We start from the raw sequence: 144179 nt of genomic DNA, 5'->3' as shown, positions 1-144179 counted from the left end.
GATTTTGTTAAAATTTCCTAAGGTCAACGTCAAAGTGAAATAAAAACCATCTCAGGCTCAAACTCCATCTATATTGAAAATTTGATCGACACAGGCCGGGTGGTTCAAGAGTTTTTAAGTCACAAACGCAGCCAATTTAATTTTCATGTATTTCCATATGTTTCCCCTTTTCCCTCCGCCTTCCCGTCAAAGTCAAATGATATAACCGCCACCAGGTTATAGAAATATATTTTGTTCACGCTCTGTATATTTCGTAAAGACAATGATTATGTTTTCGATTTATACTTTATTCTGCGACTCAAATAAATTCTTTTTTCGGTGGGAATTGTTTCCTTCCCACGCAACTGGACAAAGAAGTCACTAATTGTTTTTTCATATACGAGTGTATATTTAAAACACTGCTTTTTGGTGAGAACATTTCAGTGAGTGACGAATATTCTCAATGTTTCTCCCTGACTTCTTAATATGCACAGTATATATTCTGCAGTTATTTGGAACTGAATTAAGTGCTTTCTTTAATCGTTTATTAAATATTGCAGTAGATTAGAGCAGACTAGACCCGAACAGGTGTTCAAGTGACCGAATGGCACCAGCCTCATCGCTTTTGCAGTTCCTTATCTGTACTTTCACCGAGTTATCGCAATGTCTCGTGCATGGCCAGTGGACTAAAATTATCATAAACTTTTTCCGTATTATGTTTCCATGTGCACATAGGTGATTTAACTGAGTGGTTTTTAGAATGAACTGCCAACACTCTTCAGTCACCACTGCAGCTCGTATCTATAACTTTTGCGCTCAGGGATTTGGCTCCGGAATTGTGTGCAGCCACCACGCATATCGCGTCGGGACTCAAGTATGACTTGGTGTTAAGGGGCACAACCTATTAGCCACCGAAGGACGTTTTCTTACGGCTAGGCTCAACTAGTGAGGTCCCAGGTTCATATACCTTGTGCGTACCAGTCAGTTACAAACGCGCCCTGCAACATTAGCATTCTATTTTGAGACTTTTTGTTAATTTGCTGAAGATTCATCTTAATGCTTCAGGATTGTTTGGAGCAGCAAATGGGTTTCTAAGTGGGATTATCCTGGCAACTTTTCCCTCAGTGCTGATCCCCCAAGTGCATCAATGGTGTGAGAAAAGTATTTATAGTGTAATCTCATATATATATATATATATATATATATATATATATATATATATATATATATATATATATATATATATATATACATATATATATATATATAAATCAAAGTGCTAAAAATGGTTACATTGCATTAAAAAGGCAAAGCGTGATTTTAGTAATGAAGATTATTATACATATTCTGTGTTAAGTGTTGTGTTCATTTCACTTCGTTATTTTTTATATAATAGTATTCTAATAAATAAGTATAGTGTTATTTAATCCAGTGTATTTTCGTTGTTTGTGTGCGTTATGGTCTGGATGACCGTCTGATCGTCCGTGAGGCTTTCGAGACGATCTATACGAACCTCTCAGCGCCTAATGCTCATCTCATCGTTGAAAGAGACGAGCGATTTGGAATCAATTTGTAATTTCTTCTTGGAGAAGTCCTTCATCATCTTATCCAGGTAAGTTCAGGTCTCAGGAGAATACTTATTGGCAGGCCCACGGAGGATAGAACCACGAATAGCGACCCGACACCCGGTCGGTTACAAATAAATGACGCCCGAACTACCGACCGGTAATTAGACTCCGAGTAGTGGGTCAAACGGTAATTCATTGAGTTGCACATTCACGGTTTATAAATTTGGCTAACTGATCACTAAAATAGAAAATGTATCGTTTTCTTATCATATTTGCACGATAGGAAATATTTTCCTTTAGTATCATAAAACTGTACCATTAGAGGTTTTATATTTAAATATGATTATGATCGTGCAAAAAATAGTTTTACCTTTTTTAAGACTAATTAATGTTATTTCATAACATAATCAAGGTAGTGAACACAAGGGTTGAGTACAACTGATAACATCCCTAACAGTAATGTTCCTAACAAACCTTTCGTTCTTAAAATTTGTTGAGAATAGTTACGAAAAATTTTACAGAGTGTGACAAATGGTCTTCCCAGCCTCGAAAAATATAATTAAGTTAGTGTCAGGAAAGGGAAGACTAGAAACAGGAACTTCTTTGATATCACCCCTACAAAGAAATCACTACAATCCAATGGTCTTTCATGTACGTATAATAATTTTAAGTATAAAATCACTATTTTTATGACGAAAGGCTACATCCTATTTATTTTATTGCCGAATAATTTTATAAAGCTTACGGAAAAATGTCTCTTCTGATGTCAAAAGACTACTGTAAAAGTAATAAACATATATTGGGATCTTACGTCTGACATGAATATCAAGGTAGAATTATGTCATATTGAACTTGAAGATAATAGTAAAAATAAAAACATCCGTTACATGTATAAGGGAATCAACGAATTTAAGAAAGGCTATCAACCTCGTGCTTATATATTAAAGAAATCTGACGGTACAGTTCTCACTGACACGGATAGCATCTTAAATAGATGGAAAGATTTCTTTGACGACTTTCTTAACACGCAACCAAAAACTAGTGTGCATGGAGAAAAGGAGATACACACCGCAGAATCCTATATTCCAGAACCCAACCGAATAGAAGTAGAAACCGCTATAAAGAAATTAAAGAAACACAAATCTCCGGGTGTAGATGAAATTCCGGCTGAGTTAATTTTAGCTGGAGGCGAAAAATTGTGGAACAAGATGCACAAACTCATCCTCCTCATCTGGAACAAGGAAGAATTGCCACAATAATGGAAAGAGTCAATCATTGTTCCAATTCACAAGAAAGACGACAAAACTGACTGTAATAATTATCGAGGCATTTCTCCTCTGTCAACATCCTATAAAATCATTTCAAATTTTCTATTAGCAAGACTGATCCCATACGCAGAAGAAGTTATTGGAGATTATCAGTGCGGATTTAGACGAAATCGATAAACTATTGACTAAATATTTACCATTCGCCAAATACTCGAAAAAAGAATGGAAATACAATACCGCGGTGCATCAACTATTTATTGATTTTAGAAAGGCGTACGACTCGGTTAGAAGAGAAACTTAACAACGTTCTTACAGAACTTGGAATACCGAGAAAGCTAATTAGATTAATTAAGATATGTTTAAATGAATCCCAAAGTAAAGTCCGGGTAGGAAAATTTTTGTCCACGAGCTTTCACATCGAAAATGGCCTGAAACAAGGAGATGCGTTGTCGCCATTATTATTTAACTTTGTTCTGGAATACACTATAAGGAAAATCAAAGATAGCGTCCAGGACCTAGAGACGGTATTCACCAGGTTATGGCATATGCTGATGATGTAAATTTAATAGGGGATGATAGGAGAACAATAGAGAGAAATGCAGAGATCTTATTAAACGCTTGCAGGGACATGGGTTTAGAAGTAAATGCAGAGAAAACTAAATACATGGAAGTGCGTCGGAACCGTAATACAGCGAATTATATATGCGTTAAAATATTAAATAATACTTTTGATAAAGTGGATAGTTTCAAATATCTAGAATCAATATTAACAGAGGAAAATCATATCCACGAAGAAATTAAATGTCGATTAAAAGCAGGGTATTCATGTTACAATTCGGTTCAAAATCTCCTGTCGTCGCGAATTCTGTCGAGGAATTTGAAGCTTAAAATATACAAAACGATAATCATGCCTGTTGTTTTCTATGGCTGCGAAACATGGTCACTTATTCTGAGGGAAGAACATAGACTGAAAGTATTTGAGAACAAGATCCTGAGACGAATATTCGGACCCAAGAGGAACGGGAATGTGGAATGGCAGAAACTTCATAACGAGGAAAGTAGGGTGGGGACACTTGGCGCAGTTTTTTTCCTACTGCGCATGCGCAAACCCTTGACGCTGATTGGCTGGCGCAGGTCACGTGACCCCGCCACGCCCCTTCACGCTGATTTGCCGGCCACGCCCCTTCACGCTGATTGGTCGGTGAAGGCCACGCCCCCAGCCACGCCCCTTGACGCTCTTTTACGACCTCCTATCTACTGCCTTGACTGGCTGGCAGCGGACCCCCGCCGATTGGCTGGCGTCGGACCTCACCACCTTGACGCTGATTGGCCGGCCACGCGCACGGTCCGCGCAGATCGGCCGGAGCCGGATCACCGTCCACGCACATGTCACATAAGACTCGTTCCCTTTTATGTCCACTTTTAACATAGCAGATATTACACAGAGACTACGAACACATAACGCAGCACATATTGCATAAGACTCGTTCCCTTTTATGAGCACTCTTTTAAACAGCAAAGACTCGTTCCCTTTTATGTACACTTTACAATCACATAGCAGAGCTAATAAAAGAGTATGGCATATTTTCCAACCCCAATTTAAACATAACAGAATTAATAAAAGAGTATGGCTTATTTTCCAGCCCCTATAATAAGGGAGTGTATTCATTCAACATGAGAACAGAAAGTGGTGGAACCCCTTGAAAACTTGTTCTTTAAGCCGTGTCAAAAATTGCGATTTTCGAAAAAAGTTGAAAATTGCGTGATGTTTACCAAACGTGGGCGGATGATACATTTGATGATCCTAAATCGAATGCCGTTAAAATTTTATTTCTATCTCTCACCGTTTTCCAGATATAACGATTCGAATTTTTCAAAATTTCGACCCATTTGGTTTCTGAGTTTTTGAAACTCTGTATATGTGCACTCCACTGGAAAGACTGGTCAAAAATGTGGCTCTATCTCTTACCGCTTTCGAGATATGACGGTCTAGAGGCAAAAAATTTCGATTTTCGAAAAAGTTGAAAGTTGGGCCAAGTTTGTTTACCAAACTTGGGTAGATTATACATTTGATGATCCTAAATCGAATGCCGTTAAAATTTTATTTCTATCTCTCACCGTTCTCGAGATATGACGATCCGAAGTTTTTTTTGGCAACTTGGCCCACCCTTGTCGTACAAGTTTGAAACATGGTTCAATGGGTTCTTCATGTGTAAAATCGGCAAGGGGTCTTATAAAGGGGAGATTTTTTCGATTATTTTTTTATATTTTTGATCGTTTTCGAGATATGAGCCATTTTATGATTTTTGGACACCCAAAAATGGACTTAGGCGATTTGTATGGAGTATTTCTTGCAATGACGCCATGAAAGCTGAGAAACAGCACTTCAATGTGTTATGTTTGCTCTATCTCTTACAGTTTTCAAGAGAAGTTTTTTTTCGGGCCGCCGTGGCCCCCCCACCCTTGTCGTACAAGATTGAAACATGGTTCCATGGGTTCTTCATGTCTAAAAACGGCATGGGGTGAGGTACGGGGAGATTTTTTCGATTATTTTTTTGATATTTTTGACCGTTTTCGAGATAAGGTCCATTTTATGAATTTTGGATACCCAAAATGAACTTAGAAGATTTTTACCATGAAAGACGAGAAACAGCACTTCAATGTGTTATGTTTGCTCTATCTCTTACAGTTTTCAAGAGAAGTTTTTTTTCGGGCCACCGTGGCCCCCCACCCTTGTCGTACAAGATTGAAACATGGTTCCATGGGTTCTTCATGTCTAAAAACGGCAAGGGGTGAGGTACGGGGGGATTTTTTCGATTATTTTTTTATATTTTTGACCGTTTTCGAGATATGGGCCATTTTACGAATTTTGGATACCCAAAAATGAACTTAGAAAATATTTAGCACATATCTTAGTCGTTTTTGTTTGGAGCCAATAGTAAATAGTTTTATTTTAGCCAAAGAGATACTTGACTTGTAGATTTTGCTCCAATGAAAAAGAGTTTTATTTTAGCCAATCAGAGGAAAGCAGAACAACTATATAAGGGGTGAGGTTCGAATCAATTCTCAGTCAGTTATTCGTCGGATTGCAAAAAGATAACATCGTGTGCAGTGTGTGAGAACAGTGAAGTGAATTTTGTGTGAATTAATGGTAAGTATTTTTTGAACTTTGTCAAAATTTTCGGTGCGGATTTTTAAGTGTTCCTCATAACCCAAGACCGATTATTTTTTGAAGAATACGTTGTGTTGAATACGATCGTGAAAACCACGCGTCACAGCGTCCAAAAATAAGCCGAATATAGATTTTTTTAAAAATAAGCATTTTTTGAACTTTGTCAAAATTTTCGGTGCGGATTTTTAAGTGTTCCTCATAACCTCACCCATGATAGATTATTTTTTAAAGAATACGTTGTGTTGAATACGATCGTGAAAACCCGGTGTCACAGCGGCCAAAAATAAGCCGAATATAGATTTTTTTTAAAAATAAGCATTTTTTTAACTCAAAATTTTCGGTGCGGATTTTTAAGTGTTCCTCATAACCCCACCCAAGACCGATTATTTTTTGAAGAATACGTTGTGTTGAATACGATCGTGAAAACCCGGTGTCACAGCGGCCAAAAATAAGCCGAATATAGATTTTTTTAAAAAAATAAGCATTTTTTTAACTTTGTCAAAATTTTCGGTGCAGATTTTGCAAAGTAAAATTCCGTTTTTTTCTATTTACAGGTTTAGAAAGAATACGTTATTGGGAAAAACACTAATTGGTGTTCTATAGTTGGAACAGCCCCAATTACTTTTTTCTTGCAAATACCTGATTTTTCCGAGAAGAATTTTGCAAAAAAAATATAGCGTTACAGTGAATAATTGTTGATCGTTAAGAATAATAGGTTATTAGAAAAAACACTAATTGGTGTTCTATAGTTGGAACAGTCCCAATTACTTTTTCATGCAAACAGCTGATTTTCCGAGAAAAGAATTCTATAAGCATTGTTTTACAGTGAATAATTGTTGAACGTTAAGAATAATAGGTTATTAGAAAAAACACTAATTGGTGTTCTATAGTTGGAAGACAGCAATTAAGATAAAACAGCAAGCATTAACGATTTTACAATATTCTAAAAGTTAGATAAACAGCAAAATAATGGAGCGATTTAATATAATATCCGAATCTCAGCAATATTATAGACAGTTTAAAGATAATGGGAATTTACTGACAATTGAATTAACTCCTTCCCCAGAGGGAGAAAACCCCCTTGAATGGGTAGAAAACGGTACTAATGATCTGGTACGGTATGTAATGAGAGGTGTGCTCCCTCATCATCGTGTAGGGTTGACTTTTATAAACCAAAATCACCCAGATAAACCATTCTATTTGTCTTTTCGAACTGCTAATAATATGACTGCTGAAAATGTGTGGGGTGCGTTAGAAAAAGTAATTCAATCCAATACTTCATTCTTATATCAAGATCGCTTTATTCTCTATTTTCACCACGTCGAATTACCTATTGGTATGGGACGGGTGAAACAGAATTTTTCTGACATAAACGAGTACATAAAACATAACAGAGCTATTATAGTCATTAAAAACCCTGAATACTATTGTTTGGGTCAAGCTCTGGTGGTGGCTATAGGACTTATTGAACATAAAAACGATAAAAAAGAAAGAGATAGATATTACCATCAATGCCCAAAAAATGTTTCAAAAGGTATCCGAGTTAGGTGAAAAGGCTGGTGTTAGCCTAGAGAATGGCGGGGGGATACCGGAATTAAAAAAATTTCAGACATATTTAGTGGACTATAAAATCACAGTGTATGATGGGTTATCGGGGGAAAAATATTTTTTGAGGGTCACGGTCATGGCAAACAGATTAACTTGTTATATATTAACAATCATTATAACGTGATCACTAGCCAGACAGCAGTTTTTTCATGCGGATACTTCTGCGAAGAATGCCACAAAAAATTTCAGACTAAAGACAGGCACGTGGGGAAGTGTAAAGCTTTATGCAATAAATGCCGAAACAGACCACCATGCACAATTACGAAAAGTGTAGTATACTGCCGGGAATGCAATAGATGCTTTTATGGGGCTCAGTGCCTCAAAAACTATAAGGCTTCATTATGCGCTATTCTGAAAGTGTGCCCTCAATGTCGTAAAGCCTACGTGGTGAAAAAAGGGCGGAATCCACATGTGTGTGGGGAGGTATTCTGCACAGGGTGTAATAATATGATGCCGTCAGGGCATTTATGTTATATACAACCATGCCGAACACGTACCCCACAGAAATGGCTATTAGTGTTTTACGATATTGAGTGCCGCCAAGATAAAGAAGAAGCCGGTGGTATTTTTGAGCATGAGCCCAACCTGTTAGTCAGCCAACAGGTTTGCTACTGTTGTAAAAACAGTGAGACTGAACGGTGTGGTGTATGCGGCGATAGAACACATGTATTTTACGGAGACAAATGCATTGGCGAATTTTTAGACTATTTAGCGCAAAGGCGTTCTGAAATAAATAAAATAGTCGTTCTAGCTCATAACGCAAAGGGCTACGACGCCCATTTTATTTTACGCGCAATGATGCTTCATAAAGAGTGGACGCCGCGAATAATTATGCGGGGGTGCAAAATTTTATCGATGGAGTATTTATATTTAAAATTTATTGATAGTCTAAATTTCTTGCCGATGCCTTTGTCAAAATTAGGCGACGCGTTCGATTTGCCCGTCTCGAAGGGTCATTTCCCTCATTTATTCAACACAAAAGCTAATCAGGAGTATAGGGGTGCTTTACCGGGTATCGAGTATTACGATGTGGGGGTTTGAAAAAGAAACAGAAAGAGAAGTTTTTGCGTTGGTATAATGAGGAAAAGGAAACACTTGGAGAGACGGGTTTCATTTTAAAAGAACAGCTTATAAAATACTGTGTGAACGATGTGAACGTGCTGCGCAATGCTTGCGTAAAATTTATGAACGAGTTTGAGGCTATATCCGGCGTCAACCCGTTCCTCGAGAGTATAAGCATTGCCAGCGCGTGCAACTTAATGTATCGAAAAAAATTCCTGCGAACAGACACCATTGGTATTATCCCACATAGTGGGTACAGGTGGCGTGATAACCAATCTGTCGGCGCCGTTCAGTGGCTCGTGTACGAAACCAACAGATTAAAAACACGAATCCAGCATTCTGGTAACGGACGAGAGGTTGTGGTGAGAGGTGGGTATAAAGTGGATGGATATGCGCACTATAACGGTGCAGAACATGTTTGGGAGTACCAAGGGTGTCTATTCCACGGATGCCGGGAGTGTTACCCCACAGGCCGTATATAATGACGCGTAAACTACTTTTAATATGCGTTATGAGAGTAGTGTAAACAAAATTAATCGTTTAAAAGAGCTGGGGTATATAGTTCATGAAATGTGGGAATGCCGGTGGCGCGAGTTCTTAAAAGAACACCCACCGGTGAGTATATTTCTAAAAAAACACATCATGGCTAAGAAATCCCCAATTCATCCGCGGGATGCACTGTATGGCGGTAGAGTCGACAACGTGAAACTCTACAGAAAGACGAAAGAGGGAGAACGTATCATGTATACCGATATAATCTCCCTCTATCCTTACTGTTGTAAGGTGAAAAAATATCCTGTGGGTCATCCGAAAGTTTATGTGGGTGATGACGAGTGTCCCGATATTTCGGGGTTTGAGGGAATAATAAAGTGCACGGTTTTACCCCCAGCCGATCTCTACCACCCGGTGCTGCCCTATCGGAGTGGTGGAAAATTATTATTCCCCTTATGCCGAACGTGCGTGGACACTCTGAATGAAGAAGAAGAATGCACGCATTCGGAAGGGGAAAGAGCTTTGACTGGAGTGTGGGTTGTAGACGAAGTGCGGGTAGCTGTCGAGAAAGGATATAGAGTGCTAGAAAAACACGAGGTATGGAGCTATGAGGTTCTAATGTATGACGCTGAAAAGAAAGAGGGCGGTCTTTTCACGGAATACATTAACCTGTTTATGAAGATCAAGACTGAGTGTAACGGTTGGCCTGCAGGATGCGTCACCGAACAACAAAAAGACCAGTTCATACAGGAGTATTATGAGAAAGAGGGTATCCGATTAGACCGGGAAAAGATTATGCGCAACAAACCTAAGAAACGAATTTCAAAGCTAGGAGTAAACAGCCTGTGGGGTAAGTTCGCACAAAGAGAAAACATTGAGCAAATCGCTATCATTAAAACTCCCGAGGAGTATTTCGATAAATTAACAAATCCGAATATTGAGGTTAATTCGTGTATTCCAATCGGCGACAAATTCCGTGTGCTCAACTGGAGTGTTAATGAGAGCGTTTTTGCTCCTGCTAAAAACATTAACGTGATAATCGCGGCATACACCACAACACACGCTCGCCTCGAGTTATTTCGTTATTTGGATTTACTTGGCGAGCGTGTGTTATATTATGATACCGATAGTATTATTTACACTCAATCGCCTGGTGAGCCACAGTTAAAAATAGGAGTGCATTTAGGGGAATGGAAGAATGAGTTGGCAGAATATGGTCCGGATGCATATATCGAAGAATTTTGTGCTGGTGGTCCTAAATGTTACATCTATTTCGTTGTTAACACTCTTAATGGTAAAACAAAGACAATATGTAAAATCAAGGGAATCACACTGAATAATAAAACATTAAAATATGTTAACTTTGAACAAATGAAAGATATGATTTTAAATAATTCACCTTCTATTAGCGTTCCTCTCGGTCGACAAATTGTACGTACTAAAGATTATAAATTGATTACTAAGCCGGAGGCGCATAAAATCTATCAGGTTACTGCTAGTAAAAGGAAACGAATAGAAAATTTTCATACACTTCCCTACGGGTATAAAAGAAAACGAATAGGTTAATTAAGTAGAGAGAGAGAGACAGAGTAAAAAAATGGATAATCAAATTTTAAATCGATGTGTTGGTCTACCATAAGATGATGAGGGAGGTATATTTTAACGTTGTTACAAATTATAAAATATCATTGTCAGATGATGATAGTAATGGTCAGGTAAATTTCTGTGTCTGTACATGGCGAAAACTCCAGCTTCATTTGCCGTGCATTCAATTATGTAAAGATATAAACATGTCTGAAAGTATTCACATTTTGAATTGTAATAATAATAATAATATGCTATTATATTCATAATTATTTGTGGTGTATTAGAATATGGAGTTTCAACATCCATTTACTTGTATTATAGCTGGCCCCACTGGGTGTGGTAAATCATATTTTGTTAAAACATTTCTTGACCATTATAGCAAGTTATTTAAAAATATTGTATGGTGTTATGGTGAATGGCAACCGTTGTATGATACTCTTTCAAACTGTACGTTTAAAGAAGGTTTACCTCAAAATAATGAATTTCAAGCACACGAAGGTCCACATCTTGTCATTATAGATGATTTAATGCGTGAGTGTGACCATCGGATTGTAGATATATTTACTAAGGGTAGCCATCATAGAAATATAAGTGTAATATTTATCACAAGGAATATTTTTCATCAACAAAAAGGAATGCGGGATATTTCGTTAAATTGTCATTATATAATGTTTTAAAAACCCCAGAGACCAGGCTCAAATTAATTATCTAGCACGCCAATTATATCCTGGTAGCATAAAATTTGTACAGGAAGCCTATCAGGACGCAACACGAGATCCTCATAGTTATTTGGTTTTTGATTTAAAACAAGACACTCCCGACGAACATCGTGTTCGAACAAAAATTTTCCCCTCAGATTCTTACAATTATGTTTATGTACCAGTAAAAAAATAATCTCAATAACTGATATGTTTTAATACTCAATTTTAATATAATAGCTACAAAAAAAATGATTAGCAGAGAGAGTGCACATTTACTAAAACTTTTAGCAAAGGCAAAACCAAAAGTACGCCAAGCAATTTTACAAAATGCTGATCCCGAATTAATTCGCTCTATTTGTGAATGTTCCTATAACTTATTACAAGGAAATGTTCCGTTAAATAAAAAAGAGAAAAATAGATTAAAAAGATATAGAAAGGAATTGAGGTATTTAACGAAAAAAGGTCCATCATTAAAACGAAAGAAAAAACGAATAATTGTACAAAAAGGTGGGTTTCTTACTGCTTTGCTTCCACCTATTATTGGAGGTATACTATCTACTTTAATTAAATAATTATGCAGCATGCACTAAAGCTTGTTTTAATTGCACCAGAAAAATTGAACCAATATCAAACTATATCTAATTTAGATGATGAGATGAAAAATATTTTAAATAATAAAAATATGAGTGTTGAAGAAAAATGGATACGCTATAAAGAGGTGTTACAAAAATATTTACACATTGTGCAAAAACCTACTGCAACAACATCAACTAGTGTTGGAACTAAGAAGGAGGAGGAGGATGAGGACGGGGAGGACGATGAAATACTATCTACTCTCCTCGAAAATTGTCTGCGTAAAGCAAGACCTTTATTACGTAAATTAAAACAAAATTCCAACATTCATTGGGGTGACAATGGTAATGTTAATATTTATAATAAATTAATTCCTGGAGCTAATATAGTAGATCTAATAGCAGATTTTGTCAGGTATCGCAAGAAAAATATTCCCACTTCAGGTTGGGAACCCTTTGCTGTACTGTTAGCAAAATCCAATATACCTTTAGAGTATATAGGCAACCCACAGCGTATAGAATATATTCGTAACCTGACATCATCATCATCATCTGCCGCTGCCGCTGATCCGAAACAAGAAGAAGAAGAGGAGGAGGAGCCGCCACGTAAACGTAAAGTTGTCAATAGATGGTGTGATTATAAAATATGAAGAAGCTGGCCGACATTTATTATAACCCTTCACACTCTCCTTCGTTTTCAACTGCTACGTCATTATGGAGAGCTGTGAAGAAATCTATTCCTTTACACAAAGTGCAACAGTGGGTAAAAGAACAGTCGACTTATACTCTGCATAAGCCAGTACGTAAAAAGTTTCCACGTAATCCCTATTTAGTGTTCAATATTGACGATCAGTGGCAAGCTGATTTAAACGATATGCACAGTCTGCAGAAGTATAATGATGGCAATAGGTATATTTTAACAGTGATTGATTTGTTTAGTCGTTATGCATGGGCTGTGCCTGTACGTACAAAAACTGGTGAAAACATTATAAAAGCATTTAAGCAAATATTTGCATCTACACGTCGTAGACCCTTACGTCTACAAACAGATAAAGGTACAGAGTTTGTTAATAGACCATTTCAGTTATACTTAAAAAAGCAAAATATTAAATTCTTCACAACACAAAACTCCGATATTAAGGCAAGTGTGGTGGAACGTTTTAATCGAACTCTTAAAGAACGAATGTGGAAATATTTTACAGCAAAGAAGACTTACCGATACATAGATGTGCTATCGAAACTTGTTCAGGCATATAATTCTAGACCACATAGAGCTCATCAATTACCACCCGCCAGTGTGAACCAGGACACTTTTCAACAAGTTTGGAATAAATTAATAAAACCGATGCCACATACTAACATTGCAAAATATAAAAAAGGTGATACTGTGCGCATTACTAAAGCAAAACGGCATTTTGAAAAAGGGTACAAGGAAAAGTGGACTGTAGAAATATTTAAAATAAAACAGGTGATACATAAGAAAAAGAAAGTGGTTTATGTGTTGGAGGACTTAAATGGTGAAGTAATTGATGGTACATTTTACGAGGAGGAATTATAAGGAGTGCCTCTGCCTAAAGTTTATGAAATAGACGAAATTTTAGAAGTTAAAGGTAAACGTGTACTTGTTCGTTGGCGGGGATATCCCCCTTCCTTTAACTCATGGATTGCTGTGTCACATTTAAAAAACATTTAGCTACAATACAATATTATAAACGACTGTTATATCTGTGTATATAGGAAAAAATAATAATAATGAACGATCCATACTTTAAATACTATACTCACCAAGCAGGAGGTGGTTATAACGTGTATAGAGGTGCACCATATCAAGAAGGTTATGGTATTGGAAGTTTTTTAGGTGGTTTATTTCGAAGTGTATTTCCGTTAATTAAACAAGGAACAAAAGCAAAAACTGTTGGTAAAGAATTGTTACGTACAGGAATTAATGTAGCTGGAGATGTATTAGGTGATAATAGACCTATTGACGAAGCTTTAACATCACGTTGGCAAGAAGATAAAAATAATTTAAAAACTAAAGCTCAAAATAAAATAAATCAAGTGTTGGAAGGATCTGGAAGAAGAAAACGGAGAAAGGTTCATTTTGCAAAGACTGGTGGTAAAAAGAAAAGGAAGAGTGATATTTTTGATTAATATGGAACAGAGTACTACTAGCTTTTATCTTACATTACCGAGTAACAGTTCTATGGAGTATTTTCCACAAAATACTTTGTCATGTTATACTACCAAATTATATCATCCATTGGTGCTAGAGAAAGGTGAGTGGGAGACGGCAGTTGTTGAAGTACATTATACAAATTCATTTCAGAATGTTTCCAAATATACTAATAATATTTATTACCGTCTCATGAATACAAAAAGCTGGAACATAACTAAAAATCTTACCAGGACACTATTATAATGTTGATGATATTCTATCTCAAATTAATCATAAAAGTGATATATTAAATTTACAATTAAAAGTTAAAGCAACAGTAAAACGAATCGAAGTCAGTAGAGTAATAAAAGATCAAGAGAGGCGTATAGAAGTACGTCTATCTCCTGAGCTAGCCAGAATACTAGCCAGAATACTAGATCACATACAACAAGAAGATATTGCAGTTGTGCATCATGCTCGTTATCCACCTGATTTACAAAAATCGCTACCTACACTTATGTATATTTACAGTGATATTGTAGAACCACAAATGGTGGGTGACACCGTAGCTCCGTTGTTACGTATTATAAATACAAATATTACAGAGTATGGTATTAATAATGTACATATTTTTGACAATCCTCACTATGTCCCCGTGCAACGTAAACAATTTGATCAAATTATTATTGATTTAAGAGATAGTACAGGTAATCCACTTCCTTTCCAACATGGCAGTGTATGTGTAAAATTACATTTTCGCAAACGTAATACGGTATTATAAATTTTACCATGTGTGAATATTAATAGTAAGAAAAGAGAGAAAAATGCAGTGTGAGTGTATGAAATCAGAATTAGATTTATTTGCTGGTTTACCCACTCAAACCAGTATTATAGGTAATAAAATAGTTCCATATAAGCCTGTGGCTTCGATAGCTGATAATGCACCAATAGAATTTGTTGTCCCCGGTCATGGGGATGACTATATTGACTTACCGCACACAATGTTTTATATTAAAGGTAAAATTACTAAATCAGATGGTTCTAATTTAACTTCTGCCGATAAGAAAATCGGCCCTGTAAATGATTTTCTCAATGCAATGTTCAGTGAATTGCAATTATATTTAAATAATCAACTTATTTCCTACTCTTCACATACATATCCATATCGATCGTATATTGAAAAACTACTAAATTATAATGCTGAAGCTAAATCAACGCATCTTCAAACATCAATGTGGTTTAAAGATACTGCAGGGCATATGGACAGTGTGGCCGATAGTAATGTAGGATTTAAACAACGTTTTCTTCTCACTACTTTAAGTCAGTCATTTGAACTATTGGGCTATATTCATGCTGATATATTTAATCAGGAGAAATTTTTACTGAATGGAGTACAACTGCGTATTAAACTAATTCCAGCTAAAACTACATTTTGTCTAATGGGTGACGCAGATGCTGATGGAAGAGTTGTAATTACAGATGCAACATTGCTTGTGAAAAAGGTTGATGTGTCACCGGCCGTTAAAATTGCACAAAATAAAGTATTACAAAATCCTAAATTTAGAGTAAAATATCCTATAACAAAAGTGCAAGTGAAGACTGAAACGCTGCCACAAGGAATTATGGATAGTACACTTCCAGATCTATTTTCAGGCCTAGTGCCTAAACGTATTATTATTGGTTTTGTTAGTAATACTGCTTTTAATGGTACTTATCAGACAAATCCGTTCAATTTTCAGCATTTTAATATGTCATTTTTTACACTGTATGTTGATGAAACGCCTGTGCCTTCCAAACCACTACAACCTGATTTTGATAATAAGCTATATATACAAGCATATTCCACGTTATTTACAGGTTCAGGTATTTATTATTCTAATCAAGGTAATAATATTTCACTCGCCGAATATCCTAATGGTTATACTCTACTGGTGTTTGATTTAACTCCCGATTCTAGTGCCAGTGCTGGATTTCATACTAGTCCACAACGGCAAGGAAGTGTACGCCTAGAGGTTCATTTTAAAGAAGCACTGCCATCTCCTGTAACAACAATTATTTATGGTGAATTCTCTTCAGAATTAGAAATTGATTTCCAGAGAAAAATATATATTAATGAAAGAAAATGTTAAACACAATTGAGCTTTATGAAGCATTACAACAAAATTTGCCTAAAGATCATTTTATTGGTGTGTATGCTGCTGATGAGTTACCTCTGTTTATTCATACATTTCCAGCTGCCATAATTATAAACACTGATTCTAGTGATAAGCCTGGTGAACATTGGGTTGCTGTTTATATATCTAATATGTGTGTGGGAGAGTATTTCGATAGCTATGGTATACCTCCCTATATACAACATCATATAAGGTTTTTAAAACGAAACTGTCTGTATTATACATGGAATTCAAGGTGATTTATCTCAATTTTGTGGACATTACTGTTTTCTATATCTAGCATGTCGTGCATCTGGTTATTCACTGCATGATTTCTTAAACAAATTCTCACTCACCACTATTGATGCTAATGATATTATGTTTTATTCATTTATGAGAGTATGATGGTATTATTTTTTTAAACTCCGCCATTGCCGGTCCCAAGCCCTGGATGAGAAAGGAGGAGGGTTGGGGGTGTTGCTAACCCCGTAAAAGAAAATAAGCCATACTCTGCTATGTACTATGTTAAATAGGTGGATGGAGAATGTGTTATCGGCTCTGCTATGTGTTCGTAAAGTGCTCATAAAAGGGAACGGATCTTATGTGACATGTGCGTGGACGGTGATCCGGCGCCGGCCGATCTGCGCGGACCGTGCGCGTGGCCGGCCAATCAGCGTCAAGGGGGTGAGGTCCGACGCCAGCCAATCGGCGGGGGTCCGCTGCCAGCCAGTCACCGCAGGAGATAGGAGGTCGTAAAAGAGCGTGGCCAATCAGCGTCAAGGGGCGTGGCCTGCACCGACCAATCAGCGTGAAGGGGCGTGGCCGGCCAATCAGCGTCAAGGGGCGTGGCGGGGTCACGTGACCTGCGCCAGCCAATCAGCTCAAGGGTTTGCGCATGCGCAGTAGGAAAAAAAACTGCGCCAAGTGTCCCCACCCTACTGAGGAACTACATAATTTATACGGTTTACCTAACATTGTTAGAGTCGTCAAGTCTAGGAGGCTTAGGTGGGCGGGTCATGTAGCTAGAATGGACGAAAGTAGAAACGCTTTCAAAGTCTTGACTGGAAGACCAATCGGAAAACGACCATTAGGAAGACCTAGGCGCAGATGGGAGGACAATATTAAGATGGATCTCGCAGAGATTGGAATACAAACCAGAAACTGGATGCAGTTAGCTAAGGATAGAAGTCAGTGGAGAACATTTGTGAACGCGGCATTGAACCGGGTTCCATAGGCCATAGAGTTAGTTAGTTAGTTATTATGTCATACAAAATATGGCTAACCACGCACTAGCCCAATAGGAATCCGTGATAAGTACTAACTAAAGATGATATTCAAAGTAATAATGTGCAACCATGCGAGTGTTTCAAAGCTGTCCAACAAAAAACATATTTTTTTAATATCATATGAAGTTTTTTTCTCCATTATCCTGGTTTATGCTCATACCCACCGTCATTGACGCGCTACTCTCTACGGATGCACCTCTGCGTTTCCGCGCGGCTCCCTTCTGAGCTACTGTACTGACTCGATTAGCTAGCATTCTCTCTTTTCAGTGGTCTCTTAGCAGAAGTTAGTTAATGATTTTTCCACTGTAGCTGTTATGTAATATGTCCCGATATGTATTTATCTCCCTAACTCTTAAGTCTCCCTAAAGTGAATCTGCACCCATAAATATATTTTCGCCCCTAAGGAAAAATTACTAAAGTAGTGTGATTTCATTTCGAGTTGAAAAAAGCGCAAATGTAATGAACTTTTACAGTGTTACGTCCCAGGAATAAGCTGTGTTCACTAAAGGACATGGTGATGATGAGAATGATTGAAATTGAGAAATGATGAAATTGAGAGAAAGTTTAAGAACTCCGAGTAAACCCATACACACAATGTTTGTCCATCACAAAGTTCACTTGATATTAGCTGAAATTGAACCAAAAATCCCATGCACCAAATGTAAACGCTCTACTTCTGAGCCACAGCAACACTTCTCGAAAAAGGACAACGGATAATCAATTTTATTTTGTACGTCCATAAAATAGGATAGCACGTACCGAAAATATGTAACAATATCCGTTTTGAGAGGAGTCTCAACCCTCTTCACACCTCATTGGTTTTATAGACATTTGAAAATGCAGTAAAATGATCTCGTCTTTCAGTTTAATAAGCACTTCCATATTTCGCATGTTGGACGAACAGTGCTTTTTGTACAATTTGGAATAAGCGTCTGAAAAGATTAAAAAAAAAAAAAGAAATTGCTCTTATATATGTTTAAGGCAAGTCCTAAGTTATTTTGTCATAAAAATTGATTGTCGAGTAAGTGTACTTAATATATTTTATGTTAATATAGTACATTAATATAATTTATATATTTTGGTGTGAATAGTCATTATAAATTGCAACACATAGTCTTAAAACAAGTATAGTGCTATATACATGTTTCGATTCTATAATAAACACAGTTTTTTCTACGACTAAGCACAAAGGGTTCATTATGATTATTATGAATTTTGATGAATTTGCATTATTAGAAAGTGAGAATTGCTTGTTAAAATATTTATACTATATTAGTTAGTGTAGCTGATGTCCTAATGCACTTTAAAGATTTATTGTTTTAGCGCATATCTCATAATTGCTAACACTGTCTGCAATTATAACAGAAAACTTGCAAACTTATTTGCCATAAAAATAATTACTTATGCGAAAAGTACAAACCAGTCTGTGCAATGTGGTGACTACATGCTAGATTTATATCAATCTCAAGCATATCTTCAATACCTTGTTCACATCATAAGATCAATTTCAATGGTAACGGAAAAAAAATTTGGGATAATTTTGGAACTGGGGTCCAAAATCAGGCAAAAAAGCGCCATATCTACGGGAAAAGTTAGTTGATGTTATGTAAGGGTAATTACTAAGCACCAACCTAATTAATATATTACGACGCTATTGTGATACTTCCCGAGTAGGTAGAAGCGCACTTTCTGCTTTATTTTATGTAGCTATGTTGTCGATTTAATATGGGTGGTAACGAAGATTGCAGATTACCTATAAGTAGCTTTAAATTTAATTTAAAAATTACAAAAGATGTTGCATAATAAAATTTGACGGCTGGAAGCCATGTTGATTGTTTACATTGTAGTGGGTGTGTGCGTGTGTATGTAGCGGAAGTTATATTTTTGGAGTGTGGCGGAACACTTAAACAGGTAAGTAGTAACAGAAAATGATAATTCATTGATTATTTTTTCGTTGATTTTTTAAAATATTAAATGGTACTGCGTGTTGTGAAGTATGAGATCCTTATTTCATTAAAATTATTTTTAAAGTGTAATTGCATTCAATGCTTGAGATTGCCTTGTTATATGTATATATGTCCACTGATCGAGCTTATCAGTGTATTAACCCAAAGTGTGTTAAGTAGGAAACAACATTCGAGAACTATTTACTGTGACGAGTAGGCGTGGAAAATTCAGATCGAAAATTTCATGCGGGATTCTTATGCGTATTCCAGTTTGTGACGAGTGCGAAATCAGTGAGTATAGCCTTTTGGAGGTCGGTAGACTATACCCACATACAATGTGAGGTAAGGTAAGCATTGTAATGCTTAGTGTAGGGTAAGCTTGTTTTAGTGAAAGTAGTAGTAGTAGTAGTAGGAAGGAGTTAGAAGCCCCCCAGGGGTTGGTTGGATTCTGTTCTCAACATAAGTAGTAGAAGTAGTAATAGCAGTAGTAGTAGTAGTAGTAGTAGCAATAGCAGTAGTAGTAGTAGTAGTAGTAGTAGGAACGGGTTAGAAGCCCCCAGGGATTGGTTGGGTTCTGTTCTCCACAAAAGTATAAGTAGTAGTAGTAATAGTAATAATATTAGTAGTAGCAGTAATAGTAGTAGTAGTAGTGGTAGTAGTAATAGTAGTAGTAGTAGCAGTAGCAGTATTAGTATTAGTAGTAGTAGTAGTAGTCAAGGGCGCCCATGTTGTGGTTTCCAAGGGAGGGCAAGTATAAGCGACTTTTGAAAAATAGTTTCAAATTTTGCTGTAACTAATGTAAAAATTCTATTGGATTTTCGATATTCTGAAAGTAGTAGTGGTAGTATCAGCAACAGTAGTAGTAGTAGTAGTAATAATAGTAGTAGTAGGAGGAGGAGGAGGAACGGGTTAGAAGCCCCGCAAGGTTTGGTTGGGTTCTGTTCTCGACATAAGTATAAGTAGCAGTTTTAGTAGTAGTAGTAGCAGTAGTAGCAGTAGTAGTAGTAGTGGTAGTAGTAGCAGTAGTAGTAGTAGTAGCAACAGTAGTAGTAGTGGTAGTAATAGTAGTAGTAGTAATAGTAATTGTAGTAGTAGTAACAGTAGCTGTAGTAGTAGTAGTAATAGTAGTAGTAATAGCAGTAGTAGTAGTAGTGTAGTAGTAGCAGTAGTAGTAATGCTATTAGTAATAGTGGTAGTAGTAGTAATAGTAGTAGTAGTATTAATAGTAGTATGATGACTATGATTATGATGATTTGTGTATGGAGATTCCATATCACTGTGCTATTTGTATTCTTGGTTCCTTATTTTGTGGGAGGGGGTAACTTAGTACATTGTTGATTACCAACATGTCATGTTACCACTTTTTCATAATAAGGTACCGGTAATACATATATCACAACGATATGGGATCTTCACATATACTATAATAGCCACACCAGCGTTGTAAAGTATTACCCCTGAATTAATCTAACCTAAACCATCAGACACAGAAAATATGTGAATGAAATACTGATTTAAGCAGACTTCTGCCCCTAGGGTTGCCATATTTCAAAAATGAAGATCCGGGACGCTACTAAATTATGAGAATCATTGAAATGTTTAATATAAAAAGAAATGTTATATACTAATTTACTTTCTTCCATTAGGTGAAGTTGTTCAAGCAGGGAAATTTCGTCTGGTATCGGACACCTTAGCTGCTTTTAGTTTTTCAGGCTGAAAAATAGCTATATCAAATTACTTAATGCACAAAATGATACCTTGGTACCTTATACAGAAAATGTTAAAGGTGATTTTGCAGGTAAAATCTAATAATATATATTTTTATAAAAAATCAAAGGTAACACAAATTAGCGTTCTTAAAAAGTGGAGGGTGGTATCGGACAAACATAAAACTACAGACAATTGATCTTTTGAGGTAATTTAATAACAGAAAAAAAAATACAAATATTAGTTGTTTGCTTAGTTGTTTAGAGGTTCTTACACACAAAATACAGTTTTATTACTGTTAGTAATACAGCCTAAAATAAAAGTAAAAATAGATCTTAAAATTCTTAGTCTCATCAAGAGTTGTTATTTTTTATTCTGACATAAATCACAATGATAAAACTGTCTGCCTTCTAAATTTTCACATTGATCATGGACCAAATCCTTACATCTATTGCGCTGTATCCAATCATCAAAATACTCCCCGCAGATTATAATGTTAATTTTTCAGCAAATTTTGTAAACTAGTTTTAAAAATTCTGTTATTCTTAGTGGCATTAGACTAGTTAACTATACAAAGCCTTTACACGATTGTATAGTATTTCTTCTTGGTCACGTTCTACTAAATGTGCCTTTGTTATCCGAGCAGCGAGGCTTAGCTGTTGTCTCCTTCCCTTCCGACAGTTTTTCGACACCATCTCTAAGTACACTAAGGAACACCATATCTATCACTGGCCGCACGTGCTTCTTTGGAAATAAGTTTGCCCATGACCAATTTCGTATTTTCTTCATCCAAATTTACACCTATTTTCCTCGTGGTTTCTTGAGAAACCAGAAACCGTTAAAAAACGTCAAGTTTACTTATCAGTGTTTTGTCCGATGCCACTCGATTCCATTTTGCCCGATACCAGCCGGAAGACTTGCAACTTATGAATGGCTGGCTACCGGCTTGTAACAACAGAAATGCAACTATACGCCTTAATTATAATATATGCACCCTAATAAATGCTGTGATAGCAATAATATATCAATACATTTACTTTGTGACAAGTTGCAGCCACACAAATCTATCTTCATGCACCTGATTACTCGCAAAAATACAAAAAGCTTGAAGCACGAGATACACCGTTCATCGGACAAATCCACTATGGCGTGGGTTTGGCTAACTCATTCCAATCAACTCAATGTATGCTTGACAGGTGCCGCCTTAAGCAGGAAATAACGAAAACTGCTTTTGTCCGATACCACCCGCTGTCCGATACCAGACGACTTTCCCCTATTACGTAACCACATTTTTAGTCATTTTAGTAGACCTTCTTTTTCCTAGTTAAACAAATTTAAGCAGATGATTTACCCTCTCCCCTTGGTAAGCATTGTTTTAAAATATCTCAGGATCTGTGACATTTCGTGGATTTCAGAGTCTGTTTTAGCTAATTCAAGATATGATCTTTCCTTCCAGACGTTTTGTCTGTTTGTGTTGTGTTTTTTTTTCTTTAGAAGGTTTCCCTCATAATACGTTTTCCCCATCTCATAAGCTCGTATTAAGAAATACTCCAGTATTTTCCCATTGTCGTCTGTTCAGTTTTATTAATTAAAACAATGTTTTTTTCTTCTTGAGTGGTCAGCGGAAAATTATCAAAAATATCGGTCAGGGATTATTGACTAAAATATTTCACAAGCAAGATGCAAATTGAAACAGACTACCAAAGATAACAATACGATTGAGCACTAAAATCTTTTGTCACTGCACAATGAAACGAATACATCGTTCAATGTCGAAATAGTTAAATCATGAACTTATCCATGTTTTATGTATTGTTCCTTTTTCAACTTCTGAATTGCCATACTCAGAAATTTAAGAGAATAGTTATATACATAATCCTGTGAAAAAAGCAAACTTTAATATTCCCTTCCTTTCTTTTTCGCTGAAATTCGAGACATTTAAGCGTCCCGTGAATTATTCTCGGGACGCCGGGACGTAGATATCGATTCCGTGATGGTACCTGGTTTTCCGGGATGAATGGTAATCCTATGCCCCCAAAACCCAAAATCCTAATCTAACCTAACCTAACCTAACCTAAACCATCAAAAATACAAAAAAAACATAGCAATAAAATACGAATGTTAGGCAAAATATTCTGTACCCCCAATTCCAAAAATATGCCAAAATTTTTAATGATGTGTTTATGTTATGTTATAGTTTGTAGGTTAAATAAATTAGTTTTCCGAAACATTTTTCATCCTTTGTGAATTAGCATATTTTATGGGCAAAGTTTCCATAAAGTTGCCCCAATATGCTTCATCTGAACCATAAAGATGAAGTGAAAGTGTGTAGTTTAATCTATAACTTTTTTTCATTTGAAACATCTGTTGTTTCTATAAGCAAAATCACATCTGACTTTGCAATTTGTACGTCATGAAGAAGTTTTCCTCTGGAATTTATTGCTGTTGGTCACTAAGTGTTTTTAAATCTCCATACCATTTCCATGCTCGTAAGTTCATTCAAGTTTGATTTAGCAGAGTCGAGTTCAACTTACAAAATGTAATGAAGACAGGCAAATTATTGAGTATCAATATAATATTCAATTCCAGTGGAAGTCTTCCAATAAAGTAATTTACTCTAGGAGTAAGGCATACTTTCAACAAAATGAGATTATTTTATGTTTGTAAATACTATAATACATTATTTATTATGATAAATATTACATTTTATGGTGATTTGCAAATAGTATTGCTTATCACATACTTACTACATCAAATCGACCAGTTCCGTGTTAAAAAAAATACCTAAAGCCCGAAATTAATGGCAAAATTAGAAGCACAAATGGCTAGTAAATTGTGAAATAAAACACACAAGGCAAAATAAAACCAACAAGGGCTTTTCAAAGAATATGTATTAAAACTAGTGTTGGACACAAAAACAGGTTTTTCGGTTTTTCAACGGATCCAGTTTCGGTTTTCTTCAAAACCAGTTCCGGTTTTTTTCTCCAAAGTTTGTTCTATTTCTGACCAGAATAGTGTTTCGTTATTCTCCAGAAACCGAATCTATTTCCACAGAAATACTTTTATGTATTTTCCAAAAGTTTTCACGGAAACCAGTTTCGGTAAAACAAAAACGAACTGGTTTTGAAGAAAACCGAAACCGGTTTCGTTAAAAAAACAAACCGGATTTAGAGAAAACTGATACCGGTTTCGGCGAAAAACAGAACCGATTTTGGAGAAAACCGATTTCGGTGAAAAACCGAATCGGTTTCTGGAGAAAACCAAAACCGGTTTCTGTGAAAAACCAGACCGGTTTTGGAGAAAACCGAAATGTCGGTTTTACGGATTTCGGTTTTTCTAGAAACCGGTTTTGCCTATCCCTAATTAAAATATTGAGAACCTATAACAACCTATTATTGGTTTACTATTCGAGTAAAAAAAAAATATATGCACCCTACGAAATAAAAGTTTCATTTTACAGCTAGTACTCACAATTTAACTTCTTGGAAATTCGTAAATGAAACCCGAAAAGGACGGCATCTAACAATCTATTCATCATTATTCAGTAGTATGAATCACTGGCGCAAATCCCGTGGGATGAGGAGGACATGTCCCCTCCAATCTAGGAACTGAGGGACTGTGCCCCCAATGATCCGGTTTGAAATGTGATTTTTGGAAAGAAATGTGATGATTTGTGTCCGATTGCCACACAGTAAAGTCAGATAAAATTGATATCTCCCAGAATAAGCATCAAATCTGGCCGAGTCAACTCTGGTTGGAGACAACTCTGCTCCCTGATCCTCCACGGCATTGTTTTTCAAGTTCATAAATATTTTGACCATTGATTAAAAGAAATTGTGGGAACAATATTACCCGTCCACTCCAATGTTGAAGACAAATTTGCGCCTTTGGTAACAATGAAAAAGATTATAAACCCAAACTCACTATCAAACTTCATTCATACATAATTCCGTTGCCTGTTTATACAAAATTCACAGCACAAGAAATGCTAAAATGAAGTTGGTTTATAGTACCCTAATATTTTATTTTCCCTTAAAAACATTCGTTCTCTTAAGTTATCAACAACTTCGTAAGATTTTAAAAACAAAAGATTTTGTCTTCTACCAGAAAGAATTCGTTTTAAATGTGAAAATGATCTTTAAACATCTACAGATATCACTGGAGTACAATTTGGAAAAGATTCGTGTCATTGTCAACAGTTACATCAGAATGATCTTCCATAACTCTAAGAACATTCTTCAATTTTTCAGAACTAACAATACGATGACACTTTCGTCGCATGCAGGCGTCCTTGACACCAGGTACGACACTTATACCATTGACAATGTCATTGAAGGATGTCAGAGAATTAGAAAAAGTCTGTTCTTTTTCAAGCTTGGTAATAACGTCTGGCAACTTTCAAAATGTGTTGGAATTAAAAGTAGGTCCTTTTTCAAGGAATTATTGTTAGACAAACTCTGACCAGTTTTAACTAAGTATTATTCTTATCAAAAGTGTCAATGATTCTTATGATGGATTCATAGTTCTTACCGTAATGGAGAGCAGATGTAATCCATGTTATGTATCCCATCTCGTTAAACAGGCTGTAGTGGGAACTGGCGAGGTATTGGTATTCTAAGGTATTGGTTCGAGAGGGAGCCTGTAGAAATACCATTTCCACATTTGACATCAGATCAATGTCGGGAAAACAAAAGCGTATTTCTTCTCCAATTCAATGTGGGAAACATACTATACAGGTGGTATGCAGCAGAGGCGGAGTTGGGGTACAAGGGTCCACCCGGAAAATGATACCTAAGGGTCTTGGTGAATACCGACTTTGTCTGGAGTCTGGACTGCCCTTTTAGGAATGAACTCTTAGCTGGAGACTTGGATAGCTAAACCTCCGCCCCCACAAAATGCAAGTTGTGTATGCGTATCCATAAGCAACTATTATTTCGCTTTCTTTCTTTACTACAGTTTGAAAGTCTTTGCCATGAATCGTACATTGCAGCGACTGTTTATATTGAAAGAGATCTGAATATGATACAATTTCATCTTTTGTGGTTGACTAACTTACAGACAGTATAATAAGGAAACTTACTTTTGTGTTTAAAAAGCATTGAGCATATGACATGAACATTCTTTTGGCCCGATTTCTTGGGCTTCGGCTCCAGGCCAGATTTACCACATCGCCGGTGTGCTCAGGGAAAGCCAACCCTTTCCAATGCAACCATCCACGTTCAAAATCTCCACGCTTCAACGGTAAATAGAAGAGAAACCAGTCCCACACTTTCAAGGCCCAATATTTGTGGACATCAGGTCTCTGGCTCGATTTGTGGCATCACCGCTGTGCTTAGGGGACCACGACCTTTCCATTGTCACCTCCCACTTCCAAAAACTACTTATTTCATTGGTGAATAGAATGGACCTAAACTTGAAACTTCGGGCCCGATTTCTGGGGCTTCGGGATAGTTTTCTGACATCGCTGTGGTCAGGAACCATTATTTATCGCCACAACTCGCGTCCGACTGCTTCGTATTTAACATATTTTCCTTATCATAGGAGAATCAGTTCCATGCTCTTTATACGTGTATGTTATCGTTTGCACATCAGATTATTGAATACATAAATAATAGACGAGATTACATTTTCGAGTTATGTATTTTTGAGATTTTTTATTGTCTTATTGATTTTTCAATAAACAAGACTGCGTGTTGGACAAGGACCCTCTTTCTCTAGTGCCCTCTCCTTTTCACTAGCACTGCGGGTCCGTTAGTTACCCCAGCGGTTACTATGGACGAGAACGGAGTTTTGAATTAGTTATAACTAATCGAGCAATACCATAAGTGATTTTGCTGAGCGCAGGGTCCATCCGGAAATTTCCTGGTATCCGGGCGGCTCAGTCCGCCTCTGGTATGCAACATATTTCAAAATAGAACCTCAAGGACGTGTTGCTCCGTTTTTTTATTTATTTATGCAGCAGAGTTCTTCTATTCTGTGACAAAAAGAAGAAATCTATCGTGTTTTACGCATTCGGTCACAGAATAGTCAGCGATTTTGTAAAAAGCTGTGGAACTGTCTTATCATTTAGTTTTTTCAATACTTCTGATACAACCAAATATGTTGTTTGCCTTTGCCCCCATTTCAAAGTTCCAATTACAATATTAGCAATAAAATGGCCTAAAATATTGTATATTTCATCAATTGAAATCCCTATAATTTTGTCACCAACACTTTTACAACTTTATATTTCTTGGGAAAGCCTCTTAAGAGAAACATTTTCTAATTTACATAAAGGAATGTCCTTCACTTACAACATTTCAATTGCATATTATCGTTCTGACGTTCAGGAAAGCTATACTGAAGTAATTCAGTTACTTTCTAAATACAACAGTAAAATGAGTCCTCATTTTTACAGCAAGAAGCTGGAACATCAAACAAAATTTAGAATGATATTATTGAATGTGTTGGTGACGCAATTCTGGATAAGATTAATTCAGAAATGAACGTAACATTTTTACAGCAATAATGTTGGACGAAACCACGGACATTGCAAAGCTCTCTCTACTTTCAGTATAGTAATCGCACTATTGATTGCTTTAAGCGATCATGTTTTCCAAGCTCACTCTTACTTCAATTGTAGGAAGAAGTTTGTAACACAAGGCTATGAGGGTGGCCCCGTGTAGCGTAGTCGCTAACGCTCTCGCCTTCGGTGCGAGCGGTCCCAGGTTCGATTCCTGGTATAACGCTTTTTAAGGGCAGCCACCCTGAATGAAGTTTCCCTGGGTTTTCCTCATTCACACCAGGTGGTACGTAACTTATAGGAGGTTTTTCTGGGTCCTAAGCCGCTTCCTTCCTTCCCCACTCCTTTTTTCCTTCCCTTTCAGCGGATGGTATGCTCGCCGAGGGACGTCATATTTTAAACGTGACGGGCTAAATGGCCATAGATGCTGAAAGCCATGAAATCTAAATCCTAACAAGGCTATGATGGTACTGTCACGTTTTCTGAACATTTAAATAACTTACAATCTCTTGTGAAAAAGAGTTGAGTTGATTTTGAAGTTAACGCCCCTTTCAGCAGCGAAACTCTATGAGACGGGTCCTACTGATTAACGTGGAATCCGAACCACATGACCTCCCGCCGAGTCTAGTCTAAAAGAGGTACCAGTGCAATCTTCATATACTGCTATGCTTACAGACTCTATCTCGTTCTTTCACAGTCTGTTATCACAGAAAGGAATGTAAGATATTTCTCAAAAATTGAGTAGCATTCTAAAATTCTCTTCGCATGCATCAAAATACGTTAACGTGTTTCCTGAATCGGAAGTAACTAAACAATTTCCAACGGTTGCAAATACAAGATAAATTTACAATCCCAGAGTTGTGAATGCAGTGTATGAAAATCAAACACAGTTCTTACGATTTTTTGAGGACACTGCAGAAGATTAAGATAATTTGGACATCGAAGCTTCCATGACTGAAAAAGGCTATGAGTCATCATTGAAGGGCTTTCATTTTATATTTCAACCAAATGTTTTCAGGCATATTTTTTCTCTTACAAACACACTATTTAACCTTCTACAAGATAAAACCTTTGATATGAAATACTGCATCGAAAAAGTGAAACAGACGACATCTCTCCATAGAGATACAAGAAATGATTTTGAAGAGTCTATTAGTCTAGGCATCAACTTGACAAAAGTGTATTCCTTTTCGAGTTTAAGGGCAAATCAGATAACAACTTGGCAGCCTATATTTTCTGAATATATACCCATCACTGATCACAAAAGTGCTACATGCCAAAAAAAAAAAAAAATACCTCGCAGAAGGGGAAAGCCGAAATTTTATCCGTTTCTATTATTCACTATATCTCCGTAACTATTGGAGCTAGAGCAGGCCTGTCCATGAATTGGCTCCCGGAGCCGAAGCGCGAGCGAGCACGAGCGTAGAAAAGAGCAGGTGAACACAGATGGTGGTAGCTTCGCCCCTTCCACTGCATCCGATAAGTGTTGCCACCAACCACACATGATGGCAAAAAACCTACGGCCAAGCCTGGTCAGAAATTCGCACGATGTTGAAGCATTGAGCAGACGCAAGCGTGAAATGTGCAAGTGTGCTCTCCCCCTCCCCCTCCCCATTTCGAAAGCAGTGATGCGAAAACACTGCAGGAAATAAAATTGGTACGTTTTTTGGTCGAGGAAGACGCATGATAGAGGTTACAGTTGGCGTTGAAGTAACTAACAAATGAACAAGAAAGAAAGAAACTAATATTAAAAATGTCAGCTTACAGACGTAAAAACGACTGCAAAAATCGGAAACGAATTGTTTCAGACCTTTTTAGCTTGCTTACACAATTTGTGACGTTGTATTACATTATCACTCGGTCTGTAAGTTGTCACTCGCTTCACGTCTGCTCAGTTGTAAACGCCTTTCGTTCCTAGATTGATAGCAGAACGACGGAAGATTGAAAATAATAATAATAATAATAATAATAATAATAATAATAATAATAATAATAATAATAATGCGTATTATGATTATTGTTATTATTATTATTATTATTATTATTATTATTATTATTATTAGTAGTAGTAGTAGTAGTAGTAGTAGTAGTAGTAGTAGTAGTAGTAGTAATAGTAGTAGTAGTAGTAGTAGTAGTAATAGTAGTAGTAGTAGTAGTAGTAGTAGTAGTAGTAGTAGTAGTAGTAGTATTCGGACCAAAGAGGGATGCAAATGGGGATTGGAGGAAATTCATAATGAGGAATTGCATAATTTATACCGCTCACCTAACATTGTTAGGGTTATTAGGTGTAGAAGGCTCAGGTGGGCAGGCCATGTAGCCAGAATGGAAGAAATTAGAAACGCTTTCATAATTTTAACTGAAAACCCAATTGGAAGAAGACCACTAGGAAGACCTAGGCGTAGATGGAAAGACAATATTAAGATGGATCTTGCAGAAATAAGAGTACAGAGTAGAAACTGAATCCAGTTGGCTAAATACAGAAGTTAGTGGAAATATTTTGTAAACGCGGCATTGAACCTTCGGGTTCCATAGGGCATATAGTTAGTTAGTTATTATTATCTAAAAGAAATGTTCAAATGTTGTTAAGAGACAATTACACAGAAGAACTGAGTTCCGACCAAACACTAATTTGCCGGAAGGAAATTCCAGTGCAGTCCAGCCCACTTTAAGCGTTATCCGTGCAACCCACGTTTCATGTTCAAGATATTGGGAATAATTGTTCGTATCATTCAGTTGGAACGTTTCCTTCCGATTTTACGCTGTTACAGTAGCCCTACAACATTGTGACTTTCAAAATCAATCAGTATCTATCGAAGAAAGACAAGCGTGTAGCTTCAGTCGTTGATATGATTTAACATTCTTTTTCACTTTTAACAAGCCACCGGCAAGCAACCAGCCAGGCACAATATGTTTTTCATTATTAAAAAGACACTCCTTGTTAAAAAAAAACACTAATGGTAGTCACTAATGGTCACTCTTAAAAATGGAAAATCTCTTTGGCTCTCTTAATATTTTGTTTGATTCTTTGCGATCAAAGTAACTTTAAAAGTGGAGTAAGAAATATTATTCTTCCTATTGATGGTGTAATAGTGGCTTCTAATCTCCACAACCAACCCCTTGCTAAGCCTATTCGTACACACATACATTCATAAGCTAATTTTCTGGAGATAATACTTAGATAATTACAAACAAGTGCTACAGTATTTTTTTTTTTTTTGTATCAACAGATTCTCTGTTTTCCCAAAAAGCGAAACAACATAATATAACAAACCCACACTCGGATTAAGAACTTGATTATATATATATATATATATATATATATATATATATATATATATATATATATATATATATAGATAGATAGATAGATAGATAGATAGATAGATAGATAGATAGATAGATAGATAGATATATAGATATATAGATATATATATATAGATATAGATATATATCTTGAAAACCGGTTTTCCATTGGGCAAACTAGCAAATTTTTATAAATGTAAGCCTTGGTTTGATTCCACCACATCCTTCTTTAACAAAAGGAAGGAAAAAAGAAGAAAAGGAACGTACATAGTTTATCATTTGATTGCCCTTACAAGTTTGTGTTGTCTATAGTTAACGGTTACCACATTGTAAAAAACACTTTACACTAAATGGCAATCAGTTACCATACATACTTTTTTTTTATTATTTGGTGGGCTAGTGATTACCGCCAAGGTTGACAACACTTCCGCTCCTCGAAGGACGAAACCCGAAGATTCACGAAGCACGAACAATGGTATTTGCACGTAGAATGCTCGTGAGCGCTCACGAGGAGAGTTTCCACTATCTGCTCGCCGTGGCCAGGGCTGAGCTAGAGTATCTTAACTCTTCTTTTATTTATCTAATTGTCTTCTACAATTTAGTTTTACTGCATTTTTGAGCTAAATATCATAGTTTTTGTGTTATTTTCATTTTTACTCAGTAATGGTTGCGAGTGACAACAGTTCTTTAGCTACAGATTGTTTACAAAATCGAATTCGTTTCATTTAGAAGCTTTTCATCATTTTATGCTCTTTCAAAAATGTGTGTTTATATTAGTGTAGGGTTAATAGTGTCTGAGTTATAAGCGACTTAATTCTGTGATGTGCGAAACTGATCACTGCGCGGCTCAAGACTTATCTTTCCTCAAATGGTAGATATTACCAGCTGATGATGATTAATGTGTGTATATATATAATCTTGTCTGCCTGCAAGCATATAATCGTGATGATTAAGACTCTCTATAATATAATTAAAAATATCCATTTTTAATATTAATAGACGTGCTTTTCGGAAAGTAACCCTTGTCAAAACACAAAATTTCTCTGAAGAATGAAAAGAGAGCTTTTCCTAGTACACATTATGAGAAACTGCAAATCTGTTTCTTTATAGTTTCTAAAACATACACAAGAATGCAGTTTTCTATTCACTTTGTGTGAAAAAAATCTTTATTTGTCAAGAGCTGTTTTTGCTACAAGTCCTTCTGTTTATGTACTACAATAGTACTGAACGAAATAATGCAGGAACTAGGTTCCAAATTGTCTTCCAAGAGGGAAACATGAACAATTTACGATCATTTTTTTACCACTTTCCTTCTTGATATTTACTGTAACGCTAAGAAAAAATTTGAAATAAGATATTTTTAACATACTTTAAAATGATCAGTTTTTAACTGTTAAATCTTATTTACAGAATAAGCACTCGCCTATTATTAAAATAGCGTGCAGTCTCTGCAATACAATAAATCTATAATAAAAGATGTGATAAAAAGAAACCTTAAGAAATCTCTACACAAGAGAACCAATTATTTGATTCAATGAATAAGTTTTCAATAATGTTATATCCTCCTGAATCTCAGAAAAGATAAAGAAATTTGTGATGTACTACACAATGGAGTGCACAAGAAACCGCGATTCTTACATTTGCATTTCAAACTTATACACTCAAGCTTCTAACAGCTACCCATGGTAATCTCTAAACAAATCTTTGGAGTATATTCGAGTGTTTTCAAAACTGCCTTCCGAATTTTGTCCTCCAAGTACTATCCGGAGTCTTTTTGCCTTGATTGATTTACCTCACACTTATCAGCATTTTCTCGAATTGCTGTCTGGTAATGGGATTTCTTTATATGTTGATTCATAGCATTACTAGTTGGAGGTTACTCCCCAGGCTGCAATTTCCTAAAAGTAGGAGCCCAGCTTCATCATAGGACTTCGCATTAACTTTGAGGAGCTTTGTGAAAAAGAGTGCTAGTAAAGGAAACTGTTCTAGGGAAAACAAAAGGTCACAGTTTTCTGAGTAAGTAGGCCATAAGTAAATAATGCATTGCTGATGTTATCACCTTCAGAACTGTGTGTTGTTTTCGGTAGTTTTAAAGATCAGAAGACTGTTAACCCAAACTTCGGGATGGATGTTCAAAATCTTGAAGTAAAACATAAAGAAGCAGATTTTAGAATAATACTTCATGCTGTGAATCACAATTCAGAAAGAATTGTTGTAATAAGTAGAGACACCGAAGTATTCCTCCTGTTGAAATACCAATATTACATAATTTCTCGTGAAGAATTTTACATGATGGCGGGGACTTCAAAGACAAGAAGGTTTATTCCAGTTCACCACCTTTGTCACCACTGAGAATGAAAAAAATGAAATGAAATTTTTGAGTTTTACGTCCCGCGGTTATGCCGGTTAGGCTAAAGGAGACGGTGATGATGAATAATGAATGAAATGGTGGAATGAAGAAAGTGGGAGGAAACGGGAGAGCCCCGAGTAAACCCACGCACACGGTGTTTGTCCACCACAAAGTTCACTTGGCGGGAGCAGGGTTTGAACCCGAGACCCCTAACACCAGAGGTAAACGCGCCACTGAGAATGAGAAGAGACATATAATGGCTTATCACGCTCTACTTGGATGCGATATAACTTCATATCCAGTTGGAAAATCAAAGATTAAGAACTTGTCTACTTACTCAGAAAACTGTGGCCTTTCTTTTTCCCTAGGACAGATTCCTTTATCAGCAAAGTCTATTAAATCTGCAGAACTCTTTTTCACAAAGCTCCTCAAGGTTAATGCGAAAACTTGTGATGAATCAAGGCTCATACTTTTAGGAAAATGAAGCCTGGAGAGATTACCTCCAACTAGTGATGCTATGAATCAACATATAAAGAGATCTCATTACCAGGCAGCCATTTGGGAAAACACGGATAAGTGTGAGATTGATCAATCAAGGCCAGAAGACTCCGGATGGTACTTGGAGGACAAAATTTGGAAGCCAGTTTTGAAAACATTCGAAGATATTCTCAAGGTTTGTTTAGAGATTGCCATATGTTGCTGTCAGAAACTTGAGTGTGTAAATTTGAAATGCAAATGTAAGAATCGCGGTTTCTTGAGCACTTTATTGTATAGTTGTTCTAGCGAGTGTAAAAATTCAATATCGGTTAATGAGCACAGTGATTAAGAAGACTAACTGGTGTATTAAACACATCCAAATTTCTTTATCTTTTTTTTAAGGTATAAGAGTGATACAACATTATTCAAAACTAATTCTAGAAATCAAAACATTAGTTCTCTTGTATAGAGATTTATTGCATTATAGCAACTGTACACAATCTTAATAATAGGCAAGTGCCTCTTCTGTAAATAAGATTTAACAGTTTAAAAACTGATGATTTATGTAACATCTTAGACATATCTTACCGTTAGAGTAAGTATTAAAAGGGAAAGGTGGTAATAAATTTATGTAACATGTTAGACATATCTTTTGAAACCTGATTCCTGCTTTATTTCGTTCAGTACCATTGTACTACATAAATCGAAGGACTTAGGATTTAGATTTCTGGACCTTCTGCATCTATGGATATTTAGCCCGTCACGTATGAGGGATGACTTCGCTCGGTGTCCACACTATCCAGGGAAAGGGAAGGAAGGAAACGGCATGTGACCTACAAGTTATGCACCATCCCGGCCTGGAAGAATGAAGAAATTCCAGGAAAACCTCATTTAGGATGGCTGGCCTGAAAAAGTTTTCTACACTTTTTCGACCGACTACTCCCACCGGAAAGTGAACCCGAAACCGCTTGACAGTGTTAGCGAGTATGCTAAGTGGGACCACATGTCGAAGGAGTTGTAGCAAAAACAACCCTTGTCAAAAAAAAAAATCAGAAAGCTGCATGTTTTTACATGCTTTAAAAGGCATCAGAACCACATATAAAGTAGTAGATTTGCAGAGTTTCTCATACTATGTACTAGAAAAAGCTCTCTTTTCATTCTTCACAGGAGTTTTGTGCTTTGACAAGGGTTATTTTCCAAAAAGTCCATCAATCGATATTAAAAATGGGTATTTTTAATTAGATTATAGACAGCCTTAATCATAAGGATTATATGCTTGCAGGCAGACAAGATTTTAATCATAGTGCTAATATCTACTGTTTGTGGGAAGGTAACTTTTGGGCCGCGCCGTAATCAGTTTTTGACACGACAGAATAAAGTCGCTCATTACTCAGCCACTATTAATCCTACAGTAATATAAGTACACATTTTTTGGAAGAACATAAAGCAAACCAAAAATAATTTAGAGGAAACAGTTTTCCGAATTTGATCTTGTAAATAACCTGTGGCAACAAAACTGTCGTCACGCGGAACCAATACTGAATAAAAATGAAAATAACCCGAAGACCATTATATCTAGCACAAAAATGCACTAGAACTAAATTGTAGAAGACAATTAGATAAACAAAATAAAAAAGATTAAGATACTCTAACCCCACTGGTTATGGAAATATAGTGAATAATAGAAACGGCTAAAATTTCGGCTTTCCCCTCCCCTCCCCTTCTGTGAGGTATTTTCTTGGTATGCGTCGTTTTTGTGATCAGTGATGGGTATGTATTAAAAAAAATATCGGATGCCAAATTGTTACTTGATTTGCTCTTAGAACTTAATTTTTAACCATCGATGCCTAGATTATATAGAAAAGTAGTAGGTGGCAACGTGCAACCTCCTACGAAAAGACATAAAGAAGATGACAGAAAAAATCCAAAAATTAAAAATGTGCGTTTGTACAATGAAATTACTGACATTGTGATTGGACAAATGTAGGTGAGATTTCAAGATCTCAATGAGTTTCGATTTCTTGAGCAGTTATATTGAAAGAAATTTCGGTGATTTAAAGCTTGATTTCCTGATAGCTTGTTTTTGGCTCTCAAATCAAGGTACTGGAATTTCGTATTTTAGGATAATTTATGGAGTGAATTATTATCGGTTCACATGATATCATACTTTTTAAACAAAACTATGATTGTAATGATGCATATCTTGAAAGAAACACGTTTGGAAAAGGAAGCGTTTCAAGGAACATGTAAATTATGGTTTGGTGTGCTACTACTATTACTGCTACTGCTACTACTACTATTTATGTCGAAAACACAACCCAACCAACCCCTGCGGGGCTTCTAATCCGTTCCTACTAGTACTACTACTTACTTTTGCTACTGCTACTACTACTACTGCCACTACTACTACCACTACTACTACTTATACTTATACTTATGTCGAGAACAGAACCCACCCAACCCCTGCGGGGCTTCTAACCCGTTCCTACTACTACTACTATCTGATTCATTATGAACTAATATGAATCGTTAGAATCACTATGATTCATTACAAATCACTGGGGGGAGCGGGCTATACTCAATCCTACTTTGGTTTTGTGACTACATGTATTAGCTTGTATTCTGTGGATACGTGTAAAGTTAGAGAGCTTCGTTCTTCAAATTTCAGATGTTCTTCTTTCCTTCGTTTCGCATACTCATTTGTCTACCACGAGATGCTAGCACTTTCATTCTACTCTAACAAAAAATGAATAGACCGACTAAAGATGTAGAAAGGTTGAAGCCGAACTTTGACATGTCCAAATGATGGTTGGCTTACTTAACTTTTGAATAGCCTGTGAGAGGAAATAACAGAAGAAAACAACTTGCTATTTCGACATTTAATTTGTATAAAATTAAATTTTTACTTATCTTTAGTTTACAACACTATTTTGGTTCGTTAAAATTAAGACTCATTATTTCTGATAAAATATTGTGAACATAAGTTTTACACTTTTCGGGCACACTTTGTGTTGCAACAATAGCCAGTTGTGTTTCTGGCCTGGCAACCTTCGATCGAAAACGGCGAGGTGTAGAGCAAGAAGGAGCTGCTGATTCAGTGTCGACGTCAATGCGTTTTCAGTGAAAATCTACGTCAAATGAATTATGTCTCTGAAAATCTCTCAGAAATTTCTTCAGGTCTGATCTTCAACTGCCTGTTTTTACAGCAAAGGATGCAGTATTAAGGAAACTGAATTTAATGTCGGAGAATCAATTTCCTAGTGGAAAGAAGGAGAGAATAATTAGCAACAACGTGGATGACGATGAACAGAGGTGACAGTGCCATACAACTCACAATATGCATGTGACTAGTCAGAACAGAAACTGGGTAGTTGTTCAAAGAGAAATAGTGCAGTCTTGCTTAAACTTCTTTGGTGTTAGACTAAACATAGAAGATGACGGCATTCTCAGCTCCATTCAGGCTACGTTGTCCGCATCTACAGCACAGTCGATGGATGATAAATGCTGCTCGCCCATTAGTAGAAATAATTCTTGGAAAAGTAGTACAGACTTTTGCCTCAAATGTATGCGACAGCTGGCCAGGAATTAAAGAAGTACCATTACTGGTGCATAGTGCTGATGCAGGAATGAAGTGTTCTTTCAGACTGAGAAGACTATGACCAGTCTCCTGTGGAATGCTGCAGAAACTTCTTGCTGTCTTACTTGCAGTGTCACCTCACAGCATGTCAATTGAACGAGATGTTTCACACTATAACCAACTTCGAAGCATTCATCATTTGTCGATGAGAAAACAAGACATGCGCTAAATTGAACGGGTACTGCAAACTATGACCCAAGGCTGGCTGTAGCGGAGTTCTTGAAGCAAAAGAACAGACGAGAGAGCAGGCCTAATAGTGGTCTCTATAAAAGGAGGGATTTGTGAAGATGTTTTTCAGAGTTGAATAATCTGTTACATTCGAAATCAACATATTTATATAACATACACTGAGAAAAAATGTAGGTGGCGTACTTAAAAAAATAGGTTACATGCGTAATTCCTGTAGATTTTAGACAACGTACAGCACACGTATAACTAAAAACGCATGTTTTATAATACTTTCTATATATACGTGTTCCATCTATACGTACTTTCCGTATGAAACAATGTAGACGGTCAGGATCTCACATACAAATGGACGTATATAACATATAGCTGAGGAAAGTAACATAAGTATATGCATGTGATATACGGAAACCTGTTAGATGTCAGACATCCTGCAACGGCATGATGTAACATCTAAGAGTAGTGCCTATGTAGCATACGGATAACGTATGCTCCGTACTGATTTCTATAGTAAGCAAGAGGATACCGTATATTTGCACAATATACCGTTGTCCGGAGGATGGATTTTTCTCTGTGTAGACCTCTGCAATGTGTTATCAGTCATTGACCTTTATTCGATGATAGTAGATCATTTATCAATTGCTGCGACAGTAATACAGGTGTTAAGACTGCTAGTGATATTAAGGACTCCATCAAACAGATGGTAACTAGATGAGAAACTTAATTAAATTCTAAACATGTAAGAAATCAAACAATGCAGAACCAGGGATGAATTCAGGGGGTAGCTCGGGGGGGAATGTCATCCCCGAAGAAACTCCCAAAATTTCAGTCACAAAATGTAGAAATTACTTCGCCCAATTATTTGTTTTTCTTTCCGTGTACGTGCAGACGAAATCCGATCTCTCAATATACATATAAATGACGCAGACTCATTCTATATAAATATTAAACATGCAACATCTAAGGTAGAATACCAAATAGTCAATAAAACCTGTATTTCTTAACTCTATGACCGAGTTTGGCAGAACATGAAATTGTCAACTGTTGAAGAAATGTTTGTATTTTAGTAGGTACTATACTCTCGCCCTATATTATATATTAGTAGGTAGCACTAGCACAGATTGAGATAGGAAAGGAAAAATAAGGAAGATCTTTCGATCATTCTATATGATCTCTGATGTCAGTAGACTTCATTTCTTGAAAATGTACAGCTCTTGCATTATTTGAAATAGAGCGCCTAAATCCCATTTCTCACATCGGAAGTAACAGACGTAAATGTGTTTTACGATTTTTAAAGTAAACACACCTTTCTTTAAGAGTCTTAATCCCGGCGAAATTAAAATACCGCTAATTTTACAGTAATTATGTGATATCTTCAAATAGATAAAAGATAATTGAAATATGGAACAAGAGCGCCCTAGACAATATTATTTTGCGTACCGTTATCACAAGTCACACAAGTGGCTTTCCGTTTTCAGCTGTTTAGAAACGCAAAAATAAATGCCGATTTTCAAAATGGCTCGAAATCGAAAGCAGATAAGTGAGTCGTGATAACGGTTTCTCATGTAAAATAATATTGTCTAGGGCGCTCTTGTTCCACATTTCGATTATCTTTTATCTATTTGAAGATATCACATAATTACTGTAAAATTAGCGGTATTTTAATTTCGCCGGGATGAAGACTCTTAAGTAAAAATGTCAGTTAAAGGGTGAGATTCAGAGGATGTCATTTAGAGGGATCGGGGAAGAACAGTTATCCCTACTGGGTTAGAGATTTATATAAATTTATCAATATAATAGTAATATATAAGTGAAAGATTACTATTGAAGGTGACGAAGGAGGGGCAAGCGGGGCGACGGCCCCGTGCACCGAAGTAAGGGGCGCACGATTCGGGAGGGAAAAAGAAAAGAAAAGAAGGAAAGAAAAAAGAGAGGAATGAAACACATGTGCACATATATAAAATAAAAGGAAAATAGTAATAAAAAGTGCTCAAAATCAAGGAAAGGCAGGGTTTACTTTTTAAAATTTTCTCACCTTTCGCGGCTGGTCTCTCGACCTCACTGATATGTACGGGGGTGCCGTCGTATACTCTCGCTCCAAGCGCTGATTTTTCACGATACGGCACTAATCCTACTGAAGATTTCGTAAACTAAACTATTGATGTGTGTGCAGTGAAAAAAACAAGGCTAATATACTTGATTTAGAATCAGAAGTGAGAAAAAATGATTACTTTTTGTTAAGATATTCCTATGTATGTTTGTTTTAGGACAAAAAATATTTGAGTTACTTTAAATCTTTTTAAAAACTTCTACATTAGTAACAAACAGTAACTACTGAATATAGGGAAAAAATAACCAAAATAGCTACTGTAAATAGCAGTTAAAGTTTAGTCTAAAAATATATTTGCTAGTCTTTATTTAATGTTTTAGATAAAATTAAAGGATTTTTTTTAAAAAATATAATCTCACATTGAATATTTATCAGCAATTAGTCTCAATATTAGCTAAGATGTGCATGTGAATGGAATTGTTAAATATGCTGCTTTCTTGCAAAAATACAGAAAAACAACCCCCCCCCCGAGGAGTTCACATTCCCCCCCGGGTGAAAATGTCTGAATTCAACACTGTGCAGAACACATTCAGATGTAGAGTGTGAAAATGATAGCAAGAGTATAACCATTAACAAGTACCCTAAAATGCTTTAATACAGGTAAGGAAACAAATAATATTGGACAGGTTAAAATTTGAAGTGTGAAAATAATATTAGAAATTAACCAGTTACAAGTGGAATAACACGCTTTAAAAGAGGAGAGAAACCAAACAATGTGAAACAGATTGAGATTTAAAGTGTAAAAATTATAGCAGAAGTGAAACCACTAACAAAAAGGCTTATATGCCGTTATTTAAACTATTAATAAGTTTTAAACCATAAAGATAAATTTTTGATTACATTGTTTTTTAAAATAAAGTATTGGTAATAAAATTTAGTATTGAATACATACGTATACACATGAAATGATTTCGTTAGGGAAATTTTAATCAAGTTCACGTATTATTTCCTTGTTGAGTAGTTGGTCTCTCTTGTATTGTGTACTTTGCACCCTTTCCATCTGTACCAGTCGCGTTTCTTTGTCCTTATCCTGTCTATGTCCAACTTAAAAATCTGGATATAAAAATTAATAAATAAATGAAGGGAAATATCCCATTATGATAGGACAGTACAATTTTATCTTTAAGTACCGGCCTGCAGGTGGATCTGAGCCAACATGTGAAGAAGAAAATATCCGCTCCTGTATTGATGGTGATGTGTTGAACCGGAAATGAAATGGTCAGCAGAAGTCTGACAAATACGTCATTTTGTATGTTATTTCAAAGGTGTACATTATACAAAAATGCACTTTAAAAAATCTCTGTGCGTTTGAATTTTGCTGTATGTGTCAAGGGCCCTTTTGTGCCTGGATACCCAGTAGCGATTTCTTAAAAAATGCACTGCGCTGGTGTGGTACTTCCCGAGTAGGTAGAAGCGCACTTTCTGCTTTATTTTATGTAGATATGTTGTCGATTTAATATGGGTGGTAACGAAGATTGCAGAATACCTATAAGTAGCATGAAATTTAATTTAAAAATTACAAAAGATGTTGCATAATAAAATTTGACGGCTGGAAACCATGTTGATTGTTTTCATTGTAGTCGGTGTGTGCGTGTGTATGTAGCAGAAGTTGTATTTTTGGAGTGTGGCGGAACACTTAAACAGGTAAGTAGTTCGTTGCTTCATGCAGAAAATTATAATTCATTGATTATTTTTTTCGTTGATTTTTTAAATATTAATGGTACTGCTTGTTGTGAAGTATGAGATCCTTATTTCATGAAAATGATTTTTAAAGTGTAATTGCAATTAATGCTTGAAATTGCCTTGTTATATGTATATATGGCCACTGATCGAGTTTATCAAGATATTAACCCGAAGTGAGTTAAGTAGGAAAGAACATTCGAGAACTATTTAGTGTGACGAGTAGACGTGGTAAATTCAGATGGAAAATTTCAAGTGGGATTCTTATGCGTATTCCAGTTTGTGACCAGTGCGAAATCAGTGAGTATACCCACATACACTCCTTGTGGAGGTCGGTAGACTATACCCACATACAATGTGAGGTAAGTTAAGCATTGTAATGCTTAATGTAGGATAAGCTTGTTTTAGTATAAGTAGTAGTAGTAGTAGTAGGAAGGGGTTAGAAGCCCCTAGGAGTTGGTTGGCTTCTGTTCTCGACATAAGTATTAGTTTTAGTAGTAGTAGTAGCAGCAGCAGTAGTAGTAGTGGTAGTAGCAGCAGTAGTAGTAGTAGTAATAATAGTAGTAGTAGTAGTAGTAGCAGCAGTAGTAGCAGTAGTAGTAGGAACGGGTTAGAAGCCCTCCAGGGATTGATTGGGTTTTGTTCTCGACAACAGTATAAGTAGTAGTAGTAATAATAATAGTATTAGTAGTAGTAGTAGCAGTAGTAGTAGTAGTAGTAGTAACAGTAGTAGTAGCAGTAGTAGTAGTAGCAGTAGTAGTAGTAGTAGTAACAATAGTAGTAGTAGGAGGAGGAGGAACGGATTAGAAGCCCCGCAGGGTTTGGTTGGGTTCTGTTCTCGACATAAGTAGTAGTTTTAGTAGTAGTAGTAGTAGTAGCAGTAGTAGTAATGGTGGTAGTAGTAGTAGTAGTAGTAGTAGTGGTAGTGATAGTAGTAGTAGTAATAGTAGTAGTAGTAATAGTAGTAGTAGTAGCAGTAGTAGTAGTAGTGTAGTAGTAGAAGTAGTAATAGTAGTGTAGTAGTAGCAGTAGTAGTAATACTATTAGTAATAGTGGTAGTAGTAGTAATAGTAGTAATAGTATTAATAGTAGTATGATGACTATGATTATGATGATTTGTGTATGGAGATTCCATATCATTGTGCTATTTGTATTCTTGGTTCCTTATTTTGTGGGAGGGGGTATCTTGGTACATTGTTGACTCCCAACATGTCATGTTACCACTTTTTCATAATAAGGTACCGATAATACATATACCAGAACGATATCGGATCTCCACATATGCTACAATAGCCACACCAGCGTTGTAAATTATTACCCTTAACTAATATAACCTAAACCATCAAAGACACAGAAAATATGTGAATAAAATACTGATTTAAGCAGAGACTTCTGCCTTCTAAGGTTGCCATATTTCAAAAATGTAAATCCGGGACGCTACTAAATCATGGGAATCATTGAAATGTTTAATATAAAAAGAAATGATATATACTAAATTTACTTTCTTCCATTAGATGAAGTTGTTACGTAACCACATTTTTAGTCATATTTGTAGATCTTTTCCCCAGTTAAACAAACGTAAGCAGATGATTTACCCTCTCCCACTACTAAGCAATTTTTTAATCTCTCAGGATTTGTGATATTTCAAGATATGATGTTTCCTTTCAGACGTTTTGTCTGTTTGTGTCGTTTTCTTTTATTAAGAACGGAAGTATTTTTCCATTGTTGTCTGTTCAGTTTTATTAATTAAAACGAAATGTTTTTCTTCTTGATGGTCAGCGGAAAATTATCAAAAATGTCGATCAGGGGTTATTGATTAAAATATTTCAGAAGCAAGATGCAAATTGAAACAGACTACTAAAGATAACAATACGATTGAACAGTAAAATCCTTATTCACTGCACAATGAAACGAATACATCATTTAATGTCAAAATAGTAAAATCGTGAACTTAACTACATCCATGTTTTATGTATTCAAGTTTTATGTATTGTTTTTCTTTTCAACTTTTGAATTCCCATACTCAGAAATTGAAGAGAATAATTATATACATAATCCTGTAAAAAAAGCAAACTATAATATTCCCTTCCTTCCTTTTTCACTTAAATCCGAGACATTTAAGCGTCCCAAGAATTATTCTCGGGACGCCAGGACGTAGATCTCAATTCCGTGATGGTACCGGATTTTCCGGGACGAATGGTTATCCTATGCCCTTGAATCCAAAACTCCTAACCTAACCTAACCCAAACTAACCTAAATCATCAAAAATACAAAAAAAAAAAGCAAGAATGTACCGGTACGAATTTTAGGCAAAATATTCTAGACTCCCAATTCCTAAAATATACCCAAATTTTTAATGATGTGTTTATGCTATATTACAGTTTGTCGGCTAAATAAATAGACTCCCAAAATATTTCTCATCCTTTGTGAATTAGCATATTTTATGTATAAAGTTTCAAGTTGATCCAATATTCCTAATCTGAACCATAAAGATGAAGTGAAAGTGTGTAGCTTAATCTATAACATTTATTCGTTTGAAACATCTGTTGTTTCTACAAGCAAAATCACATCTGACTTTGTACGTCATGAGGAAGTTTTTCTCTGGAAGTTATTGCTTTTGGTCACTAAGTGTTTTTAAATCTCCATACCACTTCCTTGCTCGTAAGTTCATTCAAGTTTGATTTAGCAGAGTCGAGTTCAACTTAAAAAATGTAATGAAGACAGGCACATTATTGAGTATCAATATAATATTCAATTCAAGTGGAAGTCTTCCAATAAAGTAATTTACTCTCGGAGTAATGCATACTTACAACAAAATGAAATTATTTTATGTTTGTAAATAGTATAATACATTATTTATTATGATAAATATTACATTTTATGGTGATTTGCAAATAGTCTTGTTTATCACATACTTGCTACATCAAATCGACCAGTCCCGTGTTAAAATCATACCTAAAGCCCGAAATTAATGGCAAAATAAGAAGCACGAATGGCTAGTAAATTGTGAAATAAAACACACAAGGCAAAATAAAACCAACAAGGGCTTCTCAAAGAATATGTATTAAAACTAGTGTTGGACACAAAAACCGGTTTCTCGGTTTTCCTCCAAAATCGTTTCAGTTTGTCAACGGATCCGGTTTCGATTTTCTTCAAAACCAGTTCCGTTTTTTTTTTTCAAAATTTGTTCTATTTCTGACCAGAATAGTGTTTCGTTGTTCTCCAGAAACCGAATCTATTTCCACAAAAATACTTTTACGTATTTTCGAAAAGTTTTCACGGAAACCAGTTTCGGTAAAAAAAAAAAACGAACTTGTTTTGAAGAAAACCCAAACCGGTTTCGGTAAAAAAACAAACCGAATTTAGAGAAAACCGGTACCGGTTTCAGCGAAAAACCGAACCGATTTTGGAGAAAGCCGATTTCGGTGAAAAACCGAACCGGTTTCTGAAGAAAACCAAAACCGGTTTCGATGAAACACTGGACCGGTTTTGGAGAAAACCGAAATGTCGGTTTTTCTAGAAACCGGATTCCGGTTTTTATAAAAAAACGGTTTGCTCATCCCTAATTAAAATATTGAGAACCTATAACAGCATATTATTGGTTTACTATTCGAGTAAAAAAAATATGCACCCTACGAAATAAAAGTTTCATTTTACAGCTAGTACTCACAATTTATACTTCTTGAAAATTTGTAAATGAAACCCGAAAAGGACGGCATCTAATAATCTATTCATCATTCTTCAGTAGTAAGAATCACTGGCGCAAATCCCGTGGGATGAGTAGGACATGCCCCCTCCAATCTTGGAACTGAGGGACTGTCCTCCCAATAATCCGGTTTGAAATGTGATTTTTGGAAAGAGATGTGATGATTTGTGTCCGATTGCCACACAGTAAAGTCAGATAAAATTGATATCTCCCAGAATAAGCATCAAATCTGGCCGAGTCCGAATGTTGGAGACAACTCTGCTCCCTGATCCTCCACGGCATTGTTTTTCAAGTTCATAAATAAATTTGAACATTGATTAAAAGAAATTGTGGGAACAATATTACCCGTCCACTACAATGTTGAAGATAAATTTTCGCCTCTGGTAACAATGAAAAAGATTATAAACCCAAACTCACTATGAAACTTCATTCATGCACAATTCCGTTGCAAGTTTATACAAAATTCACAGCACAGGAAATGCTAAAATGAAGTTTTTTTATAGTACCCTAATATTTTATTTTCCCTTAAAAACGTTCGTTCTCTTAAGTTATCAACAACTACTTAAGATTTTAAAAACAAAAGATTTTGTCTTCTACCAGAAAGAATTCGTTTTAAATGTGAAAATGATCTTTAAACATCTACAGATATCACTGGAGTACAATTTGGAAAAGATTCGTGACATTGTCAACAGTCACATCAGAATAATCTTCCATAACTTTAGGAATATTCTTCAATTTTTCAGAACTAACAATACAATCACACTTTCATTGCATGCAGGCGTCCTTGACACCAGGTACGACACTTATATCATTGACAATGTCCTTGAAGGATGTCAGAAAATTAGAAAACGTCTGTTCTTTTTCATGCTTGGTAGTAACGTCTGGCAACTTTCAAAATGTGTTGGAATTAAAAGTAGGCCCTTTTTCAAAGAAATATTCTTAGACAAACTCTGACCAGTTTTAACTAAGTATTATTCTTATCAAAAGTGTCAATGATTTTTATGATGGATTCAAAGTTCTTACCGTAATGGAGAGCAGATGTAATCCATGTTATGTATCCCATCTCGTTAAACAGGCTGTAGTGGGAACTGGCGAGGTATTGGTATTCTAAGGCAATGGTTCGCGAGGGAGCCTGTAGAAATACCATTTCCACATTTGACGCCAGATCAATGTCGGGAAAATAAAAACGTATTTCTTCTCCAATTCAAAGTGTGAAACGTACTATACAGGTGGTATGCAGCAGAGGCGGACTGGGGGTACAAGGGAACACCCGGAAAATGATACTTAAGGGTCTTGGTGAATACCGACTTTGTCTGGAGTCTGGACTGCCCTTTTAGGAATGAACTCTTAGCTGGAGACTTGGATAGCTAAACCTCCGCCCCCACAAAATGCAAGTTGTGTATGTGTATCTATAGGCAACTATTATTTCGCTTTCTTTCTTTACTACAGTTTGAAAATCTTTGCCATGAATCGTACATTGCAGCGACTGTTTATATTGAAAGAGATCTGAATATGATACAATTTCATCTTTTGTGGTTGACTAACTTACAGACAGTATAATAAGGAAACTTACTTTTGTGTTTAAAAAGCATTGAGCATATGACATGAACATTCTTTTGGCCCGATTTCTTGGGCTTCGGCTCCAGGCCAGATTTACCACATCGCCGGTGTGCTCAGGGAAAGCCAACCCTTTCCAATGCAACCATCCACGTTCAAAATCTCCACGCTTCAACGGTAAATAGAAGAGAAACCAGTCCCACACTTTCAAGGCCCAATATTTGTGGACATCAGGTCTCTGGCTCGATTTGTGGCATCACCGCTGTGCTTAGGGGACCACGACCTTTCCATTGTCACCTCCCACTTCCAAAAACTACTAATTTCATTGGTGAATAGAATGGACCTAAACTTGAAACTTCGGGCCCGATTTCTGGGGCTTCGGGATAGTTTTCTGACATCGCTGTGGTCAGGAACCATTATTTATCGCCACAACTCGCGTCCGACTGCTTCGTATTTAACATATTTTCCTTATCATAGGAGAATCAGTTCCATGCTCTTTATACGTGTATGTTATCGTTTGCACATCAGATTATTGAATACATAAATAATAGACAAGATTACATTTTCGAGTTATGTATTTTTGAGATTTTTTATTGTCTTATTGATTTTTCAATAAACAAGACTGCGTGTTGGACAAGGACCCTCTTTCTCTAGTGCCCTCTCCTTTTCACTAGCACTGCGGGTCCGTTAGTTACCCCAGCGGTTACTATGGACGAGAACGGAGTTTTGAATTAGTTATAACTAATCGAGCAATACCATAAGTGATTTTGCTGAGCGCAGGGTCCATCCGGAAATTTCCTGGTATCCGGGCGGCTCAGTCCGCCTCTGGTATGCAACATATTTCAAAATAGAACCTCAAGGACGTGTTGCTCCGTTTTTTTATTTATTTATGCAGCAGAGTTCTTCTATTCTGTGACAAAAAGAAGAAATCTATCGTGTTTTACGCATTCGGTCACAGAATAGTCAGCGATTTTGTAAAAAGCTGTGGAACTGTCTTATCATTTAGTTTTTTCAATACTTCTGATACAACCAAATATGTTGTTTGCCTTTGCCCCCATTTCAAAGTTCCAATTACAATATTAGCAATAAAATGGCCTAAAATATTGTATATTTCATCAATTGAAATCCCTATAATTTTGTCACCAACACTTTTACAACTTTATATTTCTTGGGAAAGCCTCTTAAGAGAAACATTTTCTAATTTACATAAAGGAATGTCCTTCACTTACAACATTTCAATTGCATATTATCGTTCTGACGTTCAGGAAAGCTATACTGAAGTAATTCAGTTACTTTCTAAATACAACAGTAAAATGAGTCCTCATTTTTACAGCAAGAAGCTGGAACATCAAACAAAATTTAGAATGATATTATTGAATGTGTTGGTGACGCAATTCTGGATAAGATTAATTCAGAAATGAACGTAACATTTTTACAGCAATAATGTTGGACGAAACCACGGACATTGCAAAGCTCTCTCTACTTTCAGTATAGTAATCGCACTATTGATTGCTTTAAGCGATCATGTTTTCCAAGCTCACTCTTACTTCAATTGTAGGAAGAAGTTTGTAACACAAGGCTATGAGGGTGGCCCCGTGTAGCGTAGTCGCTAACGCTCTCGCCTTCGGTGCGAGCGGTCCCAGGTTCGATTCCTGGTATAACGCTTTTTAAGGGCAGCCACCCTGAATGAAGTTTCCCTGGGTTTTCCTCATTCACACCAGGTGGTACGTAACTTATAGGAGGTTTTTCTGGGTCCCAAGCCGCTTCCTTCCTTCCCCACTCCTTTTTTCCTTCCCTTTCAGCGGATGGTATGCTCGCCGAGGGACGTCATATTTTAAACGTGACGGGCTAAATGGCCATAGATGCTGAAAGCCATGAAATCTAAATCCTAACAAGGCTATGATGGTACTGTCACGTTTTCTGAACATTTAAATAACTTACAATCTCTTGTGAAAAAGAGTTGAGTTGATTTTGAAGTTAACGCCCCTTTCAGCAGCGAAACTCTATGAGACGGGTCCTACTGATTAACGTGGAATCCGAACCACATGACCTCCCGCCGAGTCTAGTCAAAAAGAGGTACCAGTGCAATCTTCATATACTGTTATGCTTACAGACTCTATCTCGTTCTTTCACAGTCTGTTATCACAGAAAGGAATGTAAGATATTTCTCAAAAATTGAGTAGCATTCTAAAATTCTCTTCGCATGCATCAAAATACGTTAACGTGTTTCCTGAATCGGAAGTAACTAAACAATTTCCAACGGTTGCAAATACAAGATAAATTTACAATCCCAGAGTTGTGAATGCAGTGTATGAAAATCAAACACAGTTCTTACGATTTTTTGAGGACACTGCAGAAGATTAAGATAATTTGGACATCGAAGCTTCCATGACTGAAAAAGGCTATGAGTCATCATTGAAGGGCTTTCATTTTATATTTCAACCAAATGTTTTCAGGCATATTTTTTCTCTTACAAACACACTATTTAACCTTCTACAAGATAAAACCTTTGATATGAAATACTGCATCGAAAAAGTGAAACAGACGACATCTCTCCATAGAGATACAAGAAATGATTTTGAAGAGTCTATTAGTCTAGGCATCAACTTGACAAAAGTGTATTCCTTTTCGAGTTTAAGGGCAAATCAGATAACAACTTGGCAGCCTATATTTTCTGAATATATACCCATCACTGATCACAAAAGTGCTACATGCCAAAAAAAAAAAAAAAATACCTCGCAGAAGGGGAAAGCCGAAATTTTATCCGTTTCTATTATTCACTATATCTCCGTAACTATTGGAGCTAGAGCAGGCCTGTCCATGAATTGGCTCCCGGAGCCGAAGCGCGAGCGAGCACGAGCGTAGAAAAGAGCAGGTGAACACAGATGGTGGTAGCTTCGCCCCTTCCACTGCATCCGATAAGTGTTGCCACCAACCACACATGATGGCAAAAAACCTACGGCCAAGCCTGGTCAGAAATTCGCACGATGTTGAAGCATTGAGCAGACGCAAGCGTGAAATGTGCAAGTGTGCTCTCCCCCTCCCCCTCCCCATTTCGAAAGCAGTGATGCGAAAACACTGCAGGAAATAAAATTGGTACGTTTTTTGGTCGAGGAAGACGCATGATAGAGGTTACAGTTGGCGTTGAAGTAACTAACAAATGAACAAGAAAGAAAGAAACTAATATTAAAAATGTCAGCTTACAGACGTAAAAACGACTGCAAAAATCGGAAACGAATTGTTTCAGACCTTTTTAGCTTGCTTACACAATTTGTGACGTTGTATTACATTATCACTCGGTCTGTAAGTTGTCACTCGCTTCACGTCTGCTCAGTTGTAAACGCCTTTCGTTCCTAGATTGATAGCAGAACGACGGAAGATTGAAAATAATAATAATAATAATAATAATAATAATAATAATAATAATAATAATAATAATAATAATAATAATAATAATAATAATAATAATAATAATGCGTATTATGATTGTTATTATTATTATTATTATTATTATTATTATTATTATTATTATTATTATTAGTAGTAGTAGTAGTAGTAGTAGTAGTAGTAGTAGTAATAGTAGTAGTAGTAGTAGTAGTAATAGTAGTAGTAGTAGTAGTAGTAGTAGTAGTAGTAGTAGTAGTAGTAGTAGTAGTAGTAGTAGTATTCGGACCAAAGAGGGATGCAAATGGGGATTGGAGGAAATTCATAATGAGGAATTGCATAATTTATACCGCTCACCTAACATTGTTAGGGTCATTAGGTGTAGAAGGCTCAGGTGGGCAGGCCATGTAGCCAGAATGGAAGAAATTAGAAACGCTTTCATAATTTTAACTGAAAACCCAATTGGAAGAAGACCACTAGGAAGACCTAGGCGTAGATGGAAAGACAATATTAAGATGGATCTTGCAGAAATAAGAGTACAGAGTAGAAACTGAATCCAGTTGGCTAAATACAGAAGTTAGTGGAAATATTTTGTAAACGCGGCATTGAACCTTCGGGTTCCATAGGGCATATAGTTAGTTAGTTATTATTATCTAAAAGAAATGTTCAAATGTTGTTAAGAGACAATTACACAGAAGAACTGAGTTCCGACCAAACACTAATTTGCCGGAAGGAAATTCCAGTGCAGTCCAGCCCACTTTAAGCGTTATCCGTGCAACCCACGTTTCATGTTCAAGATATTGGGAATAATTGTTCGTATCATTCAGTTGGAACGTTTCCTTCCGATTTTACGCTGTTACAGTAGCCCTACAACATTGTGACTTTCAAAATCAATCAGTATCTATCGAAGAAAGACAAGCGTGTAGCTTCAGTCGTTGATATGATTTAACATTCTTTTTCACTTTTAACAAGCCACCGGCAAGCAACCAGCCAGGCACAATATGTTTTTCATTATTAAAAAGACACTCCTTGTTAAAAAAAAACACTAATGGTAGTCACTAATGGTCACTCTTAAAAATGGAAAATCTCTTTGGCTCTCTTAATATTTTGTTTGATTCTTTGCGATCAAAGTAACTTTAAAAGTGGAGTAAGAAATATTATTCTTCCTATTGATGGTGTAATAGTGGCTTCTAATCTCCACAACCAACCCCTTGCTAAGCCTATTCGTACACACATACATTCATAAGCTAATTTTCTGGAGATAATACTTAGATAATTACAAACAAGTGCTACAGTATTTTTTTTTTTTTTTTTTGTATCAACAGATTCTCTGTTTTCCCAAAAAGCGAAACAACATAATATAACAAACCCACACTCGGATTAAGAACTTGATTATATATATATATATATATATATATATATATATATATATATAGATAGATAGATAGATAGATAGATAGATAGATAGATAGATATATAGATATATATATAGATATAGATATATATCTTGAAAACCGGTTTTCCATTGGGCAAACTAGCAAATTTTTATAAATGTAAGCCTTGGTTTGATTCCACCACATCCTTCTTTAACAAAAGGAAAGAAAAAAGAAGAAAAGGAACGTACATAGTTTATCATTTGATTGCTCTTACAAGTTTGTGTTGTCTATAGTTAACGGTTACCACATTGTAAAACACACTTTACACTAAATGGCAATCAGTTACCATACATACTTTTTTTTTATTATTTGGTGGGCTAGTGATTACCGCCAAGGTTGACAACACTTCCGCTCCTCGAAGGACGAAACCCGAAGATTCACGAAGCACGAACAATGGTATTTGCACGTAGAATGCTCGTGAGCGCTCACGAGGAGAGTTTCCACTATCTGCTCGCCGTGGCCAGGGCTGAGCTAGAGTATCTTAACTCTTCTTTTATTTATCTAATTGTCTTCTACAATTTAGTTTTACTGCATTTTTGAGCTAAATATCATAGTTTTTGTGTTATTTTCATTTTTACTCAGTAATGGTTGCGAGTGACAACAGTTCTTTAGCTACAGATTGTTTACAAAATCGAATTCGTTTCATTTAGAAGCTTTTCATCATTTTATGCTCTTTCAAAAATGTGTGTTTATATTAGTGTAGGGTTAATAGTGTCTGAGTTATAAGCGACTTAATTCTGTGATGTGCGAAACTGATCACTGCGCGGCTCAAGACTTATCTTTCCTCAAATGGTAGATATTACCAGCTGATGATGATTAATGTGTGTATATATATAATCTTGTCTGCCTGCAAGCATATAATCGTGATGATTAAGACTCTCTATAATATAATTAAAAATATCCATTTTTAATATTAATAGACGTGCTTTTCGGAAAGTAACCCTTGTCAAAACACAAAATTTCTCTGAAGAATGAAAAGAGAGCTTTTCCTAGTACACATTATGAGAAACTGCAAATCTGTTTCTTTATAGTTTCTAAAACATACACAAGAATGCAGTTTTCTATTCACTTTGTGTGAAAAAAATCTTTATTTGTCAAGAGCTGTTTTTGCTACAAGTCCTTCTGTTTATGTACTACAATAGTACTGAACGAAATAATGCAGGAACTAGGTTCCAAATTGTCTTCCAAGAGGGAAACATGAACAATTTACGATCATTTTTTTACCACTTTCCTTCTTGATATTTACTGTAACGCTAAGAAAAAATTTGAAATAAGATATTTTTAACATACTTTAAAATGATCAGTTTTTAACTGTTAAATCTTATTTACAGAATAAGCACTCGCCTATTATTAAAATAGCGTGCAGTCTCTGCAATACAATAAATCTATAATAAAAGATGTGATAAAAAGAAACCTTAAGAAATCTCTACACAAGAGAACCAATTATTTGATTCAATGAATAAGTTTTCAATAATGTTATATCCTCCTGAATCTCAGAAAAGATAAAGAAATTTGTGATGTACTACACAATGGAGTGCACAAGAAACCGCGATTCTTACATTTGCATTTCAAACTTATACACTCAAGCTTCTAACAGCTACCCATGGTAATCTCTAAACAAATCTTTGGAGTATATTCGAGTGTTTTCAAAACTGCCTTCCGAATTTTGTCCTCCAAGTACTATCCGGAGTCTTTTTGCCTTGATTGATTTACCTCACACTTATCAGCATTTTCTCGAATTGCTGTCTGGTAATGGGATTTCTTTATATGTTGATTCATAGCATTACTAGTTGGAGGTTACTCCCCAGGCTGCAATTTCCTAAAAGTAGGAGCCCAGCTTCATCATAGGACTTCGCATTAACTTTGAGGAGCTTTGTGAAAAAGAGTGCTAGTAAAGGAAACTGTTCTAGGGAAAACAAAAGGTCACAGTTTTCTGAGTAAGTAGGCCATAAGTAAATAATGCATTGCTGATGTTATCACCTTCAGAACTGTGTGTTGTTTTCGGTAGTTTTAAAGATCAGAAGACTGTTAACCCAAACTTCGGGATGGATGTTCAAAATCTTGAAGTAAAACATAAAGAAGCAGATTTTAGAATAATACTTCATGCTGTGAATCACAATTCAGAAAGAATTGTTGTAATAAGTAGAGACACCGAAGTATTCCTCCTGTTGAAATACCAATATTACATAATTTCTCGTGAAGAATTTTACATGATGGCGGGGACTTCAAAGACAAGAAGGTTTATTCCAGTTCACCACCTTTGTCACCACTGAGAATGAAAAAAATGAAATGAAATTTTTGAGTTTTACGTCCCGCGGTTATGCCGGTTAGGCTAAAGGAGACGGTGATGATGAATAATGAATGAAATGGTGGAATGAAGAAAGTGGGAGGAAACGGGAGAGCCCCGAGTAAACCCACGCACACGGTGTTTGTCCACCACAAAGTTCACTTGGCGGGAGCAGGGTTTGAACCCGAGACCCCTAACACCAGAGGTAAACGCGCCACTGAGAATGAGAAGAGACATATAATGGCTTATCACGCTCTACTTGGATGCGATATAACTTCATATCCAGTTGGAAAATCAAAGATTAAGAACTTGTCTACTTACTCAGAAAACTGTGGCCTTTCTTTTTCCCTAGGACAGATTCCTTTATCAGCAAAGTCTATTAAATCTGCAGAACTCTTTTTCACAAAGCTCCTCAAGGTTAATGCGAAAACTTGTGATGAATCAAGGCTCATACTTTTAGGAAAATGAAGCCTGGAGAGATTACCTCCAACTAGTGATGCTATGAATCAACATATAAAGAGATCTCATTACCAGGCAGCCATTTGGGAAAACACGGATAAGTGTGAGATTGATCAATCAAGGCCAGAAGACTCCGGATGGTACTTGGAGGACAAAATTTGGAAGCCAGTTTTGAAAACATTCGAAGATATTCTCAAGGTTTGTTTAGAGATTGCCATATGTTGCTGTCAGAAACTTGAGTGTGTAAATTTGAAATGCAAATGTAAGAATCGCGGTTTCTTGAGCACTTTATTGTATAGTTGTTCTAGCGAGTGTAAAAATTCAATATCGGTTAATGAGCACAGTGATTAAGAAGACTAACTGGTGTATTAAACACATCCAAATTTCTTTATCTTTTTTTTAAGGTATAAGAGTGATACAACATTATTCAAAACTAATTCTAGAAATCAAAACATTAGTTCTCTTGTATAGAGATTTATTGCATTATAGCAACTGTACACAATCTTAATAATAGGCAAGTGCCTCTTCTGTAAATAAGATTTAACAGTTTAAAAACTGATGATTTATGTAACATCTTAGACATATCTTACCGTTAGAGTAAGTATTAAAAGGGAAAGGTGGTAATAAATTTATGTAACATGTTAGACATATCTTTTGAAACCTGATTCCTGCTTTATTTCGTTCAGTACCATTGTACTACATAAATCGAAGGACTTAGGATTTAGATTTCTGGACCTTCTGCATCTATGGATATTTAGCCCGTCACGTATGAGGGATGACTTCGCTCGGTGTCCACACTATCCAGGGAAAGGGAAGGAAGGAAACGGCATGTGACCTACAAGTTATGCACCATCCCGGCCTGGAAGAATGAAGAAATTCCAGGAAAACCTCATTTAGGATGGCTGGCCTGAAAAAGTTTTCTACACTTTTTCGACCGACTACTCCCACCGGAAAGTGAACCCGAAACCGCTTGACAGTGTTAGCGAGTATGCTAAGTGGGACCACATGTCGAAGGAGTTGTAGCAAAAACAACCCTTGTCAAAAAAAAAAAATCAGAAAGCTGCATGTTTTTACATGCTTTAAAAGGCATCAGAACCACATATAAAGTAGTAGATTTGCAGAGTTTCTCATACTATGTACTAGAAAAAGCTCTCTTTTCATTCTTCACAGGAGTTTTGTGCTTTGACAAGGGTTATTTTCCAAAAAGTCCATCAATCGATATTAAAAATGGGTATTTTTAATTAGATTATAGACAGCCTTAATCATAAGGATTATATGCTTGCAGGCAGACAAGATTTTAATCATAGTGCTAATATCTACTGTTTGTGGGAAGGTAACTTTTGGGCCGCGCCGTAATCAGTTTTTGACACGACAGAATAAAGTCGCTCATTACTCAGCCACTATTAATCCTACAGTAATATAAGTACACATTTTTTGGAAGAACATAAAGCAAACCAAAAATAATTTAGAGGAAACAGTTTTCCGAATTTGATCTTGTAAATAACCTGTGGCAACAAAACTGTCGTCACGCGGAACCAATACTGAATAAAAATGAAAATAACCCGAAGACCATTATATCTAGCACAAAAATGCACTAGAACTAAATTGTAGAAGACAATTAGATAAACAAAATAAAAAAGATTAAGATACTCTAACCCCACTGGTTATGGAAATATAGTGAATAATAGAAACGGCTAAAATTTCGGCTTTCCCCTCCCCTCCCCTTCTGTGAGGTATTTTCTTGGTATGCGTCGTTTTTGTGATCAGTGATGGGTATGTATTAAAAAAAATATCGGATGCCAAATTGTTACTTGATTTGCTCTTAGAACTTAATTTTTAACCATCGATGCCTAGATTATATAGAAAAGTAGTAGGTGGCAACGTGCAACCTCCTACGAAAAGACATAAAGAAGATGACAGAAAAAATCCAAAAATTAAAAATGTGCGTTTGTACAATGAAATTACTGACATTGTGATTGGACAAATGTAGGTGAGATTTCAAGATCTCAATGAGTTTCGATTTCTTGAGCAGTTATATTGAAAGAAATTTCGGTGATTTAAAGCTTGATTTCCTGATAGCTTGTTTTTGGCTCTCAAATCAAGGTACTGGAATTTCGTATTTTAGGATAATTTATGGAGTGAATTATTATCGGTTCACAAGATATCATACTTTTTAAACAAAACTATGATTGTAATGATGCATATCTTGAAAGAAACACGTTTGGAAAAGGAAGCGTTTCAAGGAACATGTAAATTATGGTTTGGTGTCAACAATACTAGTCAGACACTGTATGGTGCACATTCTCTTATTCGAAAGATGTAAAGATGTATGTTCCTAATACACAGAGGAAGAATAGGTTTGTTTTACTTTAATTGTTGTCCAATTAAAAGACTTGCTAAATAAACTGCAAAGTCAAGGATCCTTCTACGATGCAGTAATGAAGAAGTTACTTCATATAATTGACAAATAAAGGGGATTTTGATTATCTTTTTTTAAAAAAGAAGTATTTGTTTATTTACATTGGTTTTTCATTTTTATTTGGTTAATTTATTAACGTACTTCTTTATGCTGTTGGATTATGTAAAGCGTATGTTTATTCCATTTTTAAAAATTTTCACCTCCTAACAAATATGTGTCTTCAAACCTAGTCCTCTATGAGAAAAATCAGCTCACTCCTTTTATTAGAAAGATATGCTCCGAGAAAATTTCGTATAAAAAGTCGCAGATTTCTAAGAAACATAATGAAATGGGTAAGATGTGATGTAAATCTGATAGAAAATCTATGTGTATTAAGTTTTATCATTTTTGGTAAATATAATATTTAATATCTAGACAGAAAATAGCCGAAGCTAGTTTCCTGGAAAACCACAAGCAAAAGATAATAAATATAAGTGAAAGTATGAAAACAGGGAACCATACAGGTTGAAAAAAGAGCCCATGTGTATAAAAATGGACTTCAACGTAAACAAGGTGCTCACTTTGGTTATTTGTTCTTGCCTTGATCATTGAGTCTTCTCACATCGAGCAAGAATCATTAGAGGCTTGGTACGAACATAATGGCGATCAATAATGTAGGATCAGCTTTCTGTATATTATAAGTGTAACTTCTATTTTCTATTATTATTTTGAAAGAGATAAACAAGAAGTCCCTTGGATACGGAGGTTTTGCGTAGATAAGATTAGTATTATTTTCGCACTTCAAAATTCTAAAAATATCATGTTCACAATTCGTGTATTCATTATTTAAAATTTCATTAACCTGAGTTATGCAAATTGAATTAAATAGTTGAATTAGCTTGTTAAAGGATGAATCTGGATTCATTTGTTTTTTTCATACTCTACCACTGACTGTTATAGATAGTATTCGATTCCTTAGTTTTTTTTTCAATTTGATACATATTAATAAAGATTTTCTTGTCTTCACTTAATTTAATCTACATATTTAACAAGTATAACAAATATTAATACAAGTGTATTAGTTTTAATTAACTGAAACAAAGAGATAAGATCATGAAAATCTCCAATTAAGAAAAAAAGCACTTGCTTCTACAAGGTGCAATGTTACTAGTTGGCCAAAACTATATCCTTTTGACTTTCATGTTATTTCCGTTTCAGATATCCAGACATTTAGCACAGAATGTGACACACTATAGCATGAATCCAAAACTTTGTTCCGTTTTACCTGATGTGGACTACAAACTCATCCCTCTGTCTGAGAATTTGGTTTTCATTCATCTTTGGTCTTCATTTACCCTAAGAGTCCTGAGTGCCTGGTATTTTGTATAAGAAACCCGTAAATTGAGCTTTCGTGTGGTGCTGGTTACATTGGATTAAGTGACGTAAATTTGTGATTTTTGCGCGTGATGGACTTTATAGATACATTTAGTGAAATGTTAGATAGTTTGAAGATAGATGAAAGACAATGGTTGATGGCATTGTCTTTGAGTGTAATATTTATATTCAGTCTTTTAAGTGCTTTCACAGTGAATTTTGTATTTCCGTTCATGTCATCGATTAAATTCTTTTTTGTAGTGTTCACTGCAACGTCTACATTCGCAGCCTTCCCTTTGGTGTGCCCTTGTGAAATGTAAAATACTTATGTTCAGTCTTTTAAGTGCTTTCACAGTGAATTTTCTATTTCCGTTCATGTCATCGATTAAATTCTTTTTGTAGTGTTCATTGCAACGTCTACATTCGCACCCTTCCCTTTGGTCTGCTCTTGTGAAATGTAAAATTTGGTGTCTGAAGAACATAAAAAATGCCCACCTATTAGATATATTTAGTCTGTATGTTGTTATTACTCATACACAGATTATATTATTTCTAATTTGTAATTTGTTACGATTAGAGAAGTGTACTTTGATAGAATATTTGTTTTGAAAAATGTAAATAGACGTGAATTTGTTTTGTAAAATGCAAACGAAAAAATATTATACTAGTAAAATTTTTATTATTTGAGAAAGTTTCTTCAATGTATGTTTACTTGCCATTTTTTTCTGTCATTAATATTATCTTCGCTATGAAAACTTCTGATCAAATGCTTAGAATTCTGGTGTTTGTTTCAAAAGATTTGGATTAAACTACTTTTAAAAGTATCACTTGTGGTTCCGGTGATGACCCAAAAGGGAGACAAAGAGGTTGGATTCCTTTTAGTGACATTGTCTGCCCTCATACATGTTGTAATATAGGTCAAGTAATATAAAAATATCCGCACACCAAAAAGTATTCCCTTTGTTTCCTCTCTACCCAAACATATTAAAGCTGGCGTGATCACTGTGTAGTTCTGACTCCAGTTCAATGTCGTATAAAAACACGGTGATCAGAAAGGACATTAAACTAAGAACAAAGAATTACTTATCTAACCTTAACAGGGATACTGATTGTTCTGAAGATAGCAGCTGCAAATAAATTTTTTAACTCACTTACCTGCAAGGTGGCAGAAATTTTCTTTACTCCTGCACTTATTTCATCCCTTCATTAACAATGCTTACAGTTTTGTGTCCAAATTGTCCGTACGTACACCTCCGGTTTCTCTGTACACCTTGATACGGCTCCATGTCCTACTCATCATATTTATCATCTGCAGCGTCACAAGTTAGAAGACTTCAAGCACTAGCCTGCAAACATCATTGTTCACGTACTGCTTCTTCCTGACATGTGATTTGATGATATCCCACATTATCTGCTGTCGTAATATCCGGACTTCGAGGTGGCCAAGGCCTCCAATAAAATCCTGCATGCTTCCTCCGGTGATTTAATTCATTTCTTTATGGTCATTGGCCAGAATGCGTTCAGACCTAAGTCCATTTTCATATGGAGTTTTATTGTGCTTCTTGCAATTACAAGTACTGAAGAACGCTTTCTGATCGAGTCGCAGAGTGAACGCACCACTGACTCGCTAACTTCGGCATACGTTTCCTTTCGGCAGAGGCATCCAAAGCACTTCCCAGACGAAACATTTTCTTATCTTTAATTTTCCTCTTTATGATATTTACTTTATCCCTTCCATTTTTATTCTCTTTACTAACTTACTATTCAAACGTTGTTAATACTTCAGGCAATCCGAAGTTTAGTTCGAGCCATCCTTTTCCATACACCTAACGTCATATATTGTTTTTATATATTCTACATTAGATACGTACGTCGATAGTACGTTTGTGCTTTAATCACATTCGTGGCATATAGGAGCTATGTGTCTGGTGCGCCTCTTATTAAGATCGATATTGGTGATCGTAAATGAATGAATCAATGAAAATAGTTTTTAATTCAGTTTATTCCTGCGATATAGGTTTATCTGCCTCGTTAATAGAAGTTTATAATACTGCATAATTCTTTATACATTAAATAATCTAAGGAATAATTTAAAATACTTTTTATTACAACTTCCTTAATTACAGCGAAAATATGTTTCATGATGAATCATCTTACAAGTCTTTTATCTTCAGTCACTCAGTTGATACTGTGCTTGATGCAGGGATCTGCCACACCACTTATCTAACAGGAAGTAGAAAGAAAAATAAAATCCATTAATAAACTTTTATCCATTATTTATACTATGGTACTTGTACCGATTATGGTCCGGGTCCCTAATATGGACCACCCACCATATCTCTGCATATTTACGTTGGTGGTAGTAGATGACAATATAAACTATGTTCTCTTAAAAATCGTATACATTTTTGCTCGGCTCAGAGGACATAGTTTATATTGTCATCTAGTAGCACCAACGTAAATCAGCAGAGATATGGTGGGTGGGCCATGTTAGGGACCCTAGCCATAATCGGTACATGTACCATAGTACACTTTTCTTTTAAATGTGCAAAATTGAAAGTAATTCATAGTCATGATTACAAGTTTGCGTCTGGCATCTACTGATGGTTTCATTTCCTTATAACAATTACCCACCTCGTTACCTTTATCAGTTGTGCTACTCTGCTCTAGGCTCAAAGAAAGAGCTTAGAACAGGGTTTCTCAACCCGGAGGTCACGAGAGGGGTTTATGTGGGTGGCGAAGATAAGCGGAAGAGATAAATATAATTAAGATCTAATATTATTTTGAATTTCGTTCTGATAGGCGCATGTTTATTTTTATACATACTGTTAAGAACAACAAAAAATAAGCGTACAAATTATGTTCAATAGATGTAAAGTTGTTTAAAAATCAATTCAAATGATTAGTAACCTATTCACAAGTTACTTTTAACAGTACTGAACACGTACACAGCAATGTAACAAATTCACAACAATATGAGGCAACACAAAGTGGCGGTCTCTGAAAAATTAAAATATTCAGTAACTGTCAGTAAAATATTCAGTAATATTTAACAACTGTCCAAGTTTTTTTAACCAAAATTAGAAACCACTTAATTTTTTTAATCATATGACCCAAAATTAAGACAGTTATGAAGTTTTAACCCTTAACTGGAAGTATGTGTCTGACAGACACGCATGATTTTTTTCTTTTGCTGTGCTGGCAACCCTGTATGTTTCAGTGAAGCGAGCTCTTCAGTACCTTCATAAAATATATTTATTAGTTTGGTGGTGTGATTCATTGTTGTCGGTGGCGCTTGTGTGTTAGCTCACAACAGCTCTTTTTGAAACCTAACGTGTCTGGGAGGCACATACTTCCAATAACGTCACTTTTTTGCGTGTCCTGTTAGTGATGAGCAAATGCAAGACCAAGACCAAGACCGCGGTGGTCTTGGTCTTGGTCTTGGTCTTGTATACCCAGTCTTGGTCTTGGTCTTGCACACCCAGTCTTGGTCTTGGTCTTGGTCTTGGTCTTGCACACCCAGTCTTGGTCTTGGTCTTGGTCTTGCATGCAAGAGTCTTGCAAGTCTTGCATTTAAGAAATCTCAAGCTTTTCATAGGTAAATTTTACTATGGATATAAGGAATAATAATCTCTACACTGTGCCAACAGTAACGGAAATACAATGCATGTTTCTAAATGTAATATAGTTTAACTTTGTGTAAGTATGATGATAGTGTACAACATAGGTGATGACCTTTCCTTTTTTACTGGTTGCCCACGCTTCACTACTTATAAGATATAACTAAACTACAACACTTCGTAATCTGTTTACATTTTTTAACAGATCCAACATTCTACTGGTTCCCAAACTGGGGAGGCTACCCCTGAGACGCATGAAAGACGGCACAGATTATTGAAGTACCATTAATTGCAAAATTATTTTTACACTCTAAGGGCGTCAGATTTTTCTTTTCAACCACGATTAGCTAATTCTTGTATTAATCAAACTTCCAATTAAATATTGAGATTTTGTTTTATTGATTCCAATACGTACTCTATGGGGCAGAAACATTTACATTACGCAAAAGTGATAAAAAATTGCAGGCTTTCAATACATGGGCATGGAGAAAAAAGGAGAGAATTAGCTGTGTTGAACGGACAACGAATGAGAAGGTGTTTTAAAAAATTAGCAGTAGGAAAAAAAGAATATTAGATATTGTTAAGAGAAGGAAGGGGAATTGGTTAGGATATTGGCTGGGGAGGAACTGTATTATGAGGGACGTGCTGGAGGGTATTGTGGAAGGAAAGAGAGGGAGGGAGCGAAGGATACTATTAAAGGAAGGTATTAAAACGAAAACTGCTACGTCAAGACGAAGAGACTAGCTGAGGACCACCGAACGTCGAAGATTCTCAGTTGCAGCAAGTAACCTGCCAATAATGGCAGAATAGCTATTATGAAGATGGTGATATATTTAGCAATATTGACTAAAAAAAAGAGAGAGAGAGAGAGAGAGAGAGAATTAAAATAATAACTATTATAATCAAACCTCTTAATATTTTAGAATAGTTTGAGTGAAAACTGAAAACGATTCAACTGTCTGTCTTTTGTGTAAATTCAATCTATATAAATACTTTTGACCTGTATTGGAAATATAAAATAACGGCATCAAAATCCAAGTTATTTGAAGTCTCACTTGTGAATATGGATTACTAGCATCAATTACCCACTACGTTCGGTTAAACTTAAAAAAAAATAATAATATATTTCGTTAGTCAGTCACTTTTTACTATTAGTAAAGCGCTCTCTGATATCGGTCATTTTCGATTATTTTTATATTTCTCTCACCTCCTCCTCCCCAAGTTGCGGGGCTGAATTTGAATTTAAACATCAGAAGAGTCACTGTTCGTGTCAGAGACCCCAAAAATTATGGATTCGGCACTAATATCGGCCATTTTCAATAAACATATATATATATATATCCTTCTCCCCCATGTTACGAGGTACAGCATCGGAAATGTCATTGTTCATCTCAATGACCTCGAAAACCATGAGTTCGACATTGATAATGGTAATTTTCGATAATTTTGTATATCTTGCTCCTCCCCCAAGTTGCGATGCTGAATTTGCATTTAAACGGGATAGGAGGTATCAGTGTTCACCTTAGCGACGCCGAAAACTATGGATTCGACACTAATATTTGGTCATTTCTCCCTAAGTTACGAGGCAGAATTTGGTCGTAAAAGATATCGGAAGTATCAGTATTCAACTCAGCGAACTGGAAAACCATGGCGGGGGAGCGGAGGCTCAGTTGTAGAGCGTTCACCTCTGGTGCTTGGGATCCCTAGTTCGATCCCAGCTCGCGCCGTGTAGATTTTATGGTGGACAAACACCGTGCTTATGGGTTTTCTCGAGGCTCTTCCATTTTCTCCCACTTTCTTCATTTCATTCATTTCTCATCATCACCGTCTCCTTTAGCCTAACTAGCATAACCGTGGGACTTAAAACTAAAAGATTTCATTTCATTTCTTTTTTTAGGGGGGACTATAGATTCGACAATAATATTTGCCATTTTCGATCGTTTATATTTATATCTTCTCTTCCCTCCGTCAAGCTACGAGGCTGAACTTGGATTTAAATAGCATCGGAAGTGTCACTGTTTATCTCAGCGACCCCTAAAACTATAGACTCCATTTTAATATCGGTCATTTTCGATCCTTTTTAAATATCTTTCATTCCCCCTTCCCTACACTGCACCGTCAAAGTGATATGACAGAAACCATCTCAAATCCGATCCTCGTCTATGTTGAAAATGAGATCGACTTCAGTCGGGTAGTTCAAGAGTTATTAAATTTTTATTTATTTTTGTACATTTTCCATCCCCTCCTCCTTCCCTAAGTTCTACCGTAAAATTGATTTGATAAAAGAAAAAAAAAACACCCCAAGTCCGAATCTCATCTATGTTGAAATTTTGATTGAGATAGATTGGCTGGTTCAAGAGTGATGAAGTCACAAAGACAGCACTTATATCTTTATTTTTTTAAAAATACATATATCTCCCTCCTCCCCCTCCCTTACGTTGCACCGTCAAAGTAAAATGATAAAAATCGCTCCAGGCCTGAACAGCATCTATGTTGAAAGTCTGATCAAGAACGGTCGGATGTTTCAAAAGTTATTAGCTTTTATTTATTTTATATATATATATATATATATATATATATATATATATATATATATATATATATATATATATATATATATATATATATATCCCCCTCTCTTCCCCTCCCCTAGCTTCTACCATCAAAGTGAAACAAACTCTAAAAAAACTTTCCAGGACCGAACCTCATACATGTTAAACATTTGATTGAGATCTGTTCAAGAGTTATTGTCACAAACTTAGCAATTCCATCCTCCTTTTCTTCTACATTGCTCCGTCAAAGTGAACTCACAGATAACATTCCAGGCTTGAACCTCATCTATGTTAAAAATTGATCAAGATTGGTCGTTTGGTTCAAGAGTTATTAAGTTTTATTTATTACTTTATAACTCCCCCTTTCCCCTGTAGTAAGTTTTACCGTCAAACTGAAATGAAAACACTCTCAGGCCCAAACCTCATCCATGTTGAAAATTTGATCGAGATCGTTCGGCTGGTTCAAGAGATTAGGAGTCACAAAAATAGTCACTTTCAATTTTATGATATAAATTTATTGTTGTAGTATAATGTTAATCTCGATGTGGCGTATACCTAAGGAGGCTAAAAGTTATATTAATAAACAATTATTCAATATATAAGCATCCGCCCATGAAATGAAACTTGCGGTCACATGCAATAAGTTTTTGTCAATGTTATAAAAATGTTATTTCGATACTAGTTTTAAGAGCACACATTGAAAATTTCCAACGGACGCTTGAGTCTCGGTGCCAAGGCCATACCCATGTAGTCGACACCTATGGTGTACGGTATTAACGATGTTCAATACTACATTTCTCTTTAGTTTTGGAGGAAGAACACTACTAATATGCTTTGAAATGAAATTAAGTATCTAGTTTAATGTCCCACGATTGTGCACCAAGGCTAAGGGATTCAGTGATGATGAGAAATGACTGAAATGGTGGAATGAAGAAAGTAGGAGGAAACTAAAAAATGCTTAGAAAACCCACGCACACGATGTTTGTCCACCAAAAAACCTCACATGGTACAGGATGACACCTGTGTGGCTTGAAAACGAGTAATATCTACATGAAACGCGAACAACCAATTCAGAAAACGACATACTGTTGTTATAAGCTACAGGGGCAGATCGACTCACACGGATTTCTTAAGCGACTGGGAACACATTCACTCCAGCAGCATTTTCACTGAAGCCAAGAAATCCATCTCCTTCTTTTCTACATTATATAAAAAGAATCAAGTAGTGCCGGTACTTGTGCAAGACTCTTGCGCAAGAGTCTTGGTCTTGCAGGTATGGTCTTGGTCTTGGTCTTGGTCTTGGTCTTGTACCGGGATTCCTGGTCTTGGTCTTGGTCTTGCATGCAAGACTCTTGCAAAAACTGCAATACCAAGACTCTTGCGCTCATCACTATGTCCTGTGGACACATACTTCCAGTAGTGTAGTTTTCTTGCACACAAGTGTTACTGATGTTGGTGATTTGAATTTAGTATCAATGGTGGAAGGATCTTCTACATCTAGGAAAAGAAAATCAAGCGATGTAAGGAAAGTGGATGAACCCATTTTGGCGCCAAGCTTTTAAAAATGTGGAAAGAAGAGGAAGAAAAAACATGGAAGATCTGTTTTCTGATCATGATTCAGATGTGGATCTCTCGTTCATACCTGACACATTTGGTTCTTCCACTGATGATGGAGATTGTCGTAATATCGAAGAAGGTATTTCGTCTGTAAGTTGAACGACAAATAATGAAAAAGATGTTCCGGCTTTCCTTCAAGGCAAGAAAGGATATTCTTGGGAATCTAAAGAACCAATAAGGACTAGACATGTTCCTCGTCAAAATATAATACGAGAATTCCAGGTGTGCCAAATATTGTTAGAAATTCAAGTGAAAATCCTAAAATGGAAGATATTTGGTCTCTAATTCTTGATGACGACATTATATTCACGTTAGTAAATATAAGTACGGTAAATAGCTGCATTCTGTACTGATATTTTAAAAACAGCCCAAGTACTTCCAGATACACATTTGTGATAGAACTAGCCATGAACGTCATGAGACCTAATCTTCAAAGGAGGTTGAAGATTCATAATTTGTGGAGAGATCTGGCAACAACAATCGAGAATGTTCTCAGGAAGACAACGCCGAATAAGGAAGACGATTAACAGATGGCGAAAAGTGACAAAATGGAAAACAAAAGAAAATATAGCCTTTGTCCTTATCAGAAGAACAGGAACACAGCACATAGGTGCGTCAACTGTGAAAAGCCAGTGTGTCTCAAATGTTCCAGGAAAGAGTGCGTGATGTGTTTGGTTGAGAGAAGCAACTAATTTTGAAACTTGCTGTTCTTTCAAGAAAAATTTTGTTCACAAAAAAAGTGTATTACAAAATGTCATTTTAATGAAAAAAGATAAGTTTTTCTCAATAATAGATTTTTTCTCTTACGTAGCACTTGCATTATGTATGTATTTTGAAACAAATTTTATATTATTAGGTGATAAGAATAAATTTATGAAATACTTTGCCAAGGGAACCAAAGTTTCGGCGTTTCGTGTCTATCAGACACATACTTCCACGTATGTAATAAAACTCATCCTTCCAGTTAAGGGTTAAAATTTTCAAGTAGCCTCTATTTTGAAACGGTATGACGGATCGGATTCGGTGAATGAACTGACCAAATTTGGTTTCAATCCATTCGTTTTTACGAAAGTTACTGTATCCACTATATACAAAAGATGGATTCTACTATTATAGAAATAGATGGATATCGTGAGATCTCCGTAATTGGTATATTACAAAGTAAAAGTCCCACACAAGCTTATTACAAACCATAAATTATAAGAAAGATCACTGGGAAGAGGATGTGATAAAAATTGGAGGTCGTGATAGAAATTAGGTTGAGAACCACTGGTTTAGAGAATAGGGAGCGATAATCATGAACATCGGATCCAGGACAATTGAGCGAGAGCAGCAGAAATAAGTTTCTAGTTTTCGGTCATAGTTCAACTTTTTATTGCTGTTATTTTACCATTGTTAAGACTTTTTCAGCATAGCTTCCTCATCTGTGCGTGAAATTGACCTGTCATGATGGGATGAGGTAAACCAATATAATGGTACTTACCAAATACTCTTTTCTATGCTGGGCTCATTTTGGCTACTCCAATTTGATAATTGTGACATTTTCATCTTTTTGCTCTATTTAACTTCTGTCTATCGACATTTAAAGAGTGTCTATAGGGCATAAATGTTACATGAAGTCTAGACAGCATAAAGTATAGTATAGAACTAGACAGCACAAAGTGTGTCTGTCTAGTTATATACAGGCTAGCATAAATGATTCGTTCATTTTGAAAAGGCCTATAGTTTCAAAAATATTACACTTACACACATGAAAGATATACGTAAAGAACCACAAACTCACTAAGTTTATACACCCTTTACAAATGTTCAACATGTGCCCCTTTGGTGACACGCCACACGTCCAAACGATACGCGAGCTCATTTCATACATTTTGCAGCATAGTCCTGTCAATTGTCTACCCTGCAGCACTGATGCGTTCTTTGAGCTCAACTTGAGGTTGCGGTAGTGGGGTTTATGTAAACAAGAACTGACCAAATTTGGTTTTAAACCATTCGCTTTTAGGAAAGTTACTGTATCTGCTATATACAAAGGATGAATTCTACTATTACAGAAATAGATGGATATCGTGAGATCTCCGCAATTGGTATATTACAAAGTAAAAGTCCCACACAAGCGTATTACAAACCATAAATTATAAGGAGGGTCGCTGGCAAGAGGATGTGATAAAAATAGGAGATCGTGATAGAAATTAGGTTGAGAACCACTGGTTTAGAGAATAGGGAGCGATAATCATGAACATCGGATCCAGGACAATTGAGTGAGTGCAGCAGAAATAAGTTTCTAGTTTTCGGACCGTACAGGAAGAAGTCGCAGGGCGTTAACTCATTATATCTGGAAGGCCAGGTGAACAGAGCTAAGTAATTCTCACCAATATGTCCAGTACATCGACGCGGAAGTTCATCATTTGAGTAGTCACAAACTGGGATGTGTCAATGACGAAGTGTCAAACTCTACACAATACAAACTTGGTGAATTTGTGGTTCTTTTCATAGTGGGTACGTGTAATAATTTGAAAATATAGCCTTTTCAAAATGAATGAACCAATTATGCCAAACCTATTTGATATTATTAAAATAGGCCCTAATCCGATATAGTAGACCATATAGTAATCTGTCTTACCATTCCTTTGATTCAAAAATGGGTCAACAATATTACGCATATTGTTCAAATTAGTGGCACTACTTCCATTCAGGTGCATTGAAGTATACAATCGATCGTTAATTGAATTACACACTTCAACAGTTCTGTTGTGTACATTAATAACTAACTAACTAACTCTATGGCCTATGGAACCCGGAGGTTCAATGCCGCGTTCACAAAAGCTCTCCACTGACTTCTATCCTTAGCCAATTGGATCCAGTTTCTACTTTGTATTCTTATCTCAGCGAGATCCATCTTAATATTGTCCTCCCATCTGCGCCTAGGTCTTCCTAATGGTCGTTTTCCAATTGGTCTTCCAGTCAAGACTTTGAAAGCGTCTCCACTTTCTTCCATTCTAGCTACATGACTCGCCCATCTAAGCCTCCTAGACTTGACGACCCTAACAATGTTGGGTAAACCATATAAATTATGTAGTTCCTCGTTATGCAGTTTCCGCCATTCCCCATTCCCGTTCCTCTTGGGTCCTATTCGTCTCAGGATCTTGTTCTCAAATACTTTCAGTCTATGTTCTTCCCTCAGAGTAAGTGACCATGTTTCGCAGCCATACAAAACAACAGGCATGATTATCGTTTTATATATTTTAAGCTTCAAATTCCTCGACAGAATTCGCGACAAGAGATTTTGAACCGAATAGTAACACGAATTCCCTGCTTTTAGTCGACATTTAATTTCTTCGTGAATATGATTTTCCTCTGTTAATATTGATCGTAGATATTTGAAACTATCCACTTTATCAAAAGTTTTATTTAATATTTTAACGCATCCATAATTTGCTGTATTACGGTCCCGACGCACTTCCATGTATTTAGTTTTCTCTGCATTTACTTCTAAATCCATGTCCCTGCAAGCGTTTAATAAGATCTCTGCATTTCTTTCTATTGTTCTCCTATCATCACCTATTAAATTTACATCATCAGCATATGCCATAATCTGGTGAATACCGTTCAACTCTAGGCCCTGGTTGCTGTCTTTGATTTTCCTTATAGCGTATTCCAGAACGAAGTTAAATAATAATGGCGACAATGCATCTCCTTGTTTCAGGCCATTTTCGATGTGAAAGCTCGTGGACAAAAATTTTCCTACCCGAACTTTACTTTGGGATTCATTTAAACATATCTTAATTAATCTAATTAGCTTTCTCGGTATTCCAAGTTCTGTAAGAACGTTGTAAATGTTTCTCTCCTAACCGAGTCGTACGCCTTTCTAAAATCAATAAATAGTTGATGTACCGGGGTATTGTATCCCCACTTTTTTTCGAGTACTTGGCGAATGGTAAATATTTGGTCGATAGTTGATTGATTCCGTCTAAATCCGCATTGATAATCTCCAATAATTTCATCTGCGTATGGGGTCAGTCTTGCTAATAGAATATTTGAAAGGATTTTATAGGATGTTGACAGAAGAGAAATGCCTCGATAATTATTACAGTCAGTTTTGTAGCCTTTCTTGTGAATTGGAACAATGATTAATTCTTTCCACTCTTGTGGCAATTCTTCCTTGTTCCAGATAAGGAGAATGAGTTTGTGTATCTTGTTCCACAATTTTTCGCCTCCAGCTAATATTAACTCAGACGTAATTTCGTTTCCACCCGGAGATTTGTGTTTCTTTAATTTCTTTATAGCAGTTTCTACTTCTATTCGGTTTGGTTCTGGAATATACGGTTCTGCGGTGTGTATCTCCTTTTCTCCACGCACACTAGTTTTCGATTGCGTGTTAAGCAAATCGTCAAAGAAATCTTTCCTGCTATTTAAGATGCTATCCGTGTCAGTGAGAACTGTACCGTCAGATTTCTTTAATATATAAGCACGAGGTTGATAGCCTTTCTTAAATTTGTTGATTCCCTTATAAATGTCCCGGATGTTTTTATTTTTACTATTATCTTCAAGTTCCTTAATTTTAGATTTCAGAAAATCGCGCTTCTTTGTTCTAAAAGTTTTGGATGTTTCCCGCTTGATATCTGCGAAATTTTGTGTAGTTATTTCATTCGGAGTTTGTAGCCAACGTAATTTTGCCTGTTTTCTCTTCTCTGCTAGTTTTATGCATTCCTGGTCGAACCATGGTTTGTTCCTACGTATTTCCGCGTGTCCCAATTTTTCTATTGCCGAAATTTTAATGCTATCTCTAATTTCAATCCAGGTATCCTCAACACTAGTGCACTCCGAATCTTCTAAAGCCGAGAATCTATTCGAAACTTCAATCTGGTATTTCCGTCTTACCTGGTTCTCTTCTAATTTCTTTAAATTAAATCTCTCCGTTTCCGGACAGTGAATATTACCTTTATTCAACGATAACCTCTCTCGTATTATCGCTGCTACCAGGTAGTGGTCAGTGTCACAATCAGCCCCTCTAAACGACCGGACATCAATTATGCTAGATTGTCTTCTTCTATCTACTAAAACGTGATCAATTTGATTATGTGTTTTCCCGTCTGGTGATCTCCAAGTGTATTTATGAATGTCGCGATGTGGGAATTTTGTACTCTTCACGATTAGGTTTTTGGATGTTGCAAAATTCACGAGTCTAACACCGTTGTCATTACTTTCCTTATGCAGACTTTCGTTCCCTATAATCGGTTTGAAAATATCCTCTCGCCCTACCTTCGCATTGAAATCCCTTAGTAGAATTTTCATATTGTATCGCGGGAGTTGGTCAAATATCCGTTCCACTTCTTCGTAAAAACTGTCTTTTATATCGTCATCCTTGTCTTCAGTTGGGGCATGTACATTTAAAACAATAATATCACACCACCGTCCCTTAAGAGTAATAAAAGAAAGTCTGTCAGTGACAAATTCAACCCGTGTAATTGCTGTTAATATACGTTTATTAACGAAAAACCCTGTTCCTAACAGGTGATTTTTATTTCCTTCCCCGTAAAAGAACGTAAAATTTCCGGAATTCTCAGATCCATTTCCTTCCCACCTAACTTCCTGAACTCCTACTATGTCCATCCTATATTTCTCTAACTCCCTCGTTACGGATTTTAACGCGCCTGCCCTATAAAGACTCCTAATATTCCATGTTCCAAATCTCATGTCCATTTTCTTTTGCTGAGGTCGTGCCAAGTTATCAGTCGTTGTCGGAGGCTTTTGTGAATATTTCTGAACAAGTGCTTTTTTTTACAGGATGAGGTTGTTAGCCCTACCCAAACCCCTAAGCTGGAGGAACACTCCTAGTCGTCTATCCGCGACTGCTTATTCAGTATATTCGCAGCTAACCTCTATATCTAGAGGCCTTCTCCTCGATCCGCAACCTGAGGACGCGCCATGCCGTGGTGACAGGAACCCACGTTACACGGGTGTACATTAATTCCTCATGTAATACGAAAATACCATAACCGATTTTCTTAATACTCTGGACGTAAAATCCTTAGTATCTATCTGACAAAAATAGAAAAAAAATATTAAAATTAGAACAATGTAATGGCCATCTCGTATCGTAAGTATTTGTACTGTACGTAACATTTCCTATAGAAATAATAAGACGTTATAACAAGATGGTAATCAGCTCAAAGAAGAACTAATTTTATTTAGTGAGGATGTAGATCTTGAACTAATTTCTTTGAATACATTAACAAAAAACTGGGATAATGGAAGTTTGTTTTCAACACATTTTTTCTCTTTACTCGCTGTTTATCAGTAAATCCACATAGGTGGAATTAATGATTATTTTGATATATTGTCGACAATATTCTAACGTGTTTTATTTCTTGAAGAAAGCATTTATCAATTCGTTTATTCAGATCTTTTGTGTTCCGTTTCGTTTAAGGTATCACTTCTTTACTTCTTTAATTATTTTTTACAATGACTTTCCAGCCTCTTTTGTATACAAATCTTCAGTTAGTAACTCATTATATTATTGTTAAACAATTTCCACTTTAAAAAAATAAATTTTAAAAATTAATTTTTTCGTGTTATTAGACTTTCTCGTAGTTATGTTATGATCACTGTTTAGGTTTAAACTAAACGTGCAATGCATGCAAAATCGGTATTTGGTATTTAAAAAGAATTAAACTATATGGTACAGGAAAGTAAGATGTCAAAATTAAGAAAGTAGTTCTGTACTCTAACTATAAGAACAATATTCGAAGAAACGTATGCAAGAATTGGAAATTGATTTCCCTTCCTAATTTTCTTTGGATATTTTAGTCGTAACCTTGAACGTACCAGTTTGTGGATTGAAGTTCCTTTCTAGGACATAATTTTACTTTTCATCAGTATAGCTACTTAGCTGGAGTTAGTAGTAATTTAAAAATATTCTCGTAGGCATTTTAACGCCAACTATTCTCCTCAGATTAGCAATCTCTCTATTAGTTGAAGCACCTTTTCATTCTTTCTTGTTTTGAAACAGACTTTTCATTTGTGTGTACCATTTTTTCCCTTTGTCTTATATTATTTGGCCTAGACCTTTCATTTGTGTATTTTTTCTTCCATTTGTCTTATATTATTTGGCCTAGACCTTTCATTTGTGTATCTTTTCTTCCATTCGTCTTATATTATTTGGCCTAGATCTTTCATTTCTATATTTTTCCATTCGTCTTATTTGGCCTAGATCTTTCATTTGTATCTTCTCTTCCATTCTTCTTATATTATTTGGCCTGGACCTTTCATTTGTGTATCTTTTCTTCCATTCGCCTTATATTATTTGGCCTTGACTTTTCATTTGTATCTTTTCTTCCATCCGTCTTATTTGGCCTAGATCTTTCATTTATATCTTTTCTTCCATTCGTCTTATATTATTTGGCCTAGACCTTTCATTTGTGTATCTTTTCTTCCATTCGTCTTATAATATTTGGCCAAGATTTTTCATTTGTATATTTTCTTCCCTCCGTCTTGTATTCGTCTTCGGTCTGTATATTTCAATCATGATCATCGTCTGTTTTCTTTAACTTTTGTCATTCCCTCTATAGCTAATCATGTAATTCCTTCATGTTTCGTAATATGTCTAATCATTCATGTCTCTTCTTTTCGAAATAGCCTTCAGTATACTAATGTATTCTTCTATTACTTTCATCATTTTTCCATTTGGTATATATTATTCACCCACCTAATATTCAGCTTTCTTCTATAGCACTATACTTCGAAGGTTTATGCCTCTCCTCTTCTTCTACAATTCATACCTTACATAAATACAACGCTACACTTCATTCGTATACTTTCTTCAGTTGTTTCTTCAGTTCAATGTCGAGTTTCTGGTTTGAAGCTTTTGTTTTTCTTCGAATGCCTTCTTCGTATCAGCTATTCTAAATTTTGCCTGTCTATTTGCATCTATTAACCTTGCTACTGTATACTGTACTGTATTCCCCAAATAACATAATTTCTTCAACTCTTCCACCAAATAATCTCCATTTTTGATCTTCATTATTCTTGCTCTTTCCTTTCTTAAAGAAGGCGGTTAACGACTTCTGTTTATTAAGATACGAGTTGTGATAAAAAATACAGTGAATAACTTTATTAGAAGCAAAGTAATAAGCTTATATAGCATTTTGTTTAATCTCCTTCAAAGTACTGTTCTTGGCTAGCAATTCACTTATCTCAACGTTGAATCCTGACTGGAAGCATTTCTGGAAGGCTTCTTTTGAAAAGGCGTTCAACTTCTGCTCTGACATGGCTCTTTCATTGTCAGAAGTGATGTCAAAATGTTTTCCTTTAGGCACAGTTTTAATTTGTGGGAAGAGTCAGAAGTCACATGATCCTATATCCGAAGCGTACGGTGGATGTGGGTGGAGGAATATTTTTTCGGCCAAAAATACGCGGTGTGGGAAACAAATTTTGCACTCACTCTTCTCATTTGTAAAATATCGGTTAAAATACTTTGTACGGACCCGTACGAAATGCTATATTCTTCGGTAAACTCTCGAATAGTTATTCGCCTCTTAGAATGAACAATTCTTGCCATTGTTTCATTCTTTTCTTCTGTTTTTGAGGATGGTGGACGTTTCGCACTTTGCTCGTCTTCTATTGATTCATTTATGTTTTTAAACCGCTCATACCATACTTGTAAACAGTCTTCAGAGATACAGCATTATTGCCTACACCAATTTCAACTCTTCATTACTTTCTTTGTGTACTTTTTTCCAATTTAAAACAGAACTTAATGTTCACGCGTTGTTCGAAATCCATGATGCACTACAGATGCGGTAAACACAACCTAAATCTAGTGGCTCTGGACGCTGACTGATAAGTCAGAACGTGTACCAACTTAACGCTGCCTGTCTCAACGGTTCAGGCTATCGGACAAATTACATCAGTAGCGTCAGTAGTTGCTGCTAAAAATATACAAATACCGTTTTTCTTTTATCATATCTTATAGTATATGTTTCATTTCATTTAATAGATCACTTCTTTAAAGTTATCTTTAAATCATCTTTCGAGTTTGTCTTGTATTCAAATTTTGTACTCGTAATTTATTATATGTTATATTTTTGAACAATTTTCGAATTAAAAGATTTTACCTGGAACGAACATTCTCTAATACGCATCACCCTCCTCTTCTTCAGATCCGTTGATTTCTCTGTAGGCTAGAACAAAAGAAAAGCAGTTTTCTCTGACTGTTTTAAAAATTTATTAACTACGTTTGCGTGCTTAACACTAAATCAAGTAACTAGCACATTCAGTTACTACCATGGGATGACTCTTGAACACACATAACAAGCAATATACTGTATGATATGATTGAAATATACATTATTGAAGTAAACAATATTCTACTTAACTTTGTATCTTAAAGAAATTGTTTTAAAATCCGTAACTTGATCTTTAGAAACTTATAAATGTTTTATTACACTCAGCTGCATCTGTAAGGCTGAAACATAACTTGACAAACTAAGGGTGTTCATGAACACATTCGGGCAACTCATTTCTTCCGCTAAAGTTCACTATGCTCAAATTCAATTTGTTTCGCATTACTTACTGAGAAGTGGCTACATAATGTAAAGGAAAACTGTATGCTGCAAAGTATTAGTTGTTAATCACCATATAAACATGGAAGAGATAATTAAAATATTGGTACATGAGTTTGGGCAACGGATCAAAGGAAAACATCCCTGTATACAGTCATCAATGACGACATGATTAGGAAAATGGAATGAATATGGATGGATGGTAAAACAACTAACGTATGAAAGAAGTGAAAATATGTTACTGGTCCATCCATCATCCAGGTTATCCATAATCTTTGATAACAACAATCTGCACCTATCCAAAGTCTCAATACACTATGTTTCCAAGTTATTTACACACGCTTCTAGAAACTGCAACGTGTTGATTGTGCATTCAAAGTATTGACTTTCTGTGTTCACAATGAGAATGTTTGTATCGATTCCCTTCTAGCCATGGATAAATGTTAACATCACCATGACACACAGACTAAAGTTATAACGAGTGAAAAGAAAGTCATTACTACCAAACAAGATCTGCGAGCACACTTCGGCCAAGGAGGTCATGCTCTTGTTTCCTGTGGTTACAAGAGCGTAATGTTCACTTACCTAACAAATAGTTATAGGAAGACTGGAACATATTACAAGAGACTTTTTAAAAAGTCCTGAATGCTCTAATGTGCTGAGTCGCACATACCAAAAGGTGTCCACTTATCAGTTAAGAACTCCCCCCCCCCACAAAGCTCAGGAAACGTTAAATGTTGTACAAAGTCCTGATTCTATTCACTTCCCTAACCTCCATATTCCTTTGACCTCGCGCCCTTAGACTCCTTGTATCACAAAATGAAGGGTCGCTGAAAGGAAGGTGTTTTTCTATGGATGGTATAATTTTTCATTATGAGGCTCTGGTTCTGTAGCCAATGTGACATTATTTTTCACAAAAAAGCTATCAATGTATAAAGAAAGTCTCGAAAACGCTTTTATATTGAATGGTGTCTATGTAGAAGAAGATGAATATGCATAAGTTTCAAATTTCAAGTTCAGCTCTCTCTATGCCAGGGCAAAAACTTATTGCTAGCTTAGTGAAACTAGCTAGGACGTAAAATTAGTAAATCTAAACAACATAAATGTCCATTCTGAGTTAAAGCTATATAACTTCATTAATATTTTTTTGCTTTGTATATACGAATGTAAGTGGACAAAGACATCACCAATTATACTAGATAAATATATACAGAATATAATATTAGAAGATTGAAAATTAGATTTCTACACTTACCTTTTCTAATCTGTTCTTCGACATCTGCAAAAATTTCCTCTGCAAAGAAATATTAAAAAATATTATGCACACAAGACAATTTTCGTTCCTGAGGTATTTGGAACAAGTTATCTTGATGAATAGTATGGTATTTCTAATCTGTTCAGATATCTAAAATCCTGAACCGGATTTATATCATTATATACCTTTTATAAAGTTTTTACTTTGACAAGGAATGCTTTTGTCAAGCTGAAAAGTTTCTTGTCAGATAAAAAGAAATGAAGATAAATTATTAAATCTCTATCAGTTAAGAAAGAACTATAAGAATAACCAATATCATGCATGATTATACAGGGTTGTTACAAATTACTGGATGATTTCAGAAGGCTATACTTTTGCTAATACTGAACAGATACACATTATCTCAATGTTATTGGGAAGAGAGATATTTGAAGTTTTATTTTGACTTTAGATGTACTCGGTGTAAGACCTACGCGTAATACGCAGATATTATTTTATAATATGTTATGTTCATGGCTTTTGAGGTTATTATGTTGTTTTATGCACAAGATTAAAGCGAACGATGGTTTGTTGGAACGAATGATTATCAATAATAAAATGACTTTCATTTATCCGGTAAGGCAACATACATAACTTCCGAAAATGAGGTTCAGAAAATCGCCGCACGGATCCGAAAAGAACGAGTTTTGTACCCTTTATAACAAATATGTTGACTTCCAAAATATTTTTTCTGAGAACAGTATCAAGGGAAATGTGTAACTTGATATTTTGGAAGGTTGTTTAATGTCACACTTTTTGGGAAAGAAGGAACAAGTGTTCATTTTCCAAGAAGACCTAACTCTCCACATTGACAGATGAATGTCCAAAGATATCTAAATCAATACCTGCTAGAAAGATGGACTAGTCGCGTAACGTCTGCAGGCAAGTCGTTCTTCATATGGTTACCACGTTCAGCGGTCCTCACGATATGATTTCTTCCTGAGAGGGTTTAGCATGAATAAGATTACCGCTTGGATGTCTGCTGTACTACAACCACTAATATGAAAGAAGTACAAATCATTGGAAGATCACGCATTTCTGCTCAGTATTCCTGAAAATACAGTCTTCTAAAGTTTGTGTAAAAATATGTATAGTCTTCTAAAATTTTACAATGATTTGTAACCACCCTGTACAATGATCAATACAATTAATCGTACTTCAGGCGAAATTATTAATACATCTGTGTCAACTTTATAACTTTTGTATGCTGTTTCCTATGAAAGTTTGTGTACGGTAGAACTATATAAAAATAAATAAAATTCTTTCAATTTCTTAACTTACCATATATTTGTTTCTTCTCTTCCTCAACGTCATATCCTGTAAATAGAAGATCAAAACAATTAATACTTTCACGTGAAACTAGTTTGAATGTTGCAATATTAATAATAATCTCTTTCAAGAAAAGAAGAAATTCTGACTTACTGACTGACTTGCAGATGCTTAGACTAACATACTTAACCTAGAAAATTGAAATTTAGAGAGTACACAGAAATCGCGATATAGATAATAACTAAGGAAGAATTTTTAAGAATTTTAAGGTACTTGAACTTTTCACTTAAAATAATCAAACAGAATTTTAAGCATTTTAAGATGTTTGACGTAGAGTGGAAATAAAAAGGGTGAGGGTTCCTCACTAAGATGTCTAGACAAGGCGTTGTTATTTCGTGTGAAACTTTCACTTCAGAAGAATTCTTTATGAAAAGGCAGAAGGAACATCGTAAAATATTACCTGCAGTAACATGTAGAGGCATTTAATAATAATAATTATAATGTTTATTTGTGTGACATGAACAGCCTAACGGCAAAAATACAGCACCTATTCAGACAAAATTAACACACAATGCATACAATATAAGCTACCTACTAAAACAACAATAATAATAATAATAATAATAATAATAATAATAATAATAATAATAATAATAATAATAATAATAATAATAATAATAATAATTTAAGCTTTACTTTTTATGTGCTGAGAACAGCTAAAATACAGCACTTTGTCTTATTCTACATTATTTTAGCACTATAATATAATACAAGTGACAAATTATGATTACCTCCTTAATATAAGTTATTAATGATAAAAACACTGACTATGTTGACTACTAAAAACAATAAGATTATGAGATGTTAAAAATTAAAAATAAATGTAAATCCACTAAGTTGTATTAAAAATTCTAAAATAAAGTTGTTTTAGGATATGCATTCATTATGGCTTGTTAAAATCCAACAGATTAAAATATGTTTCCTATTATGCGTTGCAGTATAATAATAATAATAATAATAATAATAATAATAATAATAATAATAATAATAATAATAATAATAATAATAATAAAATATAAAATTATTATTAAAGTGAGCAATGCAGCTCAGGGTTTTCCAATAGCTAATACTTGTAATTAAGATTTTAAAAAATGAAAAACGGAACACAAAAAGTAATAATAAAAATAACTAAGTAACGATAAGACCAAATAAGCACATTAAAATATTAATACAGGATCAATCTATGCCAATCACATATTTTTCAAACATGGCCGTGATTCAATGTCTCAGATTCTCTTCAAATATTTTTCATACATTAATATCAATGGAATTATGCTAAATTAATTTTTTCAAATTTTTTGGATGAGAAATGGGCCGGGGAGAAATTTTTAAAACATGTGAATTTTGCTTCAATTTCACTTTCCGCCATTCAGCATCACGGAACTAAAATATCATAACTTCCTTACTTTGAAGTTATTGGGCTCATCCAGGTGTCATATGAAAGCTTAAGTTTTGCTCTTTCAGCAGATCTTAAGGAACGTTGCAAAAAGTTACATTGTCAAACATTAATGGGCATACAAGCAAATTTTAGGATTTTTACAAATTGTGCCACTGCTCAAAAGTTACAACTATGAAACTTTTGAAACTTTTTTGTACATTCATCTTAACACGTACCGTACATGGTATGGTTAAAAATAAAGAGGGCGTTTTTGTACTTTGTAATTATTATTTTTTATGTACGGAAATATACAGTTTTAAGTTTTGTTACAAATTGTGTCACTGCTCATAAGTTACAACTATAAAACTTTGGAAACTTTTAGTAGCACATACATGATATGGTTAAAAAATAAAGAGCGTGCTTTTGATATTTTTGTATTTTTTATTTTAGGCGTACGAAAATATACAGTTTTAAATTTTGTTACAAACTGTGTCATTGCTCATAAGTTACAATTGCGACACTCTTGAAGCTTCTTTTATAGAATCATTTTATCACGTACATGATATCGTTAAAAGATAAAAAATGTTGCTCTCGGTATTTTTGCAGTTATTATTATTATTATTATTATTATTATTATTATTATTATTATTATTATTATTATTATTATTATTATTATTATTATTAAATTTTCGGCCCATTCCTTACGTGACTCAGCACAAAGTTCGTAATGTCTGCACTAACCCTTTAATTATTCTCTCTACTAGAGAACTCTGAGCATGATAAACAGTACAACACTTAAGGACTATATTATATTTTTTCATAGCCTGAAGAAAACATTTGGAATGCAAAACAGGTGCATTATCTGACAAAATCAAATTAGTCACTCCTAACATGGGGAAGTAATACTCTTCGAAGCACTTAACAATCGCCTTAGCAGTTGAGCTTCTTAACGCAAATGCAGTGCAATATCGTGTATAAAAATCCATTATAACAAGGGCGGAGCCTTTCTGTCACAATCCAACTGGATATGCCCCCAACATATTAATAGAGATACATTCTCGCAATCTTTGTGATGGAATAGTACTTAACAGCTTTGCCGGCGTGTGTTGATCTGGTTTCATTTGAGTGTATGTGATACAATCTCTAATGAAATTCTTAACTGAGTGTCTTAATCCTTTCCAATGAAATGCCTTTAAAAAAGTGGTATTGTACGATCTCTGCGTGGGTGTCCCAGAACGGAATTGTACGCGGTGAGTATGTTGTGCGCCAAAACTGGTGGTTTACAAATTTGTAATGTTGCTTACAAGATCTACTATTTCAAAATACTATTTCATCCACTCTTCCTTCTAAAACACGAATAAGATTTCTAGAATCGGAACAATTCCTTTGGAGATCGGTCAATCGTTCAGGAGAAATATTGAGAACTTTATCCTGCAATACTTGGAACGAGTGTACTTTAAGCAGTCTATGTTCGTTTGACGGAAATAATCGACTTAGAGGGTTAAAAAATTCGTTATTTTCGCCTTTTACAAATTCTATATAGTGTTGAAATTTGCTGATTTCAGCGCTCCAATGTCATGACCTATTATTCTATGATTTAACACGTTTAAGGAAAAGAAGGGCATAGTGGTCAGTGATAATTATACGTCTTCCTGACAACATGGGTCACCATTTTCTCAGGGCATATACAGGAGCTGGACAAAATATCAAAACACTTCATACAGAACATGTAAGTTTTGTCCTCCATTGTACAACGCGTTTGCGGTTGCCGATCGATTTTTGTTTTCAATGTGTCATGTGGACCTTCCTCTTCCGTCAGCAGTAACCAGTTCACCTGTGAGTGTCACGGTCTGAAAGTGGTGCTGTAAAATGGGCGACCTGACAGTTTCCAAAGAGACATGTTCGTTGGTGCCCGTCTGGTTGAAGCGGTTGAAGCTAAAGTGGCAACAGTGACAAACATTGTGGATTATCGAAAGGTACTGTGTCCAATGTCACGAGGGCGTACACAATTCATGAGCAAACGACGTCTGCAAAGCACAACTGTGGTCGAACGACAATCCTGTCAGATAGTGGCAGGAGGGTATTAAAACAGATTGTGGCAGCTACAAAGACCACTGGAATGAAAATTACGTCTGAACTCAATTCCGGCCTACAGAGCCCGGTTTCATCGAAAACAGTGCAAGGGGAACTTCATAAAATATAAATTCATGGCAGGGCCGCTATCGCCAAACCCCTGACCACAGCAGTAAATGCGAAGAGGCGTGACCAAGGTGACCTCGTAGCCACTTTATATTTTCAAATTCATGATTGTAGCACCATGTTACATAAAAAGGAATAATTTTCTCGAAATAGTGAAAATTTCAGGGTCAAAATACTGGGGCCTTGAGCTTTATGGACAAGATGCGACTGAGCGGTTTCTTACAGTTTTGGCAACAATGTGCCACCCCTAATCATAGGCAAATTTGGAAACCGTGTGATTCTAGCTCCGACCGTTCTCAAGAGAATTACGATTATCTGAAATTTTGGCAACAATGGCCCACCCCTGGTCATAGGCAAATTTGAAAACCGTGTGCTTCTAGCTCTAGCCGTTCTCGAGGAATTGGAGAAAAGAATGCACCACCCCTGTTCAAAGGACAATGAAACTCTCAGAGTATATGCTGCGTGTCGCGGCAATGTCAAATTTGGCAACGTCAAAATATTCGCGATTATTCCTATGGTCGTAGGCCAATGAAATACTCTCCAAATTGATAATAAGTTTTATAATTGGAAAAAGTGTGTTATTATTTTAAAATATCTTGTAATGTTTTAAAGTACTACTCATGTGCCGGACGAAATGAAGTCACCGGGAGAGTATAAAAGAGAGGCATCCATAGCCAGCTCTTCACTCTGAGACGGCACGACATTCCGGCTAGTTCCCTTCCTCCGCTGGACAGCTATGCGGGGGAAACCCCTCCTCAGTGTGCTGTGGAGGAAGACCTATTGGGTCCCGTAATTCAAGGGTGAGTTCGTTTCTATAAGAATGAGAGGGAATTGTCTTATGTTGGGACCCAGGGAACCCCTTTATTTAGTCATAAACTATAGAGCGGTGACACAACCACACAAGAGTTCCGGTTCATTTTCCAGTGCCAGCACCAGTTTCGATTCCGGCTTCTGTTTCGATTCAGTAGAAATGCTATAAGCGTTGTTTTCACTGTTAGGATATAGGGTAACCTCTTTATTTAATCATAAACTCTAGTGTGGTGATACACACGCACAAGAGTAGAGTTCGTGTTCCAGTGCCAGCACCAGTTCCGATTCCTGCTTCGCTTCAATTCCGATTTCAGCTTCTGTTTCAATTCAGTAGAAATGCTATAAACGGTGGTTTCAATATAGCGTGAAAGGAGTGAGCATGAAGTTTAATACGTTATTAGAGCAGACACTACTGTGTGTTATATAGTGACAAGAGACCCAATTATAGTAAAGCAACAAACATTAACGATAATACACTATTAGAAAAAGGCTTCTTGGTGATCTACAGTGAATGATTGCTGATCGTTGTAAAACAGCAAATATTAACGATAATACACTATTGCAAAAATCACTACTTGGTATTCTATAGTGGCAAGAGACCCAATTATAGTAAAACAGCCAACATTAATAATAATAACGATTTTACAAAATTGGAGAGATTTAGTATATTATCTGAATCACATCAATATTATAGGTAATTTAAGGATAATGGTAATTTAATGACGGTCGAATTAACCCCTCCCCAAAAAGGAAGAAAACCCCTTGCCTGGCTAGAAAATAGTATGCGTGATTTGGTAGAGTATGTTATGAGAAGTGTACTCCCTCATCATCGTGCAGGGCTGACGTTCATTAATGAAACCCAGATAAACCATTTTTTTGTCTTTTAGAGCTGGTAGTAACATGAAAGCTGATAATGTATGGACTGCTTTAGAAAAGGTAATACCATCAAACACATCATTCCTATATCGGGACCGTTTCGTTGTCTATTTCCACCACGTAGAACTACCTATTGGTATGGGACGGGTGAAACAGAATTTCACTAATATAAATGAGTATATTAAACACAACACAGGTATTGTCATTATTAAAAACTCCGATTTTTAATGTTTGTGCCAAGCATTGGTAGTGGCTATAGGCCTTATTGAACATAAAGACAACAGAAAAGATATACATAGATATAGTAATATATACTCAACAAATATGTATAATAAGGTCTCTGAACTGTAAAATAAGCTTGTGTTAATTTAGAGAACGGTGGTGGAATACCGAAATTTAAAAAATTTCAAACTTATTTACCAGTATACAAAATTACTGTGTATGAAGGATTGTCTGGTGAAAAATACGTTTCGAGGGGCCCGGTCAGAGTAAACGTATTAATTTACTGTATATTAACAACCATTACAATGTAATCACTAACCTAACTGCGGCATTTTCATGCTCTTACTATTGTGAAGAATGTCATAAAAAGTTTCACATTAAAGACAGGCATGTGGGGAAGTATAAAGCCTTGTGTAATAAATACCAGAATAATCCACCATGCAACGTTACAGAAAGTGTAATATATTGTAAGGAATGTAATAGATGCTTTTACGGAGCTCAATGTTACAATAATCATGTCTTCATTATGCGATATTGTGAAAGTGTACCCTCAATGTCTTAAAGCACACGTGGTGAAAAAGAGAGGAATCCGCATGTCTGTGGGGAAGTATTCTGTATGGTTGTAATAATATGACGCCATAAGGACATTTATATTACATTCAGCCATGCAGAATACGTACTCCACAAAAATGGTTATTAGTGTTTTATGACATTAAGTGCCGACAAGATAAGGAAATAGCCCGCGGTATTTTAGAACATGAGCCCAACCTTTTAGTAAGTGAACGGATATGCTACAACAGTAAAAATAATACATGTGAACGGTTGGTGTATGCGGTATTAGAGAAAATGTATTTTATGGAGACAAATGTATTCTAGTTTCTATATTATTTGGCACAAAGGCCTTCTGGTATTAACATAATAGTAGCCATAGCTCATAATGCGAAGGGCTATGACACTCGTTTTGTTTTTTTTTCGTTTCTAGAAACTCTAATCATTGCCAACGAGTTTAATTTAATGTATAGGATAAAGTTCTTGCAATCAGATACCATTGGTATTATCCCACATATCGGGTACAGGTGGCGAGATAACCAATCTGTCAGCGCTGTTCAGTGGATCGTGTATGAGGCGGACCGATTAAAAGCACAAATCCAGCATTCTGGTAACGGCCGAGAAATTGTGGTGCGTGGTGGCTATAAAGTGGATGTATATGCAATATATAACAACGCAGAACATGTTTCGGAGTACCAAGGGTGCCTATTTCAGGATTACCAACTGTGTTACCCCACAGGCAGTGATAACACCATATATAAAGACGCATACACTATTTTAGTATGCGCTTTGAGAACACAATAAACAAAATTAATAAATTAAAAGAACTGGGGTATATAGTGCATGAAATATGGGGTGCCAAAGCGAGAGTTTCTCAAAGAATATCCGATGGTAAAAAAATTGTAAAAAAACAACAGGACTAAGAAATGTCCAATTCTTTCTGTATGGCGGAAGGGTCGACGCAATGAAACTCTACAAAAAGTGAAAGAGGGGAATGTTTCATGTATACCGACATCATATCCCTCTATCCTTATTGTTGTAAGGTGAAAAAATATCCTGTGGGTCATCCGAAAATTTATGCCAGAGAGAGCGAGTGCCAGGATATTGCAGAATTCGAGCGGATAATAAAGTATAAGGTGTTAGCTCCAGACAATATCTACCACACCGTGTTGCCCTATCGGTGTGGTTTAAAGTTACTATTCCCCCTATGCCGAACACATGCGGAAACTCTGAATGAAGAAGAATGCACACATTCGGATGAGAAGAGAGCTTTGACCGCTTTATGGGTTGTAGATGAGGTGCGGGTGGCTGTTGAGAAAGGATACAGTGATCGAAAAACACGAGGTATGAAGGTATGAGGTCGTAATATATGACGGTGAAAAGAAGGAGTGCGGTCTTTTCACGGAGTACATTAACCTGTTTATGATCAAGACTTAATTTAACGGCTGGCCCGCAGAATGCGCCACTGAACAACAAAAAGACCAGTTCATACACGAATATTATGAAAAAAGGCATCCACTTAGACCGAGAAAAGATTATGCACAACAAACCTAAGAAACGTATTTCAAAACTGGTTATAAACTGCTGTGTGGCAAATTCTTTCAAAAGGAGAACATGGAGCAAATCGATATTATTAGAAATCCCGAGGAGTATTTTTATAAATTAACAAACCCGAATATTCAGGTTAAATCTTGTATTCCAATTGGTGATAAAATCCGCGTGCTCAACTGGGGTGTTAACGATAGCGTTATCCCTCCAGATAAAAATATCAATGTGGTAATAGCCGCATACTCCACGACAAACGCTCGCCTCCAATTATTCCGTTACTTGGAATTACTTGGCGAGCTTGTATTATATTATGATACCGGCAGTGTTATGTGCAACAAATCTCAACAGTTAAAAATAGGATTGTATTTAGGAGATTGGAAGAATGGGTTAGCAGAATATGGTCCGGATGCATATATGGTCCGGATGCATAGAACTCCTGATTCTAGTGCTAGTGCTGCATTTCATAGTAATCCACAACGTTAAAGAAGTGTACGTTTTGAGGTTCACTTTAATGATGCATTGACATCTGTAACAGCAATTATTTACGGTGTGTTATCTTCAGAATTAGAAACTGATTTCCAAAGAAAAATATATATTGATTAACATGTTAAATACACTTCAACTTTATGATGCATTACAACAAAATCTGTCTAACGATCATTTTATCGGTGTGTACATTGCAGACCAATTACCACGTTTTATTCACACATTTCCTACTGCGATAATTATAAACACTGATTCTAGTGATAAAGCAGGTGAACACTGTGTTGCCGTTTATATTTCAAAATTAGGGGTTGGTGAATATTTCGATAGTTACGGTCTTCCACTGTATATATCATACCATATAAGGTTTCTAAAACGTAACTGCTTATTTTATATATGGAATAATAAACGCATTCAAGATGATTTATTTCCATTTTGTGGACATTACTCTTTTCTGTATTTAGCATGTCGTGCGTCTGGTTATTCATTACAGCATTTCTTAAATAAATTCGCAACTTCCACCGTTGATGCAAATGATATTATACTTTACTCATTTATGAAAATGGGATACGGACAAAATCTGGCAGCCGAAACATAGCCGCCCAAAAATTCGCCGGCCAAAACCTTCGAATTCTATTATTCCCTCGATGTTCCCTACGATTGTTATTTCCACACCAATTATTATCTCTGTCACTACGAAGTTCTTCCGTTCGATTCTGTTCATTATTCGTTTGTGTATTTTCACCATCATTGTTGCCTTATTACCGTGATTCTACCTTGCACCATTATTGTAATTATTTCGTCTATTACTTCTCTGATGGCCATTGGACGACGCGTTTGTCGTTTTAGTTTGCTGCACACGAAACGAACGATTGTCTTTGTAATTATTATTGTTGTATGTATTCTAACCTCTCTTCACGTTATTATTTTCCGTTGCCCTTAATGATTCAATCCTAGCAATACTGGCCAAAAACTGTTGAAACAAAATGCACGGATGCAATGTCAATTCTTCACGGTACCTTCGTGGCAAAGTGTCGATAATGATTGCAATGATTTTTACAGTTGAACTTTCTGGATTTAAATCTTTTAGTAATTAGTACTGTTTCATGCAAAACTACGAATATTGTCATGAGTCTTTAGATCAAACCGCCTACACCTACACAAAGCGATCTGACTGGCGACAATATTATCTGAATCAAACGTGTCTATTAAAGCCTTTTCAAACTGATCAAAAGTTTCAAACTTCCTCGGATAATTCGCAACCCACTCTTTATCCACTTGCTCGACAAGACATGGAATAATGTGAAACAAATCGTCTTCATATATGCAAACTACTCTGGCCTTTTCTTTCAAATCCTGAATATATGAAAGCGCAGTTGTACTATCCGGAAGCCCTGTATAATTTGGGAGGTGCTGCAAATCCCTTACTTAAATAATACGGTTTAGTTTGGAAACTACGCGAATAGACTTGTTTTACACTACCACCAGATCCATCGGATTCGAATCCTTCACTCTGATAATCTGAGTCGTCAAACTCCGTATCAAACTTATTCTCTCTACGCTTGATAAACGCACGATAGTCTGTAATTGTCGAATTTTGTCTTCGATATGTTACTGACGTGCTAACAATTCGTGATTAATTCCCTCTAATTTATGCATTCCCTGTGCAACATATCGATTATGTTCCGATTTTACAATAACAGCGGGCTGTTTCCCAAAGTGCTCAATTATCAATTCAACAGTAACTTTATGGTGTTTCCTAAAGCTTCCTAACGTTTGTTCGATTCCATCTGATCGTTCACTGTTCAGTTTTAAGATTTGCCTGTGCGCTTGCACTTCCGCACGTATCTCACTTGTCTTTTCCGCTAGTTCCTTTACGTAATGTTTAGTTCGTGTGTAACACCTTCTTGCCTATTCATACGAAAGTTAATAGTTTCACAATCTTTGTCTTTGAGAACCTGTTGTTTTTCTATTTCCTTCTCTTGGTACTTTACCCCTTGTACTCCTTTCAGAACATCAATTTCACGTTGTTGTGTTTCAGTAGCTTGTCTATACTCAATCTGCACCGCTTGTACAAATTCACGCAATTGCTCAATTCTTTTCGTACATTCAGCACTGCCTGCATCAACACATTTGGTTAGATTAGCTAATTCAAGAAGTATTCCAGTTATGGTGTAATTAGTCGTTGTAATATCGCCACACAAACTATCTAATATACTTTCTAATTCTAGTCGATTCTGCGTGCAATCATTCGCTAGTTTAGCTATAGACTGTTTATATTCGATTGCCAATTCGCTTATTAATTGCTTGCATTCACCTACTGACTCAGCTAATGAATGTTCTAACCGATCGCTGTTTTCTAGTTTCTGTTCTAATTTAGTGGACTGTTTCTCTAATTATGCTTGAATTTGTTCTTATGTAATACTACTCTCCAAACTGATATAAATTACAAACAACTGATTTAAAACAGAAAATGCGAAATATAAACTCTTAAATTCAACAATAAATCGTGAACAAGCGACTCTCTAGAACACGATGAATGTCATTATTTCAATTGCTAAAAACTAAAATTCTTTTTTAATTGAAATTTTACTCTACCAAATATTTCAATTTAAAGCATTGCAATTACAACCGCATTGAAATTAACACAAATATAAACTAACACCATGTAGGCCTACAAAACACTTTCTCTTACTTATAAACCCATATGAAGGTACATACTTCTGTGTGAAACGTGTATGAATGTGTGTGTTTCTATATCCTCGATCAGCTGTTTGCTGTCCGATCACTTTTACATAATATTAAAATTCAACAGGAAAAATGTTGGCGAATTATATTTTGACTCTTCTCAATGTTAAAGCTATTTCAGATGTATAATCTACGTTACCTGCTTTTCGCATTTATCTCTCTACACTATTTACCTGTAAATAAATTAATTTGCTGGAGTTATACGCAAACATTCTTTGACGGAAATCAACGCTTACTACGCGGGTCAAATCAGCTTTGAAACACGTTACATATATGAATGTTTAGGCAGCAATTCAAGAATGATTAACCGAAGATTGCTATAACTTTGTTCTGAAAACGGTCGCCAAGTTGGTTGGTACCGTGGTCTTCGTCGCTTTTAGGATTCACTATGAATTATATACGACAGTCACTTTCATCTTTCTCTCTCTCTGCTTAATTTACTTTTATCACCCGTCTGTTTTATCCCAGTTGCGCCACGGCGAAGCACGGGTTCACCAATACCTACATCCTCGTCAAATTTGGAGCTGGGAAACGGCAGACAAGAATATAAGTAACATAAAGTAAAAGTTTATGCTTATAACTAAACTAGGTACAGACAACGAGTAGAAATTAATTTTATGAACAAATAATAAAACCTGATTTAAAATGTTAGTATACGTAATAACACTTAACCACAAATAACACTACATTTAGATTAAAATCAAAATTACAAACAAACTACAAACTTTCTATTTTGTGATATTTACGGTCGTTTGAATTGATATTCGAGATGGCTGTGTGTCGAAGTTAATAATTTAAACTGCATTATACTCACAGTAATCTTCGACTGGTCAACTCCTTCGGGCTTGTTGAGTTCTGACTAATCACAGAAATTCCACAATAAGTTCCACAACTGGTAATTTTTAAACTGGTTTACGTTGATCCGCTTACAGCTAGACAATAACTATCCCAAGATTTCAATCGTGGGAAGTCCAAATACTGAACAGTTAATTAGCACATAAAGATATTGGCGATTATCCTGGCATCACGTAACGCCTACGCAACGCACAATATTTCACTAATTATAACACTGTCAACAAAAAAATGCGCTTTCTTCAATTTTGAGTTCCTTTTGCACTTGAGGATCGTGACTGAACTTCCGATTATTAACTTAATTTTGACGCTCAACAAGCCAGGGGAGCGCACATAGAGAAAAGAAAATCCACTTAATCCAGCACAGACGAGAACGTCTGGCAATTACAACTGGAAAGGTGCGAATGAATTTGCTAGTCCAACCAACTCCTTAATACATCAATGCGTGGGCGAAGAGTAACAGTCCCGAAATTCAGACACAAAAGAACATTCACCACAAATGTAGATATCAGGTGATCAGGGTCCTTGGAGCTAGACGCACAAACACAGACACATAAACATACCAAACTGATGGGAGAAAGCTTCGAGATGTTTCTTTCATGTACGAGGCATGGTCAATTAAATTCAAAATTAACACTGTTTTCCCATCTTGCTTAAATGCGATGAATGAGCCTGGCGTCGGTGATAAATTATTGGTATGTTTATGGACGTTCTCCTATTATTAAATTCATACTCTATATTGGTAAGTCTTTTAGATGTTTTTTCTAATTAATGTTAATGTCTTTTTGTTTATATTTTTGAAATTTGTTACAAAGATATAATTTTCCATTATTTTTGAAAATAATAAGTTGCAATTAGTTAGTAATGAAAATTCACTTGCTTGAATTTTGTACTTAGATCTATTTTACCTTAGAAGTCACACTTTAAAACTTTTTCAAGTAATCACCTTAGTAAATATTAGGTATGCTTAAAAATACAACTGGTGTAATGTCCAGTTTTGGTATTGCCATAATATTAAATTTTTGTACATTAATTATGACTTCCTATTTTTCTCCCAATTGTACCATCGCTTACAACTATGAAACTTTTGTAACTTTTTATAGAATTAGTTTGCATTTACTAGGTATGATTGAATAACAAAAAAGGAATACATTTTTGTAATAATCTTACTGTTTTCTGAATGGAAAATATAGGTCTAGCAATGTAAGGGATTGCGTGATTATTACAAACACTATCAGCAGAAATAAGAAATAATAGACTAATGTACATAGATGAAAACAATAAACATACATTTCAGTAATACTTCTTAGAATTGCATAGATTTACGTACAAATTCTTGAGTCCTATATTTCACAGCTCATTCTTTTCATTGATTATATGATGTTTTCTTCTAATTTTGCTCTCAGTTGCGTAAGTCCAAGCTAATTTGCTTTTAAGAGACGGAACAGGAACTTCCCAGATGAAATTTTGAGAAAGTTCCCAAGAAAACTCTTCATTTTCTGGCCAGTAGGATATAGGACTAGAGCAATTCGTAAATTGCACTCTGACATACAAAAATAATAGTTACAAAAATTCCAAAAAACAGTTTTTTATTTTTTAACCGTATCATGTATGTGTTAAAATCATCCTATAAAAAAGGTTTCAAGAGTTTCACAGTTGTAATTTACGACCAATGACACAATTTGTAACAAAACTTAAAACTGTATATTTCCACACATGTAAAATACCAAAACATTAATAATTACAAAAATACCAAAAGCATCCTTTTATTAACTATATCATGTATGTGCTAAGATGATTTTATTCAAAAAATTTCAAAAGTTTCATAGTTGTAACATACGAGCAATGACACAATTTGTAACAAAACTTAAAACTGTATATTTCCGTACATAATAAAAAATAATTACAAAAATACAAAAACACAGCCTCTTTATTTTTTTAACCATACCATGTACGTGTTAAGATGAATGTACAAAAAGTTTCAAAAGTTTCATAGTTGTAACTTTTGAGAAATGGCACCTAAAATTTGCTTTGTATACCCATTAATGTTTGACAGTGTAACCTTTTGCAAAGTTGCTTAAAATCTGCTGAAAGAGCAAAACTCAAGCATTCATTTGACACCTGGATGAGCCCGATAACTTCAAAAAAAGGAAATTATGGTAATTTAGTTCCATGATGCTGAGTGGCGGAAAGTGAAATTGAAGCAAAATTCACATTTTTCAAAAATTTCTCCCCGGCCTTATTTCTCATCCAAAAAATCGGAAAAAATTAATTTAGCAAAATTTCATTGGTATTAATGTATTTAAAAATTTTGAAGAGAATCTGAGACACTGAAGCACAGTGCTCTAGGTAATTTGACATTGAATGATCCTACAGCAATACTTGGTTGCTGAAAATAATGACATATAAGTACAAGGTCTCTCTCTCTCTCTCTTTCTAGGAAAGAGCCAAAAGCTAGGAAGTGCAAAGGATTTTCAGGAATCACAAATACAAGAAAGTAAAATATTATTAAAATTTTTCAACGCTTTACCATAGTGTCTAAAAGTACAGTTAATCAGAATACAACATATTTGAAACAAGTGAATAGAAATATCAAATCTAAAAGTTTATCTTACTTTTATTAACTACTTATATTACTTCGAATATTTCATTGCACTAATATTGATTTATAATATTTATATGTTAAATTTGAGAAACATATGAAGAGAGAAGAGCTGACCTTTTCATTCATGATTGGAGCCCAAAAGATGCTATAGTATTATGCTACTGATTTCTGATCAGTTTTAACATCTGCGAGGACTCATATATTTAGGAAATTTCCGTAAATAGGTGTTAGGGATATGGATGTTTTAAGCAGCATATTTTAATTGTATGAAGATCATTCTTAAAAATTTTTACTGATAACTTCTACAAGAAGCATATTTAGTGGTTAAAAAGGGAAAGACATTTTTCGTTAACATTCCTGTACTAGATCGTAACACATAAAGTTTCAATACCTCTCTGAGCACTTCTTAAAATTATAGTAGTCAGCTACGCTGCTAAACATCTGGCACGAACTTCTATATTTTTATACGTTTAGGAGAGTAGTGGAATACTACACATCGACGAACATACCTGAAAAGTCTTTAAACTATTTGTGTTATAATTTGATACAAGAATATACTTGTTCTTTAAAGATTACCTTTAAATATTTACTGATGTATGTTAAATGATTCGGATTTAATGTTTAAAACGATAAAGAAATGATACCTTAAACTCCTATATTAGATTCTAACTCATTTAGTTTCAATATTTCTCTGCCTTCTTACGAGGTTTAAAGTATTCCACTGCCTGTTGAACTTCTGACATAAAAATACAGCGTAGCGGAATAATATATATCGAAGAAGGAGTCTAAAATCCTCGAAACAGTTTTTCTGATAATTTAACAAGAAATGTTAAGGTAAGACCTTTTTCTCTTTTAAAATATCATCTTCAGACTTTAATTTTTTTGATTCCACAAACTTAATGACAACTTACTCTAAGTTTTAATTCTTTATATATTATTGTTTACAATTGTTGGCACTTCTTCAGTTGATCAACAGGTTATGATAGTTTATTTTGTTCATATATTTGTTTTTTAAACAGTTTTGTTTTAGTTTGAGTTTCTTTGTTTTCACTATTGAAAATTATAGAAAAACTTTATTTCTTAAAATGCATGTTCAATTAATCTTCTTCCATCTCCCTCTCTTTCATTCTCTTCATATATATATATATATATATATATATATATATATATATATATATATATATATATATGCTGATATCTTCCCTTCTCTTTTCCATACACTGCTTCCATTTACCTTTTCTACTGTGAATTATTGTTTGCCACATTGTAACATGTCTTCATCTATTGTGACTTATATATATATTCTGAATTAATTATTTGTTCATCTTCCTCATAACGATCAAAATAACCATTATTGTCTTCTGTAATTCATTATTTTATTTTTTGGCACATCGTAACAAGGTCTCTGTCTAATTTACTTAATTTATACCTTCAGAATTAAGCGTTCATTTATCACTCTCGTATCGATCAACATAATAATCATAAATATATGTCATCCTTCGTAATCTGCTTCAAATTGAAAAGTATCTTTGCACTACATCCTCCGCTAACTGCTTTGTCTAGATCACTTTAAGATTTTCATTCAATGGTCTGTGAGTTACAGTTCGTTAATCTTGTTCTTAGTACGTCAAACAAGCAGATAAAGAGTAGATCTAAGAACATGACATCTTCGTAAATACGAACATGTCAAGTTAACGAGATAGGTACAACATTCGTAAATTTGTAACTACTTGTACACTGTCAATATTTCTTTACATCTATCTCTTGCTTCGCCTTGTCCTCGCCTTGGCTATTATTTGTTTGTCTATATCATTATTCCGGTATAAACCGTGCACTGATGTCATATACCAGACAATTGTAAATGTCTGTTCTGGATACAAGAATTCTCTACTTTGATACCATCCATCAAGTATCATATTTCCGTATCCTAGCTTACCTCTTAACGTTCCTTGTAGCACATTCACAAGAATACAGTTTCTATTAAGATTTGTTTATTTGGCCTAAATAACATCAATTAATGTTGCTCTTTCCTTCTTCACCTTCCTAACACTTCTTTATTCTTTTCCCCCTATCTATCAACAATTTCCTGTACTCTTGTCAATATTCTTCATAAAATTTTTTAGTCTATGCTTGCATAATATCTTTGTCTAAGCCATAAACTCAACACGACACATTTGCTGATTTTTCTTTTTAACTCTTCATTCAATGATACATAAAATATGCCTTCTTTCTTCTTAAAGACTCTTCTGACATTCCTATTTTTCCTTTGTTTTTCTTTCATTCGACTTCTGTTGGGACAGGCCTGTTCGTTCCAATTATCCATACTTGTATGTTAGCGTTTATTTGCATTATGTATTTTATGAAGCTTTTTTGACAAAATATCTTACCAATGTTTGTATCTTTAGCATTTATTTGATTGTGTATTTTTTGAAGCTTTTGTGATATACCATATCTTACCAATGCGTGAATGTTTAACATTTTTTTTAAAATTATGTTTTTTTGAAGCTTTTGTGATATTCAATATCTTGCCAGTGATTGTATATTTAGCATTTATTTGCATTATGTATATTTTTTAGCTTTTGTGATATGTAATATCTTACCAATACTTGCATGTTTAGCATTTATTTGCATTATGTATTTTTTCAAACTTTCGTGATACACAATATCTTACCAATATTTGTATGCTTAGCATCTATTTGCACTATGTATTTTTGAAGCTTTTGTGATATACAATATCTTACCAATATCTGTATGGTTAGCATTTATTTGCATTATGTATTTTTAAGATTTTGTGATATACAATATTCTACCAATATTTGTATGTTTAGCATTTACTTGTGTTATGTATATTTTGAAGCTTTTGTGATATACAACATCTTACCAATGCTCTTATGTTCAGCATTTATTTAAATTAGGTATGTTTTGAAGCTTTTGTGATATACAATATCTTACCAATACCTGTAGTTAAGCATTTATTTGCATTATGTATATTTTTTTTAAAATTTTGTGATATACAATATGCTACCAATACTTTTATATTTAGTATTTGTTTGCATTATGTAATTTTTGAAGGTTTTGTGATATAGAATACCTTACCAATATCTGTACGTTTAGCATTTATTTACATTATTTATTTTTGAAGCTTTTCTGATGTAGAATATCTTACCAATACCTTCATTTTTTGCATTTTTTGCATTTATTTGCATTATGTATTTTTTGAAGCTTTTGTGATATACAATATCTTACCAATATTTGTGCGTTTAGCATGTATTTGATTATGTATTTTTGAAGCTTCTGTGATGTACAATATCTTACTAATGTTCAGTATCTACGCCACCCTTATTTTTAGTCCGTTGATTTATATTGAGGATTTTCTTTTCTTTTCCTTGAAATGTACTTAATTTTGATTACCTGATTTTACTGATTTCTTAGTAAACTTTGCTTAAATGTTCCTTCAAAAGTAATTTTCATTATATATAAATTTTATACTCTTTAAATTAAATTAGATTAATTAAATATTAAAATTATAAATACGGGTCATTCTCATTTGACTCCGGCAAATCATGCAAGAAAAAAATCAGAAATAACTTTCAAAGAATAAGAGAAAGAAGATTTTTGTTATGATTCTTAGGACCTCTCAGTAAGGAGTTCATATTTTGGCATGCACTTTTTATCTCCATTTTGCAAAAAATTAAGATTTTTTAGAAAGATTAGTTACTGTATTTGTATATACAAGAATCGTTGTCAAAATTCATGTCACGTTACCGTATGAGCTTTTTCACTAAAGTAAGGGGTGTACGGGGTTTGTTTTGCAAAGCTAGATAAGATGTTCAGTATGACATGAAATAAATATTTGTTAACGGATTTTATTGAAGGAAATTTGCTAGAATGGACGAAAGTAACATATGTGACAAGCAAGTAACATATCTGATATGTATGTATAATTACTGTACTAAAATTGAGATTTTTCCATATGTAATTCAAAATGCATTCTTTGTACTGAAACAGTTTGCGTTTGACATGTACATACATGTCGAGTAAACATTCTCTGAAATATGTAGCATTCTATATCAAGTAAATATTTCTGCAAACCATACCCTAATTTGTTGAATACTTTAAGAAACAGTTAAACTGTTAGAAATTTAAAATGTGCGAAATTGAAGAGAAAATGAAAAATATGTTTACAAACGTAGGTAAAATAAGAATATTTCAAAACCATCTACTCCAGTAGCTTTCCCGGATATATTTGTCAACAGAAAGTATCCTTTGCTAGGTTGTTCTGGAATGGATTTTTCTATTACATTTTCATTTTCATACCGTATCTTATTCTCAACAAGAGAACACATAAATCTATTTTCACCAACAAAGTGTAGTAACCTCAGTCCAGTTCGATCAGAATTTGTTACAATCCCAGTATAATATGCATTGCCATATTTCACTATCACTCCATGAGTCTCCATCCGATTACCATGAGGATGATTTTTCAGAAGAACAGACTTCACAAATTCGCTCAGTTTCTTTCGGAAAGACATCTTTTAAACCATAACTTTTCCACACTGGAGGCAATTCCTGGCAAAAAAACACGACAGATTTCTTTCTTTCAACGCATATACAAAAGTATTTATGAAAAATAACTTGATGAAGTTTTTTTTATGTTTTTCATGGGCTGAAGATTTTCCTCTTTCTTCAGTTTTTCCATTTCAGCTATATCTTCGGAATTCATGAAGTACATTTCAATAGTATTGACAGTGAGTTCTTTTACTTTCTCTTACAAATTTTTTGAATCTGACATATCTTCCCCTCGGCAAGCTAAATTGTCAGCAACTCGTTTGACAGCTTGACCCACACCATCTGGATTGTTCTTACTTTTGTCCACTTATTTTGATCTTGATATTTTCTATTTATTTTCCTTAAATCTGTTGTATTTCTTTCAATATTTCTCAGCTAGCTTTTTAGTAGAACGTAACTATTTTTTAAGCTTTTTTTTAAAAAAAACATTTAAATTCAAAGATAGAAAAAAGCAACTTATTTTAACTTTTGCAGTAAATGTACTATTACTTTTAATAATTTTAGCACACTTGTTGTTCAGTCAAAAACAATTAGAAAATTGAATTATAATATATTTAAACAAAATAATTCATAACTCAATCCAACAAATTTTATTGCAGATGCAAGCTTTTCAATTAATGTGCGATTTTTAATCTGATTGAAAACTAAAATTATTAATCCCTTTGGGGACTGTTATTTACAGTATATCATTGCAGTATGGAAAATCAGGAAATAAGTTAAATTACTGAGAGAATAATTGTTATTCTATGACAAAGGCATTCTTTGAAGTTAAATAAGTTACTATGGTCACTTAAGTCACTGAGACATTTGGTAACATATGCGGCAGTAACGAATATAACATTTTGTATATTTTGAAGAAAAACTGATCATATTTCTAACTGAATGAAATATCTTTTAATATTGTGAAAACGGTACGCCAACTCTTCAAAATATACCAAGTGTAAATTTTTAGCATCATGAATAGTCTTGAAACATTGGAGATTTATTACATCTAGTTTTACACTCATGTACGTGTTTCCGTCTACAAGATCAAAAGTTTACCACAACCATCGGCGGATTGCCTACACTGAACCATAAAACATTCACAGAACGAACTTAACAATATAACATGGTATTTCAAATCCTGCCATGCGTTGGAAAATTCATAGAACCAGAGTGTAACTCAAGTGACACACAATTACAGGACAGAAGTTTTTTTTCTTAAAATTACCAAAAATATTCACCAAAAAAAGAAACTTTATATTTTTTATTTTTACTTAAGTATCTGATTACGATTGTGATAATTTTATTTTCCATCTCACACTAACTACTTCAAACTTTGAAAATGCTATTAGGACAGGTAACTTAAATTACTAATTTTATATTATTTCCAAATAACTCTGAGAGATGTATCCTTACTAATTTCGCTTATAGCATTTTCAGCAGCTGCCCTGCCTTCTCCTTCTAAAATAGAAGCTGAAAAAATTTAAGATTTTCAGTATAGAATTCAGTAGTACATAGCATGACGGAGTTAAATGAGAATGACTCAGATATCAAAACATAATTTTCACAAAGTAAAAGACATCAGTAAATTAAAACCATTAAGATTGCAGTTTATTTTTAATAAACATGTGCAAAGAAAACAAAAGAATTTCTCTATAAATCAATGGGTTAAGAAAATGAAAGAAGCTGCAGTGACTATTAAACGCTATTAAACGACTTTTGTTGTTAATTGACTTATATTTTTCACTTTAGCAGACAGATTATCTCATCTTCCATTCATATTTCTGTTTTACTAAAAGTACTACATAATTTTAAGTTGAATTAAGGTATATTTGTAGTAAGAGATATATAAATTCAAATGAAGTGCAATATTTAAATTTGAACACTAATAGAGAAGGATATTAGAAATATCACTTTTGGTTTAATACCCCCTTTGTTTTATTTAATTTTCTACATTTAAAAGATAATTTACTCTTTTACCTCCAGATGGTAAGTAATGATAAGCTACATAATGAAATACCTTAACAATTCTCTATGGGGAAATATTTTATAATGAGCAACATTTTCGTCTCTCCAACTGTTGACATCACCAGTAGAATAAATTTAAGAAATTATTCTTCATTTTAATACACAAACAAGCAATTCAATAAAAGAAACGAGAAATACAACAATACAAACAAGTCAACAACCAACTGAACTATACTACTTAGAAAATTATTTCATTACATTTTCTTCTTTTCGTACAATTGTTGGGGCTGAAAATGTACTGTAAAAGTGCACATACCTATGAAAATGAAATGAAATCTTTAAGCTTAACGTCCCACGGTTATGCCGGTTAGGCTAAAGGAGACGGTGATAATGAGAAATTAGTGAAATGAAGAAAGTGGGAGGAAACGGGAGAACTCCGAGAAAACCCACGAGCACGGTGTTTGTCCACCACAAAGTCCACACGGCGCGAGCTGGGATCGAACCAGGGACCCCAAGCGCCAGAGGTGAACGCTCTACCTCTGAGCCACCGCGCCTCCCTGCACATACCTATGTTAGCTGTGCTTATCCGAAGTTACTCTGTGGAATTCCGAAATAAACCAGGCTAGACGAAAGATATGTATCGAGGGTGCTTATGTCGTAAGGACAAAGAAACATAAATAATTAAGATTGTTGGTAATTGTAGTCAATGTAAGCATTCTCTCGGAAATAATCATAAATATTAAAAGAAGATATTCATCAAAGTAGTGCTCGTTATTAGACATACTCCAATTTACAATACTAATCACTACTTAACTTTCATTTAGAAATATGTTGAAATTATTTTTCTCTTCTATTCAGAAACAATCTTTGAAGTAAGGTCGAAAACTTGATTTGTTGTGACGAATATAGTTGTTATGACAACAACCATGTGCATTGTATGCTGTTTAATGTTTCAAGAACCCACGATGGGGTTCGAGACAATATGGCGTCGTGATAAGCAGCCCTGTCTTGAACTCCAGTTTGATACATTGTTATATATATCTTTTTACAAGTGTTCTTTTTAATTCAAATTATGTTTGCTTAAAATTTTAAAGAGTGTGGACGTTTCTAGTGTTAATAATTTTCAATACCATGAAAAGTTAGCAATCAGACAAACAGTTTAACATGGGCGACTTTGGGCTCTGTGCCTGTGCCATTTTATTGCAACTCCGGTTGCGATCCTGACAAAGTGTATAACAATTTTTAATTTACACCAATTTGTACTATTTAACAATCATAGAGTAATAGTCGACATGGCTTATGCCTGCGGCATTCCTATTATAAAACCACCAGTGTGGTTATAGAACAAGAACCCACGATTTTATTCTCATCTTCAGGATACGGCATGAAAAAACCAAACACAATGTCCCCTACAAACCAACAGAGAAGGAAGAACTATCTATCTCACTACAATTGTCACCTCTTGTGAATTCTTAGTAGAATCTTAGCGAAACACTAAACTATACAGTTTATTGATCTACTCTAAATTCAAGGTCTTGCTAAGACGATTCAGAATTCAGAACACCGGAGTATATTGTACGTATAGTATGTGATTGCGGTAAAGCCCATACTAGACAAAGTAGACACCCGATTGAGATTTGCCGTAAAGAACGTTCCAATTCAAGCAGAAAAATAAGCATAAGCAGAGCCTAGTAAACCAGAATGCTTTAATACAGTGTTTCTCAACCTAATTCCTATCACGACCCCATTTTATCACATCTTCTTGCTAACAACCTCCTTATAATTTCTGACTTGTAATAAGTGTGCGGGATTTTTAATATACGTATTACGAAGATCTCACGATATCCATGTATTTCTGTAATAGTAGAATATAATTTTTGTATATAGTGGATACAATAACTTCCCAAAAAGCGAATGGATTAATACCAAATTTGGTCAGTTCATTCGTATTACAAATATCGAATTCGATCCGTCATATTCTTTCAAAATGGGGGTCGTTTGAAAATTTTAAAACTTTATAACTCTCTTATTTTGGATTATCTGATTAGTGATTTGTAATTTCGGTTTAAGAATTTGGACAGTTGATAAGAAAAGTTATTGAGTATTTTAAATGACTTGTTCATGTGTATCACGAAGATTGAACCGGACACTGCTACACTACACTAATCACATCAAGCTCAGTTATCTTATTAGCTTTCAATTTTAATTGTAGGGCTATTTCAATATGCAGGTTTTGATGTATTTGTATTTTCCTGGTATTTCAATATGCAGTTCTCGTTAGTTTCATATCGTACCTATTTCATTTAAATTGATTTTTAAACGACTCTGCATCTGTTGAAAGTGTTTAATAGACTATTTTTTTGTTGTTCTTAACAGTATGTTAAAAAATAAAAAAATATGCCTATCAAAACAAAATTGAAAGTAATATTTAAAATGTTTTGCGGTATTAGATTAATCTGCGCAACCCCCATGAAACCCTCTCGCGACCATGAGGTTGATAAACCCTGGTTTAATATATATATATTAAATATCATCACTCATCCACTCATCGAGACGTTGGACAGCACGTACAATTCACTTGGTTATTATCCCTAGAACATACGTATTGGAGAATCTTTGTTTCCTAAATTTCAAGGATTCAAGAACTCCTGTGTAGCAAGAATTCATGTGCAAGAATTGAAGAAGGAAAAGATTTATTCTGAATAGAACGAGAAAAAAAAGCGTTTTTAAACAAGTGAGACTTATAACGTTATTAGAAGAAAAAGTAAATTACATTTTTCTGCAAGTAGCATAAACAGACAACGGTTTGGATATGAACGGCTCGAGAAGACATAATGGTATGTCATGTTTTCTAACTTTCGAGTTAATGGGAAAGAAGGTTCAACATTCTTATCCAATTCAATATATTGACACATACCAAACAAGCTTTCTCTGCCATCTACAGATACTTTTCTGAAATTAAACTACCTACATACTGTTTTGTGGTTAAATCCCAAGCCAATCCACCTAAAAGCACAATTCACCGGAAGTGACGCTTAACATTATGTTCGCTCGAGCCACTTATGGAATTCAAATACATTGTGGGCTTGTATCCCTTCGCGGCACATGGGCTGCGGTGGCTCGGTGGATAGAGCGTTCAACTCTGATGTATGGGGTCCCGGGTTCAATCCCAGCTACCGCCCAAGTGAACTTTGTGGTGGACAAACACCGTGTGTGAGGGTTTCATCAGGCTTCTCCCTTTTCCTCCCACTTTCTTCATTAAACTATTTCATTCATTTCTCATTATCACAGTCTCCTTTAGCCTAACCGGCATCATCGTGGGACGTAAAACTCAAAGTTTTCATTTCCTTGGCGGCCCTTCGGGATGCCACATCGATAAAATTTACATTTTATTGCCACAAACTGAAAACAAGAAACCTTTAAGTATACATAGTACTCTTTGTATACAGCTTGTAGAGATAAAATTGACTTCCATCAAGTTCCGTCTTGTTTAACCTAAGATTGTAAGGTCACTATTACAAGACAGCATGTTAATTTAATACACACACACACGCACACACACACACACACACACACACACATATATATATATATATATATATATATATATATATATATATATATATATATATATATATATATATATATATATATATATAAGAAGGCTCAATATTGGACTTAGGAAGATGTTTGTCAAGTGCTATATATGGAGCATTGGACTGTATGGTTCAGAGACTTTGACACTGCGAAACTTAAAGAAGAAATATTTAGAGAGCTTCAAAATGGGTGTTGGAGAAAGACGGAGAAGACAGAATGTACAGAGAGGGTAACAAACAAAGAACGGATAGGAGAGAGGAGAACACTTCTAACCACATCGTTCATAAGAAATCCAATTAGATTGGACACATCTTGCGAAGAAATTGTCTTCTTCATACCGCCATAGAAGGAAAGGGATAGGAATAGGAATAGGAGTAGAAATAGGAATAGGAAGAAGAAGAAGAACAGTAGTGCTCGACATTTGAAAACAGAAGAAAATATTTTGGGTTAAAAGAGGAAGCTGAAGATTGAAAAAGGTAGAAGCATTTTCAGGCTTAAATCTGAAATTTAAAAAAATTTATTAGCCAAAATGCAGAATACTTATAATAATAATAATAATAATAATAATAATAATAATAATAATAATAGCTCAAAAACTACTTTCAGATGTTCCAATATTAACAGTAAACAGTATTCTATAATTGGAACTAGAGATTTCAGGTGATTTTAACATAAAATAATTAGCCGAACCAGAAAAACTTTGATCCACCTGTTACAAAGCAAACTCATATACTGTATATTTTACCTTAGAAACCATAAATAAATAACAATAGAAATTATAATAACAAATTATTATAAGAAAGTGTAATAACGGAACACTTAATCTGATTACCAATTTCCTTATTCGTAAATTTTACTTTTTACCAACGTTTTGAAACATAAACATTATGGTGATTTACCTTCTAATTCTCCTACTTTTTGTTCAAACACTGAAAAAAGAAACAAAATATTAATTATAGGAAAGATTACAGAACTGAAGATATTCTATAACATGCTTTCCATTACAAATATTAAATAAATCTTTTAATTGTGATAAAATTGTGAAAATTGAATATATATATATATACATGAAATTTCAGCAGTTTAAAGTTAATATAGCAGAAGTGTTTGTGTGTAAACTGTTATGAACACAATGTTGATGTGTAGAAAGAAAACAGTAATTAAAGGAATTGTATAGAAAAATTCAAGCTGAGCGTTACAGAGAAAGAAGTTATTAGAAAACCAAAATTAATTATGTTATGTGAAAATATGTTAGCGCATTATACTCATTATTAGTGTAGCTCTAATCACAAATCGATTCTCGTAAAATAGAACTTAACAATTAGAGCTAATTTAATAACAGAAAAATATAATAATTTGAATAAAATTGTAACAATTGCATTAAATAAATTTACGAAACAAATAAGAAAAATAATTAAGTCAACAGGAAATATATTTCGATAGTCGAACCAAAGGAAGGGGTAGAAAATCACCTATCAACGGCATCATATCTAGTGTTACTGTCTGCTTTTCTACGCCATCCAATGATATTACACCTTATTTGTATAGTATGTCGTCCAGTTGTATAAATGTTCAGTGTTGTCCGTTGTGTTAGAGAAGAAATACCTCATGTAGTTCTTTTCCATGTGGTATTGTGCCAAGAATCGTTGCCACGTTGGATAGCAATAGATATGCGTTGAATTAGAAAAGATGTTGAACGAATATCTCCAGTAACGATAGAAATGCGTCTGCCTACTTCTCTAATAAAATCAAGGCTTGCAGATCCCCAAGCACCACTAGTCTCGATGGCAATTGGAGCTAATTTTATTTCTAACACCCACGTTTTAAAATAAACGGGTATTATACTTTAAGGATGATTTAGGGGAAGTCCAGAAATAAGGAAAGTTGAGTATGTTTTACAATTGTTTTCTACCATTATGTTATGTTACTTTGCTTCATTTATTTATATATTATCTTTTGACTGTAGTATGCAGTAGCAAAGGAAACGAGTGATTTTTCTCACTTTTATCTAGAGCAGTGATCGCCAAACCGTCGATCGCGAGATACTAGTAGCTTGCGGGGACATTTTTGCTAGATGGCGTTAAGGCTACGGTTGGATAACCTTGATTCTGCCATTGAGCTGGCGCTAACGACAGGGGGCGCTGACGACAACAACTACTTGTTTCTCCCGCGCAACTGCCATTATCAGTCTCATCTCAAAGTTGATTGCATACGCATGGGGTTGTGCACGTTATGTTTCTCGTGTGTATATTAGATATTTGCTAACTTGGAAAGTTTTATTTCGTATTTACTAGAAATGTAAGTTTATTGGCAATAAGCAAATGTAAGATTTTTTAAAAAAGGAAGTTGGTGGTTATTTCGGTTGATAGCTCACAGTAGGATTTTAAAACTGTATGGTAGCTTAGAAGCTTCCTAAGATTGGCGACCACTGATCTAGAGTATAGGCCGGTATTATTTTTGTTATATATTGAATTGTATAAGTGAAATTTTATGCTGAGAATTTATGGAAACAACAAAACACTCCTGCTTATTTCTACAAGTAGATGATAAATTTCTTTAAATCTCAATATCATATAATACACAACATGATATGATACAACTACTAATATCTATAATGTAATCCTGCACACGTTTTTTTTTAAAACATGAAAGAAATGCCGATTTACTTACGCATAAAGCCATGAGAATGAGGGTCATTATTCAATGTGTTTGTTTTGATTTTATAACTTCGGAACCCCAGGTGCATGAAAGCTACAACATTCATTCTAAAATAATCAGTGTTGTCTCTTTATATTTTTTAAAAAAAAGTAGTCTGCAATCTCAGAAGAAGAAAACAGTCTGAGGGAGATACTGTACTGTTATTGTGGCGGTAAGTTAAAGTATTACGTGTTTCTATTCTATATATGACTAAACAGAACATACACAGAAAGGTGAAGCAAGTCAGAATATTGTACTCGAAACATCAACTAGTTTTATCTTTCACTCCTGTAAGAAAAACTGAATTTGCTAAGGTATTTATAATATTTCTTTTAAGAGAATTATATGAATGTATCATGAGGTAAATCCACAGTCTTGAGAGAAAATATCAATGAAATCTTAAGAAAATTTATGAATCAGTGTAATTTGAAACCAAATGATAAAAACATCCTAAAATAAGACATCTAAAATTTCCAGATATTAACAAAACATCTTTCCTTGATGTACTTAAAGTAGCTTGCACTCTTAGACATGCAATGTAACATAATGACACTTTTATCTTCTGAACATGCCAGTGCGCAAAAGACAAAATGCTTTACTAAGCTTTTTCGGTTATCATTAAAAGAAATAAATAATACTGGCATATCATTTCAACTAGTCTAAAAACAGAAATGTGGCAAAAATTGAAGTTTTGGTGATTTAAAAAAAATGTACTCTTCTACGCTTGTTATACGCTTGCTAGCGTTACGCTTGTTATACGCTTGTAAGAGTTACGCTTGTTATACTCTTTTACGCTTGTTGTGGTTAACGATTGAAAGAAAGTGAAGCACACAGAACGAATGAAATGAAGCTTCACGGGTTGCAAGGCCACACAACTTCATTGTAATACTTACAGCATCAGATCAATCCGACAACAGGTTTGGTTGTACGAGCCCCCGTAATATGTGTTGCATATCAGTAAGATATATCACCCCTTCGTGCACGAATACATGCATTAATACGGCTTGAAAGTAAGTCGTATAGTCGTTGTATGGTTACCTGATGTAAGTCAGTCCATAGCTGCTGTAACTGCGCCTCGAGATCTTGACGATCGGCAATGATCCAGAGTTGGCGTCCGAACGGATACCAAATGTGTTCAATTTGAGAGAGATCAGGTGACCTTGCTAGCCAGAGAAGAACCTCATCATGATGTAGATAGCTCATAGACACATTCCATGTTTAACCAAACATTATCTTGTTGAAAAATTGTACCACCGTGCTCTCGCAAAACTGGTAACATATACAGACACAGAATCTCACCACCGTGGGATCAAAGTTCCGAGAATTACTACGAGAGGTAACCGGAAGTAATACGCGATACCTCCCATACAATGGTGCCCGGAGTAACAACGGTGTGTCGTTTCACCGTTGGATGTGATCTCTCTCCCTGGTACCACCACATACGCACACAATGGTTGCCTGTCGTAATGAAGAGACTCATCACTGAACACGATCCATTACCATTCACGAGGATTTCACTGATGGAATGCGACACCATTCCACACGCTGTCGTTTGTGCGCTAGTGTTAATAGTGACCTACGCTGGGAATGGTGATCACACGATCCATTTTGTACTCGAAGTCATGACACGGTGCAGGATAACACGGGATGTTATTGAGATCCACTATTTGTGTCCAGATAGCACGCGCAGACATAACATGATTACGTAATGCTTCACATAGAATGTGACCATCTTCCCTTGTTGTGGTTAATCGTGGCAGAGCGGAACCTTTGTGCGTTTATACCTTCGTGTACCCACAGTCTCCAACATTGGGTTGAAATGCCCTAAATATCTGGCAATCGTACAAAATGTCCAGGCGGCCTCGTGCAACCCCACGATGTGACTCCTTTCGAAATGCTAGCAATACTATTCTGATATACTAACTCACTCTTTTAACCTTCACAACAGACTGATACGATCAGGACTGAATTCCTTACTGCTTATATTTCAGCTGTTTGATGGCCATTCGTAATGTTCCCGATCATTAAAACTCTAATAGTTTACGTATGCCCCATAGCGTACACATCTACCGAATTACAGTTGAATTGGACCATTCTTTCTTGGCCCTTCCATATTTTTATCAATCAGTGTATCATTGAAAATTCTTCAAATAATAATTATAAAAAAACAAGCTCTCCATGGCAACCTCACTGATTTCGATTTCGTCATATACTGTAGTTGAGGAATCATAAGAATTTCAGCCAGTGATCATATCGAAATAGAACTTTTCGAAATGCCACTAAGGTCCGCGAAGAACATACATTAAAGCAGAGCGCAAAATTTCAAAGTCAGACGCACTCACCAATCAAAAAAAAAATGGTCGCCAGTATCTCTCACGTAGAAATTATGAGAGGTCCCTTCCCCCCTGGCCTTTGGTTTGACAAAAAAATACTTCACATTCCTGTTTTATCTCACTCAGTGACAATTATTTTCGTGTGAAACAGAAACTGCACAGCTTTGTGAGTTTAGGGAGAAGCCATTGCTACTGAATACTGGTCGCCAGCTCTAAATTTTAGTTATCAATAGCGACCTGGCGACCGGAAATTTTGTGTCCTGCATTAAAGTATATGTTTTATTAAGTTAGATTATTTCTGTATTTCAGAAACTGAGAAAATGGATAGTAAATTCTAGGAATAGGAAAAGAAAACATTACTGATTTATTCCTATATCTTCTTTTTAAATAGACTAATAAATAGAGTAAACAACAGACTTTTAACAATCCGATTCCACTATAGGTGCAAATTCAATGATATACAAAGAATGAAAAGTGCATGACTGAACCTGCGATCTTTGGTACGCCGTAAGGTGCGTTAACCACTACGCTACCTAGTCCTCTGCCTGAACAGCCATACATTCTCTCAGTATTGAAGTCGGTGAATCCGCGATTATAGGGGAATTGGTGTGTTAAAAATCGGTTATTTCTTCTACTCGTTAATATAATCATAATACAAGTATCAGAAATGTTTTAAATGTGAATATTGGATTGTCCAAGCACAAAGGAAAGCTATGCTCAAATCTCGATCGAGTCATGAACCCTTTCACTCTTTGAGTATCATTAAATCATCTTAATTTTATTGTATATAAATTTTACAGTTCTTTTTTATAATTTAATTTTTAGATAGCTTACAAACACATCTTGTAACATATAGTCATTACAGTAGGATCCCTAAAAACTCAGCACTAGATAACCCGGCAGTTCGGATAACTTGGCCACATCCTGGCGAAGCGAAAAAAAAACCCGCGCGCAGACCCGTTCAAGGTTATTGCAGGGTATTTTTCTGAGGTCTGACTTACCAGATAAATTCCTGTACAGTGTATATTCATTAGTTTCCATTTTCATGTATAGTAAATGCTCTATGCCTTAATAAAGTACGTAGTTTTCCTTTATTTAAGGGTAATTGGGGCAATTTATTCTCTGTTGTATTCTGAAGCAACCAATACATACAAGTAAAGTGCTCTATTTTCTGGGGAAACACTCGTCCTTATTCTTGTTTAACCCCATTTCCAATAGCCCGGCATTTTCACAAACTCGGCATATTCCCAGACTCTGCTGTACTAAAAACTACAAGGTCACTTCTTATTTTAAATATTTTCTATCTACATCTACATCTACAAAACATTTCAAGTGAAATTCATATTGACACTATTTCAATTTCAACAGCCATAACAACTTTTCCTTTAATGACAAGAAGTAGATCGGTATCATTCTGAAAATAGAAAGTTTATAGGAAGATTCTTTCGCATTTTCGTTCACCTTTAAATTCCTTGTATATTCATTCATTCATTTATTTGCCTGTTTCATTAGCTTACAAAGCATGAATACTTTCAATTTGTTTTGATAATGTGTTTCCATATATTGAGCCAGTAACGCTGTACACGTACAAAAGAATACACTGTAAAAAAATAGAAAGATATACACGATACCAGAAAGTAACTCTATACAAAAGAGAAAGAAATAACTTTCAGTACTCATATGAGTTATGTGACTTCAATAAACAACAAAATTTAGTTAATAGCTTGTTTTTAGCGTTTGTGTAGTTAAGATTGTACGTACCTTTGTCAATCTTCTTTCTTACTTGTTCAGCAGTGTTAACTACAAATAGAAATATTTGTAAGTTTCACTGAAATATTTTTAAAAAGTGCTTAACGCTAATGTTTTAGTATAATATTCAATAAAGATTAAGATCTAAATGTTAGGTTACTCTTAATGTATATATTTAAAAAACGGTTGCTTATAATAACTCTATACCCTTGCAAAGCTTTTAATAATAATGTCCAATAGATATTATCAACGATTATATGATTCACTGAGTACAAAAAATTTTTTCCACCGTGGTATAGCGTTACGTAATTTACGGAGGTACAGCAAAAATAAAAGCTCCTGTAAATTTTGTACTTCTTCTAAATTTAGAGATTGATCCAGAGTGACGTGGTCGGTAATGCATCTATCTGCAAACCGAACACCTCGAGCTCGATCTCAATTCAGGGCAGGATTTATTCTTTTATTGCACCTTCATCCAAGTGAGGTGGAACTACATTAGTCTTTCCAAATGGAGGAAAAACCATTATCGTTATCTTTAGTAAACATACGAAACTGTCAAAAATATATGAAGTTTTCAATTGTTCTGAATAAGATCTTCAAAGTTAAGGTAATGTAATTTCCTATTCTTGATCGCTAAGCATCAACTCATACAAATTAACTTACAAACAGAGTGGCCCAAAAGTAGGTATATAGTACCGTACTGATCAAGTCATTGAATTTTATGTAATGTCTTATTGCTATCCATCAGGTAGACTTAGTTTCTTTATTATTTGTTCTTAATGTATTTTTACTTACATCTTAAGCTCGGAAGAGCCGAAGCAAATAAACCCATAAGCCAGAGTGTTATAATTGATCCATTAAACTCGACACAAATAAAATAGCCTTGGAACTTCTAGTGTAAGTTTCAGAGATATGTTAAATCATGTTCCATCTTCATTGACAGTACATAGACAGACATTAATCTTACAATAGCCAATTAACCTTGCAAGTACACATTTACTTTCTAATGCAAAAAGTACATACTAGGGTCTAGTAGAGCTCGGGACACTTGGACGATTTTACATAAAGTTTTGAAAGTAATTAATAAAATTACGTAACTGAAGTATATTTCAAGCAAACAGTTGTTTCTAGAACAATCATATTCACACTTAGCGCAGGAAATCGCAAAACAGGTATATTGGTGCTCGATTCGAAATAAATCCAATTGTACTGAAGAGGACCAAATATAAGAAAAAACACTCCATTTGCAACTTTACAGTATAGATTTGAAAAGATTTAGCACATGCAAAAATTAGAAATAGTGTCTTCGGACGCTGAGACTGACAACTCAATTAAAAGTATGTCTCGTCCATCACTTTAATGAAAGTAATTCACAATATCGACTAGAATGTAATCAGTTTCCTACAGAACGTACTGTGTACTTGCAGGGTTAATGGTTAAAAACTTTAGGCTTTTTGTGTTCATAAATATCAATGTTAGACTGTAAGATCCCAAATGCAATACTTCCTTCCGTATTAATGAATAAAGTTTACGATTTCTTGAAGAAATCTTACATGGTCTCTAGAAGCTGAGACTTCTTTGACAGTATAAAAAATTATACCTACATGATTTAGTGAAAACTTAAAACACCCACCAAGTATATCATCCAGACTTCCTTCCATATACACAACTGAAAGTAAGTAATACAATATGCATTTAAATTTACATGAAACAATATAAAATTAGTAATGCTAATGAACACTACTTTTTTTTTTAAAAAAAAGAAGAAGCTATATTTTCAGTACATTTACCTAGTAAAATATATTCAAAAGCACCTAATAGAGTTGTAGTACTGTCACCTGCTCTAATTATTTCTGAATGATCTGATATATGATTTTAAATTTCAATCTATACACAAGTTGTGTGTTAAATTTTAAAACACAAACTAAAGTGTTGATACCAAAAATCACACAAGTACAAAAATTTTATCTTCAGTGGTTAATATTTTTGAATCAAAAGATCCAATGTATTTCAATCAAAAATGTTTTTTGTACGACTTATATCTGAAGAACTACATATAGTGTAGCCAAATCCAAACTGCCACTTAACTCAGTATGATGCGCATATTCCTTTTTTTAAAAAAAATATGAAAACTCGATTTAGGGGCCGTTCAAAAATATTTTGGCCTCTGATCCAAAAACTAATTATTATCCAATATCTCAATATTTTGATGCACTTTTTGATCATCAATAAAATTCTTGGCTGAGATCACTGATCCATTTTTTGATCATTCCTAAAATTCTTCTTTTCTCAAGGAAAACATGATACATCTACTGAGATAATAAATTGATACAAAAAGGTTATGTTTAAGAAAACTTATTAATAGATAAAAATGTTTGTGGACATGTCCGGATTTTGGTATTAACTTTTCAGTTATAATGTTCAAAAAATTAAGTTTTCAAATCACAACAAAATTATTATTAATGGTATATCATGTACTTTATACTAAATACATAGAAAAATATTTTGTTTATATTTACCTATTTCCAATTGGCCAATAATTTGTTTGTGTTTATCTATAACAAATAGAAAGAAATATAGATTTAGTTACAAAATTTTAATCTTCAAATATGTATGCATCAAACGTACAAAGTTTGTGTCATTACAAAATGTGCTTTGTCAATATTCTTATTATCTACATACATAATTTTCAATTGAAGATTCTTTAAACCCAACACGAAATTTATTTATACTGAAGAATAATTATCTGCAAGACGAAGTATAAATAAATGCATTGTGTTTAAGCTGAAAGGCATAAGGATGAAGAATTGTTGGTTAATTAAAATTTTGTGAAATGAGATCATATAAAATAATAGCATTCCAAGATGTAGAAATGATGTAGATATTCATACGAGGGTAATTTAAAAAACGTCGTTTGGTTATCAATGTTATACACTCGCAGATACAGAACTTTTATTATACACATTAGAAAAGTACAACATTTCATTACTTTTCAACACATTCATCACTCAAATTGAGGCACTTGTCATAACGTTTTACAAGATTTGAAATTCTTTCTGCAAAAAAAAAAAAAAAAAAAAAAAAAAATGTCCCGCCTGGAAATGTAGTCAAATGCTAACAGCATTCTGAAGCGCATTGTCATTGTAGAATCTTGCGATGCAAGCCACTGTTTTATGTGCATGAAGAGGTGATAGTCGCTCGGCGGCAACTCTGGGCTATAGGGGGAATGATCGAAAACCTCCCAGTGGAATAGTTTCAAAAATTTTTGAGTACGACCAGCAATGCGCTGGTAAACATATCGTGTACCAACACTGCACAGGAAGTCAACATGCTCCGACGCTTGCTCTGGATGGTTCGTCTGAGTTGTTGTAACGTTTCACAGTGGACTTCTGATCACCACACCACTTCATATTTGGTGGTTTTTTTTATTGGAGCGTTCATTTTCAATTGTTATAACGGACGAATTAACTGCAACACAACCTTCTACTGCTTACTGTCTACTCAGCATAGAGCCACAGTTCTTACGTCACTCTTTCCGGCCAGTTCTCGCACATGCGCAAACGGAGTTTTTCTTTTCGAATTGACCTCGTATTTCATATAATAAAGACATTACCATATTCTGCAACTCCAATATCAGCAGTTCAAGATCACTACACAATGGCTTCATCACGCACTGTTTGAATCTCTCCTGTTTTTTATTTGCTGCAAATAACCCAGAGAAATGTTAAGTTGCTTTAGCGTTTTCCTATGACTATAGTATATTTCGTTGCAAATTTAATGTCCAATTTGCAAATTTAAGGTTAATAGGAAACTTTGTTACAAGTATATCGTTTTTAACCTTTTGCTGCTCGGATTTTAACGGCTACAGCATATACCACGTATATAAGTATATACACTTATTTCGCGTAACATCCCACATAAAAAGTGTCTTAGGTCCAAGAAAGCTGAAGTTATAAGTAAATTTTAATGTAAACATAAATTCTAAATGATCATTTCGTCGCACTAGGTTTTAGCTATTATATTTTCAGAAACATGATCTTAACACTAATTAAACCTTTCTGTCGTAGAACATTACTCTAATAGCTTTACAAACAATTCGTTCAAACTAGATTCCCCGTTGCATCCTATAATTTAAGCTTTTTTTCTATTGAATGATCGATCAAACTTCGTGTTTTCTCATGACAATGCAATAACTAACTTCGTTTGTATTTTTTCATATAATAATGGGAAAAGAAATGTGGATTGTACTATTACTTTTTCATTATATTCAGAGAGAGACCAAATTTTGCAGGCAAAAAAGCAGTTTTTTCCTAGCAGTTGCCCCTCCAGTGAAGTGAAACTGTGTTTGTGAGGTGTTTTATGATAATGTTTCCGCAAAAGTTTGAGCAGCCTTTTCGGTATCATCAACTTTTTGGTAAAACTTGACCGATCCTCGACTATAACTTATGAAAAGTTACAAAAGACTTAACGAAAATTTTCGCTTTCCAAGTGACAAGTATTCAGTAGTTTTTTGAAGACAAACACAAGTGGAAGGCGAGCCTCGTGCGGAAAAACCTTCAATATCAAAAACGGATGACAATGTGGAAAGAATGAAGTCTGCTGTAAGGTCAGATTTTCGATTGACGGTGAGAATGATCAGTAGTGAATTAAATTTGGATGTGTTTATAGTTTAAACACTTTTAGCACAGGATTTGGATGTGATCAGTGTGCGCCAATATGGTTCGAAAGAACCATATCACACAGCAGCCTCGAATAATTAATTTTTGGCAGATAAAAGTGTTTCTATCGTTCCTTAGGCTCCTTATTTGCCGACTCTCAGTCTTTGCTACTTCTTTCTATTCCCGTTGTTCACAAACCACTTAAATGGACGCTCTTTTGGTGCCACGGATAATATCCAAGAGTGTGTAACCAACGAGCTGAAACGTATTCCACCTGAAACCACTCAACAATGCTGCGAACAATGGAAACAACGCCTCGATCTCTGTGTATCGACCCAATAGGAGTAAGAGAGATTCCTCTGATTTGTAAAAATAAAATTCGTCGTCACAAGAAAATGTTTCATCACTTTTCTAACACACCTCGTATGTTTCGCAATGATCTTATTTGACTGCTATCGATTAGATTGTTCCATTCCGGTTTAATTTTGATATCAGGATTTGTACGGTTCCTTGTCGATCATAACATAGATTGACTATATTACTGAAACGACATTACTATGTGGCAGGCATATGATTACCATTTTGCCCACTAAGAAAAATAGAACATTTACTGACTGCTATTACTTGGATAATACTGTTCAACAATATTTAAAACCGTTCTAATTACCATTTCCTTGAAGAGTTACTTACATTTCTGTCACTCATTGTCATGTTGAATATTAGTGAGTAATTCGTAATACAACGTATTTGCTGATATTGTATATTTTAATTTTCTTTGTGTTGGTATATTAGGAGATTTAATCGTTAATTTTAGTTAGCAATGTATTTGGTGATGTGAAGGAACATTGACGAATTTTGCTATTACAGTTACCTTCACGTTTGTGTAATATTTCAACTCCAAGTAAATTTTAAGTACATAAAGAAAATTTATTATCTGTAAGATCGTCTCTTAACGTAACGTGACAACCACACAAAATGGAAATTTTTACCTTCTCGTCATTTAGTCATCGTCATCTCAGAGATATTCTGCCATTATTGACAGGTCACTTGCTGCAACTGAGAAGCTTCCATGCTAGACGGTCTTCTGCTAACAACTTCGTCTTCACATATGATTTTTCTGTTTTGATATCGTCCATTAATTGTAGTCTCCTTCTCTCTTTCCTGCCACCATACCCTCTAGCACGCCCCTCATGATACAGTTCCTTCTTAGCCAACATCCCAACCAACCACTTTCTCTTAATCTTCTTAACAATATCTAAAATTTTTATTTTCTTTCCCACCATTTATAACACCCTCTCATTCGCTTTCTGCTTGACCCAGCTAATTCTCTCTATTGTTCTCCACACTCACATTTTAAAAGCTTCCAGTTGTTTTTCATCATTTTTGCGTAATGTTCATGTTTCTGACCCATACAGTACAATACTCCACACAAAGAATTGTATGAGTTTTTTTCTCACTTTTTTATTCAAGGTCCCACAAAATACTATTTTCTTCCTCCTAAATGCTACTTTCACCATTTTTATCCTAGCTTTTATTTCACGTTCACACTTCATATCATCACTAATAATATTACCCAGGTATCGAAAACTAACTAATTGTTCTATTTTCTTCCCTCCTAGTTTTATATTTGACACCGATCCTTTCGTTCCTATCATCATAGCTTTTGTCTTTCTAATAGTTAGTAGGCGAAATAAATCCAATAAAAATGAAACTTTTTTTGTTGTATCCATCTACGAAAGGACTATACTCAATAATTTGTCTATTACTCTAAAATGATAATGAGAAGTCATATAAATAATTTTACGTACCTTTGCCTTGTTTCATTTATTTGGATCCTAATGTAATAATATTTCGAAAGCTTACAAAAACAAAAGTGAGCGAAATATTAGGATTCAAATAAATAAGACTCCGCAAAGGTATGTAAAATTATTTTCTTTATTATAATAAGGAATTTTTTTCTGTAATTTTTTGGTGAAATATAATGGATATTAAAATATAAATGGAATGAATAAAATATAAGAAGATTGGGCATTTCTCAATAGATCGTGTCACATTGTAAAACAACAAGTTTACAAAATACCGTATAACGAAATAAAAGGTTAACCATAACTGAATTTACCTTTCCAATATGGATCCGTTACATTATGCGTATTGCCTGGAAAGTAAAAATGAATTATCAGCAAGTAATAAGTACACGATATAAAAGCTTATTTCCGAGTAATTAGAGTATAAGAAGAAAATAATAATAATAAACAATCAAAAACCTGTTCATTCATATACTAGCAGAAGGTATTTCGGGATTGTATTCTGATAAGTAATGCAAGTGACATATGTATAACTTTTGTTCCATGCCAATTTGAAATTCAATAATTCAAAAAGGAAATACCAACTCTTGGGTCCTTTTTCCCAGCTTGGACCCAATATGTGGATGTTCGCTATGTTCATTCCAAATTATTCTGAAATTTACATATGTACAATATATAGATTTAATTATTTAGGTTACAGACATGGTTTTGGTGTCATTTTGTAGCAAAATACATTTTTTTTACCTTAAAGAGGTTCAGTATGACTTTCACTGGTGATACGGCACGCATCCCATCTGAGATTTCAGTTACTTTACAACGTCTTCAGACGTACGGGAATGACTTGAAGATTTGGTTTGTCTTACCGAACATCCAGTTCCAATAAAACACTTATAAACTATTATGTTACTAATAAGTAATAGGGCTACTGGAAGGATCTTTACCATGCTTTCTACGAAAATTAGGTTGCATATTTGTCGCAGACTTTGGATTCTTCAAACCAAAACACTCAGCTATCATGGTCGGAAACAGTAAAGGCAGCCATCTTTGCTGCAACTGCCGCTAGCGTTTCCAGTGGCCTATTTTCTGAACTAGTGTACTACATGAGTCAAAACTTGATGTATTTTGCTATACTGACACCCAAACCATGTCTGTGAGATAAATATGAGTTTTCAAAGTTGTAAAGTCTTTTTAGATAGGGGAAGGCGTTGTACCTATGAACACTTTTAGAGTTTTCGAAATTTTGGTGCTAATATTCAGCACTTACCCCCCAATTTTTGTCGTCTATTTGAAGTGTCATCTCTTTGCTATCAGATAGGATGATTTCTAAACGTGTTACATAATTACAGTAGCTTTTATAGAATATAATAAGAGCATATCCGTTTTGTTCACAGGTACAGTATGGTCGTGTACCATTGAACAGACCATCTTGTACCTTTGAACAAAGTGATAATTACAACGTTTCTGAGGCAATAATATAAAAAGAAGCCGTAAATATTAACAGTTATAAATTGTAATAAAAGGTTTAGCTATAAAACGTTCCCCAGAATTGAAATTGTATTAATTAAATTTAAAATTGAAGAGAAGTTCTAACAAAAACTTGTGAACAATAAAGTTGAGCATATACAACTCTTAACATTATGTTATACAATAAGCGAATATGAAGAAACTACTTACAATTATAATTAATAACTTTATATCCTAACCTAACCTATATAAAATATATCAATTGTTTTAACTACTTACATTGGGTAGCTTTAAACAGTATTATTTATCGTTCAAAGGTACACGATGCATTAATGTTCATAGGTACAAGAGGGTCACCATTACGAAAAAAAAATTCTCCGCTAGCTTAAATATTGAACAGATGTTAAAACTAAAAATATTACTATATTCACCAATGATTCTACCCCAATTTTGGATAAATAAATATCACAAGTTGCGAAAACCGAAAAGCACAAAACTCAAAAGATAACTACAAAAAATCTTCGTTTTGGGGGTGAAAAAATTAAAAGGAACGTTACTCGGCACAACACTCAGTAAACAACAGCCAAACGCGTTTGTAGTGCTTTTTTTCATTTAATCTTTCAAACGAATTTTAATCACTGCACCTAGATAGCTCTGAATTCGAGAAAAGCACAGGTGTTCAAAGGTACATTGTTTCAAAGATACAACGCCTTCCCCTACACACATATATATATATATATATATATATATATATATATATATATATATATATATATATATATATATATATATATGTGTGTGTGTGTGTGTGTAGGAAGACTAAATATTGCAAGAATATGGCCACTTCAAAAGAGTTCAAAAGAGTTCAACTAAATTTCCCAAGTTAGACATAAATATAAACACACACTAGTGCTTCTTTGCATCCAAGCAATCAACATGAATTTCTTTTGTGCGACAGATGTCAGATTGGTTCGATTCTGTGTGGGTGCTTGTATCTGACAAAACCCGAGTAATCGTTTGTATGTCGCTTTAAGCAGCCGTCCTGTTCTATCTAGATTGTGAAGAGGAAGGTTACACTTCAATTTGTAAAATCAACACTACCATACATGTACAAATATTTATAGAGTTATACTTACTTTTCTTTAGTTCCTTGATCCAATGTATATCTGGAAACAAAATAAAATAATATTATTTTTAATATTTAAATACACTTCTAATAGACCAAAGAGTGCTCAATTTTCATAGGGATACTAACTTTACGAGTAAACGTTAAAAACCTATTTCATTCATTAGTGCCATTAAGATGATACTACAAGCATATTGTAACATTTCAAAACTAGATGACTGATTGCATTTCCATGGGAAGACTAAAAACAGTCATGCTGTCACATTAGTTTCAGAGAGAGAGAAAACAATGTTTAATTATTTTGAGTACCATGTCATCTTTGTTTCTTTAATCCACTGATATATACAGTGTTACCAAAATAATGTCACAATATTTTGAGAACAAATTACTCACATCAAAATAAGAAAACATGTTCATGTGGACCTGTGGTCGAAAGTGCATAGTTTCATAGTTATGCGGTGCCAAAATGTGAAAAAATGAACCATAAAGATCCATAGTTCTACTACTATAGGACCGATCGTAGCTGGGTCAAGATATCACTGAGGAACTGATATGTGAACTATCCAAATTGTCCATCTTTCAGGATCTCCGGTACTTGCACAATCATTTTTTAGAAAAGTTGTTTGGGAGTGCTTGATAACTCTCCACCCATCTCTCTAAAAAATTAGTGTGCAAAGTACTGGAGTGTTCTTAAACATAAATATTCACATACCAGTTTCTCAGTGATATCTTGACCCGACTATGATAGGACTGCTAGTAATGGAGCGCTTAACTTTTACAGTTCACTTGTTTCACGTTTTTGGCACCCTATAACTCCGAAACTATCCACATTTGAGCACAGGTCCACATGAACTTTTTCATATTTTCATGTGAGTAATCTGTTCCCAAAATATTGTGAAACATTCTTGTAACGACCTGTTTAGAAAATAATAATTTATATATAGTTATTTATTAATGAAAGTGACACTACAGCCCAAGCCTTCAATTGGTCACATAAAAAGAAAAGGATATATAAATGAACAAGTCACATATGGTATATTACACAAAATTTAAAAGCATGCAAGATGTGACATAAAGTAATAATTTATAAAGCTCAAAAGTTATGTAAATTTTAACCACAAAATATACTGTACTTGGAAAGAAGTGTCACAGAAGAAAGAGGGAAAATAATAATACTGATGGAAAAAAACAGTTATGTTGGCTAGGCTAAAGGAGACAGTGATGAAGAGAAATGAATAAAATGGTGGGATGAATAAAGTGGGAGGAAACGTGAGAATCCTGAAGAAACCCACGCATACGGTGTTTGTCCACCACAAAGACAACAATATATTATAATTCTTTGTTCTTTACTCGTTATTGAAGAAAATAGCTTACAATTAAGGTCTTCAATTGATCATTTCAAAAATGGGCAAAAATAATGCACGAGTAACAGTACGGGCCCTGGCCATAGATTCCGTAGGAATGGCATGTCTGATAGCTGTTCTCTCCGGATCCAGTATCTACAGTTAAAAACAAGTAAAAAAAAAACTTGGGTAGACATTCTGAAGAAAGGCGTAATTTATGTTTAATATTATTTATTCAGCTAATATATATTCCAATAATTCTAATTATATTTTCATTCGTTTCAGGCTATATTGAACTTGTAACGATCAGAAACGTCCTGTACCATAGTATTAAAGCTCGATTCATCTCAATCATTAGTTGGAACTAAATGTGCAGCAGAAAGAATGAAAGACCATGAGACTAGTATCCATATTGACATTAACAAATGTATTATCTGTCCATAAGCTACGAAAGAAGAAACATGTACGTTAGTCGTTGGAAGGATAAAATATACTTCATGCTGCTGAAATAAGGAAAGATGTAGTTTATCAAAGAATTTCAGCAGGAATTCTGCTACCAGAAATAGAGTTTATTAATCATTGCAAACAGTACACTTTAAATATATTGCTGAAGTTAGATCAAAGCTTAATTGGAGAATGAAAAAAGATGATGATGGACTTGATAATATTGAGCAGGAAGGGAAAAATTTCGATCAGATTCACATCTCGAGAAAAGCCATCCCAAAATATACACCCATTCGAAATGAATTGTGTAGTGTGTTGTTATATGAAACGTGGAGGTGTCAAATGTGAAAGTTCCAGAGCTTCAGTATTTCTTGAAGTAACTTTTTGTATGAAAGATGAGGTATATACATGAAAGATCTGTTTTTGGATCTGTTCTATCACAAGATATATCTTGAAACTTACATTATAAAGTACAGAAGAAAGCAGAAAGAAAACGAGAATAAAGAAAAGTCAGTACAGATACGAGTAATCGACAAAGAAGAAATGTTGCAAGGTGTTTTTAGATTAAAGGTAATAGTTTGACACTAAACCAGAAAGGAGAAATAAAGGTAATAAATAAGGAAGTCAAATTTTATCTGGTAAAATCTTTTGCACCTGATATACAATTTCTAATCCGGTCAGAAACGATGAACCTAGTTTTGTTTATTCTTCCTAGCTAAGAGTTGATCAGTTACCTGAAGCCATACGAAACACAAGTGTGCAAAAGTTGCTGGAGTATTGTTTCGTGAGTCTATTTTAAATTTTGATTTTTTCTTCGATCATACAATTAGCAAGGTGTAGAATTGCTAATTGTGAAGGTTTTAAATAATCCTGGACATCAATATTCTATAGCCTTGGGTATATTTTCACAAAATTTATTACATTTTCCAAACAATATACCAGCAAGAATTTCCCCAGCAATAAAAATTGAGTCAGAACAGTGCTTAGAATTATTGGATGAGAAGCTTGAAAACAAGCTCAGTCATCTCATTAACAAGTTAGTTCTAAAGCTACTTTTAGTTAGTTTTTTTTTTTTTTTTTAATTTGTAACATTGCCCTTAGTGTACGAATTATCAGGGAGGATGAGAGGAAAATCCTCCTCAGTAGAACTGGATGTCTCCCATATGTTTTGAAATTTCCCAATGTTATTTTTCTTGGATGTGCACTTTATTCCCCTGTAAATAGTCTTCTGATTGGCTCACTGATTGTCCTTTTCTTGGGTCTCTGTTTGTCCCCCTTTTTAATCAACAGGACATGTGTATTAAGTTTAATAAGTTAATTTAGATTTAATTTATTTTAAACATCTTCAGGGGTACGAGAGAATGGATGAATGGCAAACTGTGTCTAGGGGTACGCGAGAAAAAAAAGGTTGAATAGCACTGGATTAGAGAACCTCGTGCTTTGAAAAACAAATGGAGAACATTACAAATCATAGATCCTCTTTGCTGGTGAAGTACCTTATTATTATTTCTAACGTCACTCATGCATATCCTACGAACGAACAAGAGAAAAGGTCATGAACCAAGACAATAACAAGTACGTGTGTAAGAGTATATATTACCACGGCAGAGAAGAATCCCTAAAATAAAACTTTATACGGCAAAATACAACACTGATCATGTTCAGGACCGAAAGAATACTACCATGAAAAATACTTTGAAGCGTACGACTTGGTTTTATACACCAAAATCAGAAGATTTGAGGGCTGTATTTTCTCTGTGCTGTAGGATATTTGACAGTTGCTGATTAGTAATACTAATGGAAAATCTGTTCACATGCCCCCAGTTTTAATCAATTGAGTTGAGTTGATTTTGAGTTTAACGTCCCGTTCAGCAGGGAGACTATATGAGACGTGGACCTACTGATTAACGTGGAATCCCAACCACATGAGCTCCCGCCGGGAATTGAACCCGGGTCTTCCACTCCAAAGGCTAATACGCTAACCGCTTAGTCACGGAGGAGCTCAGTTTTAATCAAAATGTATTCAAAGGACATGCATTTTGATAAATTACAAGCACAGTTAAAGATGCTTTCCTCACTTCACCGAAGCTGAAGGTGTTCAAGATCTGGTTGTCTTATTGAAATCTAAACCAAAAGAGATAACTCACAATTTGTTCTTGGAAGTTAACAATGCTTTACCTTACTGTTCCTGTGACATCAGTAACAGCGTTAAGATTATTTTCGGCTCTATGAAGAATACAAATTTATCTTCGGAGTATCATGATCCCTCATAGGCTAAACTACTTGATGATTCTTCATTCCAACAAAGATCTTCTCTAGGAAGTTAGAAATGAAATAACCCAGTAGGCCGAGGGACTCATATTAGTAAAGAAGACAGCATATTATGAGAATTTCAGTGCAGACAACTAAGTAAGACGATTGATGAATGAATATTTTTTTATCTTGAATATATTATAATAATGGTCAATTCTTATTTGATGTCAATTTTTAAAAATAAAGTTATCTTTCGTGTAACTCACTAGAGTCTACAAGTTAAATCTCACACAATGTGTATCCAAGAGGGGGGGATTACAAACGTACGATGGACTTTGCTTCCTATTCGATGAACAAAGCCTTTTTATATATATAAAATTCAGTCCGGGCAAAGGTTTATCATCTTCCGCTGCTACTGATACAAATAAAAGATCATAAATAATTTGTTCCATAGATCAACATTTATTTTACAGAAGAATTCCGAGTCCATCCATGTCATAGCGCCCTACAGAATTGTGCACATAATAGTCAGACATTGAAAACAAATATTCTCGAGAATTTACTTTTCGTATAGCAAGGTTACGCAACCCTCTTTTGTTTAATGTCGAAAGAAAATACTAAACTAACAGGTACATATTAAACAATATATTCAGACTCATTAAACTAAAAACTGTATTACTTGATTAAAGAAACTTTAATTTGAAAATACTTACATCCATGCTCGATCAAAAACTTCTCAATATTTGTAACTATAAAGAAGAAGAAATGATTTGAATTATTTTATTGTTACTTTGAGGGGATGATAATGCAACTGGTTTACAAGTGGATTTATTTTAAATATAATAATAATGATAATAATAATAATAATAATAATAATAATAATAATAATAATAATAATAATAATAATAATAATAATAATGTTTATTTTTGTGCTGTGAACAGCCTAATGTCAAAAATAGCACTTTGTCATAGAAATAAAAGGCACATACTGCATGCATTTTCGCGGATCCCAAGAGCTTCACATATCCTTTGATCTGATTGGCCGATACAGATACGGCATCACGAGTCATGACATAAATATAGCACAAAGTAAGCGCTAACTACTGTCGATACATAGCCGAGTGAGATAGTGCAACATGCTAGTAAAAAATGGCTTTTGGCGTGGGTTCAAACCCTGCCTGTGCCTAAGGAAAGTTTTTTTTATCATTTTTAATTTTTTATAACACTTCTTTTGTTAAAATAATATTCAGAAAGTGATTTAACGATTTTTTTTAAAAAAATTTCCATTGAACTTCTTTCATTAAAATAAGTTTGCCCTTGTACTATACAGATCCATAGCGAAAGTATTAGTAGTAGTAATAGTAGTAAGTGACGTCATCGGTACGTGACCAATAAGAATGCTACTTCAGCCATGTTTTGGATGAACCTCTTGGGATCAGCGAAAATGCATACTGCATTGAGGTAACTCACAATATATATTATCTATTGAAACAATAAAGTAAATAAAAGTAGTACTGGGTTAAACAATGATTCCTTTTCAAATGATTATCATTTTTTAGCCTTAAGATAGACACGTTCTCCAAAACACTATTCTTTTTATCCATTATCAGTAGACCCCCTACAGGTTTCCTTATCTCAAGGCTAGAAATAAGATTTTAAAATTTAATACTGGTAACTTTGTTAAAATTACATGTGTTGGCAATCTATTTATAGTTTTCATTTGATCAAACCTGCACAGAAAAACTGTGGTAAATATTAAATTTTCCGATATAAGTTCTATTGTGTTTAGATGACAAATAAGATCTCACCTGCTATGATGCTAAAATTTAAGATTATTGTCGTCTAGTTTTGTTTTTCTTTATAGCCTTACTGGTATTCAATGAAAATGGTACAAGAAAACAATAAATTTGTAAATCTTCCTGTACAAAATCTGCTAACACAAGCTGTGTGTTATGTTAACCATATATGTATTTATTTCAGTAGAAGTTGTTCTAGAAGAACATAAACAACATTTTATTTTGTGCTGTACAAGTTCCATTAAGTCAGTAGTATAAATAAGATAAATCAATATTTAAAATAATAAAACGTAACGTAATTTCATTTTAAATTTGTAATTTTGATTCAGTGAAGCTTGTACAAGGAAACAAATTTTGTGATCCTCCTGTTTATATTCTGCTGAGATAAGCTGCCTGTTTTGTTGTTTGTTTGTGTCAATAGAAACTGTATGAACAAAATAACCAATGTGTTTTCTATATAAGCACAACTAATAAAAAGGCTAGAAATAAGTTAAATAATTATTATTATTATTATTATTATTATTATTATTATTATTATTATTATTATTATTATTATTATTATTATTATTATTATTTGTACTGCTGAAACGAAGAATAATCTTATGAATCTTGACTTAGAGGGACTTGTACAGGATAACGAAAACTTTCTTTTCTTCAAGCCTCATTATGTTAACTCTGTGCATAAATTAAGAATCATTAAATACTTATTACATTTTGCCAATTTAATAAGTGTTGCATGCTTTTCTTGCCTTACTTATATCTAGACATCGTATTTTTATCCACTTAAAATTCATGAAATATGCAAGCAAATTTGCTGCTAAGTGTGTTAAAATATACACTTAATGGGTTAAGTTCCAAAGTTAGGCGTCCGTTTCCAGCAATTTTTTTGAAATTTACAGGAAAGACATGGATAATTTGATCGTTTGTGCGCATGATAATATATGAGAGTCTCGAAAAATATGTTTATTTATTATATATAAGCGGCTATAAACATGGGACTATACGGCGAGCGGAGGGAACTACTTGGCGCAAGGTAACCGAACAGTTGCATTGTGGGAAAGAAACAAGCATTTATATTATCAACATGGCGAATGTACAAGGGCAATGAACTAACAGTTTTAACATTTGTGAAGCAATACGTTGATAGCGAGCAAAATCTTTTAAAAGTTTGTGAAGAGCACGGATTAATGAAACTAATAACAAATTGCAAAAAGTGTAGAGAGGAAATAACAGCGAAAAAACGTGGCGGAAGCGGACGCCCAACTTCGGAATAAATTCCCACTTAATATGCACTAACAATAAAGTGAAAGAGAGCATTTTCAAACATGCAGGAAGTTGTGACAAAGTTTTGTAGGTGAAGTATAACAGTGAAAGCACTTTACTTTCAGGCACTACTCTTTAGAATTTATTTTTATGACAGTTACAGTTTATATACTCCTATTCTTAAAAACGCACACAAATTCTGAGATTAAAATAAGAACATTGATATGAGAACACAATCTCTAGTTTTTCTTCACATTTGTATTTTATAGTGCATTTACCTACTTAGAACAAGATTATACAAGCCTCAATTTTCTACACGTTTCCACTTTACAAAATAAAGTTTTGCTTTTTAAAGATTGATTCCTTCCCGTAATTAGCCTTACCGTTTATCACAAGATGCTTCTTTTCATTTATTGGTGTCAGTTTGTGACATTTGTAGCCAGACTGAAATTTGATCCTTGAAGGTATTTTCCCGTGGCTTCTAGAGCTAAGCATTCAATCAGCAGTATTCCGCACGTCTCTTGTTTCTGAATTGATTGACACGATATTGTAATGTGTTTATCATTATTAGATTTCTCCTGACATCTTGGCAATTGTAAGCGTCTATGCTCTGCTGATCGGTTGCTAATATTATTGGTCCTCGATAATCTGGCATTCTTTCCAGACCCGCAACTAGATGGGGGCTAGGGGGCCTGGCCCCTCCAGAGCTCAATACAAAATGCTATTATTAATACAAAAATCACAATTTAGATATTTGTAAGAGAATCTTTAATGACTTGTCCCCCCTATCTTATTCATGCCCCCCTAAAGCTCTGTGGTTGATTGCGGGCCTGATTCCTCCATCCGCCCATGCATAAAGCCGTTCTGTTGCGTAGGTATGTAAATGCGTTGAAAATACAAATTAAAACTGGATTTATTTATCCATATGTTAACCTTTGAAATATTCATTTACATGCACTATAAAACTTCATATTCGATCTGTATTATTGTTGTTAGAAACACCTATCATGCTTAACAGTGATGTATAGATATATAAGAAAACAAAATGTGCATGTAAAAATCTGATGTTACTAATATATTTGCTTCAAGTGGAAAAGTTGTATCAGAATTTTTTCCTGCAGAGTCAAGGCTATAAATAAGACAAAAGAAACACGTGGTACTTGTTGTGGTAGCGAAATTTCTTTTTTAATTATGCATGACAATGCCTCTGTGAAACTTTCACTGATAAATAAACAGATTTTTGTCGATTTTTAGCTGTCAGACAATTCGAGTTGGGTTGTTTCTAGATGGTGCTTAAGATGTTTTAAAGGACTTAATTAAAGAATTTTAAAAGATTTGCTCAAGTTACAATTTCATCATTTTTAAATCTATTCATGTTTCACAGTTTAAAAGAAAACTAAAATAAGATGAAACTATAAATATTTAATAGGTATGGATAATATCACTCACGTGAGCTTGGTCTTCGTCCTTCTTCCTCTGCAATTAAGAAATAGGTATATTAATTACAATATTATTACAGTTACCACTTCATGTATCTAGATCTAAGGTACATTATATAGCCAATGCTTAAATATAGAACTCAAAGGAGAGTATAGCTTTTTTTTTATAAAAAAAAAACAACTATCATAGAATGAGAACCAATATAGTCATATTGACAAGTTGGGTTCATACACATTTGTGTAAGATCAAAATACATTTTTATGTGCATACATTGAAGTTCGCAATTAATTCTACATTGAAATATTGATTTAGAGTTAAGGGATACACGGAGAAAAAAACATATGTGGGGTACGTAAAAACGTAATTATATGTGTAAATACTGTAGTTTTTAGACTTAACGTACAGCAAACTTATAACTGAATAAACATATTTTATACGTACTTTAAGTGCAAGTGTTTCGAATAAACGTACATTCCGTAAAAGCGAAAGAACTGTATATAGACGGTCAGGACCTCACGTACAGTCGGATGTATGTAACATATAGCTGACCTATTTAGCATACATTTATGTATGTAATATACTTAAGACTGTTAGATGGCATACATCCTGCAACGGCATGATATAACATCTAAGCGGAAAAGGTATGTAGCGTATGGATAACGTATGTTACGTACTGATTTCCTTAGTAAACATAAAGATTCCGTATATTTGTATCTAGTTATATCATAAATACTGTCACAAGTTTGGAAATGAAATGAAATGAAATCTTTAGTTTTACGTCCCAGGGTTATGCCGGTTAGGCTAAAGGAGACGGTGATAAGAAATGAATGAAATGGTGGAATGAAGAAAGTGGGAGGAAACGGGAGAACCCCGATAAACCCCACGAGCACGGTGTTTGTCCACCACAAAGTCAACACGGTGCGAGCTGGGATCGAACCAGGGACCCCAAGCACCATAGGTGAACGCTCTACCACTGAGCCACCGCGCCTCCCATGTCACAAGTTTGAATGTGAATAACACAGAGATTATTATCACCAAGGCAATTTATTTTGGTCATGTTTTACATTGATATGTTGTACACCTGACGCACGAATCATTTTTCGAAATGTCCCTTCTTGGCCATAATGCAGACACGAAGTCTGTCCGGCCACTGGCTAATGGCATTACGCACCACGTCCATGGGAAAATTGTTCACTGCTCGGGTCAAGGATTGTTTCAGACTGTCGACAGATGGATGCCGTTTATGGCAGACCTTTTCGTGAAGAACTGCAGAAAGTTTGTAGTCCAACGAACTAAGATCCGGGCTGCTAGAAGGCCAATCAGCGGTAGAAATGAAGTCGGGGACGTTCCGTGCCAGCCAGTTCTGAGTTGTTTTAGCTTTGTGGCCTGGAGCGGAATCCTGCTGGAAGGTCCATCTTTCTCCAGGGAACATGGTAGCAGACAGAGATTTCACTATATGTGTTAGCACTGTGTCCTGGTACACCTTGGCATATGTTTTAGCACCTTGTTCGCAAAAATGCAGCTGCGTTGTGCCTGAGCAGCTCACTCCCCACCAAACCATCACTGAGGCAGGATGATGTGCCCTCTAAACCCTTGGAGCTGCCTCAGCAGCTGCAGTAGATGACGTGGCATACACACGGTCATTTTGGGCGTTGTAGGCCTGCTCAATTGTGAACACCTTTTCGTTAGTGAACAATCTTTCTGTGCAGATTGTTGGCATAACGCCGCAACAGTCTCTTTGCTTTAAAGACCCTTTGCGACATTAATGTTTGGGTCAGAAAGTGACCAGTCCGCCTCTTATACGCCCGTAGATGTAGGTCACTCCTGACCACACGAGACATGGAATTTCTGCTGGTGTTCATCTCCGCAGCCATCACATTTTGTGTTCGAACAGAATTTCTTCGAATTCTTGCTGCAACTGCTTTCTGGACCTGCGGGATTCGTACCGTTTGTGGTCTGCTACTGCTTGCGCGGTCAGCTACCGTTCCAGTCTCGGTATATCGTTGTATGGCGCGATACACGAATCCCTTGCTCATTTGTAGGGGTTTCAGGAGGTTGAAAAATCTCACTTGCTGTCTTCCCGACCTTGTGTAGTGCAATTACTGCTACACGATTTTCGTAATTGCCCCACTCCATCAGAATTCAGTACAATATCAACGTATGCCATGAACAGTCAAACACACACTACATGCATCTCCCGCTTTATACACAGATGGCAGCACTGTGCCACTCCGGATGCCTACAGCGCCACTCCAAACTTTGTGACAGTATTTGTGATATAACTAGGTACAATATACCGCTGTCGGGATAACGGATTTTTTTTTTAGTGCATGGGTTAAATATTATTTATTCAATTTTAAATGAGTGTTACTATAACTTCGGCAAGAATAATATTACGTAGCAATGTAACTTAGGTTTCAAGACCTCAATAAATAAGTTAGTCTTATATAATCAAAGATCTTTTGGTTTTGTACTAATTAATGTAAAAGCAATATGTAACTTTACACTTTCTCTTTAATGGGAAAGATAGCTTGGTAGTTTAGACTCTATTGTAAAAATATAGCTTGATACTTTAGGTTCAATGGGAGAACATAACTTAATAGCTTAAATTCAATGGGAAAGATATAGCTTGGTACTTTAGATTCAATGACAGAATCTACCTATTAAAATGCTACAATACCAGTCTAAGCGCTTTTTTTTGTCCCAATGTTGGCGATCAGCCAGAACCGATACTGTGTTTTGCTCAATAAACACAGTATATCACTGACGTTATAATTAATTGTTTATGTAATGTATTTACTTATTACATACTGCATGCAAGAAGAAAGTAAACACTGGTCGTACATGAATTAAAAACTTCAACCGGAAATAGACTCAAATTTTGCAACAACACTTGTCTGCAAAGGGATATGTTCAGATGTTGTGAGAAATGACAAGGAGATTCATGCTCATATGCGAATGATGCGTTGTGTAGAGAGCGCAGGTTCATCTAGTACAATCTTTAAAATGCTAGGTTTATATGTTTGTCTCCAAAGAAAAGTTTATATGTTTGTCTCCAATCCTTTCGACAATGAGATCTCGAAAACCACAAGTGCTAGGAACGTGCCGTCTTCACTAGTCGATTCTGAATTTTGTGTAGATTGTTAAGTTCTAATTGAATATTGTAAAAGCATGGCCGTTATTTCTTTATTATATTTTCAAGGGTAGGGTGGAAGTGTTGAATTATTTTTTTAAACAAAGTAAAGCAGCATTTCCTACAAGTTATACATTCAAACACCACATAGTTGTATACTGGAGTTGTATACATCTTTCAGGTGTTTGTTTCGTAGCCAAATGATAAGAAAAAACGAAGGATAACATTTTCTCCAGTCTAAGGTGAATCTTTATTGTTCAGAGTATTTTGTCCAATGAACACCATATTTCAGTGACATTATAATTAATTTGTGTGTAATATCTTTGCTTATTACATACTGCATGCAAGAAGAAAAACACTTATCATACATGAATTAGAAACACCAACCGAAAATAGACTCAAATCTTGCAAACAATGTGAGATATTGAAAAAATAATCGAAAAAATCTCTCCTTTATGATACCCCTTGCCGATTTTTATCAAGACGTTTTTCACTTGATTCAAGATTCAAGGAGATTCATGTTCATATGTAAATGATGCGCTATGAAGAGAGCGCACTTTCAGCTAGTTATTATGTAATTAGTTTAGCAGAATAATATGAAGCAGGCATTTTTCTAACGCATAGGGATAGGCATGAGTCGAGTCAAAGGTAATTTTCTCTAGTCGAGTTCCGAGTCCATTCACTGTTTATTGAGGTCGAGTTGAGATTGATATATATGGCTCGCTTGTTCAGCTCGTTTTTAAATCATGGCCTGATTACACTAAAAAGCGAAACCCTCAAGAAATGTGTTTTAATATGGAATATTTTTAGTGTTTCTCACGGGAGGGGGGCACTGCTCGCATCTCATCTCGTCTCGATAACGAGACTACAAGAGATTTTTATAACGAGCTCAGTTCGGCTCGGCTCAACTAAGAGGGTGGATCGAGCCGGCTTGCTTGGGGTGAATGATTGGCTCAAGTAGGCTTGGTTGGGATGAGCCATCTGCTCTGTTCGGCTCAACTGAGTCGACGGCTCTAGCCGACTCGACTGGGTGAGCTGTTGGCTCGACTCACTTCTCGGTTCGGCTCGATAGTGAATGATCTGTGAGCCGAGATGTTCGAATCGTTGATAATTCAGAACCCGGGCCGAGCAGTTTTGAGCATATTTGGCCAGCTCTCTATAACTTTTGACAATGTTTGGATCGAGCCCAAATACTCAACATAGATCCTCAACCCAAATTCAGAAGATCGTGAGCAATATCCTTGACTCCTAGACTTCACGACTACCGAGGTTGGCAATCAACTAGTTTTTTAGTATTCAGACACAAACCACGTATCTTTCATGCTTATACGCAGTGTTGTTATAGTAAACATTAATAATAATAATAATAATAATAATAATAATAATAATAATAATAATAATAATAATAATAATAATAATAATAATAATAATATAGTATCATTGCTAATAATTATATTGTTTATGCAGGATACTTGAAGAGAGTACTTGAAACTACACACAGGATTTGGCTCGACTCGACTCGAAACTCTACCCGAATTCCACGGGCCGCGGTGGCTCAGTGGTAGAGCGTTCACCTCTGGTGCTTGGGGTCCCGGGTTCGATCCCAGCCCCCGCCAAGTGAACTTTGTGGTGGACAAACACCGTGTGCGTGGGTTTTCTCGGGGTTCTCCCGTTTCCTCCCACTTTCTTCATTCCACCATTTCATTCATCACTCATCATCACCGTCTCCTTTAGCCTAACCGGCATAACCGTGGGACGTAACACTTAAAGATTTCATTTCATTTTCTACCCGAATTCGAGTCGAATTGTAGCAAATTTTTCAAGCCGAGTTCCCGAGTCGAGCTCAAAGATGTCTGTTTCGAGTCGAGTCGAGTTTCAAAGAAAAGTCGCTCGAACTCGCTCGTGCTCATATCTAAAAGTAACGCAGTATGGGATGTTAGTCAGTATTACATTATTTGAAAATGTTCATATAGCTGTCAAGTAAGAATTTGTTCTTGCACTTACATAAACGTACAATAATAATAATAATAATAATAATAATAATAATAATAATAATAATAATAATAATAATAATAATAATAATAATAATAATAATAATAATAATGGTTACGGAAAATTGAAGTAATAAGATGTTTTTCACATATTCAAAGTTTCTGACCTAAATGTAACGCGTTACTTTCGAAATAGGGTAACAGTTACTTTTTGGCAGCAAGTAACACGTTATATTTTAAAGGAAAGTAAAGTAACTTGTAACGCGTTACATTTTTACAAATAGCTTACCCAGCACTGCTCAAAAGCATAGTCTTGTTATTACGTAATACCTGCCTGCTGTTACAGTTATGCAACCCCACATCGCAAATGTAAATCCCTGCGCCATATTGACAATGTTGGCGATATGACATTTCCGACAACAAATCGTTGCTTACTGTTCGTCTAGCCGTCGAACCATGCAAATTGGGACCCACATTTCGGCAGAAACTTTCCGAGGATTCCTCACTTCCTTTGGGGACTCTCTTTTGCACGAGTATCATGCTTGCAGCATAGGCATTTTTGGATAGAGCAGGTTCGGTTTCTTTGACGTGACCTTGCTGCCTTAGGTCTGTCATTCAGAATAGTGGCGATATGGGGTTCTCAAGTTAATATTCCCACGCTTTCGGCGCCCTGTAGCGCCCGAACTATTGATCGGCTCGCATCTGTTCCCAAGACGTTTTACTCGTACAGGTGTCTGGAATCATCTGCTGAAGTCTGCCCAAGTAGTTACCGTTCACCCTGTATGTATTATATATATTTACGTTCTGTACTCATTTGTTTTGTTTACACGTTACGTAAGTGCTGGCATTATAATTTAAGAGTCTTCATCCCGGCGAAATTAAAATACCGCTAATTTTACATTAATTATGTGATATCTTCAAATAGATAAAAGATAATCGAAATGTGGAACAAGAGTGCCCTAGACAATATCATTTTACATGAGAAATCGTTATCACGACTCACTTATCTGCTTTCGATTTCGAGCCATTTTGAAAATCAGCATTTATTTTCGCGTTTATAAACAGCTGAAAACATAAAGCCACTAGGTGACTTGTGATAACGGTACCTCACGCAAAATAATATTGTCTAGGGCGCTCTTGTTCCATATTTCGATTATCTTTTATCTATTTGAAGATATCACATAATTACTGTAAAATTAGCGTATTTTAATTTCGCCGGGAAGCTTCATACACTGTTTTCACAGACAGAATATTATCACTACTGTACGGTATTTATTCAATATCTGGTTTAAAAGTAAAGGTATTCCCAGAAAGAAAACAATAATTTAATGCCATATTTAGTACTGGAGAACCATTATGTAAAATTCATGATATAAGGACTGTATCGAAAAGTAACTATCAACATTTATCATTAACAGGAATAAAAATGGAAGGAGATGTACAAAGGAAAAAGACAATTTGTTACACTACGGTACTTGTTGAATACAAAGAGAAAAAAATTATACATTTACAGTTCGTGTCTGATGAATAAACGAAGCTTTCGTCGAACACCACCCAATAGTTTCTGCACAATATTGGCGGTGCATTTTCTCATTGCGTCAGACCAATATTTTCTGAATTCAGCCATGTTCCTGGCAGCTTTACCACCCTGTTTGACATTTTTCTTCACAAGTACCCAATACCGTTCAATAGGTCGGAGCTGAGGGCAGTTTGGTGGGTTCACCTGTTTTGCAACAAAATCCACTTTGTGTTTAATGTACCAATTTAGCGTAGATTTAGCGTAGTGGGCCGTCGCCAAATGCGGCCAAAACAATAGGGGAACACTGTGCTTTTTATACAAAGGGAGCAATCTTTTCTGTAGGCATTCCTTTTCAAATATTTCGGCATTAATAGTTCCCTGTGTATAGAAAATTCCAGATCGTAAGGCGCACGAACAAATTACTTGCCGCACGAGCACTTTTGGTCCACATTTGTCAACTGAAACACATTTGACCGAGTCATCCACATCTTCATCTTTGACTTTTGTATAATATTGAGGGCCAGGAAGTGTTGTAAAGTCCTCCTTCACGTAAGTTTTATCGTCCATCAAAACACATTGTCCTTCCCTGCTCACAAATCGTTCATACAATTTGCGAACTCGTGATTGTGCTCTCAATTTCTGCTTAGACGATTCTTTGGCTATATTTGTTTTCTGTAGGTTTTCAAATTAATCCTAGTTTTAATTCTTTGAACCATTGCGATCGTAGTACCTGCCTTTTTCGCTAAATCGCGAACAGATAATAATGGATTTTGTTTAATTAACCTCACCACTTTCTGGCCCAGTTTTAGGTAACCTGCACCCTTTTTTCGCCCCGATCTCGGCAAATCTGTAAAAGTAAAATGATTACCAAATTTTTCAATAATAGTTTTCGCACTTGCATGTTGCACTTTCATCTGTTTTGCTATCTGATTGTAGGTAGCTCCTTTTTGGGAACACCATTTGTGCAGAATTTTGCACCTCACTTTCCTCGGAATTCGTCCCATAGCCTATGCAACTCCTCACACGGCATTCAACATGGTACAGCAGCTAAGTACAACTTGCGAACTAACCCACAGACTGTGTGGACTCACTTTCAGCTGCCTGGCCCGTGCCTACCAGCGCTACCAATGTTGATAGTTACTTTTCGATACAGTCCTTAATTGGCATTCTTACCGTATTTTATTGTTACTTCTGCTAATATCTCAGCCACTGTAAGAGAAAAGACATGAATATAATTATTAGAATTGTTATAAGTTTATTTAAAATATAATACGACAATAGTTCAGCACTTGTTATTTTTACAAGTGGAAACCCAAATTCATATATAGTAGCCCCAAAAATCTGGATAACTTGTTATAGACTATCGTTCTGCATTAGGCCCTATATTCCCAAAGTATATGAAAGTATTTTAGCATAGTTTCCTGCAGATTAGAGAGAAAAATATTTTAGTGATAATTACGAAAAAGATGTGCTACTTAAAATGTACCCAATTATTATATAAGAATTAATGAAAATAAGGTATATTAGACACTGTAAAAAGATTGTTTCTGATGTGAAAGATCATACACAGGTCACACTGGTCAACAGTGAAAATGCTTCGGAGGTAAAAGTAACCAATTCTTACTAATTTTAGGGTGCTGATAACGAACATGAAATTAGTTTTTGAAGATTAGTTCGGATTTCAAAGAAATACGTTATCACCGGATTTGCTCCGGTGGGCAAATTAAGAGTTCGTGGCAACAAAGGCTGTCGGTTGACTTCAATAAACTTCCATGGTTTGACGGTTAGTTTCATTGCTATTCTCAGGAACGTACCGATTTGTGGGTCCTTCGGCTCTTGACCCCCCCCCTAAATTTAGTGTAATTTCAGGTGTAATTTTACAAATGTTAACATAATTTAGCCTCAAATTGTATTTGGACCCCCGAAAAGTTTAGGACCCCCCCTCATGAAATAAATTCCTACGTACCTGCATGCACACGTCAGAATCCCTTAGAACAGTATTTTCATTCGAAAGTGACATAGTATGTTGTAACAATGTAACTGATCATATGAGTAAACTTAACATAGAAGATAATTCCGATGAATAGCGGCTATTCATAGATGCATCAAAAGTATTCTTCAAATATATTCTGCGTGAACTTCCACAAATTGGTGAAACTGAAATCAGGTAGGGAATCCTTATTGGTCCTCAAATTCGCTAACTCCTCAATGACCCTGAATTTGATGCAGTGTTAGAAGACAAGGAGAGGATTACATGGGATTCTTCCCGAAAAGTGGTGAAGAATGTTTTGGGAAACAAGCAGTCTCAGAACTATAAGGAAGTAGTGGAGAACCTACGTAATGTCTTCTACCAAGCAATGGGGTGTAATATGTCACTAAAAATGCATATGTTGCACTCCCACATAGATTTCTTCCCAGAAAATTGAGGAGCAGCCATGAATGAACACGGGGAACATTTCTACCAAGTTATATCTATAATGGAGAAACGATATCAGGGCCACTGGAGTAAGTCTACGCTTACCGATTGTTGTTGGACAATCGTTAGAGATGTTCCAGAACCACAATACAATAAACAGGCAAACAGGCGTCATTTGTAATATCAATGTAAATTGTGTTTTATCACTTTCATTTTATATAGTTTTAATTTCTTGTTGACGCTTTTACATTCTTTGGAACAAACGCTGTGCCAAGCACACACATAACCAATTTTCATACCCTATATGTCAAGTGATTTTTTTTTTTTTTTTTTTGGTCCCATGTGTAGAATGTCTAACGTTATCACAAAACGCAAATTTCCCCTTGCAAATTTCCTACGAACATCATTTTATATATTTCTATTTTGTATCTCACTTTTCCCTATAAAAAATTTGGTATTGTCAAGCATGATTTAGAAATAACTTTCTCTCATAATTATTGTAGATATTGCAATGAAATTCGGCGAACGCATTGCGTATGAACCACAGTAGTTTCAAAGGATATTGTACTTTATTGTATTTTTTTGCCTGTAGCTGGGACCGCACCAGGGAGCACTACATTTGAAGAAAAGGATTTTGTGGACAGAAAATTCTCAATTTTACCCCAATTTTCTCTTTTCTCGTACATCACACACACACACACATTCTCATAGTACCATTTGAAAGCCTGTTTTATTCTGAAGAGAACGACGCATAAATCGTGATAGTCAAATATATAGTACTGTTTGGATTCTTTCGATTTTATATCTCACTTTTTCCTATATGAAATTTCGTATTGTCAAGCAGAACTGAGAAACATTTTTTCCGTCACAACTATTGTAGATATTACAATGAAACTTGGCACTGTGTATTACGTATTAACTACAGTAGTTTCAAAGGTATATTATACACCTTTAGCAGGGGCCGTACCAAGGGGTGCTACATTTGAAAGAAAGTTATTTTTGGACTGGAAATTCCCCATTTTACCTTAAATTTCCCTCCTCTTATACGTGAGTTGAGTTGATTTTGAGTTTAACGTTCCGTTCAGCAGCGAGGCTATATGAGACGTGGACCTACTGATCAACGTGGAATCCGAACCACATGAGCTCCCGCCGGGAATCAAACCCGGGTCTCCCACGCCGAAGGCGCGTACCACTTAGCCACGAAGGAGCTCTCCCTCTTATACATCATGTACACATCTGCATAGTACCATTTGCAAGCTTGGTTTATTCTGAAGCGAACCATGAACCATGATACTCGGATAAGCAAACTTGAAGCAATAGCTACTTAAGTGAAAGATTAAATGGAAAATTCAAGAATCTAAAAGTGTCAACACTACATGACACATATTTCTGTCGATTATATTTAAACCAATTCAGCATTTTTATTTTCATTTTCGTATTCAGCATCCTCATTTGCATAAGAAAATGTACTTTTCTTTTCCGAAGCATGAAAAAAAGTTTAAATTTGTTGTCCAGTGTCATCTGAGTTTGGTTGACAAATCGTATCCATGTGTACTTTCTCTAGATATTTACATTTTATTCACTTTATTCATTTCAACAATTTTTTTCATTGTCGTTCACTTGAATGTATATTCATCGCCTACGTTAGCTGCCATGTGGGTCCGATCGCACCTACTGGAGTGGTCTAAGAAAATGTCCTTGTAGGTCCGATCTGACCCACAATTCCTAATTCGTCAAGTTCTTGTTAAAGTTCTTGTATTGTTAAGTGCTCCCTCTAGTGTTAATGAACCGTAGTGTTTCTATCGCACATAATATGGGAGAGATTTACGCTATAGGTTTTGTTGTTAGGTGCTACTGATTAACGACGCTATGGACACTAAATGTCAATTAACTAGTTTTGCTGCTTTTGTAGGGCCGATCGGACCTACGTGTTGCATTTTGAATGACATGTTAAAAGTTGTACAGTGGATTCGTTATTTATTCTAATTTATTCTGACAAGACGCCAGTGTCCACGTCATTTGCTGAATTTTCAGAAAGATCTAGGTCACTATACTGTTATTACTAGCAAGATCGAGTTCTGTGCAAATTTCTTCATTTTTTATTGCACAAAGAAACTACTTATTAGCACTAAAAACAAGATGAATACATCCCCACTTTTTACACAAAGTTACCTTGCACATATAATAACGAACAAAAGACTATCAAACAGAGTTGTCAGTTCAACTGTAATTTTAACCCTCTTACCTATAAACAAGAAACACACACGTAGCTCCGATCGGACCTTCAACTTTCAAGCGCGTGTATTCAATACTTTCCTTAGATCATGTTACAACATTAACATTATGTTTAAAAAATATGAACAAAACAAGAATAATGTAAGTAAGTATGTTTGGCACTCTAAAGGTGACCAACAAAATTCACCCTTGGCAGCTAACGTGTTAAATTACAGGGTATATGGATATATCTGCATATCATTAAATCAATAATGCTCTTTCAAAATTTAAGGTTGAGATTCTGGCAATTTATGTATGAGAAAAACTTTAATTCCCAGTAGGTTCAGAGCTCGTCTTAAACTGTAGCTTATCTTCTCATTTAGCTTCGATACTGATATACAACACTGAACCACAAACAGACAAACATTAAATCCAGTTCAAAGGTATGTACAGTCATGTCCAAAATGATTGTCGCATATCTATAACTGTCTTCTTGTAACAATATAATTTGATAATGATTTTGCAGGATGCTTTTAATACTGATACTATATGTATAATCGGGAAATGTATATTTGTGGTAAATTCCATAGAAAAATAATTATAAATACAAAAATTAGAATGAGTAAAACAAAATGTTGCTAAATGGACAAGAAAGTTTTATTTTCGTTTTATTGTTCTTATTTACTGCTCTTTTGACATGAAATTTGCCACATACGTGTTTTTGCCGATTATACACATACTAACATTATAAGAAATATCGGCTGAATTCGTTATCAAATTATATTCCTACAACAACATATTTATAGACATGCGACAATAATTTTGGACATGAGTGTACATAATCTTATTTAAAACCATATATAACATTATGTACATAAAACTATATATGGACCTACTAGCAGCGTTCACCCCGCTTCGCTGCGGTCACCCCGGAACGCAATAAACTTTGTTACTTAGATAATTTTTACTTTTTCGCTTTCAAGTGATATGATAAAAACCATAGAAGATTGCACTAATGTTAACATTATATCGCCTGTCATTTATGTTAACCCGCCCCGCTTCGCTGCGGTCACCCCAACCCGCCCCGCTTCGCTGCGGTCATCCCGGAACGCAATAAACTTTGTTACTTAGATAATTTTTACTTTTTCGCTTTCAAGTGATTTATAGCGCCTGTCAGTTATGTTAACCCGCCGAGTCACAGGGTCATGCGGGTTGCATATAAATACGTTTATTTTTATACCTATGATGAACTAATAACAAAGGATTTGTACGTATGGACACCTGAATGGTCAATTATCTCAAGACACTGGTAATTGAAAATTAAAGTGATATGATAAAAAACATCTAGGGTCCACATCCTAACAACCCCCCAAAAATGAAAGAAATCGGTTCAGCCGTATTAGCGTGATGAGCGGACAAAGGATTTTTTGTACGTATTGACACCTGATTGGTCAATTATCTCAAGACACTGGTAATTGAAAATTAAAGTGATATGATAAAAACCATCTAGGGTCCAAATCCTAACAACCCCCCAAAAATGAAAGAAATCGGTTCAGCCGTATTAGCGTGATGAGCGGACAAAGGATTTTGTGCGTTCTCTTTTATATATATAGATAACTAATGATGTTTGTAAGTAAATAACAAAATCTGACTGAAATCTAAATATTAAAATGTAGATACTAAAGGAAAATCTGCTACTTACCTCGCTCCGGGTCTATAGAATATATGAAAAGAAAACAAACAGTCGATATTAGTATTGTTCTGGTAGAATGTCCACATAAATATCATAACAATAATTAGTAGACTGATTCTAATTTAACACAAATTAATCCACAAATTCTATTAATAGAGTTCTAAACAAATTTACTATTGTGCTGCCAAAATGTCTTGAGCCGTGGCAAAAATGCGAGCTAAAGCTCTCACCCTCACACACCCACGCGTTGAGCCAATAAGGGTTCAGCTGTTGCTAAGCGAGAGAAAGCGAGTGGAATACCTTCAGCCGATAGCAGCGCTTGCAACGGAGGACTAGGGATCAAGTCAATGTGGTATATTTATAGCAACAAATTTTCTGAACATGAGTAAATTTTAACAGACGAAACTGATAACCTTAATGTAGTATTGTCTCAATAATGACGTAGTCTACAATTTGTCTCCAGAAATAATCACTTGACTTTTAATACAGCAGTTAATTGAGAATCCGAACTTTAATCTGAAGTGGCATTAGAGAATTCGACGGCCAGAGTAAAATTATCGACAAAAAATAGTTTCTCAAGGAAAATTTTTATTGTCTTTGTAAGCACATCCATTCATCCCTAACCTCATTTCGCTTAAACAAAATTATTTAATTGCAATTTAAGTTATAACGTGAGTTGAAACATGAAAATTAACCTATTATCGTAAAACTCAACAAATATACACCTACGACAAATCGCAATTTGCCCTCACCTATTACTTGGCTTTGAATGGAATTATTTAACGAAAATTCAAACTCTAACTTGGAATTGCACGTAAGAATTATAAATGGTCACAATAAATAGACACCATCTCAAGATAAGCTTCCCTTCATATTTGTGACAAACACCATTTTGTTTGATATAGTTGCTTACTTATTTAAAATTGAACGTAGAGAAACTATGGTTTCAATGCACAAGAAGAAGTCGTCAACCATTTTAAGATTTTTTTGTTCATGTTATTTTGATATTCTCTTTCGTTCTTTGTTAAAATTAACATCATTATTATTTGATTAATGTGCGCTCAATCTTGAGTAATACAGAGCACAACTCTATGGCTAAGAAAACCCAGGCTACATGTTCAATGCAGTCACACTCCGCTCCACTCCTAACCTGTTTCATGCGCCAACTTGAAGCATTAAATTATGCCAGATTATTAAGTAGACTATGGACATATTGAATATATCATTTAAAGCAGTGTTTCTTCCATACATGTTTTTGGGGGTTCACTGCCCCCAGGGATCTGAAAGTGCCCCCACCCGGAGGAGACAAAAATAATAATAGAATAGCACCCAGAGGGCATGTCTATAATATAATAATTAATAGAATAGCATCAGCAGTGCCCCCTGGAATACCAAGTGTGCCCCCCGGAACATTTTTGTGAAAGAACTTCTGATTTAAAGAGTTCATAACTTTTCAGGTTTGAAACTTGTTTTCTGTCTCATCGTGAATACAAGGTGATGAAGGTGATGAATTGTTGCAATCCATCATCACGTGTGATGAAACATGGTTGCACAATTCAACCCCAGAGACCAAAAGAAGCAGCATGGAGAAGGAGCATAAAGGTTCCCCGCCGCCCAAGAAAAGCAAAACGCAGCCGTCCGCTGGAAAGATCATGGCAAGTGTCATCTGGGACATGAAATGGTGTTATCCATGTGGATTTTCTGGACAAAGGGAGCACAATTAATGCCCAGTGTTACTCCACATTGTTGAGTGGTGCTGTACAAAAGTCCATTCGCAAGAAAAGACCTGGGATGTTGTCTGGAAATGTCATTCTTCACCATGACAATGCCCGCCCTCACACGGCCAATGTGACAACAACAACTCCGGCCGAAATGCGCTGGGAAGTTCTGCCCCATTCCCACTACAGTTCACATTTAGCCGCCAGTGATTACCATTTGTTTGCACCCCTTAATGACCATCTGGGAGGGAAGGAATTCACGACAGATGAAGCACTGCGGAACGATGTCCTCGAGTGGCTACGACAACAACCAATTTCTTTCTACGCCAAAGGAATCAGGGAGCTGCCACAACGATGGCTACGGAGAATACTTTGAAAAACTGACATAGTTTGCTATCTGTTTCTTGTGCTATCTGTTTCCTCTGAAGAAATAAAAGTCCCGGTCACCTTGAACAATCCTTGTAATTAATTATCTACAAATACTAATTCAACTACCTGTAAGATTGATAAATTCAATTTGACTAATTTAATTGCACTAGAACTTCGTTTTCATCACTAATGTTTTCTTTTATCAGTTCGTCAGTAAGCAAAATAGTCAGATAGGGTACTGCAATCTCTCATGAAGCAAGCACACTTCGGGAGTCATTCGCTTCCAAACTCTATTAGTTTCGAATACTATTTGGTTGAAATTTCTTCGAACATGCATTAGTCAAAGCCTTTTGATCATTTCTATAATTTTGATCATTGATAGTTAAGTGAAAGTTTTCTTGTTGTTATGTACAAATTCATGAAAATTTTTATTCCTTTAAGTGATTAAAAAGATATCCTTAGCGTAGACAACGAGAGCTATGTCTAGGGAACTTGATTTGATAATTATGTGGTATGAACGAAGAGTTAGGCAATACAATGCAAACACAACTAATAATGTAATACTAAACTAATATTACCATAACCAAGAGCTAATTAATTAATAAAACTACAAGTAATGTTAAGTAAGTGATTCAGAAAGTAATGCTTTCCAAGCCCATTACTTGGCCAATAGTACTACACACATTCTGAACTACTTATCATTAATGCGCTGATGTTTAAGGTATAGAATGTCACTTGTTTCACCTTCCTATCTCTTCTCGTTCCAGAGTAATGGAACAATCTATAGCATTCAATGGTAACGTTCGGTTGAAACAACGGGTTGTCATTGAATTCCTGACTGCGGAAGGTTGTGCGCTCAGGAACGTTCATTGCCAACGATGAGTCGTGGATACACCATTACGACCCGGAAACGAATCGTCAGTCGATGGAGTACCGCCACACATCCTCTCCTCCGCCAAAAACATTCAAAGTTATCCCAACTGCTGGTAAAGTGGTGTTTACATTCTGCCTCATACTGCCTGAATCTTGCGATCTGCGACTTTTGGCGCTTCCCTAAACTTAAGACTTGCATTATGGGCGAATGCTACAGTTGTGACGCGGAGGTAGAAGCAGCATTTAAACAATGGTGTCGCCAGCAGCCGCCAAAATACTTCGCCGACGGCATAAAAAAAAAAGCTTGTTGCGCGTTGGTTCAAGTGTGTTGTCTGTAATGGGGACAATGTTGAAAAATGATGCCGCCATTTGTAGCTGGCATTGCAAGCTATCCACTGATACGTGTATCAGTGCTGTAAAACACAAATAAAGGCATTACTTTCTGAATCACCCTCATGTAATACTAAATTATTATTAGAGCTTTTCTATTTGATCTGTGCCCCTTCTGGCGCTGTAGTCGATGTGTGATTTCCCGTACCTCCCTCAAAAGAAGAGGGAGAAGTTGTTGCGGCCGAGATCTTTCAATTGTTAGATGTGGAAGCATTGCCAAAATGAATTACTTCACGGACTTCGCTATCCTCTATCTTGTTAGCCATTGTAAGTAGCCTACGATCTTCACTCGTCAAGACCAAACAACTGAATGACAAATTGGAAACACAGCTGAGGTCATTCACTTCTTTTTCCTAAGCAAAGGGAGGGTCTCATCCGTCAGAGGGTGGATGGGGTGGGGCCGAAGTATAATTCGCATACTTTCCGAGGCCATAGATGAGATAGACAGGCTCTACCATATTTAAGAGTTAGAGTGATTGAAATGCAATTACAATTAACAATAAAATTACGAATAATTAGAATGACTCCAATGAAATTAAGACTAATCACGTAATACTAATTTAATATTACCAAAACCAAGGGTTATTGAGACCGTTATAACTATAGCTATAATAATGTATTATAACACTGAATTAATATGACCATAAACAAGAAGAATCAAATACAATTAATGTAGAAGTAATAATTTAATGGTAAATTAATATAACTATTATTATTATTTTGCACCTTTTACAAAGTCAAACAACTTACTGTACGGGACATGCATAATTCGCAGGAATCTGGTAACTGGAAAAGAAATGTTAAATATATAGATTAGCAGTGTCATACTCTAATATTCAGAATTTGACAAAAGTAATTTTCTCAAGATCATTTTAAAGACACTGTTCTCTAGATACATTAACCTTTGTGTTCTTTTATGTCCTAGATACATTATATATCTTGGAGTCCCTTTGGGATCCCAGAGATAATTAATGTAATATATGTCTTAAATAAACGTGTGTATCTAAAGTCTGTTCTTGTGGTAAAGTA

At 35.1% G+C, this 144179-nt stretch overlaps 1 long non-coding RNA gene across 1 annotated transcript; it reads right to left on the bottom strand.

The window, feature by feature from the left end:
- Positions 1–60134: 60134 nt before the first annotated feature.
- On the bottom strand, positions 60135–126866 carry LOC145691608 (uncharacterized). The gene is made up of 13 exons (XR_014132424.1): positions 126844–126866; positions 123049–123084; positions 118306–118335; positions 116020–116055; positions 111762–111797; positions 110876–110911; positions 109255–109293; positions 103363–103392; positions 98315–98371; positions 78030–78065; positions 76710–76748; positions 75008–75073; positions 60135–60325 (listed from the first exon to the last, which is right to left on the bottom strand). It is a non-coding gene; the product is annotated as an uncharacterized LOC145691608 (long non-coding RNA).
- Positions 126867–144179: the final 17313 nt, after the last annotated feature.

The sequence above is a fragment of the Thermobia domestica genome, chromosome 8 (genome assembly GCF_964235325.1).
Source record: "Thermobia domestica chromosome 8, izTheDome1.hap1.1, whole genome shotgun sequence".
NCBI classification, from domain to species: domain Eukaryota; kingdom Metazoa; phylum Arthropoda; class Insecta; order Zygentoma; family Lepismatidae; genus Thermobia; species Thermobia domestica.
This window is presented reverse-complemented; position numbering and strand designations above follow the sequence as displayed.